Source organism: Vigna umbellata, chromosome 5 (genome assembly GCF_029865625.1).
Source record: "Vigna umbellata cultivar VRB3 chromosome 5, Vumbellata_1.0, whole genome shotgun sequence".
In the NCBI taxonomy this organism is placed as follows: Eukaryota; Viridiplantae; Streptophyta; class Magnoliopsida; order Fabales; family Fabaceae; genus Vigna; species Vigna umbellata.
In genome coordinates this window covers 66,075,518-66,217,011 of record NC_142169.1, presented here as the reverse complement: position 1 = coordinate 66,217,011, position 141,494 = coordinate 66,075,518, and the positions used below count along the sequence as shown (strand labels likewise).

The following is a 141,494-nucleotide window of genomic DNA, read 5'->3' as shown; positions in this document are numbered from 1 at the left end:
AAGTATATAAATTGATATAATCTTATTTTACAGACTAATTTTGTGAAAATTGAATTAAGTTTAAAATCTATTTATTTTATTTTTAAATTTATGAAAGTTACTGTAACAAACAAATGACATGCGAAAGATTCCCAAATAAAAAAGATTTCAACTGTGTATTATAATATAAGTTTCACATGTTATTTGTATAAGAATAACTTTCATATTTATTGGAATAACATTCATAAAGTATAAGGATATAATATTTTATCATTTAATTTAACAACTAACCACAGTTTTTTTATAATAGTTTAAAGATATTGTTAATTCAATTTTATTAAGAAAATCAAAATTTGGTGGGATTGGATTTGTGTTTATTGCTTCATACCTGGCATAACCATACGTAGCTGCTGATGGGTGATAGATATTAAAATAAAATTCTATGCAGTATGGTATAGGTCAAATAAAACTGCTAAGATTATTTATGGGCACAACAGCTTTGGCACAAACATTTTAGATATTATTTTTATAACAATCTCTTCAACATTATTCACTTTCAGTATGGGCGTTTTTAACGTATCAAACACCTAACTAATCAACTTCAATGTCAATTTTCTTCCATCTGTTTTTATTTCCATTTTAGTGTTTCTGTCTTTTCTGTAATTCATAGAGAGAACACGTTTTTAGTTTTAGAATTTTAAAAAATCACAATATTTTCTTAAATTCTTCGTAATATTTTAAAAATAAGAATTTTGTTGACCGAATATATAACTTACAGAAATTCATTCTTTTTATGTTTCCTTCAATGAATTTGATTCACTGCTAATTTATCTACATAACTTTGATCTATCTATTAATTTGACAGACAAGCTTCAACAAAAATAACAGTATTATCCTCTTCAATCAACATGTAAGAACATTCATGCTAACAATACAGTGTTACATTAAGAAATCAACAAATTCAAATTTCAACAGCAATAATATTCAATTAATAACATTTTCTAATCCACCAACTGCAGTGTAAATGGCGTTGTTGGAATGAAGATTAAGAAAGGAAAACACGAGACAAAAAAAGTGAGAAATGAGAGAACTTACACAAATGCAGACAAGTAATGCCACTTAGCAGCAACAGGAACATACAAAGGTGGCATAGATTCCTCAAGTTTGATTGGCACAGTAGCTGTTTGTTTATCTGCCCCAATGACAACAGCAGCCACAAGAGTGAGCAGAAAGGCCAAAAGTCTCAAAACCAAATCACAAGTTCTCACTACTGATCCACGCCATCCTTTGCCATTGCCGTCACTCTCTTCCATTACATTGAAACTACCCTTTCTCTGACCCTCCATTCTAGTAACAAAAATTAAGCCTTGTGGTGAAGTGTTGGCAAAAGGGAAATGTGTGACTTTAAATAGTGTGGGAAAAAGGAAGTTGGTTATGTTACTGATAAAAGGGGTATGAGGGTTTCATTCATTTATCCCATACAGTTTGTGTGGAATGGCAATTAAGGCGTGGAAAAGTATGCACATTTGTGACAGCATGGAGAGTCACCATGCATAGCAAGAATTGAATTGATGCATTTATTACATATATACTTGTATAACTCTATACTCTGCAAAATTTGATTTGTTTAATGTCAAATGGACAATCAACAAGATTTCTATATCCATTTTGCAGCACTGTAGTTTGGTCAAGGGGATAAACTTTATGTACAACTCTTCTCAACCATATAATTGGAATTTGGAGCTCATTCTCACATTATACTTTTACGAAAAATATGTTTGGATGAGTGTTTTTTAAGTGTTTCAAAAAGTGAGCTTTAAGATTGGTAGAGTTATCTTTCATTTGTTTAAGCAAAGTTTAGATTGTGTTCAACATTTTAACAGTATGCATTAGGTTGAAGTGGTTCTAAAATTTTGTAAGAATCATATTTCAACACTGAGAAATAGTTATTTTCATACATGACAGAACTCATGTGTAGTAGTAACCTTGCTAAATCATGACTAACTTGTATCATATTGCTACAAAAACGTAGAGCAAAAGATGCACACGCAACACTCCAAATCAGAAAAGCTTTGTCGAATGGTGACTATGTTCATCCGTCACCATGCATCATCTTGATGCTAAAGTGTAAGACAACAGTTCCACACACCATGTGTGCCACTCTGATTATTTCAAACAACAATGCCATATATTAATAGCACTACCTTTAAATATGGCCATAATATATGTTCATATATGATATGACTTGTCAACTTAAAAAAAAAATGTTCAGTTTTTTCTATTTCATCAAACTATGTATCATAAATTTATAGATTATAACGTAAGCATGTTATTCATTTAATGGGTGTGTGAAAGATTGTGGGTTCTTGTTGCTTCTGGGGATGAGGATCTAAATTCCTAACGCCTCTTTTGATGTCAAATGAAAAACTGAACAATGAGAAAACAACACTTTTGTACAAATTACATGCATGCTTTTGTGAAATTCGATTAGTTATTTCTCCTTCTCAACAGCATCATTTCTGAGTAAGTATTCTTATTCATTTAATTTTGTTTTCTGGCCCAAACATAGACGTCACAGATTATGATAAGAAGATGGTCTTTCAAGCAAACGATATTTCATTCGAAAGCATTGATGAGCGTGGGCAGAGGTGGATGAACACACCCATTCCTACAAATTCCACTCACTCACAACTTCCGTGTTTGCTTTTAACTATTATATAATATTACTTCTCAAATTTAATTAAATTTCACTTCCTTGTATCCCTAAAATGGTTAAATTAAAATCAACAAATCATGGGTTTTTTTTATTATCTAAATTGCTGATACACTTCAACTAAAAAAGAGGAGTATTATATTAACGTACATGTACTTCTTTTTTTTGTTAGTACACCATAATTGCAAATTACTCTAGTAAATACTTTTGTTTCTTATATTCACTTTTATTTCTAATTAAAACTCAATTATAATGAATATATGAATTTGTTATGATAAGTACATTGAAACGATCATCTATCATGTAAGAACCTTTTAATATAATGTATATATTAAAAGAGGACGGGGTGAAAACATTATTAAGAAAAAGGGGAGGGGTTTTTTATTAAAAAGAAAACAGTTTTATAGTTTCTGCTAAACTTTTAGAAAAAGAAGCTGAACTCATTTTCTTAAAAGTGTTCCTCTCTCTAGAAAGTTTCTTCTTCTTCCTCTACCTTCTCTCTAATCTCCACACTGCACCAGCCATTACATTGTAATTTAGGTGGCGTCCCCGCGTTCCGAGAGTCGGGAGCTCCGTTTTGAACCAAACGTTTTCTTCATTCCCACTGGTAAGTCGTTTTCCACCTTCTCCTCCACTGTCTTTGAATCTAGGGCATGCCACTTTATTGGTTGCATGCAGCTGGTAGCTTTTCCCTTTAGTTCCTTGTTCATTCTAGCTCTAAGAGTTGTACTCTACCCAATTTGGTGGTTTGTAGGTCCTGTTGAACTTGTTTCTGTGCGAGGGTTATTGTTTTGGGGCTTCTTCTAAAGTGTTGTGCTTATAACCACCAAGGTAAGGGGAGCTAGTTCTACTCTTGATTTTACTGTGTGGAGTGAATGCATGATAAAATTTGTAGTGGTATGTTGTGGAAGCATGAACTTGGTTCTAGTTAAACTTGAAATGCATGTATGGAAGTGTGTGTTATGTGAATTTGGTGATTGAGGGCTATCAACTGTTTGGAATGACTTAGAATGATGGAATTGTGTATGTTGAAACTGTTTTGGCATGAAAATTTTGTGGTAGTGCTGTTAGAAAGGAAATCAAGTGTCTTTAGGGTCAATTTTAGGCCATTTTGGAGGAAGTGAGGTAGTGAATTTGAGAGTTAGGAGTTCTGGGCATAATTGGGCTATTGGGGCAGTCTTAGCAAGTGGATTGTGACTTGTTTGAGTCACCAAATTGGTCAGAATAGGTACAAAGTGTTAGAATTGGGTTTGGGGTCTTCTAGTTATTGAGTTAGATGTTTTGGAGTAGAAATTGAGTTGGTTTAGTACATCTAATTCCCATCCAAATGACCAATGCAATACTTTACTTTCATCTATAAACATGTTTCATATCAATATTAGTGTTACAAATTTTAATTTGTTCATTTGGATATGTCTAAGATGCACCAAAACCAGAAAAATCACGTTGTTGTCAAAAACTGATAAGAATAATCGATTATCTCACTTGATAATCGATTATTTTAGTCAGAGAGTTGTATCCTCTTCAAAGCTCTCGCAAATAATCGATTATCACATATGATAATCGATTATTGTCGTCGGAAAATCATCCAGGATAGTTTTTGATAGTTTGTGGGGTTCTGGATGTCCGTTTTGGACGTTCTTTAGGTCGTTCTGGGGGTTTTTGACCCTTCCGGAGCCATTGGTGAGGGTCTCCAAGCTGTTTGAATTACTTAAGTATTGAAAATTAAAAGTCCTAAAGAAATTTGTGTTAATAAGTGATGGTTTTGTGAAAGTATGTAATGTATGAGTGGTTTTTATGACATGGTTGATGTTGTATGATGGTGTATGGGTTTGGTATGAGACAATATAGTAAGAATGCACTTGAATGACTATGAAAGTTTATGTTTGGTGAATCAAAGTGGTTTATGAGGTACATTATTGATCCAAGAGGAATATCATGTGATTTAAAGTGGTCGGACTGAATATGAAATTAAGATCTCTCGGTGGGATCAGTTAGTGTATTGAATGAATGTGAGAGGCTTCCATATGGGGAGTTATCCCTAACACTCCAACGGTCTTTCATTCTCACTTAGAGAGGATTGACGCGTGTGGTGGGAGTAGTGGGAGGTCCTAGGGTAGGCGCTATCACTGAAGGTCTATTCCGCGGTAACGGACTAGCCTTGTGTATGGTCGGGTGGAACCCCTCGGCAATGGCTTTGCAAAGCAGTAGGGGCCATCACAAGTGCACAACCCGCCCCAGCTCTACATTCATTCCAAGTCCGGACGTGTCTAGAGTCTTAACATGATAGGATGCTTGTCTTGATGAGTTTTATGAAATAAATGCTTGTGTTTATGATGACTAAGGTGTTTATGTGTGTATGGATATTCTGGGAAATGCTAGATTGATTGAAAATGAATTGTATGATTGTTTGAGACCTAGCTCACCCTTGCATTTGTATGTGTTGCATGTGTTTGCTTTCCCCCTTGCGATGATCATCCAATCCTTTGGATGTGAGCAGTAGGTGATGATGTACCTTTGGAGCAAGCTTTGGAAGTTGAGGAAGACCCAGCCCCTAGTGCTTAAGATTTCTACTAGCTCTTAATTTAAATAGCTCTTTATTTTGAAAGACTTCTAGCCTTCATTTTATCATTATCTGTATTTTGGAAACACTCTTTAGGTCCCATTGAATCTTTATTCAATCATGTATTTTGGAGAATTACGAACTTGTACTTAAGTTTTAAAACTTCCGAGCCAGACTTGGATAACTTTACTCCTTAATCCTATCTATTGTGTACTCTTAACTGCTTTCTATTATTATAATCGATGCATTCTACATATATACATTGCTATATATTTTGGGATGTCACATACCACATTTTCTACGTTCCATGCCCCATATTGGAGATGGACAGGAGCATTAGAAAAAATAAATAAAAATACATATTTATTAGAAATAAGACTAAGGTAACATATATATATATATATATATATATATATATATATATATTATATATATTGGTTTTAAAACTAATTTTGTGAAATTAAATTAATTCTAAAACTAAATTATAATTAGATCAAATAACAACATTTAAGAAGAAACTAAAATAAAGAATACTGGGATTTTCCACCCACACGAGAGAAATATTAATAAACTCTTGAATCAAACGAATATTCATACATGATTGATCACAAGGTGTTCAAGAATTTAACTAACTAAATTAAACACAAGAACTATGCTGCTAATTATCTATGAATTGAACCAACCATATCTCATATCACATTATAAATATAGTTAAAGTATGTTAATATGATACGAGAAGGACTTAAATAAAATTATAAATCTTAAATGAAACTTAGTCATATAAAAATTACTCATTACTTATACTAAAATGTACATAAAAAAGTATAAATATGCAGACCTATAAGGTAATTGCATTAAAACAAAGCTTGCAGGAAAATCTAAAAAAACATGACTCACAAAAGGTAAAATAAGATTGACCCTTGCATTCAATGGCCTTATTGCCGTAAACCCATTTTTAAAAAAAGAATATGATAGATAATTATTTGAATGAACTCTAAAAAATGGATTTCAGTTAAAATTGATTTGAAAATAATATATTTTAAAATCTTATTCAAATAGAATGTATAAATTTCGACCCAAAAATACAAAAATATTTTTTCCATTTCAATAAATTCTGATAAAAAAAACGCATTACTTCCAAATGTAACATTTCCAATCAACACTTTGGTACAGGGGTTACACCCTCAAATATTTCGAACACCTTATATGGGCTTGATCTTGAAGTGGAGAGAAATGAGAGAGAAGACAAAACACTTCAAATCCTGCAAACAGTAAATATAAAAAAATAAAATAAACCAAAGGCACAGGTTGACAAAAGGAAAATCTAGCATTCATGGAACTAATGAGCAGCTGCTATTATTCACCGGAGTTTCCTCCACGAAACTAAATATCACGGACTAAGAAAAATAATAACATATCATGGAGAACACGCATCACTATAAAACATTCAGAAATATAGTCCGGAAAAACCTAGAACAAAGGAATTTTCAAATATCAGCTAAATTGACTCTAGAATTATGGAATTGAAATTCTGACATTAACTACACTGGGAAATTTCAGGTCAAAGTATAGTTATTTATATAAGGTCAGTTTATTTTCAGTTTTTTTTTATTGAGTTATATACTAATAAAACTATCTTACCAATTTTCATAGACCCTCGTCATAGGCTGATATTTCTATTCGGTTTTTAAGCAGTTTTAATTTTCATTTGGGATCTTGAGCTTAATCTGATACCAATAAATGTACTTGGAAAGTATTTATGTTGTTGGGAGTCCTAATTATAACCTAAATGCCAAGAAATTCTTTCATAGACTCACTACAGAACAAATCAATGGTTGCTCATAAAACACGGGAGTAATTTGGTCTTTTATAATGATTAATCCGTGCTGGTTATGCGGTGGTTGTCTGTCTTCCAAAATGAGGTCCATGAGATGACTGTGTACCACCCAGTTTTTCCTCAAAACCAAGGTCAATATTTAATACCAAAAGAATTTTAGCATGATAACAAGACATAGTTCTTTACTTCCTTTGCAAGTTAGTGTTGACCATTTAATACTTTAAAGTACTACAAATAGCATAACCACAACACTGTTGTCTTTTGATTGAACCTAAAACCACTTTAAGTTCACAGCTGAATAGAAACGTTCTTCATTTTGACTACAATTAAACATGTAAAATTGACACAAATCAAAGTGCAAGCTATGACCCAAAACAACATTCCAGAATGATTCATGATGATAACTTTTCTCAATAAAATAACGAATAGATAAAATTTGTTACTCTAATATACTATTTTAGAATTTCAAAGGCTTTCTGGCTTAAGCAAAAACAAGTGGATCATCAAGCGTAACCTGATGCTCTGATATTTTATCATACAACTTTTAGTGGGCAGCAAGCATAGCAATAGAAGTCATAAATTTTAGTTGCTTTCACATAAAATTTCACTTCGTTTATATGTAAGTGAGAAATCAAAGAACTTAATGAGTTTGAAGCAGGGTTGCAAGATATGCACGATCTCTTTTGATATCATTGTATCCTAATGAATTGGGCATTGTACAGTACATGCTTTCATATTTTCTGTATTAAGATTGCACATATCAAATAGAGACAGTCATATTGCTTCCTTAGATTTCGTACAACAATTAGTTTTGGAAATTGAAATCCCAACAACAGTGCCTCATGCCCTAACGTGAATGTGAATGTATCTATTCAGAGAGTCTTTTCTGAAATCAAGACTTACTGCTAGCCACTAAAATGGCACAAGAGCACGCTATTAAAAAAACTTGACAGAACCTTCAAAAAAATATTTCACCTTTTGGAATAAATTATTTAGCTGGCATTTTTTTTACACATCTATAACCAAATTTCAGAAACTGAACCCAACAGCAATATAATGATATGAAAATGAGACATGCGAGTGACCTGGACAAGAAAGTAAAAGATTCGTAGGCCTTCCGGATCGGCACTTGATTGAACGTCGACGAGAGACCCAATCTTGGAAGTTGCGAAGGAAATGTGGTTGTTCCCCATGACAATCTCCAACTCCTGGCGCCCCACCCGATCGGGTTCCGGCCAGATGTTGTCGTCCTCCTTCATGATTTTGCTCTCTGCGATTATGCGGCGACACTCACGTAAAACAGCGGGAGTAAGGTACACCTCCTTGCGGATCATGATGTCGTTTTTGTAGTTGGAGTTGTTGGCGTAACGGAGCTTGCCGTCGGGTCTGAACTCGAATTCAAGAAACTCGTGGCCGAACTTACCCTTGTGCCCCACATAATATCTTAGGTAGAATTCCCCCTTCTTCCCATTTTTAAGATCACAAGCTTTCTTCTTCTTTTCTCTGCTCTGTTTTCCTTCCCTTTTCTCTTCTCTGTTCTGTTTTCCAGTAACAATTGCGAATGTGCCAAGATTTAAATTCTTTGAAAGAAAAGAAAATGTCAAGACTTTAGATAGGTTTATTTAAGAAAAATCCAACTCTCTTTTGATTATATTGAATGGAAGTAAATGCGTCATCAATTATTAAAATTTATAATTTCAAAATATTTTGTTCAAATTAAATAATTTATTAGTTGAATTAAATCATCAATTATTCTACCTAATGATATTATTCCTCTTATTCGGAAAAATTAATTTTAATTTTTTATCTTTTTTTTTCAATAGATTCGTTAGGAAGAAATTTCTTCAAATTTAATTTTAGATGATATTAACACAATTTCCAACTCAGAAATTATATAGTTTACTATAAACAAATTTGACAGAATTAAATACTTTTATTATAATAAAAATTATATTCAATATTTTGAGACGGTTAATTAAATGAAAATAGATTTATAAACCATTAACTGATGCACTATATATGTGGTAGGTAGTGTAGGTAATGAACCATGAATAGATATTTATGCAGACATCGTACTTTTACCTTATAATTTGATTATTTTCCAAAATAAAAAGAAAGAAAGGTAATTTAAAATTATTTTCTTGAAACAATTTTTTTTTTAAATATCTAAAGAGTTTTTGCATCTAGTCCATTCTTTAGCAGCCTCTCCGTATTTTCTATCCTTGACTAACTCCATACACAGAGCAGAGTGTATTTGGGCAGCCTCGGTTTATTTACAGTCTATTATTATCCATTCTGAAAATTAAAGAAAAAATATACACATGTTGAAATTTTCTGTTTTTATCTTTCAAGGAACAACTTGTCAAAACGAATTCCAATTTGAATCATTGAAGGAGATGGATTTTAGAAAGTTCCTTCTCTAAATTCATTCTTTTTTTTTTTTAACTTACGATTTTTTTCTTATTATATTAATAATAGAATATGTAAATTGAGAAAAAATTATAAGGCAGATTCCATTCAAAATATTACAAATTTTAAAGATAAAAAATTTGAATAAATAAAATTAATAATAAAAATTATAATGAAGATAAAAAAAATATGATTAATCAATAAAAAAATATTAAATATAACTTCTTTTATAAAAATAGTTTATTATGATTTTAAAAGTCTCCAAGTATCTATTTCTCAACTAAAACTCCTGAAACAAATCACATACGTTGTATTTATTTTTGTAAATAAAATTTTTAAATATATAATAATAATGGTGATGACAACTAATAATAAAAACGATATACATAAAAAACTAAAATTAATAAAAAAGAAAATTTTAAAAGAAAATTCCATCGGATGAAATCCGTTAATATATGTTTTGGAATTTGATAGCGATTAAATTTTCTTAAAACTTTTGTTTTTTATTTAAAATTTAAATTATTTTTTAATTTAATTTAAAATTCTTATATTATTTAATATATTTTCATATTTTAATAATTGTTAAAATATAATTATTATTTTAATAATTATATTAAAAAATAAAATAAAAATAATTCGAATAAAAGTAATAGAGTCTGAAACTATGGATCTCTCCTTCTCTTTCTAAAATTTAATACAAAATACATGATAAATAAAACAACCTTAAACACAGTATAATCATAATAATTCTAGACACTATATAATGATGTAAATATTTTAACACTTTTTCTATATTTTTATAATATTAACACAATTTCCAACTTACCAATTATATGTATATTTTATTATAAACAAATTTGACAAAATTAAATACTTTTATTATAATAACAATTATATTAATATTATAATAAAAATTGTTCGCTTACTTCAACTATGTGTTGAACATGGTTCTACTCTCTTACCATGCCAAAATTAGTGGTAGTAATTCCGTAATATTTTAATGAAATAAAACTATACTTCAATTTGTTATTTTCATTTAAAAATAAATTTTAATAGATTAAAATAGAGTAGTATGAAAACACGAAAAAGTTAATACGTTGAAAACAAATTTTAACAAATTAAACAATAAATTCACTGACGATAAATTCACTAAGCAATAAATTCACGAAACGATAAATTCACCCAATGGTAAATTCACCAAACGATAAATTTATCAAACAATAAATCACCAAACGATAAATTCACCTAACCATAAATTCACCAAACGATAAATTCACCAAACGATAAATTCACCAAATGATAAATTCACTAAGCGATAAATTCACTAAGCGATAAACTGACTAAACGATAAATTCACTAAGCAATAAATTCACCAAGCAATAAATTCACTAAATGATAAATTCAAGAAACAATATATTCTCCAAACGATAAATTTTAAATTCACCTCACGATAATTCACACGACGATAACTTCACGAGACAATAAATTGAACAAACAATAAATTCACCGGACAATAGATTGACCAAACGATAAATTGATCAAACAATAAATTGACCAAAGGATAAAATCACCAAACGATATATTCAATAAACGATATATTCACTAAACAACAAATTATCGAAAAGATATATTCACGAAACGATAAATTCACTAAACGATAAATTCACTAATAGATAAATTCACTAAAGGATAAATTTACTAAACGATAAATTCACTAAAAGATAAATTCACTAACTAAGCGATATATTCACTAAACGATAAACTCACTAAAGAATAAATTCACTAAACGATAAATTCACTAGACGATAAATTCATGAAACGATATATTCATGAAACGATATATTCACGAAACGATAAATTCACTTAACAATAAATTCACCAAACGATAAATTCATTAAACGATAAATTCACTAAAAGATAAATTCACTAAACGATAAAATCACTAAGCGATAAATTCACTAAGCGATATATTCACTAAACGATAAATTCACTAAAGAATAAATTCACTAAACGATAAAATCACTAAGCGATAAATTCACTAAGCGATATATTCACTAAATGATAAATTCACTAAAGAATAAATTCGCTAAACGATAAATTCACTAGACGATAAATTCACGAAATGATATATTCACGAAACGATAAATTCACTAAGCGATAAATTCGCTAAAAATTAAATTCACTAAACGATAAATTCACTAAACGATAAATTCATTAGACGATAAATTCAACAAACGATAAATCACCACACGATAAATTCACCAAACGAACCAAACTATAATTCACCAAACGATAAATTCACCAAACGATAAATTCACCAAACGATAAATTCACCAAATGGTTAATTCACCATACGATAATTCACCAAACGATAAATTCACCAAATGGTAATTCACCAAACGATAAGTTCATCAAACGATAAATTCACCAAACGATAATTCACGACACGATAAATTTATCAAACGATAAATTCACCAGACGATGATTCACTCATCGATAAATTCACCAAACGATAATTCACCAAACGATAAGTTCACCAAACGATAAATTCACCAGACGATAATTCACTAGACGATAAATTCACCACACGATAAACTTACTTAATGATAAATTCACCAAACGATAAATTGATCAAATCATAAATTTGAACGATAAACTCATAAAATAATAAATTCACCAAACGATAAATTCACTAAGCAATAAATTCACTAAGCGATAAATTCAGTAAGGGATAATTTCACCAAGGGATAAATTCACTAAGAGAAAAATTCACTAAGCGAAAAATTCACTAAGCGATATTAATTCACTAAACAATAAATTCACTAAACTATAAATTCACTAAACAATAAATTCATTAAACGATAAATTCACTAAATGATAGATTCACAAAACGATAGATTCACTAAACGATAAATTCACTAAACGATAAATTCATTAAACGATATATTAACTAAATGATAAATTCAAGTAACAATAAATTCAGTAAACGATAAATTCACTAAACAATAAATTCGATAAATGATAAATTCACGAAACTATAAATTCACCTAGCGGTCAAATTCACCAAACAATAAATTCATCAAACGATAAATTCACCAAACGATAAATTCACCATAGGATAAATTCACCAAAGGATAAATTCACCAAACGATAAATTCACCAAGCGATAATTCACGACACGATAAATTCACCAAACGATAAATTCATCAGACGATAATTCGCCAAATGATAAATTCACCAGACGATAATTCACCAGACGATAAGTTCACCACACGATAAACTTACTTGATGATAAATTCACCAAACGATAAATTGATCAAATGATAAATTCAAACGATAAACTCATAAAACGATAAATTCACCAAACGGTAAATTCACTAAGCAATAAATACACTAAGCGATAAATTCAGTAAGGGATAATTTCACTCAGGGATAAATTCACTAAGCGATAAATTCACTAAGCGATAAATTCAGTAAGCGTTAAATTCACTAAGCGATATTAATTCACTAAACGATAAATTCACTAAACTATAAATTCACTAAACAATAATTCATTAAATGTTAAATTCACTAAACGATAGATTCACAAAACGAAGATTCACTAAATGATAAATTCACTAAACGATAAATTCACTAAACGATAAATTCATTAAACGATAAATTCATTAAACTATATATTCACTAAATGATAAATTCACGTAACGATAAATTCACTAAACGATAAATTCACTAAACAATGAGTTCGATAAATGATAAATTCACGAAATGATAAATTCACCCAACGGTAAATTCACCAAACGATAAATTCACCAAACGATAAATTCACCAAACGATAAATTCGCCAAGCCACAAATTCACCAAGCGATAAATTCACCAAGCTATAAATTCACTAAGCGAGAAATTCACTAAGCGATAAATTGACTAAACGATAAATTAACTAAGCGATAAATTGACTAAGCAATAAATTTACTAGGCGATAAGTTCAGTAAGCGATAAAGGCGCTGAGCGATCAATTCACGTAATGATAAATTCACTAAACTATAAATTCACCATACGATAAATTCACAAAACGATAAATTCACTAAACGATAGATTCACTAAAGGCTTAAATGTTTACTTCGTCCTCATGTTAAGAGGTGAATTTCTGTTTAGTACCCGGTTTTAAAAATGAAGACATTGGGTCCCTATGTTATGAAAAATGTATGAATAAGGTCATGTCCGTTAAGTTGACAACAACGACGTTAAGTCCATGCTGATGTGGCCGCACTTTTTCTTTTCTCTCTTCTGCTGTCCAGCTTTTTCTATCTCTTGTTCAACTTTTTCTTTGATGATTTGTTGAACTTGTTCTTTCTTTATGGACCTTATTCATATATTTTTCTTAACATAGGGACCCAATGTCTTTATTTTTAAAACCGGGTACTAAACAAAAATTTACCTCTTAACATGGGGACGAAGTAAGCATTTAAGCATTCACTAAACGATAGATTCAATGAACGATAAATTCACGAAACGATAAATTGCCCAAATGATAAATTCACCAAACGATAAATTTATCAAACGATAAATTCACCAAACGATAAATCATCAAATGATAAATTCATCAAACGATAAATTCGCCAAATGATAAATTCACCGAAGAAAAGAAAAGAAAGATAAAAATGAACTTTATGTTTGACATAATATTTAAATATTTGTTTAAGTGAGGTTGGAATTAAGTTTGGTTTGGTTGGATTGGGTTGAGTTGAGTTGTGTTCGGTTTGGGGTTCTATCAGTAGCAGCTAGCACCATTTCCTTGTGTTTCTTGGGGAAGGTGAAGTGGAAGAACTGGTTTTGGGATCTTAATGAGATGTGGTTGTTGGTGTGGTGGTTGGGATTGTTGCTCTGGGACTCCGCACAGATGAATCTCCACTTGAAGCAGTCCACCACCTTCTCTAAGCGAATGGTTAGTTTCTTCTCCTTGGGCCGCTTCAGAGCACCATAAGCTCAACAGTGCCACCACATAACGCAGTCAAGGGAAACTTTCACTGCATTTTGTTTTTCTAAATTTAGCATTGACATTGATTATGGTACACTAAAACTTATTGAAAGGAAATTGTAAGAAATGAATCCCTTATTAGATGGTTGTTTGTTACACTCTGTTCATATACTAACAAGACCATGAAGGAGATGATGAAGTTCCCTGAACATCAAAAAGTTAAATTCTTGGATTTTGGAAAAAGAATGAGGTTGGTCAAAATTTAGAGGGATTCTCCCTGCACCTCACTTCCTTCCTCCTGCACCCCCAATTTTACCTTTTTACCCTTCATTTAATAAAAAGTCAAACTTAATTAAAGAATTAATGTCTAATCTCCTAACCGCACTTCGAAGTGCGGAAACTAGTGGCCGCACTTCGAAGTGCGTTTTCTCTGTAGCCGCACTTTGAAGTGCATTGTTTATATGGTTTTTATGTTAACCGCACTTCGAAGTGCGGAAATGCGGTTTTTATTTTTTGATTTTATTTTTGAACCGCATTTTTTTAACCGCATTTTAACTACATATATAATAATTAAATTATTATAAATAAATCCAAAATAATATTTAACTCACAGATAATAATTATTATTTAATTCAATAAACAATTTAATAATTATTTCAATTTCATAAAAAATTAAAATACTTAAATAAAATTAAATACATAATAAATAATATATTATGAAAATTAAATTTATTGAAAAATAACAAATTCAACAAAATTTAACAAAAGAAAAAAAATAATTCAAAAAAATAATTGGATTCTCCGTGCCGCATTTCGAACTGCGGTGAGTGGGTTTGTGAATCTGCGGTTTGTCTTTGCCGCAGTTCGAAATGCGGTTTCCCTGACCGCACTTCCAACTACGGTTTCCCTGACCGCACTTCCAACTGCGGTTTCCTTGTGCAACTCCAACAAACGCTCTCCGACGAACACGAACTAACCTTCGGCGCACGAACACCCAACCAAGCACATGCATAGAACAGCAAAGAAAGCAGATAAGGAAGGTACTAACCTGGACGCCAGAAAAATGGAAGGTACTGGTACATGGCAGAGAGAAGAATAGCAGAATGAGGGAGAGAAAAAGAATGAGAACTGATTTGGAAGGGAGGTGTAGGGTTTGAGTTTGAGATGTTTGAGATACGGCATATTGTCTTTGTGTGAAAGGACGAAGGGTATCCTCGGAATTAAAATATGTTTTGGAGGTGCAGGACGAAGCCGGTGAGGTGCAGGGAGAATCGCTCCAAAATTTATTATAGTAAATTAAGCGACAGTTAAAACACAGTGCATTAAAGAAAAGGCTACATATAATTAAAATTACTAGAGAAGGGTTATTGTTCATTATGAAAATGATACACAAAGATACTGAAAAGCGACGTGATGAAAACAATGATAAAGAAGTGAAATTTTATTTTTTATCCGATTAAGTGGATTTTTTTTTTCGAATTATGTATGAATTTTTTGTTTTATGGGATTTCAAAATTAATTTAAGTGTTAATTTTTTTTCATCAAATTTTAAAATTCGTTGACAATTTTTTTATCAAATTATGTATATAATTTTTTTGATTATCAAAATTTGAAATTCAATTAAATGTAAAAAAATTTAGTTTCATAATCTTCTTTTAATATTTATCGAATTTAAAAATCTTTTGCGCTTTTAGGGTTTAGATTTTGAAATTCATCAACTATACCTCTCAAAAAGATTTACTGGATTTTCGATTCTCATCACATCTCCCATCTTTCATATTATTATGTTATCTGGTTTGTTGTTATGAAGGTAAAATGGGAAAAAGAAAAAAAATGGAGGTAAAAGAAAAACGAGGGGTGCAAGAAGAAGTAGCCATGAAACTTTTGTGTGTGTTTGAAGTGAGCATGATTAAGCACTTGAATTTAGCCGACAAAAATCCACAATTAAATTAATTACTGTTTTGACTAAGAGCATCTACATACTAGAATTCCCTTAATAGCTAGGCTTCCAAATCTAATAAGCTAAATATAAAATTCTATGCACTTATTTTCACACTTTTAATTTATTTGCGCACTATTATTGCTTGCATTTGCATAATTAGCAGATGAGGTTTCTTAATTTGGCTTTGAAAGTATATAATAAAAGTAGGAATGGTATAAGATCGTTCCAGAACAATAATTTAAAATTGTTATGACTTTAACAAAATGTCTTATATGAATTGGTTGTGAGTAGTTAATATTTAATTTTGTATTTTTTAAATTAAATATTTTGATTGGAGAATTTTGAAGTGAATTTTAGTATTTTTGTTTTTATTTTAAATTATCAAAACAAAATTGATGTATTAAATAATTTAAAATAATTATTCTTATTATTTTGTTTTTTTTTCTTTGTTTATGTTTGATCTGAAGAGTCCATTTTCTTTTTGTTATTTATTTTTCTATTTCTTCTCAATTATTTTATTCATTTCACTCAAACTTTAAATATTTTTTAATCACAGTCTCAATTATAATTTATTTTGTTGAGATGATACATTACATTTAAAAAACAAAAATTACAATTTTATTGAATTAAATTATGTATGGACAATTATCATGTCATTTTGCTCTCTTATTATTTTTATTTATTATTTATATTTTATTACGTGAAAATAGTTTATTATGTGCAAAATCTTAATTTATTTTATAACTTAAGATTTTTATCTTATTTATTTATTTTTTATTTAGTTTAACTTAAATAAGTCTTCTATGCTACATAATTATTATCTTTCTCAATAATTTAATTTGTTCGGTATTCATCAATTTGTAATTATCGTAAATTTTTTATTATGCATATGCATGTTTATTTTTTTTACAATTATTTATTTTTCTATAATTATTTTATACTTATACAATTGTTACTTAATATTCTATTCCAATATTTATGTAATTATATAACTTTATAATTTTTTTTTTGAGATTTGATAAGAAAAAAAAGATATATATCTTCTGATATTTGATGATATAATTTTTCTTTAGTGTGATATATTTCTTTATCATTTTAAAATCCCATACGTAACAAAGTTAAATATATTCACTACCTTATCATCCCTACATAAACTTAATAGAAAAATGGTCAACATTAGCAAGGTGTTACATTTCCTGTTCAATCGATTTATAAAGAGAAACGAAATTTGAGATTCTTGGATTCTTGTTCAGTTGAACAGACCAAAAGGATATATCTTTAAGTTTATCGGCATAGGTTGAACTAAACATACAAGAGTTTTAAGGTTTGATTAAATTATTTTAACATACATAAAGGGGTTAGATGAAAGGACAAAACAAAGTTTTTTTTTTCTTAAAAACCTACCCTTCTTCTAAGTCTAAAACCTACTTAAAATGGGAGAAAACCATAAAACCTACTAGAATCAATAGAACGTGGACTATCCACACTCAATACATAAAAAAAAGTTTTTAATGTCTTTTTCAAATTAATTATTATAAAAAATAATAAACTTATTGAACATTATGATTCCACTATTTTAAAAAGATATATTAAAACATATTTTTACCATTTTCAAGCAGAAGTGGAATGTGAGAGAAGACCACACAATGACAGTCAAAATAATGTTCATTTTAGTGTTGAATATTTTATAAGCAAAACACTAAAGTTTGATTAAGCATTTGAAAGGAATGTTGGAAGTCTCACATCAACTAGATATAAGATTAAATTATAATATATAAGTAAGGTGCAAACTTCATCTTACAAACTAGTTTATGAGATTGAGTTAGGCTTGAAACTCACTTCTTAACATGGTATCAGAGTTAGGTTAGAGCCTATCCTATTGATATTTCTTGTTTATTGGGCATTTCTATTCCAACCGTTGTCGAACCACTATCGGACCACCCATAGTGGGCATTTTGTTCTCACCCGTTATCGGACCGCTATCTGATCACTCCATGTTTATACATCGGCGTGAAGGGGACTTTCTAATAAGGAAGTTAAAACTAACATTTAACTTTCCATCAAACATGTTAAGAGATATGTCAACAACTCATCCTAGTAATTTTCTGGTTAATTATGTTGTTTGGTAAATGTAAGCCAACATTTCTTTGTACCTCAAATTGTGTAATCTTAACAAGGTTCAGTTCCTAACATTTTACGTATAAATTTAAAATCAACTTAACACTATTTTTTACTTCAAAATTCATTCGTTTACATTCCACTCCATTTTCTTACCTTCGTATATTTCTTTACTTTTCTTCAACTTTGAGTCTAATTTATACGAGTTTGTTAATGAGTCAGATTTACAATCTTGTTTTATACTTTATTTTGCTTATAATGGTAACACTGGTTTAAGAAAATAAGTAAAAGAAATAATCAACAATCATTCCGAAAATTCAATAGTTTTATATTATTCAATATTTGAATTCAATAATAATTTAAATATATATTAATTTTCTAAGTGTAATAATAGTTTCATATGACTCAATTGAATATTTACTTTGTAAAAAAATTTAATATAACTTTTTCCATTGAATTAACTATAGTTGATTAACGTAATATCGTTTAAAAATGACATGTTAAAATTTAGGTATACCACATTTTAAAATCTGGATTATCCTCTATCTTAAAATTTCTCTTATTTTAATACGTAATACTTTCAAAATAAAAGATGATTAAACAATTTTGACACGTAACATATTTAGATCTTGACACATGAAATTTTTAAATGTGTTAATATTCCATATTGAGTTTTTTTTTTTTACATAAATAGGAATTTAATGGAATCTATTTTTATTAAAATAAGAATTGAGTACAAAAATAAATATATTGACCAAAACAAATCAAAGACCAAAATATAAAAGTTAAATTATTAATTAAGTCTTCTATTTAAAAGGTGAGACATTCAGCTTATAATTAAATTTCTTTTAACAGATGGAATTTTAAAATACAGTTACATCATGACATGTGAATAATATCATGACATGTTAATGCTATTAGGAGTAAGACTCAATGACACATGCACAACTAATAAGCAACTGGTGAAACCATATCACTTAGCCTGCAGGGAACTCCAACTCATTTGCTTTTATATCTTTTAGATTCAATTGGCTTCCCACAAAGGCCAATTCTGTATATAAGGAAATAGATAACTTCATTGCTCAACTATCTCCACCCTGCATCTTTCAAAGTTGCAATTTGCAAGTCCCACTAAGTCTACTACTAGTACCTACCACTCAAATCAACTTCATTACTCACCTTGCTCATAAGCACCACTTCATGGCTTCTACAGATATTGAGTACAAATCATCTTCAACACCACCTCCTCCGGCTGGAGTGGATTATTTCAAAGTTCATGTGATCCTCAGATTCCTGTTGTTGGCGGCATCAGTGGTGGCACTTGGAGTGATTGTCTCCAGTGATCAAACAGAGCTAGTCCTCTTCCAAGGTACGCTTGTACCTCAGCCAGCCAAGTTCCAGCACTCACCAGCTTTTGTGTAAGTTGAGAATCATTCAAAATCTTTGCAGATTTACTATTTGTGATACAGGATCAAGTATCTTGATACAAAAGAAGAATCAGTGGCAAAAAGCATACCGACCTTGAGATAAAAGTTACCCTTCACTGCTTTAAGTTGTTTTTGTTAAATTATCGAGTTCTGTGAGACAATTTTAGAGGTTTAGGAGTACCAAACTTTAAAATAAGAATGGAATATAATGGTCTTGTAGGAATTTTATTGCAAAAGTAAATGATTGATCAGATGGCTTTATTACTTGCTTTGCAAACACAAGGTAAAGTTTTCTTTTTTCCTTCCTTCATTGTGAGTATATGTTTTGTTTTTTGTTTATGTTGTATATTCCCAAGGTCATGCTCGTTTCAAGATTTTTGTTTCTGTATTTTTAATTTAAAGATCCTAAGTCACCATTCACATAAATTTATTATGAAGACTAATTCTATTTGCTTCTTTTTCTTCTCTCTTTCTTTGTCAAATACATCTTCTAAAGATCATTCAATGACAATTTTACCTCGACAAATTGATATGCATGTAGATATTTTGTGGCTGCATTCAGTGTCTCTGGCCTTTATGCCCTCGTTTCTGCTCTAGCCTCTATCGCTGTAATCCAGAAGCCAGAATTCAAACTGAAGTTCCTCCTCAACTTTATCTTCTGGGATACAGTAATTGATCTATTAACTTTTCTTTCCACATTGCTATTCATCTTGTTTTCTTAACTTTCTTGCTTTACATACAAAACCAAAATAAAGAGATTATGATAAGTCGTTCACCATGACTTGGTACAGCTAATACTGGGGATAATAGCCTCAGCAACAGGAGCAGCAGGAACTGTGGCATATATTGGTTTAAAGGGAAACAGTCATGTGGGTTGGATAAAAGTTTGCAATGTCTACGACAAGTTCTGTAGGCATCTTGCTGGATCCATAGCTGTGGCTTTGTTTGGCAGCATTATCACTGTTCTGCTCATCTGGCTTTCAGCTTTCACCATTTACAGCCGAGTCCCCAAGTAGAAGGAAGGAATACGAGCCATTCAGCATATACATATTCACTAAATCAGTGTGTCGAGTTAATATTCATAGTTTGGTGTGAATACCCTTTTGGTCTTTGTGAGTGTTTCTTCTAAGGTGGTGACCATATGTGAAAATGAATGATAGTAACACATTCTTTTCACATATTCTTTGTCATTGAATGAAATTCATGTGAGTCTTGCTATATGATGCAGGTAGACTCCATATTCACCAAGTTTCATATGAATTACATCTAGGAATAATGTACATATTGAAAAGTTGTGTCAAGTAATGCCCATCTAGCATTTCTCACGTTTGTGAAGTGTAAACGATGTCTCCATGGATCCAGTTGTATTTCCCATTCTATTTGTGCTGAAAAGAATTATCCGATTATCTTTCTCCCTCAAAAGCAAAATATGTTTATCACTAATCAATCAAGCACAAGTAATATGGTTAATGCTTTTATATTTAATTGTGCAAATCCTACTCCCCTAGCTTGCTTTAAAATAGGGTTTAGTCCATCCATTCTAAATTGGTTCACATATTGAAGACAATAACAATTAGTCATGGCAATGGCAAACTTATGTAGTAGTATATTTAAGAAAATATAACACTATATTCATATGCAAAACTAAAACGAACTTGGTTTAGTACATCAAACTCAGCTGCCAAAAGCAATAAACGATGTATAAACAGGGGAATGATAGTGCAATTCAATTTAAGAATGAATCTTCAACAATTCATTTTCAGGGACTTGAATTTCTTTCAGCAATGTCTAAGCTTGTAATATTACAATGACTCTAGCTTAATACATGCATTTACAGAAACAAAACTGGTTTCTTTAATTGCCTTATTGTGTTCATACATATCTAACCACAACCGTCTTAAAATATTGTTTGCTCACCTAGCTCTTGACCAGCCATGCCCTCCCTGAGAACCCTAGCAAAAAACTCTTCCAATGTATCATTTCCATAGCTAGGTGTCTTCTCAGCACTATACTCTCCAGTCTCAGGATCCAAAAGCAACATACTTTCTGCCGCATAGTACCTTCCAATTTTCCCAAACTCAGCAGCATCTTCCAGTGAAGGAAAGACTTTGACCAGAAAATCAAGAACCCCAATGGCAAAATCCATTATTCCTATTGGAACTTTCAAGAATTTTGGCTCCTTCCCCAAAAGCCTAAACAGCATCTCTCCTTGTTCCAGTGGTGTCAACGCCTTTCCAGGCCCTCCAATTGGCAACACCTTGTTAACTTTATCCTCACTAAGCACACAATCCACAATAAAAGAAGCCAAATCTGACTCACTCATAGGCTTACAAGCACACAGTTTCCCATCTCCAAACATGACATATGGCTTCCCATCCTTCACCAACTCAACCTGACCTCCCAAACTCTTGAAAAATGCGGTTGGCCTCACTATACTATAACTGAATCCACCATCCTCGTCAGCTAACTTCATCAACTCATCCTCAAACTTCAACTTGGCACGCTGAAACTCAAGGAGGGGCTTCTGCACACATATTGCTGAAAGCAACACAAAATGTGAAGCCCCTCGTTTTCTTCCAGCAACAAGGCTATTCCTTGTTGCCTCATAATCAATCTTCCAAGAGTCCTTCACCCCTCCATTTCTACTTGCAAGGCAAGACACCACAACATCAAAAGAATTCCCCAAGCTATTCAAAGACCCTTCAAAAGCATCCAGATTGGTCACATCCGAGAAACACACATTGGCCCCTCTTAACTGATTCAACGTCTGATCCTTGTCAACACTACCCCTAATTCCGCTCCTCTCTCTAGCAATGGCTGTGACGTTGAACCCTCTCTTCACCAACTCTCTCACCACATACTTTCCAATGTACCCAGTTGAACCCACCACCAAGACGTTAACATCTTTAGGACTCTTGCTCCTGTAACTTGATGGGGCAGTCTCAGTGGGCGGAGATGGCGTCAGAGAGGCAAAAGGTTTGAATCTTTCAGCGGTGAACTTAATGGGGTGGTGTGGTTTCCGATGCTTAACTGAAAATAGGTTGATGAAGCGAGGAGAGTCCGACGAGAAGGTTAAGGAAAGGCTTTTTTGATGGTTCAATGATATGAAATTGGAAGTGTAGCAGAGGGACATTTTGGAAGTTAAGGAGTTTACAGAGAGATTAAGGAGCAGAAAAAGAGTGCAAAATCGACCTAAGAGAATTGTGAGGTGGAAAATGAAGGAGAGAAGAAAAAGAATGATGATGGTCGTTAACTTTGATAATGAAGTGGAAAACTGGAAATGGTGAGAGAGGAAGGAGAATCCAAATGGATGGTGCCGATGAGATGACGTGGCTTTTCCAGTTGCATCCACTATCCAATAGGATACACTCTTACCATGGCAACAGAACACAAATGGTTTGATTTGACTTTAGGATAAAGATTTAACAAAAAAAATTAAAATAGAGCGGAATAAAACTATAATTTTTAAGTTTTTTTTATTATTTTGTACAATTTTTTAGAAAAATATAGGTAATTTTTTTACGTTGTTTAATTCTAATTATTATTTTGTAGTGGAGTTTCCATGTTTAATTTTTGTTATGATAATAAAAAATAAGGCCTAAATAATAATTCAGTTAATTTTTTTCAAATTCACTTTTTATTTTTTTGTTTGATTAGGTTTCATTATTTTTTTTATTTTGTTCAATTTTTTTTCGTAACGTTAAATGTATGAAAAATAATCATTTCGTCTTACATAACTTGTTTTATCTATGTGATCTTGTTTTAATTATTTATTTATTTCGTTTATTATTTTAAAATGAAGAATTGCGAAATAGATTTTGGGATTCAAAATTGGTTTTTTGATTTGGGGTTTCTTCATTTTTCAAAGGAAAATGATATTTCAACAACATGTTTTTGACAACATTTAGATATTGGACATGTGTCTAAATTTTATTGGTGCACGTGAAAAATGATTTTATAATAATAGAATAACGTGACAATAAGAGAATTGGGGCAAATTTAGAATTGAGGTTCATTTCGAAAATTTCATATTTGCAACATTTGAGAGAGAGAAGGTCGATAACATTTCAGAGAAATTCGACCTCCTTCCAACCAGCCACAACACTCCCGGAGTGCCGCCGTCCCTAGACGGTGTTGTCTTCCCTCCACCCAGTGTCGCTGCAGTGCCGCCTTAGTGTCGGTGTTCGAAGGCAAAACCTAGATGTCGTCCCAGCCAGTGTGTCGCCGCAGTGCCAGCGTTCGAAGGCAAAACGTAGACGGTGTCGTCTTCCCTCCTCCCAATCACCCAGTGCCGCCGGAGTGTCGTCGGAGTACCTTTATAAAACGTCTTTTCTTCCTTTTATTATTAGTAAGACTCATGTTGCAGGAACATAACTGGTACCATAGGTAAAATAAGTGGGTACTTGTGTTGAACTTTTTGCATAGGAAGGTCAACTATGTACACCAAACTCATTTTGGAGTGCCTGATTTTTTGTTTCATCATTTTGTCCACTTATAAGTAATTTGAGAACAATTATTAAACAATTTATTAACAAATTTGTGCCAAAAAAATCATAATTATTAAGACTCATGGTGCAGGAACAGAACTAGTGTCATAGGCAAAATAAGTGGGTACTTCATTTCAACTTTTTGCACACGAGGTCACCTACGTACACCAAACTCGTTTTGGAGTACATGATTTTTTTTTTCATCATTTTCTCCACTTATAAGTAATTTGAGAACAATTATTAAACATTTTATTAACAAATTCGTGCCAAAAAAACCATAATTAGTAAGACTCCTGGAGCAGGAACATAACTAGTATCATAGGCAAAATAAACTTCATTTGAACTTTTTACGTACACCAAACTCATTTTGGAGTGCCTGATTTTTTTTTCACCATTTTCTTCATTTATAAGAAATTTGAGAACAATTATTAAACAAATTATTAACAAAGTGGTGCCAAAAAAACATAATTAGTTAGACTCATGGTGCAGGAACAGAACTGGTACCATAGGCAAAATAAGTGGGTATTTCTGTTCAACTTTTTGCACAGGAAGGTCAACTACATACACCAAACTCTTTTTGGAGTGCCTGATTTTTTGTTTCATCATTTTGTCCACTTATAAGTTATTTGAGAACAATTATTAAACAATTTATTAACAAATTCATGCCAAAAAGGAAGAAAAGACGTTTTATAAAGGTACTCCGGCGACACTGCGACGGCACTCCGGCGGCAATGGGTGGTTGGGAAGAGGGAAGACGACACCGTCTACGTTTTGCCTTCGAAAGTCGGCACTGCGGCGACATGCTGGTTGGGGGGAGAGAACACGACAGCGTCTAGGTTTTGCCTTCAAACGCCGGCACTAAGGCAGCACTGGGTGGAGGGAAGACAATACCGTCTAGGGACAGCGACACTCCAGCGAGTGTTGTGGCTGGTTGGAAGGAGGTCGACTTTCTCTAAAATGTTCTCGACCTTCTCTCTCTCAAATGTTGCAAAACTGAAATTTTCTAAATGAACCTCAATTTTGAATTTGTCCCAATTCTCTCATTGACATGTCATTCTATTATTATAAAATTATTTTCCACTTGCACCAATGAAATTTAGACATATATCGAGTGTCTAAATGTTGTCAAAACATGTTGTTGAAATATCATTTTCCTTTTTCAAAGCACCATCAAAACACTCTCCTTTCACTCTTCATCAACTTCAATCAACTTCCATCAACTTCCATCTTCATTCCTTCAAATCCAAAACCATTTTCTTTCCATTCTTCCTCATCTTCACCCACTATTTCAAATCCAAATCTCTGCCTTATAACCACCATCGCCGTAATCCTTCAAAATATAAATCGCCAAATCCCAGATTTCTCACCTCTCACTAAATTCTCTCACCTCCTCTTTCACTCCCTCTTCTCCACCACCTACTCACATGGCAATTAAAATTGAAGAATGGGGGAAATATGAATGCATCACAACTGCAACAAAATTTAGTTCCATGGAAAAATTATTACAAAAACAGAGGTGAAATAAAAGGGATAAGATGTGGAAGGGTTGGAAAACGTGATTATTTCTGTGTGAGTGTGAATGGTTGATGAAGATGAAGATGTCTGATGGTGAAGATATATTGGATGTTGGTTGAAGGGCTAAGGAAGAAAATAATGGGTCTCTGTGTGTGGGATTTTTTATTTTTGGATTGGTGTTGGGAATGAAGAAAATGAATGAAGATGATAATGGTTACCGTGGAGGAGGAAAGAATGGAAGATAGAGAAGATGAATGTGTAAGAGAGGATGGAAATGGTGTCGTGTGAGATTAATGAATAAACGGAAGAAGAAGAAGAAAAAGGGAGAAGCTTTTGACAACATGAACACTTTGTACCGTTAATTATTTAAATGATATTATAAAAAATAATTAAATTAAATTAAATTAAAAAATTGAAATATAATTTAAAATATATATTAAAAATGAATTAAAAGAACTTAACGAAAATAAAAATTAAATTAGTATTTAAGTTAATGAATAAAAATTTATATAAAAATTTTTATTAAAAAATAATTACTAAAATATATAAAAAAAATTAAAAGTATTCTCCATCTAATAAAAGTATATTCTCCATCTTTCTTTAGGATGACTCATTATGTATTGTTTATAATAAATAATGGTTAACTTCCATATAAAAACTAAAAGTGGTACATATATATATATATATATATATATATATATATATATATATATATATATATATATATATATATATATATATATATATATATATATATATAATTAATCAATTTTTTAATTTATATACCTTTATTTAATATGTTGCTACATATTTTAACACTAAATATAAAAACATATAAAAGTCGTTTAAAATATAGTTTTCATGTAAACGAAGCCTAAATCTGGAAATGCACTCCTTGGTGTTTTTATCACCCCACAACAGGAACGCATTAAATATTCATTGTAAAGTACGAATATACAATAAAAAAATGGATAACAATCAATTTATAGTTTGTGATTTCATGTAAAAAGCGATAAACGATAAGTCATCACTGAGAAAATATTGTGTGAAGAATCAAATGGTCTCAAGGAAATGAGCAAAGCTAGAGTACTTTGGCTCCCACCTTATTTCTTGGCGTGTTTTGGAGTTGTTTAATCTCTTGCCTAGAGGATCATCAGTTCCTGCAAAGAAAATATACAAAGGCTCAACAATTCTTTGACAATGACGACTGACATAGTGATAGTATATCATCTAAAAATAGTTAGAAAAACAGATCATGATGACTACCATTTGATTATTATTATTAATGCAAGATTATGGTTCGTTAATCTACTGCTGATTTTCAATCTCAAACCAACCAATTACAAATAAAAAGAGTAGTTATTTATTTACCTGTGAATTTCTCAAACTTCTTACTAAATTTCCCACTTCTGTATACCAGATCCATCACCTCTTGCCTGATAACACAACATTTAGAAAGGGTCAGGAAGAGAAAGGAACATAAGTTGGCATCGCTACCTAACACAGGGAAATTGCAGGGGAGGGTGAGGAACAAATCTTAAGACAGGAAGAAGCAATTACTGTCTCCATGATATTAGTTGCATATTCAGGGGATAACATGTAATTTAACCTGGATAAGGGATGATTATCACAACCCAAGAAAATCCGCCCACGAAATTGTTTCTTCAAAATTGCAACTGCGAGGGAAGCTGCATCCTGGTTCGAAAAGCAGCACATTAAACAACCTATTCAACTTTCCATATTAACGAATACTGAATGACCTTCAGAAGATAAGAAAATGCAATGTTTTAGTTTGTTAAGGAACTCAAATTGGTCTCGTGGTGAAATGACAAATATGAAACAAAAGACGGGAAGTATGATGGGAAATGAGAAAGCACGTGAATGAAACATCTATTTGTTTAGATGTAACCCCATATAAGATGAACTTCAATACCTTTATGACACGATGTATGTTAAAATGAACACTACCATGTTAATTTGCAGAATAAATAAGATGTGCTGAAATTCTGACCTCATAGTGAATTAGATTCAGGATGTGATCAGGGCGAGATTCAACAATCCCTTTCTCTAACCAATAAATGTGTGGGCCTTTATCTACTTTGTTTTAAATTATGTCAAGGTTGGAAGCAGACAATAGACATAAACATAACAATAGAAATAACCAAAGGTAAATGGTTAGTTAGAATCCCGGTAAACATAATTCTAAAAAGGATATATAGAGTCCAGAGAGTCTTAAAACAGAACCACCAAACTCCAGCACTATCTTTTCAGCTTTAAGAAGGACATCAGTCCTTGGGCTTCTACCTATAGGCACCACTGGACTATCCTGCACATAAACAAATATCTATCTTTGTGAACAAGATATATTGACAGACCCATGTGGAAAAACATGGAAAACTCTAATGCACTCTTAGTGTTATAGAGTGTCTTCAAAATTACAAAAAAGACTCATCAAATAAGAAACAAAAGCTTACACAATTTTGTCATTTTTAACAAGAATAATGGTAGTTTAACAAGAATAATGGTAGTTTAACAGAGAGAATGTTTAAAAGAGTACGACGTAGATTGTTCTATCATTTCTCTTCTACAAAGTTTTGTATTCAAAGATGCCGAAAACAAGTGATGTATTGGAGAGACCCTAACAGCTTTTTTCTTCTATAATGTTATGCATCTAAAGATGAGCAGGACAAGGGACGTATATGAGTGTTTAACATTTCTCTTCTACAATGTTATACATATAAAGATGAGGGAAACAAGTGATGTGTAAGAGAGTGGGTTAGCCTTTTTCTTCCATAATGTCTTGCATTTGAAGATGGGCAAAACAAATTATTTGTGAGAGCATCTTAGAGTTTCTTTTCTACGATGTTAAGCGTCTCAAGATGATAAAAACAAGTGATGTGTTAGAGAGAGCCTCAGTTTTTCTCTTCTATAATGTTATGCTTCTAAATATGAGGATCAACGGCATAAATTAAGCTATAAAAGAGTGTTGAGACAACGACCAAACAACGTTTTAGACCAACCTCCTCACACAATCCATTATCATTACAATCATAAGGAGCAGAGCTTGATGTAAACAAGAAAGAACCTTCACCATTCCAGCTTGATGCAGCCAGCCTGATTGGTAGACAGTCCACCACATAAGTTCAGAAGAAAATAAAAACTCGTAAACATGAATAACATACCCATTTTATTTTGTTAAAGAAAAAAAAACCAGTTGAATTTAAATTTCAACTATTAAGATTGCTAACCTAAGATCACCAAGATAATCAGAGGATTGGTAAGGCGGAGCACAGAAAATGACATAGGGAAATTTGTGGGAACCTTTGGTCCATTCCAAAGACGGATTAATACCAATTTTGGCCAACTCCTCATGATGATTAGTGGTTACTGTTTGTCCATAAACTTCACAGCCTGGATATTCCTGCTTCAAAATAAACACACGTTATTGTCCATACACAGTCATGTTGCTTTCTAAACTTGAAGAAATTGTCATAATAGTCTCTGAACAGAAATAAATTAATAACAAATTGAAAATTTAATTCACAATTAGAGTACACTTAAACTCAATAAAAAAAATGTAAGTTTATTGTTAACCTGGCGCCAAATTTGGGCGACCAAACGACCAAGAATGCCGGGACCGACGATCAAGAGGTGGTGCGATGAAATTGGAAGAGAGAGAGAAGCATCGGAGAATTGGAAATTGGTGGCCATGGTGGTGGTGGTAGTGGTGGTGGTTAGGGTGACAGGCGCAGCGAAGATAGATAATGAGTGGTGGTGAAGAAGTGTCACTGTTAGCGTGTGATGCAACTGCATGGGAGTGAAAGGATTTGATAAAATCAGAGGCATTGATTGATTTGATGATATGATTTGTGAAAATTCTGATACATACGATTGAATCGGGTCATTCCTTTCGCGTGGGGGACCACCAGTTCATGATCTTTGCTTCTCTTTCACCTCAAGTTAATGCATTTCTCACTCATGCATTCAGAATGCTAAAAAAACTCAATTTATTTTATTACTTTATGGTATTTACAGTAAAATAATTAAGACTGTTTTAGTAACAAATAACTGAGACTACCATATATTATTTTTTAATTAAAAAGAAAAATATATTACTGAAAGCAATGTTAGGTGGATGTAGGAGTTTTCGTTTTCATGGTGGGTCGATTATTAAATGCACAATTAAAGAAACTACAATTACACATTCTAATTATCGTAATTTAAATTAGACTTTTTGGCAAAAAAACTTATTTTTGTATGCATCATAATTAGGAGCTGAAAATTCAGTTTTCTCATAATAAGGTGTATATGGTTAATATTAAAAACCACAAATTTAAACCCTTATAAGGTATGTATGATTGAATTCGATGTAAAAAATCGCATTAAATTTAATAATACATACCTGTTTATCTCTACTAAAACATATAATGGATGATTTGTAAAACTTAAATTGCATATAAATTGTAGATTAATGTAATATATTCATTTTTATACAAATATAATAAAGCCGTTAAAACTTACACTCCAATCTCCCAATATAATAATGATTTAAGGTTCTCCCAACTAAACCAAGTGAAAAAAAAATAGAGTTCTAATGTAATTTTAAATAAATATTTGTGTCATATTTTTCGGTTTTCTTTTTCTTAAAGTAATTTCCAGTTCATAGTAAAATTATAAATTTATAACTGAAAAAAATATTTCATCGCAATTTTTAAAATAACATATAAAATAAATAAATTGTTAAAAACAATATTTATACGACGTTGATTTTAAATAAAATTTTGAGTTACTCCTCAATATAATTTTTACTACATATTATATTATTTAATTTTTATATTAACTATTCTTTTTCATATTCAATCACTTGATTATAATTTCATTAAAATCCATCTACATAATTATATTGATAAGATATTATAATTTAAGAATTAAATTAGTAAAGTGTACTTTTTATCTACATTATTTTGAATACACATTAATATTGTTTCAGTGATTAAATAATATAATTAACCATCTAAGTTCATTTGTATAGTTGAAGCTTTAAATGATTCTCCATCTCTCAGAATTCAAGAAGCAGGGTAGCTTACATATTTTTAAAATTTAGAAATTTATTTATTATACAAAAATAAGTTAAAAACAACTTTATAAATGTTATACATACAGTAAAACTCTTAACATTACACAGTAAATTAAATGTTAATTTTTAGTATATTCTTATACACCTATAACTTTATAGATAAGATTCATTAGAAATATTTAATCACACATCCTTCATATTATAGTTTTCTTCTTCTTATTCATCTTTTCCCTGTAAAGTCAATTTTATTTAGTCTTTAATGATCTGTTTGATTCGATTTCATTGAAACAAGTAAAACCAATTCACTACGAATGTAACTTTTATTAATTTATATATTTTTAATGGTATCATAATTACGCAATACTAGTAATTTTCATAATCAAGTTAGTTTTTCTTTATATTTACAAAATGACAGTATACCATACTTAATTTTTATATATTTTCTACTAATAAAAAAAATTATAATTTAATAAAAAAATATTTATGAAATATAAAATTGTAAGATTTGTTTACTACCTATTTAAGAATTTAGAAAATATAGTATTGAAAAGATAAGTTCTTGCAAAAATATGCTTGGATTGGCAAAAAAAAGTAAATAAAATTATCTGGCATCCAAAATTAAAATTTGGTTTATAAATTATCTTATGATTCATGCAACATAAATAAATTTAAATTTAACGATGCTGTAGTTTTAATATAAAATAAATTATATTGCAGTACATAAATTTTGCATAGTAAGGTCTTTCTGATTATATTTCACAATAAATAATACTAATATCAAAATAAATAGAAAAATTGACTGGTGTTATTAGATGCCATTTCAATTATAGCTTTTACGTAATATTGATAAGAGAGAAATTACGTAATTATATTATGGCACGATCATAAATATAATAATATTTCAAAAAAGAATAACTGAGATCAAAATTAATTCATCAAAATAAGCTTTGTTTATATAAAATCTAAGAATCGATTGTTTCCTCTAAACCAATCTCACAGTTATTCTTCTATCATACCGCTAATCTTAACAAATCATTCAAGAAATATATTGATAAGATCTGAATAACCACTACTGCAGTCAAGGAAATGGAATCGGTTATTTTCGTTTATAGGCACCACTTCTGCAACCGAAGCATATACATGCGAGATAAAAATGATAAGTTTTTTGCCTCGGTTCTGAACCGAGTCAAAAAGGGGTAGATTTTCGCCTCGGTTCCTTCTAAACCAAGGCAGTATCTTAGACTCTACTGTCTCGGTTGGGACCTTAATCGAGACAGTAAAGTATTTTTTATTTTATTTTTTTAACATTCGGTTTCGCCAGCTTTTCCGCCTCTCGCGAGATCGATCGGTTGTCTGCGTCCACCTTTTCCGCCTCTTGCGAGACCGATCGGTTGTGACCTGTGTCCACCGGCTAGGTTGCTTTTTCACTTGCACTGTCGAGAAGCTTGACATCGAACCACCACCCAACAACCATGCCACCTTTACCGAACCACCACAGGCTACCACGCAAAGTCTTCTTCTCCAACTGGCACAACCATCAACAACCCTCACGAACTAGAACAACGCAAACGGATCCTGAAAAAGAAATTCCCCAAACTCAAAACCCTAAGTTTCTGAATCTGAACTTTAACCCCAATATCACAACAATATCGGGCCAACAAGAACAGCAGCACCAATGGCGAATGAAGAACGGTCCCAACCACGACAGTGGTGCACCTAGCAGTAGCGACGACGACAGTGGTGCAGCCTAGAGAGTAATGTAGGCAGCCTAAAAAGAAATGGAGGTGGATGCTTCGTTCACGAAATGCAGGCAACGAGATGGAAGCACCGACGAAGGCAGCAGCGACGACACCAATGACGCGACAACAACGGAGGTGGCAGCAATGAACGCCGATGGCGATGACCCACGACAACGGAGCGACAAAGGTACAAGGTCACAAGAACCGCGAGATATGAGCGAGTCCTCGCGAGGGAGGAGCGACGGAGGCGGTCCGACAGCAGCCACGGAGGCGGGGCGAGAACGACGAGGGAGGCGCGAGCAGTGGGAGAACAATGTTTGCTTAGAGGAAGAAGAAAGATCGCGTGAAGAAAACTGTTTGCGAAAGTGGAGGTGTAGTGCTAGAAATGCTCTACTACCTCGACTGTTCGGTCAACCGATGTGTAATAGTTTTAGTGAATGACATTTTTAAAAATAATTTAAACCTATATGCCTCGGTTAGGCGCTCAACCGAAGTCGTTCGGTCTCTTCAGTCTGTACATTACAGTGGCAGTAGAGGGATTTGCAGGGATGACAGGGCTAAATGCCTCGGTTAGGCGCTCAACCGAGGCCATTCGGTCAACTACTACCTCGGTTCTGCAAACAAGCGAGGTCGTTCGGTCTGTACAGTCTGTACAGGACTAAATGCCTCGGTTAGGCGCTCAATCGAGACCGTTCGGTCAACTACTGCCTCGGTTCTGCAAATTGGCGAGGCCATTCGGTCTGTACAGGACGAAATGCCTCGGTTAAGCGCTCAATCGAGATCGTTCGGTCAACTACTGTCTCGCTTCTTCAAATAAGCGAGGTCGTTCGGTCCACCCAAAAAGGTTTATAGGCCTCGGCCACTCAAACAATCGAGGCATTATTGTCTTTAGGCATCGATTCATTGATAACCGAGACATATAAGATGGTTAAAATTGCAATATATCCACCGCGTTTTGATACGCTTCGATTTTTTTGAAACCGAAGCGTCATGTGCGAGATAAAATACGTTTTTTTTACTAGTGAACTTATGTTTTGACCAACATTTTAAGATTTTACACTGTGAGTACTTAATTATTCTTGTTTTATAATGTGTGGTTTTTTCCATTTCATATAGTTTGACGAATGAATTTTATGTCTATCGGACCCAACTTATGTCGACACTCTATACAAGAGTCTACTTTCAATTCTCATCTATTCCTTTTCTTGTATTTGATTTCAATGATTAATACAATCATAATAATTTTATTTCAATCCTTATTATCAATACATATCAAACAAACTACAAAACATGATTATTCTCCTTGAAATAACTATCTTCATGACTTTTACATACCATCATCCCATATAAATCCATAAGTTTACTTTGTCTTAAAAGAAAAACCTAAGAATAATTTACTTTTTTGTACTCTTAAATAGTTGTGCCCATACATTACAATGATGTGTACAAAAAATTTCATAAAACATATTACCATATAAAAGTAGTGTTGAAATGCAATCGAACATATATACTTATGTTCTTATTTACAGGAACCGTTGTTAACGATGATTTAACAACAGAAGAGTTACCAGAAACTGTTGATTTATATGGAAGATCTAGTGCAAGAGTTCTTGAGGAAAATAATTGAAAGATTGACTTGCAAGTACAATAACAATTACCTAGGTTTTCAGAAAGGCCACAACAGACGTAGTTTGAGTTACCCTTTCTACTATTTTATGCTCAGTTTTCTTGTACCACTTGGTGAGTATGTCAGGAGAGAGATGAACTCGCCACCTGAAAATCATCTATCTAAACTTTTAACCATAAAAGATGCAATATCATGTTTCAAATTTTTCGTAGTTGCATGCATATTATTTACTGCTTGCTTTTAGGTCTGTAATTTCATACTTAGAATAATAACTGTTTTTCTAGCTACAACTCTTGCATTGCTGAGATTCGGAATTATAGAAGCAAGATCAAGAAACATGTCGTGCTTTAAACATTGTCTCGCAGTGTCATAGGATGTTGGATCAAAATGGTGTTAACAACCGCATTTAACCAGTTTATAATCCTGTTGAAAATAAGGAACATCTTGAGAATAAGTTGTGTTTCTACAATGTAATGAAAATGAAAACTATTGCTATTGTTGGTATGAATGACTATTTGTTTCCCTTTTGTTAAGGTTCTATTATTGGAGAAAAAAATATTTTTTGACACACCTAAATTTTTTACATTCATTTAACACTATTCTTATTTACTTTTTTCTCTCTTCTTTCTTACAAAATACAAAAATTTACATTTTTATAACCATTTTCTATGTTAAATGAATATAAAAATGTGTCATAGTACATTTAAAAGTTCATTTAAATGAATTTTACATTCATCTTGTTGTAGCCTTCATCTGTTCGTATGTCTTGTCACATACAAATATTGTTTATATTGATGAAAAATCTTTCCATTTAAAAGTGAAAAGGAAAATAAAATTAATTTTATATTTATATAAATTTTACTTGTTTCACTAGGCAATCTTAAAATGACGTTGTAATTTCAATATAAAATAAATTATCTTTTAAAAAAATACCTAAATTTTGCATAATAGGATCTTTCTGAATATATGTGTCAATACACAGTACTAATATCAAAATTAAAAAAAAAATATATATTATAGTATTTGTTGGTACTATTATTAAGCACGTGCTTTGATCTTCCTTTATTTTTATCATAAATTTTGACCAACTTCACAGTCCATTTTCTTCCTGAAAGCAATGTTCAAACCTCCAAGTTATAAACCACCAAAACAGGCACAAAAAGTAAAATAAAATGTAATCAGATAGCAACGTACCTTCCTTCCTACTACTATAAATCACCAATGTTTTCCAACTATATCAGCAATATTTTTATTTTGTATTTTACTTATGCAATAAATAAATTCGTTAATTAACCACCATCAAATGTAATTATTAATTGACACCAACATATTCGGGGTACTTGAACCTGAATTTTTGTGTCTTGGTGTGATTGGACACTATGATGGAAGCTTCTTCAACTTCATAAAACACAGTCCTGGAAGGGTTAAAAAGAAGAAAAAAAATAAAACTTGGACACAGACATTGACACACCTCAACCATAACTCGGTTATTATAGGTACAGGTCTTTGCTAACCTTTTGGTTCTTCTTTTAGTCAAAATAAATACAGAAACCATCATGGGTATGATGAGAGAGAAGTTGAAAAGGAGGGGAGATCCACGTTCACATTTTTTTTTTCTTTTTCTCTCTCTAAAACATTCCGTTCTTTTCACTGATCTTTGAATCTGGTAAGACTCAACTTCAACCGTTTCTGTTCAACTTTGATCTTCCTCCATATCACAGTGTCAAAGGGAGAAAGAAAATTTAAAAAAGACCCACCTTAAGGGGAAAAAAGGAACAGTGGTTTTGGTTTCTTTGACTGCACCACAAATTGTGGGGTGTCTCCAAATCATTGTTATCTCACTTTTGTCTGCCAAAGTTAGGGTCTTTAGAATTAGCGTTTGCTTGCACAGTCTAGCTTTTCGAGATTTATGATTAGGGTTTTGGAGGGGTGAGTGGTTGTGGGTGGTGTTGGGATGGCGAGAAAGTGAGGAAAAATGTGGCTGGTGGTAGTGGGGGGAGTAAATGAGAGATTTTGAGAGATGGGGTGTGCGTTTGGGAGAGAGTCTTCGAGGGAGGAGAGGAGAGAGGAAGTGAGAGAGGCAAAAGCTGAGGTGAGTAGAGCAGAGGTGGTTGAGAATGAGAACATTGAGAAGGAGAAGGAGAAGGAGGGTGAAAGAGAGGAGAAGAGGACAAGGGCAAGGGGAGAGAGAAGGCGATCTTCGAAGCCGAAGCCGAATCCGAGGTTGAGCAACCCACCTAACCATGTTCATGGTGAGCAGGTTGCAGCAGGGTGGCCCTCCTGGCTCTCTAAGGTTGCTGGTGAAGCCATCAACGGATTGACGCCTCGGAAAGCTGACACCTTTGAGAAGCTTGATAAGGTAAAGAACAGCTTGGATTCACTCAACAGTATTTAATTTTGTTGCCAATTATGGTTTGGTGAACGCTGATATGGTCTTGCTGTCTGGATTTGATTTTTGACAATATGTGGGTTCTTGTCATCTTCTCCATTGCACTTTTCCTTCAATGAGGTGTTGATCCTGTTGGGTTTCCGTTTTTTGTTTTAACATAGTATGAGGAATTTCCCACTTTAGAAGGGTTTTTTTGTTATCTTTATTCAAACAAGGGCCACTGGTAAAGTAGTAATTTGGAATTTAGCCTTTTTTCTGAGGTTTGGGATTTGTAAATTTAAAAACCTTCCAACAAATTGTGTAAAAGTTATTTCTTCTGGCTACTTGCCTGACAAATATTAAATCTTTTGTTGGTGACTTTGCTATCTTTGAATCAGATCGGGCAAGGTACATACAGCAATGTTTACAAAGCTAGGGATTCCTTGACGGGAAAAATTGTTGCTCTAAAGAAGGTCCGTTTTGACAATTTAGAGCCTGAAAGTGTGAAGTTCATGGCTAGAGAGATTTTGATTCTCCGTCGTCTAGATCATCCCAATGTCATCAAACTTGAAGGCTTAGTGACTTCTAGAATGTCGTGCAGTTTATATCTTGTATTTGAATACATGGTGCATGATCTGGCTGGACTTGCCACAAACCCGGCAATTAAGTTCACGGAATCTCAGGTAATTGGTGTGTTATCTTTAGTTTTAAAATATACGATTTAAAAGTCTTTTACATTTTATGGTTACTACTTGAGCTGGACCTTATTATATGTTTGTATCTGGGTATTTTAGGTAAAATGTTACATTCATCAGCTATTTTCTGGACTGGAGCACTGTCACAACCGTCATGTGCTGCATCGTGATATAAAGGGGTCAAACCTTCTTATTGATAATGATGGAAATCTTAGGATTGCTGATTTTGGATTAGCTTCCTTTTTTGATCCTCATCACAAGCACCCTATGACTAGTAGAGTGGTTACATTATGGTATCGACCTCCAGAACTTCTTCTTGGGGCTACTGAATATGGTGTCGGAGTGGACCTCTGGAGTGCTGGCTGCATTCTTGCTGAATTATTGGCTGGAAAGCCTATTATGCCTGGTCGAACGGAGGTAATCTCTATGGTGATACGTCTTATAGGGTCTGTTATTACATCTTTTTGGTGCATAATATGTATTCAGTTGACTAGACTATGAGCAAGATTTTGTTGTCAAAAAGGTTTCTCAATTTTCTTCTACTTGTTCGTGATATTTGCGCTTAGGATTTTACTAATATAGTTAGCATGCTTCATGTTTTGTAGGTGGAACAACTACACAAGATATTTAAGCTATGCGGTTCTCCTTCTGACGAATATTGGAAGAAATCGAAGTTGCCACATGCTACCATTTTTAAGCCCCAACAGTCATACAAGCGGTGTATTGCAGAGACGTTTAAAGATTTTCCTCCATCATCCCTGCCGCTTATTGACACCCTTCTCTCAATTGATCCAGATGAACGTTTGACTGCCACTGCTGCGTTGCATAGTGAAGTAAGATAATAATTTAATTGAGTAAATGTTGTAAAGTTGCCTAATTTCTTATGCTTTAATAATTTTTTCCTTCCATGGGCATGCTACAACTGCATAACAGAACACCTTTTATCATATTTATATTCCAATGCAAGAACCATGAATATATATATTCCATAATATACCAGCAGAGACCTTTGGATTGTTTTTCTTCCTTTCGCTATTGCTCATTCTTTTAGTAAACGTGTTTTTGTTGTCACTCATAGCTAGAACAAAACATACCATGGAGAAAGAAGAAATTTATCAAGACAAATGGAAAAAAGTTAACAATAGAAGGGAGATTTAGGAGCACACTTTATCACTTTCAAAAAAAGGAGTACACCTTATCAGGAGAACGAATAAGAATCAACAAAATAAAGAGAAAACCTATTCAAAGAAGCTACTCAATTGTTCAAGTCATGCCCATTAAGGCTCTGTCTTATGCTCCACCCAAATGCAGCATAGAGTGCTCTCTGCGCATCTTTCTGCTAATTATTTAATTAACATTCGTGTTATGAGTGTCATAACACTGCAAGCTCTGAAATTTGGTTCCATAATTATCTTCTTTCTCGAACATGTGTTGCATGATTTTATGAAAATGGTTGTCTTGTAAGTGCATGATTGTGGAAATTCTAGTTGCTGTCCAATTTACTTAATTAGCCATGCACTAAGGTTTATGTTCAACTTAAACTCTGAAATTCCATTCTTGATTTGTCATCCTGTCTAGTTAGAGTATAATATTGAAAAAGTATTGAAGAATGGCTTAGCGAAATTGCTTCCTTAATAACAAGCTTTGACTTCTCTCCTATCCTGGTTAATATGCTGAATTCAATTGCATGATTGGCTCTAGTTTCCTGTGTCCATCTGTTGTGCTTGTGTACGAATTTACCAAACCTGGGGTATAGAATCCTTATCTAACTCAAGCTTACTTTAGTAGCATGGATCACTTTTGCTTTGATTATACCATAAAAATAGCAACTATGAAGTTAAACAAGATTATCTGACTTTCTGAGTTGCCATTGTTTTTGGTTGTTAAACAATGATCCTTGATTACGTAAAACTTAGTTTGGAAATCATGGTAAACTAAAATTAACATTTTGATGTCTGACTGATGAACTACAGTTCAATCGATGAAGTGTTGAAAACCCCTGAACAATTGTTTTTTATTTTTTATCTTCGCTCTGCATCAGAAAGGGGGTTCCTTCCTTGTCATAGTAAATGACAGCAGTAATTAGAGTGCCATGTGCTGTCAATTCGATTGTATGAAGTTTATAATTTTAGACGAACAAATTTGTGCTAGTGATCCTTATAGTGTTTCTGAATTTGAATATAATAACCTTAATGTAATGTTCTTTGGTTCCCTTTTGCAGTTCTTTACAACAAAACCATATGCCTGTGATCCCTCTAGCCTTCCAAAATATCCTCCCAGCAAGGAGATGGATGCAAAGCTACGGGATGAAGAAGCTAGAAGGTGGCTTAAATTACTTTTGGCATCTAAATGATCATTTCATCAATAGTTGATAAAAACGCTTATTTTCATAAAAGTTACCAAAGTACATGCATGTTGGTTAGGTTTTGACCACCTCCATTTTTCTTTCTTTAATTGAGGTTGCTAGGCATCTATACAGCTTCAACGCATATTTTAATTGCACTCCATCTTTACTTTCTCTGCCTCGTGATATTTGACGGAGCAGAAGATATATGTTTTTACAAGACAATATAATGCACAAAAATTCAGTATGTAATTTCAATGTCATCTTGTAGATTGAGAGCAGCTGGTAAAGCTAATGTTGACGGTGTCAAGAAATCTCGTCCACGAGAGCGAGCTGGGCGGGGAATTCCAGTTCCAGAGGCCAATGCTGAACTGCAAGCAAATATTGATGTATGTTTGATAAGGCTCCTATTTCTCTCCAACTAGTACTTCATATTGCTTGAGTTATGATTAAGTGATGAATTAATAAATTATCAATTAGCTGCAATGGTGTAGGTTTTCACTTAAACACACATCAAGATCTATTTCTTATTTATTTTTTCAATTGGCTGCAAGCAATCTACGTGGAAGTTTGTTTCTTTATCCTCCTTTTTTCACAAGTTATTAATTTATTCAGTTGATATTGTTTCCATATATAGAAGAACTTGCACACGGTTAATTGATATTGTTCTATAAAGACATTTGCCAGCAGCCATAACTGCTATTGATCAAGTGCAGGCAGATTGAACTGTTCTGACACCATCTTTTTGAATGCTTTAGATTTGGGGCATTTGGTTGCCTTGGTTGTATAAGTATATGCACCCCTCCTGGAAATTTTGGGGCTATTCAAGATAATTGTGTTATATCACACATTTCCTTTTATATAAAAGTGTGTTAACCTTTAATTCTTACTGTAGAGACGGCGGCTGATCACACATGCAAATGCTAAGAGCAAGAGTGAAAAGTTTCCTCCTCCTCACCAAGATGGAGCTCTAGGCTATCCACTGGGTTCTTCACATCACATGGATCCAGTTTTTGATCCTCCTGATGTTCCATTTAGTTCCACAAACTTCTCACAACCTAAAGCAAACATCCAAACCTGGTCAGGCCCATTGGTAGATCCTGCTAATGGGGGCGCACCAAGGAGAAAGAAGAAACATGGGAAATGATGCCCATCAAATCATCAAAGGAAGACTTAAAAAAACAAGAATGCTTTAAGAGTCAAAGAATATTCTTGTTGTATAACACCAATCATTTTTTAGAAGTATTCATGATGAAGCTGCAAATCTTGCTGACATGATGTCTGCCCTCCAGTTGCTAAAGCCAATGACATTGGAGGTAAACCAAATTGTATTTTCCTGCTCCCATTTCTCTCTCAAATGATCAGAGGTTTATTCCCTTTCTTGTATATCGTTTTTTTTTCTTATCAAAGTTCAATTAGGTTAGATGAACACCTAATAAGTAGGTTTTGGAACAGTGTTGGCGGTTTATATTTCTCCCTAATTTTTTTTTCATTATTTTCTACTTTCCAGAAGCCTGTGAACTGTGCAGTACTTATACACAACGTTCTTTATGATTTTTGGTTTCTTTATACAATTCCCAATTACAAATTTTGTTGATTACCTTAAAAGAAACATGGTGATTCTGTCATTTTACAACGAATACTGATGTGGTATCTGGTTGTATCAGTGAAATTATTTCTATTTGGTTGGTGGTGCTTTGGAAGAAACATCAGAAATTCAATCATAACTATTACTTTTGCATTTAGATCACTGGATGGACGTGGCAATCGTGTATAATCGAAAAGTAAAATTGGATTAAAATGGTTTGTTTAAGTGAGAAGAAAACCCAATAATTGTTTGGGTTCTAGTTGGAGGAATTGCAAAGTTTGTGTTTTTTCAGAGAAATTTATGGACTATTTTTTTCAGAGAAATTTTCTCTACCTTTTTGAAGACTCATCGTCTGCTAAAGTTTATGCTTTTTCATTAGATCAAACTTCCTGTAAGATGGAGTTGACCTTTAAATATAGAATGTTTAAAAATTTGAAGGAAAGTCTCTGAACTCGACAAAATCTATGTTGGACTGGACCAATATACCATGAAAAATGCAATACCAATGGTTTGTTGGATTGAGTTACGCAATACTAAATAAAAGGTAATGATTATCCAGAATCTATTGACTATTGTCCGCAGCATTGAGTAGAAAGAAATCAAGATTGTCAATTAGAGTTAGAACCGACACCATATTACTTTCTTTTCCTCATTTGAATTGCTTTATTTTCCTTTTCCCAACTCATAATCCTACCTCCTTCCCTTTATGTGGGGTTCCTTGGGTCAAATCGTTGCACACTGTTTGAGTTTGGTGTGGGATGAGACACAGCAACGTGCCTAGGCGAGTTCAGCTACCCTTCCACGTCAAGTTTGATGAATGATCATGCTCAACTTTTGTACACCAAAAAATGTTTTTCATTCATTGCCAAAACCTGTTGCCATTTATAATTCATGTCTCCCCCCACGACAGAAAAGGGTAGGTTGAATAACCGTTGTGTCTGAGTGACAGTTAGACTCCACTTTTCCTCTAAGGTGTTTTAAGAACACTGTGGCAACCTCCAATCAAATATTTTGGTTGTCTATATATAAATTGCCAAATGTCTATAAGATTCAACCCTGTCTTTTCCTTTAAGAGAATTTAAGTGCGCGACATCCTCAACAATAGTAAATAGGTGTGTGTTTGGTTCATCTTCAGCAAGCAAGGTAAGAATGAGACTACCAGAGGAACCTGGGCCTCCAGAATATCCAGGTTCATGTCCCAGACCACCTTCGGTTCTTGGCAACTTCTTCAATGGACTCTGTAGTTCCATATACTCTTGGTTGGTAACATGTTTCTCTTCATTAAGACCTACACTACATCAATAACAACTAACCTTAAATAATACTAAATGATGCAACCCTTTGTTTTTCTTTTCTTCCTAATTACGATTTTAAGAGAAACAATGCTGACTTACTTGAGTATGCATGCTTTAATAATCCAGTGCTGCATTCACAGTTTCTATGTAGTATGCTGTTGCTGGTTGCTGCAAGACTGTTTTGGCGCACCACCTGAACCACCATCAATTGGAGTGGCTCCGCCACAAGCTTCGCCTATTCCTCCACCACCAGCCCCTGAGCCTTTTCGGCCTCCTCCTTGCCCTCTAGTTGTTTCAATTGGACCTCCTGATTGGCCCACCAGTGGCCCACCGGGCTCTCCTCGGGGTAGTCCACCAGGACTTCCACGAGAGTTGCTCCCTCCACCACCACCAACCGCTCCCTGCACCTCCCCATACCTTATTTGCCCCTCTATAAAACGGATGTCAACATCCGTTTCACCTTCAACGGATGTTGACATCCGTAACATCCATTTACATATTTCATATTTTAGTTTATTATTCTTATTTAAAAGAAAAAAACTTCAACGGATGTACCACATCCGTTTAATAGATTTTTAAAAAGTTTTTAATTTATTATTTAAATAATAATATATAAATTAAAATAATTATTATTATTTTATTAAATAAAATAAAATTAATTTATAAATAATTAAATAATAATTTTTAAAAAATTAAATAATATTTATATATTAATTTAAAATATAAAAAATTAAAAAACTAAAAATTAAAAAACAAAAAAAGGAAACGGATGTCGCCACATCCGTTAACGGATGTGGCGACGTCCGTTTTAATATATTTATAACAAATTTTTTAATTATTATTTAAATAATAATACATAAATTAAAAGTAATAATAATTATTTTATTAAATAAAATAAAATTAATTTATAAATAATTAAGTAATAATTTTAAAATAATTAAATTATATTTATATATTAATTTAAAACAAAAAAAATAAAAAAACTAAACTAGAAAACAAAAAAGTAACGGATGTCGTCACATCCGTTAACGGATGTGGCACATCCATTTTAATATATTTATAATAAAATTTTTAATTATTATTTAAATAATAATACATAAATTAAAATTAATAATAATTATTTTATTAAATAAAATAAAATTAATTTATAAATAATTAAGTAATAATCTTAAAATAATTAAATAATATTTATATATTAATTTAAAACAAAAAAAATAAAAAAACTAAAAAACAAAAAAAGGCAACGGATGTCGCCACATCCGTTAACGGATGTAGCATGTCCGTGGAAGAATTTTTTCTTCAACGGATGTTGACATCCGTTGAAGAAAAGGGGTGGGGTGTGGGATATTTTAAAATATAAATGATAGTTTTGGCATTTTAAAAAAATGTGGTGGTGCAGGAAGTAAAGTGGGGTGGTGTAGGGAGTAAAACCCGACTTCCACACCCTTATTGAGAATAAAAACTTGTTGGGTGTTGCTCCCTCCACCACCTCAAGTGCTTATGCACCTCATTATTTTCTTTTATTCCAAAAATACTCTACACCTTCTCACTATTTTCTTTTATTTCAAAAATATCCTACATCTCCCCACTATTCTCAACAATCTTTCTCTCTTTGCATTAATGGAGCATTTATATGGCTTAGATTTAAACTTGTGATATATTGCAAAATATAAAATTCAGAGGAAACTTCAATATTAGTGTTTCTACCACTTTCATTTTATAAACTTAAAAGTTAGATGCAAATACAAAATAATAAACATAATAATATTAATAGTAAATAATATATTATTATTACTATTATTATTATTATTATATACTAACTTTATAATGACGAAAGAACTAAATAAATTCCAAATCTTTAACAAATAACTTTTCTTTTATATTTTAAGTATTTAATAATATTTTTATATTATTTATCTAATAAATTAAATACTTTATTCAAGTTATTTGAGTCAAACATGTCGGTAAGTTAAAACATAATATAATGTTAAAAATTATAAATATTAAATGTAAAAAAACACATATATATAAACATTTTTCTAGAAATTTAGAACAAAATTTTACCATTTATTAAGTAATTTGAAGAAAAAAATATATATTGAACAATGAAAATAAGATTGAATCAAAATTATTTAAGGGTAAGTGTAAATAAAATTTTGCAATATATCACAAGTTTAAATCTGAGCCATGTAAATGCTCCATTAATGTAGAGAGAGAAAGAGAAAGATTCTTGAATATAGTGGGGAGGTGTAAGGTATTTTTGAAATAAAAGAAAATAATGTGAAGATGTAGAGTATTTTTGAAATAAAAAAAAATAGTGAGAAGATGCAGGAGCACTTGGGGTGGTGGAGGAGTAACATCCAAACTTGTTTTTTTATCTGTTTTAACCAACTTCTTCCTAAATATTTTACTGTTACAGAAAATCACAAAAAGAAATCAAATGAATTACTTGTTAACTCCATTCAAATATCTATTTTTCTATTATAGTGTTGTCAAGAATGCAACCATTAAATCATGAAATCTTGAAATCATCTTTGAATGTCAAACTTGAGATAAACTAAACACTTTGAAACATACAATCCATAACAATAATAAACAATAAAATAATTTAAAATATATCACATGTTCAATTAAAATTGATTTAAAAGAATTTTATTTATAAATTATATGACCTTTTATTAACATAATATTTATAATATAATTTGTTCACCTTGAAAAGGTTAAGGCTAAAAAAAGAAACGTGCAATTTTAAAGTATTCATAATTTCTTTTAATAGTTTAAAATATTTCAGATAAAATAAGAAAAATAAAATGTGTGGGAGGTAGAAGCCATATTCATATTCTAGTGACGTTTAGATGAAGGGAAAGTGAAGGACTTCCCATTAATGATTAAATATTTGAATTTTATCAAATTGTCATTTCCTCGATATCTATATGTCCTACACGTCACGGACACTTGTCTAGTGTTACTGTCCTTAAACGATAAGAAGCAAAAACAATAATACTTATTATTTAATTAATATTTTTAATGTAAAACATGTAATGGTTTTATCCTATTTCTGATAAGTATTTTTTTGGTAGAGTATAGACAGAATAACTGGTTGTGTACTTTTCCACTTAACTGAAAAGATATGTTTCCTTGTTAATCATATCGTATGCAATTATTTGAAAGTGTTATGTGATAATTTAATGATGGATTCAACCTCGCTTATTTTGGAAGCATAAAGTGTTTTCAAGCTGTTGTGTATGGCAAAACTTTTATTATAGACGTTTATCTATAATAAGTATTGGTGACAATTAGAATATCATTTCTAATCTTGAAATCTTGAAATAGTTATCATTTGAATTTACATTTTATAATTATATTTAATTTGGTTTAACTTCATGTTAAACATGTATTTTGTATGTTTTTATATCATTCATATTTTTATCATCTATAACATATTGTCCATATTTTGTACCATCCACGTTTATAGTTTGTACTCTCAGTTTCACAACTTATGTATATAGTCTATTTTTCTTTATAGAAACAACAATATGTCTCACTTGACTTTGAATTAAATTCTTAAAATATAATAAAAAATAGAAACAATTTACAAATCTTTTCAATCTAATATTTAGAAAGCCTAAGTGCTTTGTTTTGTATGATTAATCTACAAATTAAATCCATATGAGAAAAATTTAAGATAAATAATTAGTTTAATATAATAAATATTGAAAAATTTTATTTTTAGTATAATAAAAAATTATTATCTTAAAGACTTTAATTTTATTTAAACTTATTAGTGTTTAAAATAATTAAATACTTTTAACTTTTAGTGATTGTCACTTAAAAAAATAGCATTTTTAATTAATGTTCAATAAACTGCAAACATATTTTATATTTTACAAAATAAAAAGTGCAGATGTTCTTTTAAAATTAATTACTATTCAAACTAATTTTATTTTAATGAAATATGCATAACAATAACAATTAATAAAAACAAAACACATATTTCATTATTTTAATTATTAATAAAATTCAAACAAAATTAATAAAGTTTAAATTTTATACTAAAATTATAATTTTTTTATATAATATATTAATATTTAGTGTAACCTCCAATTTTTTCAAAATACTATATATTCTCACTTTAATCACTTCATCAAATTTTATGTATCAATAATTTATTTCTGTTCTTAAATCGTTACTATTCAACCTATAAATGACTATTCTTGTTATTACAACTTTTTCTATTCACCAGACTTCAATGAGTATTAATAGCATTATTTCTTGGCAACATCAATATCACTCTCTTTACATTTTTTTTAAACATCTCTCTCTTTCTTCTTTATTTATTTAATTAAAAATTTATTATTACTTTTCACACTAGACTAATTTCATATTTAATATGAAATTCTCCAATCAATCATATGTAATATATATATATATATATATATATATATATATATATATATATATATAGAGTAAACAACTCTGTTTAAAAAGGTATTTTTATAGTTATTATTTAAACTACAATATATTATTATTTTCTTTATTAACTTTTACAGTTTACTTATATATGAAAAAAAAAGGATGTGTGTTTAGACATATGTACTTTCTAGTAGTATAGTTAAAATAATGCATTCAATAATAGTAATTTTTAAACCCAATCTAAAATATAAGAAAAATGGTGAAAGGAAGAAAAGAATATGTAAGAAATTTAAAATATGAAAATATGAAAATATGAATTAGATAGAATAAATCTACCCTTTTTCTTTTATTTTTTCCTTGTACAAGATGAACCGATTGAAAACAAGAAAAAGAAAACACATGTTTATCATTTTGATTCAATCAATTTAGCAGTCACAAAATTACAAGATGCTCTTCAATTTTTTCGGCTCAAAATAATTCTTAAGTCATAAATTTTGAAATAAAATAAAAAGAAGACGACAAAATAAACCTCATCAATATTTTGTTGGCAAACACCAGAAGAGAAGTAACTTAGCTTTTTTTTCTCATTAACTATCACCGATTAATATTGATATACATGAAGCGTGTACGTTTGTAAGGAACTGTGGTGACTAATGCATGAATATTTTTAGTTTTATTAAACTTATTTCACAAAGACAAATTATTTTTATTTTTATTAAACTTATTTCACAAAAGACAAATTATGTTTGGAAAAATAAAAACATTTTGTAATAGAATCAAAATTATATTTGTTAACAGATTAAAATAAAGATTTATTTTCAAGATTTTAGAATAGTTTGACAAATTAATACAAATACCTTTGAAGTATTCAAATCATATACAGCTTTTTTCCTTGTTTTTTTTTTATTAAAAAGATGTTTTTAATTACAAATTGACATCTTAAATTAAAATAAATAAATAACAAAACAATGCAAAAGAAAAAGAAATTTAACAAAATCATTTATTTGTAAAGCATTATTTTTAAGCCGAATAATGAAAAAAAATTCAAAGATGAAGATAAATTGGTTTAATTTAAATTTTAATTAAGAATAAAATCCTGATAAACAAAAATCTAAATTCGTTTTGTTACTGTTATGTATTATTGTTTTACTGAAATGCTCATTAGTTTTTCAAAGGTGAGGGGTGTATTGTTTCGATGAAAGGTGAGACTGTAAATGTATAATGTAAAATAGTAATATAATAATAATAATAATAATTATAACAAATAATAATTTTAATTATAAGGGTAAAATAATAATTTTACATATTTAATTTATTAAAAAAAATGATATATTTTATTTTAACTAAACCACTCACAAATTCCATTCTTAAATTTATTTATTTTACCTTCAAATTTCTTAAAAAAAACAATTAATTTTTTTTACTCAAATTCATCCACATATTCTTTCTTAAATTCCTCTTAAAAAAACAGATCCTAAGTACTTCATCTTTAAATCATTTTATAAAAAATGACATCTGAATGATTTAATAGGTCAATTAATTTTTTAATACATGTAATGTAAAATTTAGTTTTGTTTAAAGAAATTATAACAACATAATAAATAACAATTTGATTCCTATTCTACTCATATTAGATATTACTTTAAAGTATTACAATATATTGATTACATTAATATACTTGTTGAATAATTCCATGTCGTAACTAATACACACATGGTAATAAATCTAAACCTCTATATAACTATTAAAAGACCATATGAAATTTTGATAATCATTATCAACCTTGTCATAATAATGAAAAATTAATTCTCACTTCGTTATGATGTAAACCTACAACATCTTAATACTTTTTTTAAAATAAATAAATATAACATTTTAATTAAATTAATAGGATTTTAGATTAAAGTGTAAGTAAATAATATTGTTGATGTATAGAATTATAGTAATCTACATCTAGAAAACCTTAGACTGATATAATATGATAACAACTTCATCAGAAATCATCACCACTATACTAACCCAATCTGAGAAACGATAGTGTTACAATCATACATGTCTATGATCACCATTATCCTCAGTAGTTTCTAGTACCACTTTCCATCATCCCTTGTGTAAATCTTTCATCACCTTCACCTTATCCACAATTCAAAATCAAGAGGGGCATGCAAAGCTACAATGGCCACGTAAAAGATTTTCGTTCAACTTGTGTCACAATATATATAAATATACGCAAATAAACAGACACAACAACATATACAATGTTAAGGTGCATGTTTATTTAACCAATAAAATGATGTTGTGTTGTGTCTACTTGCAAGATTTGTTTGTAACCAAAGCAATTTATCTCTTATCCATTCTGATCCGAGTCAGAGGAAGAGAGATCCAAAACCAGAACTGCAGAAGCAGAAGCAGATCCTGAAACATGGACCAATGAACTGAATCTGATTCTGAAAGTTAAAGGCCCCACACGACATGTTCCAAACCTCACCACATAGAACATAATACATTATAGGATATGAGTCAGCACACACGCAGCATCGCCCTATGTTTCATGCCAATCCACAACCTATCATTCATTCTGTGACTCTCCATTCTGTGTTACCACCAACTTTTCAACCAACCAATTCCCTCTCGCCATTTTTTCTTGCAAACACATAAATTAATTAACACAGTAATATTCAATCAACAGTTAAAAGTTCGTGCATGATTAATTCGTTCTGGATAACTGATGTAACATCTTATGTCCCTCTGTCGGTCCCAAACATCATCTTGTTTTTTTATTTTAAACATATTACCGTTCCAAGCACTCAACTAAGGACCACAAATTAATAATTAAGCTTCCTAATTATATATTAATCAGCGTGTGTTAGCCTTGCATCTAATATTATCCGACTAATCTCCCACACAAACTACAATCTTTTATAAATACTATTATGTTTCTTTACTATTTTAGAAATTTAGAAATTCTATTTAAATATTTTTCATACTCGTAAACTAACATTGGTTTGTATAAAATTAAAACTAACTTTTTATAAATTAACTCGTATGTAAGCTATTTTATGCTTATGAAATTGATTTATGCTGTTTTAAAATGATGATGATGATGATTATTATTTGGGGTCCTTAATATTTTGTTATTTTTTATTTCTATTTTATATATAAAAATCAACAATAGTATTATGCGGCTCTACTTTGGTCTCCTATCACGTGGACACGTGGCAGCTGTTTTGCAAGTTTTGTTTTTCTTTAGTTTAATAATGGTTGCAAAAGAAAAAGGAAAAAGAAAAAGCGCGTTTTAGCTTCCACATCCTTATATATGCATCTTGTCCTCAGCTACTTTTGCAATATTCATTATCTCTTCTTTCCTTGAATCCCATTTTTTTCTCCGCGATTTCTGTTGGAAACATTAAGCGGATATCCTGAAAAGACTAGATTTTCGATTGTTTGTTGAGCGAGTATTTTGGTGTGATTATTGCGTTTTCCTTTCTTGTTGTTGTTGGCTATGGAGGTTTCGGTGATTGGAAGCTCTCAAGCGAAGCTGGGAGCCTCCGATTTGGCATCTAGGGAAGTGGGCCTTTGTAATTTGAAGAATTTCAGGGTCGTGAACGATAGAGTTAGTTTTGGTCAGAATAATCGGTGGAAGAAGGCTGGGATAAGCTTCACTTTGAGGGCTCATCGAACTGAACCCGTTAGAGAGGAGAATAAGCGTTCTGGGCCTGGAACAAGTTCCAAAACGGTGAGTTTTTGTGTTTTGTTTTTCACGTTGTGTATGGTTGAAGAGAGACTGGGGAAATTGGGAATTTTATTGTGTTTGGTTCTGAAGAAACGGTTTATTATTTAATTAATTAATTAATTAATAATTTAGTTTGACTTCAACTTTTCGTTTGGTAATTTGAAATTACATGAAATATCAAGGATTTCTGAATTATTTTTGATCAGTTGCATAGTTGGAGTAAATAATGAAGTCAATCATTGAATTTGTCATCTGGTGAATTTGTGCGGTTTTCCCTTTTTGTCGTGGATGTGGTATTTTTGAAAAAATAAATCTTGATTCTTGACATTCTCCTGGGAAATTTCCTTGATAATGCATAACCTAATCATCACTGTTAAAGGAGCTATGGTTTTTTTTTTTTCCTTTGGTTAGTATCTGAAGGGGATTTACATGCTAGAGATTTACTAATTTCTAGATGTCAGTGCTAGGTACTGCATCTGTCTTGGTAACAATTTATTCTTCTACTTTCATACGATTCTTCTGCAGTAATAACACATGTTAGGTAGAAAAGTACACTTAGGTTTGTTATATAATGTCAACCTGGAGGCATTAGAAAGTAACTGACATGCTTAAAATAATATGTTGCAGGTGGATGGTGTTAGATTATTTGTGGGGCTGCCCCTAGATGCAGTTTCTTATGATTGCAATTCAATAAACCATGCGAGAGCCATTGCAGCTGGCCTAAAAGCTTTGAAGCTATTAGGAGTTGAAGGTGTTGAGCTCCCTATATGGTGGGGAATTGTGGAGAAAGAAACCATGGGAGAATATGACTGGTCAGGCTATCTTGCTATTGCTGAGATGGTCCAGAAAGTGGGTCTCAATCTCCATGTGTCTCTTTGCTTTCATGGGTCTAAGAAGCCAAATATCCCCCTACCTAAATGGGTATCCCAGATTGGTGAATCTGAACCCAATATTTTCTTCACAGACAAGTCAGGACAGCATTATAAAGAATGCCTGTCCTTGGCAGTTGATGATCTTCCTGTTCTTGATGGAAAGACACCAGTCCAAGTGTACCAGGCTTTCTGTGAGAGCTTCAAGTCTTCATTCTCTCCCTTCATGGGCTCTACGATTACGGTAAATATTTTGCATTCCAGTACCAGATGTATTCCAATTGTAATATGCTCTTTCAGATTATACATGACTGACAATTTCCTCATCTGTTGCCATATTGCAGAGCATTTCCATGGGTTTAGGACCAGATGGTGAGTTACGTTACCCCTCTCATCATCAGCTACCTAGTAAAACTCAAGGAGCTGGGGAATTCCAGTGTTATGACCAAAACATGCTTAGCTTTCTCAAGCAACATGCTGAAGCATCTGGAAATCCTTTGTGGGGGCTTGGTGGTCCACATGATGCACCTACCTATGATCAGTCACCATACTCGACTGGCTTCTTTAATGATGGGGCTTCTTGGGAGTCCTCATATGGGGTCTTTTTCCTCTCATGGTATTCCAATCAGCTCATAGCTCATGGAGACTGCCTCCTATCAATGGCATCTTCTACTTTTGGTGACTCTGGAGTGACAATATATGGAAAAATCCCACTTATGCACTCTTGGTACGGAACTCGATCTCATCCTTCAGAGCTAACCGCAGGGTTCTACAACACAGCTAACAATGATGGCTATGAAACAGTTGCACAGATGTTTGCTAAGAACTCATGCAAAATGATATTACCCGGCATGGACCTTTCTGATGCAAAACAACCTAAGGAAAACCACTCTAGCCCTGAATTGCTACTTTCTCAAATTATGACAGCTTGCAGAAAGCATGAGGTGAAGGTTTCGGGTCAAAATTCTTCCGAGTCTGGTGTCCCGGGGGGGTTTGAACAAATTAAGAAGAATCTATCTGGAGATGAAGTATTGGACTTGTTCACATATCAGCGAATGGGAGCATCTTTCTTTTCTCCAGAACACTTTCCTTTGTTCACCGAGTTTGTCCGGAGCCTTAAGCAACCGGAATTGCACTCCGATGATCTTCCTACCGAGGAGGAGGAAGGTGCCGAATCCACGGTTTTGAGCCATGAATCAAGTGTGAGCATGCAAACAGCCTAAGGGTTGTAAATTTGTAATGTATGATAATGATGTATATAACAATCAGTTATGCCCTTGCATCACAGTGCATGGGATGAGATTGAGGAATGTTTATTTTGTAAGCACAATTATGAGGATCCCTTTTCCTGGTTTATCCTCAAACACAGACCTTATATGGTTATTCCTTATAATTTAGCTAAGGTGGGTGGCAGCTACCCTTCTCTCATTTGTGCTCTTGGGCACATTTATGGTCAATGTTACATAGCTCCATAAGCTTTTGTTCTAAACATCTCCTTTCAAGATATCACTTTATTATAATTGTACATAATATTGTACATAATTGTGAAAGATATCAAATATCTTCAGTTATTAATAAAGTTGCTTAGTGTGTTTTCTCAAAGCTAAACAAATTTTAATTGGAGCGCCTCTTAAGTAATGTTGTTTAAGATCAAAAGAAAAATAACGTTTTAAACGTGGAAAATTAATGGAAGATATATTTTAAGCATTAATACGAATGAATTATAAAACCTCCACTTTAACACCTTTCACCCCTTTATTAATCATTATAAAAAAAATATTCTGTAGATTCATCAAATGATAAATATAAATCTCTAACAGAAATTTTTTTAATGCAAAAATGGAAAACCAAATATAAATATGAAATAGGCTATTTTTTATTTGAAATAAAAATATAACTTACATGATAAATTTCTTACTTTCTAACTTCTTCAAAAAGTCATTTTGTGTCAAAGATGTAAAACTTTATTCAACACTTAAAGCAAAACATTTTAAACATGTCATATGAGCACGAAGATACAATATTAAAATTTCATTTAAAATACATTTTCTCATAATCCGCGACTTTGACACAAAGGTCCTATTTTTTCAACAGTTTATCAGCAAATATAACTCACAAATCATTTACATCTATCCCATTTTATGAAAATAAATTATTTATGTTAGATGTAAGAAATAATCTTGTCTCCCTTAATAAATCTTTTAGAGTATACTTTCTGCAGCCATTAATATTTTGTCTAATATGATATATATATATATATATATATATATATATATCTTTTTAAAATTATATATATTATAGAGTATAGTGTGATTATAGCTGTATACTTTCGATTCTGTCATTTAGTTATAGTCTAATGTTAATATTAATATATTGTATAAATAAGTGAGGATGAAATTTCTTTCCAAATGTTGTTGGACTAGGTTTTCTGAAAGATCATACATTAATATACTTCAAAAAATTGACAGAGAAGAGTCAGCTTTTATAATTGTGGACACGTGTCACATGATGATAGGTTCCTTGTGAACTTCGTGCAACTTTAACAAAACTTATAAGAATTTTTTTTTTTCCGTAAACTAAAATTATTTTATGTTTTAAAATTAAAAATTTTGAAAATGTGATTTTTTTACAGATCAGTTCATAGAAAAAAATGTGCTCATAGATTCTTATTCCAATACCATTCATAAGAATACTTTCCCTGGTACAGAGAAACTTATATTTAAGATTTTATCTGCTCAATCATATTACAGTACAACGAATCAAACTAGTTTACCTCAATATGCTAAAATTGACTCACGCACATCGTTTGAAGATAACTTTTGTTTCACGTTTAGAAATAGTAATGCACTTATCTTCAATCCAAAACACTAACACTCTTCTATACTTTTTTTATGACAACTTTGTACTTATGTTTCCCAATACTACTTTTCCTTTCAAGGTGTTCTGTTCGATAACATTGAACAACACCAATTCAAAGTATCAAGTACCATTCATCGCAACAAAAGTTATCAGAGAATAAATTACTAGTCTGAAATTCAATTAATTTCACTGCATGTGGACTATGCCTTTTCTTGGAAAAAGGTTTACAGTGTAATAATATACAGAAACCTATATCAAAAGAAAAATATAAGTACATATCACAACACAACTTTTACTTATAGTAATTATTTGGCTCAAATATTTCCAAAAGTAAGTTCTCTACCAATCCGTGTATGTAAAATACTATAGCTTTTAAGCAAGACTTCCACAAAGAGTATGTAAAATTTGTATTTAGCATATGGCGGTTTTAATTTGTAAATACTATTACAACATTGCATTACTACTGTTTTGGAAAGAACACGTTCAGAGTGGATTACGGAAGGAAAGGAGTTGCACGTACCAAGTTGCTGGCACTTGTTTTCATGCAAGTAGTCTAACTAACACAACATGTTCTCATGAAAGGATAAGTTGAAAGCTAGATAGTAGTCCCATAAACAAAAACATGTCTTGTGGGGGACATGTTTTAAAAACCACAGCTATATTACCACAAACAACCAGAAAGTTGTTGAAAAAGAAAAATAAATGAAAAATATCATTTATGTACACGGAGGCAGAAGAAAAGCATTTTTTTTTTCCTTTTTCTCTTTTTGTGTTGTCTTGTGGGGGTGAGGATGGAGGATTTTCAAATAATATTCCAAGTTCATGGTATCTTCCCAAGAGCTGGTGAATTGTGATCCCAGAAACTGAATGGACCTTTAAAATTCAGTTCGACACCCTTCCAACCCCAAACATTTTTCATCTTTCTGCTTCCCAACAAGTGCTTTCAAACCATCCGTCTCCCAGAAGTAAGAGAGATAGCTATATAATCTGGATTGAAGCTGGCATAAACAAAAATCAAGCATGGTCAATAGGCAAACTGAAGATGCAAAAAAATGGAAAAATGGAGTTGATATAACTGTCAATATGCTAGATAGAGAGAATAGCTAGTAAGGTTTTCACGTAGTTATCCTCTCATCCTTTAATAGAGGCATACACAATGAGGGTAACCAATTTTAGAAGGATGGTCATATGAATGTGGTAATCATTATCAGATGATAGGAACATTGTATACACTATATCCAGAAAACTTACAGGCAAAACGTGCCAAGGATTAAAATATAGTATTGAATGAAATGCAAGTTTTTAAGTTCCTAATGTGATGCCAGTATTGTATTTTTCGTTGAACATTTACAATTACCTGATTTCTTATCATGGGATTTTGGCAACTCATTTTACTTGGACCAAAATTAAATAATAGGGTATCAAAGTAAACCAAAATGTCATTCCAGTGATCTACCAATGGAACTACCGTAAACATCTACTGGATTCTATTATGAGCTTTTTATTGATCAATGCTTTTTCCCCGACTAGAGTCAAATTTTAGAATATTGAACTTTGAAATGAATATACCTGTTTAAACATGTCATTCACAAGCAATCTTGGTATCAAAGCTGCTGAGGCACATCGCAAAGGCCTGAAAGGCCGAAATAGGGTATCGGTAATCCATTGTAAACAAATCCTTCCCAACTTTTCCAAATTGGAGGATAATCTTATCATGCTCTGGTCCAGCAGGTCCATTTTCTGCAGAAGCTACTAGCTGAAAGTTTTTAACCGAGGCAATTGTCACCCGGCCATGAAAGTTTAAGCACCAACACTGGAGCTGCTCATGCCACCTAGGAGACTTGTTTTTTAACACGAGCATCCCATCCTTCTGATCAACCAGGGGTCCAGACATGGTGTTTTCTACACGATTTGATTTTGATCGGAAAAAAGGGAATGAAGGAAACATATCTATGTTGTTAAGAGAAAACTCGGTCTGTGTAGGAGCTACTCCTCCAGCTTCAATTGCAGTGGCAGGAATGGAATCCATAACACAATGCATTCTCCTAGGCCCCCTGCTTAGGGTATACACATTGTAAGTATCACATGGTCAGAATATAAAGAGGGTGAAAAGTTATCTAACATATTTTCAGCAAACATTTTGCCTACTCAGTCAAAGCATCAATGTCCACCAAAGTATGAACAATAGTTAATTTCATGCATGAAGATCTACTTACAATTCAAAAATGTAAAGCTTACCGGGAGCCTAGCACATTCAATTCATATGAGATGTGAGCCACTGGATAATTGCCTGTAGGGACCTTCGGCGAAACTTGTTTTAGATTCACCAGCCTAGTGGAGCGACTTTTCATAATCCTTGCCCCTGAGTGAGGTGGCTGGCTGTCATAGATTGTGAACTTTGTTCCAAGAAAATTTGATCTGGTTAAAAAGGGAAAGAAAAAGGTGAGTCAATGCACTAATAAACAAAACAACAAACAATGGCCACAGTACCCAATTACATCACACCTTAGTTTCCCAACATAGGAGTTGCTTCCCTTTGACATATCATCTGCATCAAGAGAGATGATATAGTCTGTGCATGTCGGACGTCTGCACTTGCGTGCAGCCAGAAGGAACTTCCCATCTTCGGCTAGTGCTGAGTTGAAGAACACACTCTCTTAGGATTAGAAGCTAAAGAATGGTGGATAAACAAAGAAACTAAAGCGTTTACAAGAAGATTCAACCACAAGTTTTATTATATACTCACTATTGGTTAAACTGAGAAACAAATAGTATGTTTGGGTTGACCGGTTGCGCTTTATAAAGCACCGGAGGAGATTCTCCCTTGGGCCAGGCTGCCAATATTACTCATAGATGAAAACATGTCAAAGACAAGAGAAGGAAAACAGTACAATGAAGTACTCTAAGTAATAAAAGACAAGCACAATAGTCACATTCAAGCATCATGCTTTTGCAGTGTACAAGGGAATCTTTAGTGCGATACCATAGTGAGCAGGGAAATATAAAAGAAAAAAAAAATCAGAGCATTCCACAGCAAAGGGCACCTTGGTACCCACTGAACCCAAAAGCTTGACCTCTACTTTAACCTTTTTGGCCAGCATATTGTATAACAAGGACCACAACCCAATCAAAACATAATAAATACCAGATAAATTGGAACAACTGGGCAGCACAACAAAAACGATGAAGATGCACTAAGGATGCCATGCCAATAGTAACAGTGACAATACCCAGATGCCACTTAAAGTGGTCCTCCAAAATGTTGTGGAAGGTATTAGTGAGTAAACGCCCATGTAAACTTCATAATAATTAAAATAGTGACATCACTATATAGTGGTCCCAGCCTTCTAAGTAGTGATATTGAACATTCAATCCTAGTGATGGAGGCGCAAAAAGAGAATATAGTGTTATGCAAAAAATATCCACAAATATAATGGTCCAACCAAAATCACCAATTTCCACAAGGATAAAAAGAACATTAAAAGGATTTATACAGAATAAGCAGGAATTTAGCCGTTTCCTTTTCCCAGTAGATACTGTTAGAAATCACACAATAAAACACAATCTGTCCAAAATCAATTCACCATTGCTATAGTTGGATATAGAACCACTATGAAGAACAAAATTCTCCCTCGAAATATTTAACGGGATTGCATACTTAGAACTCAAACTTAAGATACTAATTACGTTGAAACAACACACGTCAGATTATCCATACATTCAGAGGTAAATTACAGTTCTACTTTAAATTTTAAAAAATGGCATTAATTACTTTATGAAAAAGAACAGAAAAGCAGTAGAATATGAAATGTCATGATAATTAAAAGGACAGATAAAAGACATTAAAAAATTACAGTGATTTTAATACAAACAAGGAGGTTCATTATATTTTAATCCATGCATTATATTCGTATACGTCATACAAAAAGATGAGAAAGAAGAAATGCACAACCATCTTATTAATATTCCAAACAAACGAAGTTAATAATATTCAATAGAGTCACACAATGAAAGTGAAAGACCCCAAAAATGAGTTCATTGGTTCAACTCTACCCATCAGCTCACAAATACTTTCGCCCTTGCCTTCACGACACAGGCGAGGTGAATCAATATTTTTATTTTATTTTTTTCAACCATAAAACAATCGAAGCACAACTCATCACAACATCGAGCCAAGAATATCGTCATAATTCTTCACAAAAACCAACGTTAGGAAGAAACAAAACAAAACAAACAATGGGTAACACAAGAAAACCTCGTTGCACTCAATCAAACAATCATGCTGATATGGAATAATACCAAACCCAATCAATAAAATAATTCCATCACCAAAAAAGTACAAAATACCCTCTCAACTCAACAAAAAATTAATAGAAAAGTAAATGAGTATACTTTTTTTGAGAGTGTATATTTAACTGAATATTAGTAAACAGTGATGCATGCACTTGTACACAAACATTTTATTGCAATGTTTTTATTAACTTTTGTAGTAATTATTCCAATCACAGACATGAAACTCATCTGATCCTTGTGACATCCAATCACATCTTAATTTTTTTTTATTCCTGCCCTCAACGGTGACCTAATTCTGTTAAGTAAAACTGTCAAAAAAATTAACAATTTGAATGCAAAAAAAACTTGTCACTAAAGAGACAATTTCTGGCAATTAAGCACCACCAGAATATTTTTGGCCATATTACACTCCAATATCCATTTATCGCTATGTTGGTTAACAGAATCAAGACACACTTGACTTCAGGAACCAAAACAAAAGTACACGTTTGAAAATTAAAATACGCTCTGGAAATAAAAACCGATATGTAAAAATGGTTAACAGTTAAAAAACCATCTTAAAAAAATTGCTATCAACGACTATGATCTCTGATTAATTAATTGTGTCAAATTCTGTGCAGTGAATGAAGTAAAAAATGAATTTTGAGGAAATCCCACAGAAAATTGAAGGCAAAGGAAAAGGGTGGTGAAGAAACCTGTTTAACAGAAATGGGGAAGGTGATTTTTGAGGAAAGCTCGGGTGTTTTGACAATGTCTTTGGTGATTTGTCTCCAGCTGCGGCAAACGCCGGCGCAGGCGACAACACTCTTCCGCGGCGGCCACGTGTCCTCGGAGGCCTCGATTCGTAGGAGAACCTCTCGGAGAAGCTCTTGGGGCATGTTGGCCCAACAACTCTGTCTCATGCTGTCACCAACACACTCTTCTTGCTCCTGCACGACGCGATGCGACCGCGATCTCATGCTTCTGATTATGCCCATCTAGATCACCGATTCCGATTCCGATTCCGCGAAAGGTAAAGCCTTTAGAAGGAGGAGTGCGCGCGTGTGAGAGAGAGAGAAAGCGAGAAGGAAGAAGGGTGGTAATTTAAGCGTGTTGCGTTGATTGAGGGGGAAAAAAGGGATTTTTTTTCCTCAGGGTGATTAAAAAATTGATTCTTTTTTGGTGGGTTTGGGAAGAAAAGAGAAAGGGTAGGAGAGATGCAGAAGAGAGAGGGATGGGATTCTGATAAGAGAGAGAGAGAAAGAAAGTGAGAGAATGGTGAGTGGCTTTGTACTTTTGTGTTGTGTGTTTGGGAGAGAGAGAAAAGAAGAGAACATAATGGGTGATGCAGTAAAGTGAAATGCAATGTGATGGTTTGATCTGATGAAAAATGAAAGAGTTGGTTGTTACTGAGGGAAGAGAGCAATGGCTAGCAATATAGAGAGAGATGTATGGTAGGTAGTAATTGTTTGGTGCTGCTGCTGGAGACTCTTTTGGGGTTTTTTTCGTAAATTTGCTTGGTTGGTCCAATGAATGATGATAATGATGATGATGATGATATGGTTCAAAGGGTAATTTTTCTTCTTTTTCTTCTTCTCGTTAATGTAGGGTTAATACAACAGTAAAACTATTCTTTTATATTGTTTTAAAATTCATCTGAAGAATATTTTGTATTAGTTGATGAAGGAAATTAACATTGTTGATGACTGAATTCTCAGTTAAAAAACATTATTCCATTTCCTCCGAAGATTAGTTTTATAATTTCTTACTTTAGATACTTCTTATCCAATTCGGATTCGGAAAAGATTAACATGTTATCCGAGAAAAAAGGTCTGTGTTCACTTAATTATTTGAATAATACAATAAACAGTTTACTATGTATCATTTAGTTATATCATTAATTGTTGTGCCATTTATTTTTGTATTTCTGAAATACTTCCTTTTGTAGTGTTTTTATATTGATTTTTGTTTCAATTTCAGTATCCGATAAAGGTTTTACATTAGTTTTTCCATAAAGAAGAAAACAGTTTAGTAAAATTTGGTTCCTAATAAATGTTATTTTTATTATTATATTAGATGTATATAGTAATTTATTAAAGTTTTAACTTATGGGTTTATACTACCTCTAATTAGTACTTTTTCCTTTCTTTCTATATAGTGAATATTTTTAAATTTTAGAATCATGAAAGTTTTCACTTTATCTGCATCTTTTATGTTTTTTTTTTCTGTTTTAAGTGCTGTGTTTTGGATATCATAAGATTGCTCTTATCCATGAATAATCCCTCTTACGATAACGCTATTTTGTCTTTATATGCAAATTAGTTTTTTTATTTTTATCACATAATAAAAGATTTAATTAATCTAATTGGTGAATGAGTAGATTGATGATGTTGATTTTATGAAAATACATGTCACTTTAGGCACGACTTGTAAAGAAAAAAATTTAATTTAAAAAACAAACGTATACCACTCCTAAAATAAATTTACAAAATAATACTTTTCTTACATCATTCTTTTAGTTTTCTATTTTATAAAAGAAAATAGACATGAGTAGATGGATGATGTTGATTTTTAGAGTATCTTCAAATCGTTGATATGAATTTTCTATACGTAGATATTGCATCATGTATGAGTAAAGGTATTTTTTAGAAGTACTAGAGTTTTTTATGATAAAATCTCACAATTAAGGCAAGGAAAGCTAATATTTTTTTAATCATGTTTAAAGCTTTTAATCATATGTGATGAAAGTATGATACATTATTGATGGAGAGTAAAGTAATCATGATGATCACAATTTTAATATATTTGAACCGTATAAATATTGAATTTCATGTGTTTTTATATGTGAATTAAATTATTCTCGAAAAACTTTTGATTTGTGAGTTGAGTTATGATGCATCAAGTTCGCCTATCGATAATATATAAGATTAAATGGATACTAAAATGAAAAAAATATGATTATATATATATATATATATATATATATATATATATATATATATATATTATTTAAAATCTAATATAACATTATCTAACCAGACTTTTGACGTTAGAAAGAAAAGAAAAATCCATAAAACATTAGATATCATCTATAATTGAAGTCTTTTACTCCTTGTATAAAAAGTTTTCTTTATAAAGAATTCAAGTAAATGAATTCATTAAGATGAATTACCATACCAAAAAGAGTATTCGTGGTTAAAAGAAAAATATAATAATATGAAAGGAACTCATTCATAAGAAAAATATTGTTGAGATTAAAAATAATATAAATATCATATTTAATAAAAATGAGAAAATACTATAAAAGGATAAAGACCCATAAAATTATAATCTTCATATTTTAAATAAAAAATAATGTTAAATTCGTATATAAATTAAAGTTAGATCTGATTGATGTTTATATTTTCTTAATGATTATTTTATTAAAGTTCCACCGGTATTGAACTTTAATAGTAAAGTAAAAGAAATTTAAACTTATAAGTATGTATAGTTATATATTTTGATGTTACCTTCCTGTTTGAAGCTTTTTATAAATATTTTTATTTATTATTTGGAAAACAATTAAGTGATATGATAAATCAGTAATCACATGTAGAAGTTGTTAGGCATATATTATTGTATATTATCGTAGCTTTGACAGTACTAAACAACACATCATCAACTATCATTCCATTTCACATCTAACACATTTTAATATCACCAAAACATTCAACATTGTTTAATTGTTCATCATCAAGGGCAACATCATTTTTCTTTAAGAAAATAGAAAAAAAAATCACTATTGTTTAGATCTTAAACTTGTAATAACTTTTATGAAAGATGGAGGGCAGAGAAGTTCAAAATTGTGTATATGTTTCCAATGAAATAAAATGTTATTGTTTATGTTACATTTCAATTTTTATTTTTGTATTCCGCCTTGTTCTTATAAAGTTAAAATAATCTTATAAAACCACTTCACTAGAAATTAGTATTCTAACATTTTGTATTTTAATTATTTTGGTGTCAATGTCGATGATATATATCAATCTCAAAATAAGGTACTTTATAGTGATATTTGGCCGATGTTCAAGTTGGTACTCAAAGAAAAACATTAATTTTATTATTATATTTTACGAAAAAGAATAATAACTTTTTACTTTAGAATGTATATCTATTTATATAATTATATCATCTTTAACAAATTTTTATTTGTACAAACTGTTAGAAAAGATTCAAGTATTTTTCAACTGCAGTTTGAACATTATTTAGGTGTAATGTTACTAGTTACATACTATTAGTTTAATTGAAAATATTTTGATTCGTTCAGTTATTTGGATAGTCCTTTTCTTATATCAAGATGACATAGATTAACAATTATGATTTCTACAACTTGTAATATAAGTATTATTTTTTTCATTTTTTATTTAATCAAATAAATAATTTCTCCTGTGATATGAAAATATTATCTCATTTTATATTGTTTTTTTTTCTTTTACTTTCACTCTTAGTTTCCTTCATGTCAAATGCACTCTTAACTTTTTTTCACCAGTACTAATTTTATTATTAACCTTACATTTACTTTTTTTTTAATTAATTTAAAGTAACTCTTCATTTTTCCTATTTTTTTCACCAGTTTTATTTTTTCCTTCCAATTTAAATGTAATTACCTGTGTTGTCCTATTTTAAAAAATAATGCCCATTCTTTAACATACAAGATGGAAGAAAAAAAAATGAAAAACTCAAGAAAAACATAAAAAAAAAAATCTTGTTACATAATTTTTTTCTCTTTATCTGATTACATAATGAAAGTTTAAAAACATGTCACATTCATGTGTTATGCTTTTCTCCCAACATGAGAGAGAGAGAGAGAGAATGCCTTCTTATGTATCAAATAACCAAAATATCTTCATTTTTGTATTTTTATTTTCAATTTTTTTAGTCCTTAAATTATTATTTTTATTTGGAAAATTTTAATCTCCTGCTAAAAACTAAGAATAAATATTTCAAAATTTGGAGTACATATATAATTTCATGAATCATGAGAAAAAAAATACAATATGTAAACCATAATAACCTATTTGGTCGTAATGCGATGAATTTTGCACCATTGAATGTTTTAGCAGATTCTTTCCCTTTTACCAAACTAATAGACATGTAAATGACGAGTAATAGTGTAATGAAGGAACCCTAAGAAACTTATTGTCCCTAATGTCATTATTAAGGAATTGATAAAATGAGTATGTCATTATCGAAACAGGGTGAATGAGTTTAGTGGCACTGTTCTTAGCATTGGTACCACAATTTAGCAGTTGGTAGAACTCATCATGCCCCACCATACTAATATCTATACGCAAAATACAATGTTTTAGGGTCCATTCTATCACCAACTTGTTTTAATTTCTAAACCAATTTTCCTTTTCACTCTATCAAATACTTATTCATGTCAAATGTCCCTTTTACTTGTACAAATTACTCTCTTGGCTAAATGTAAAAGCTTTAAGCATTGGAGAGGCATAATGATACTTTGACAACATTTTTTTATAACATTCTAACATTATTTACATGTCATTTTGTGATTGGTCTAAAATTACTTCACAATCAATAATAATAATCATAAAGATCAACATGAATCAATCATAGAATGACACGTATATATTGTTAAAATGTTATAAAAAAATGTTGTCAAAAGGATAAACTAAAACTCACACCAACAATATAAAAAGGCTTTAATTTTAGGTGCCCAAAAGCTTCGCTTAAACTGTCAATTACAACACTTCAAATTATTAAGGGCTTTGTGATTAACAGAAACTGGTGCTTTGCAAGTTTCCAACTACGGTGAAGGATCGAGAAGAGTAAAATATAATCTTTTGTACAAAAACATCAACATGGATCTTTGCTTAAAACAACATTTGAGGAAATTTAATATTTTAATAACCAACTAAAATTGGAATATGATAATGATATAATGAAAATTGAGTTTGTCAAGTTTCTATTTGACAATCTGAACTTATCGAGTTTATCTTCGATAATTCGAATTTGTCGAGCTTCTTCTGTCTGATATCTAATTTTCAAAAACAAAAATGAAATCAAAGCTATAAACTTTTAAGTTTTAATGATATATTTAATTCAATATTTTCTTTTGAAACGCTCAAAACCAGTCAGACCAATACTAACATAATTAATAATATTATTGCCAGTTAAGTATATAACTCACAATTTTTTGTAGAAAAAAAATTATAGCCAAAACAATTAAATGAGTACATTTAATAAAAAAAAAACTGAAAAGAAACATACATGGTTATAAGTTTTATTTTTCTCCCATGTTTTAAATGAAGTTACATACTAAAGTATTCCACCAAAACCAAAGTAATCATAACTTATATGACTAAATGAATGAATAGTAAAAATATCGGAGATATGATTGCTTTTATCAAAAGTTTCATATAATTGTTACATATTTTTTATATATGAATTACTGGTTTAACAGTACACCACCGGATAACTTCATTACCACTAACAAAGTTTGCACTTCAAATATTTAAATTGGCATGAAAGCAGCGTCTTACTATTTATTTCGAAGAGAGTTATGTGATATTTTTTAAGTTTTATTTTTATTTTTGTGAAAATTGACATTTTACATGTTTTATATTTTTTATAATAAAAATAAATAAAAATTGGGTTGAGAATTTTGAAAGAAGGCTAATCAAACCACAGGTCCGACTGCAACTGTTTGTCTCATAACTGGCAGTCAATTTAAAAGACAAAGACTTACAATCCTAAAAGGATTATATAGCTTTTTCATTTATATTAATTCATTCATCAATTCCTAGAGTTATTCTATGATACTTTAACAACCTATAACCTATGCTTAATTTAGCATGAGTTGACTCGTTATTCTCCTAATGGGGATAAAAACTAGAAAAAATGACCATGTAATTTGTGAAAAAGGCAAAAGAGAAAAACATTGTATTTCTATATTTGTGATGCTTACTATGAGATAACACACAAATAAACAAAGACGATTTTTTTTATATATATATATTTGAAGAAAAGACAAGTGTGAAAAGGAGGCTGTGGAATTGACAATATGGGAGAAGATATCAAAGGGCAAATTCCAATTGTGTTGTTTTAGGTTGGGTGTGCGTTAGGAAAGGATGACGTGATGTTGTGTATGTATATTCGCAGAAGCTAAATAAAGATAATAAGGGAAGTAGTGGGGTGTTTTAAGATTTATGTGATTGAGTTCTGTGCATAACATGAAAGTATGGTTTGTTGATAGAATTATAGATAAGCCAAAAGCAGGACAAATGAAAACTATGAAAATGACAAAAGAAGGAAGGAAGGAGGAGACAAAAGTTTACAACTATTTTGGCAAACAAAAAGATATTATAAGTGAGTCATTCTAGCACTACACAACATTACTCAACTCTCCCAAATCCATTGAAATGATATCAACTCAAACTTTTCACACAAAAATAATGGTGTTTGGAGAAAAAAAAAAGACCAAAGACAAGATAATGCTTTGAAGGCAGAGACTTAATTTAAATGCTTCAACAACGCATACACGTACTCATACAAAACCATTAGCTCACAAAAATAGTGAAAATATATCATTCGTAGTGTGACAAAAAATCTAGCTATTTGTTTTCCTTTAAGAAAACCATTTTATGTAAACAAAATTAACTATGTACTCAATAAAAAAATCCATTTCATAGAAAAATTGAGAAACTCAAATATATATTTCAATCTTAATCACTCATGATAAATTGAATATTGAATATTGAACATTTATTTCATCACTTCCATTATAGAATAGATTATAGGTTGTTAAGTTTCTACCTCATAAATTTTGGTATTTTAAACTAAATTTCTATTAAAAATATTAATCCATTAAATATTCTAAAGTTTTATATTATTTTTTGTTAATTAAATAACATAATTTGTATTTTACTCCTTGCCTACTTATTTTATTACTTCCTTGTCTTAAAAAAACATAAAATTTTAAAAATAATATAAAAATATATAACAATTAATATGAAATAATAAATAATTTTTATTACTTTAACAAGATCGTTAATAATTAAATATTGAATAGAAAAGTTGAATAAAAATATAATTCAAAGTATTTAAATGTATAAACCTTAAAATTTAGTTTATATAAAGAGGAAAGAGAAAATGTATTATAAACAAAATAGAGTTCGCAAAACCAGTCGGAAGAGAAGCAAGTGGCGCACCACCTCATCGTACCACACTTTATTTTAGGAATATATAAATATAACGATTTGATCTTCTTTCCCACGGTATCTTATTTGTTTTCAGCTTATCACTGTTTTACCACTTTCTCAAACAATTATTACACAGACGAAAAATAGATCAAATGAAAACAACTTAAATCAAAAGTATTTTAAAATAATAATTCTCTCTTCCCATTTTCAACTTATTTATTTCATCTACAATATTATTTATTCTTCCTTACCGTAAAAATTATCCCGTCAGTCAAAAAGCAAATTGACAAAAAAAGTTAAAAATATTAAAAAGACATGTTATCTACAAATAAAAAACATAGAAATACAGTTTTCACATCATTTCATTAATAACAAAAATATATTTCAAACAGTCGTTAAATTTTTTTGATAAATATTAAATTAAAAAACCAAAATTTATAAGGTACTTAAATTAATTATTATATCAAAGATACATTTTTAAAATAAATCTATTTAGTATAATCTGAAATAAATAATTCTTTTTCATTTCACACAAGTCAAAATAAAATCAAGTATCTTTGATTTTTGGAACAAAGCATTCACCTAGTTGCAGTCAGTCTGGACCAGCACGTTGTATGACATCATCTATTCTAATAAAATTCCATGTGGTATACCAGCTGATTTTTTTTCCAGGTGGCATAAAGGAAGAATCTGCTTCTAGATATTAGAAGACGTGAATGGGGTGTGACAATTCCTACCAAAAGTGACAGCGCGAGCAGTCAATATCTGGTGTCATTTCGCATGTACAGAACATCAACTGTTATTACATTTCCTATTTAAAATTTATCAAATTGCCTCACAAGAGGCACAACAACTAGTTTGAACGAAATACTCAATTTCATTTTAAGTTGAGCACCCGATTCTCCACTCCCACGAACCTTCCACAGGTAGGCAAAATGCGGTGAATATTCATATCAATAATGAATGTGGTTCCATGATCATTTTAAGCATGGAATTGCACAAAAGGACAACGTGCTAATAAATTTACTGTACTCACACCAAAAGAATATCTGCCCCCCATTTAAAACAAACTTTTTCCTCCAAAATTACTTCAAAATTAAAAATTCAAATATACATTATATATATATATATATATATATAAATTTCCAGATTCCTATAAGTACTAAATTGCATTGGGGGAGTTCTTTTCTGGTTCAAAATAAATCCAACAGGAAACACAATGATTTGACAGAGTTAAATTTTAGGAATAAGAATACAAAAAATGAAATAGACGCTCCAGTTCAAACAGAAATACAGAACCCTGACTGATTGTTAAAACAAAATACAACATTTGTGATAATAACAAATTTAGCAGTTCTTAAATAAATTAAAGATTTCCTACTGGAGAAACAGAAGTTTTAGTCTAATTATGATCATATTGTTAAACAGCCCAAAACTCACTTTTTCTGACAGACATGAACCTGTTTCATAGCTGATAGCATCCTAAATCTGAATATCTGTCCATAAATATATTCTTGTATTGAGAAACCTGTGTAATATCAAGAACGATGCAAGCTGCTATGCAATGACTAGCAAGCATAAATAACAGAAGACCAAGTATCGAGTTGAGAACACTGGGGATATAGAACTAATAATTTCTTCATTTCCATCCATTTATACAGAAGTTTACATGTACAAAGCAGATGACAGGATACACAATTTGAGTAATTTACTTTATCAGCTTCAAAAAAGGAGCTAAATCCTACACTCAAGTATTGGTTACCTGTACCTTTACCAACCCAAAAAAATTCCACCATGGTTTCTAAATAACAGGAACACTCCCATTTGGTTGCTGCATTGTTCCCAATGAATTTCCTACAAAAACAGAACAAAAAACACTCATTAACAACTTATACCAATCATTTTCCTTCAAGCTATACATGTTACAGCTTATTATGCAAGTATCACTCCAAAAATTGTCAACTTTGTGTCAGCTTTCACCTCAATCGGTCCTTCAGTTAGTGATAGGCTTTTGACGATTACTTAGTTTTCTAAATTTAGCTTACACTATAAAAATAAAAAGACAACTCAATAGCATAATAGATTTACCTGTGTTGCTAGAAAATGAATAGGATGTTGGAAGAAAGTTGCTTCTAGTCAAACCAACATGAGTGGCTGTAGACCTTGAAACATTATCGAGAAGAAACTGATTTGACAAACCACTGCTTGGCAGGCCTCCTGCTTTAAGTATGCAAACTTCTGAGCTTTTGGCAAGAATATGATCAGATTTTTGAGGTGATCGACCCTATTTTTCAAAAAAAAAGTTAAAGAAATACTCAAAGATGGCTTCATCAGCATGGAAATAAGCTTTTCTTGGTGGGAAGTTGGATTTGGGGGTAGTGATGGAATGTATTTCCACCTTTATCCTTCGACAGAAACTCATAGCCTGCCAGCAGATTATAAAGCCTAATTCCCCATTATTTTATGTTTGTAACAATAAAAAATAAAAAATAAAAAAATCACCTGAGTAAAGAACTTGCAACATAATAAATTGTCAGTCTGATGTGTACATCTAAAGATTGGATTTCATTCAACCTGTATAACTTTGGTCACATGATTCGACCTATAATTTTAAATGATCAGCATTAAACAAGAGTAAAGATTGTCACACCTCGTGCACATTGTCCATTTGAGAAGATGAAGGGCATCTAAGAGATGAATCTTGGAATGTGACCATCTCCGCATGTGATGTCTTTGGACACAAATCAGTACGCAATTGCTCGTTTAAGTTCTGGAAGTAAAGATGGCGAAGTCTGGCACGCAGTCGATTGGTCCTTTGTGAATAAAATATCTTCGTAGCAAGGGGCGCAGGAAATTCTAATTCAACAAAAAAACGTGTTTTACAAACACCAACTTGTATTAGAAACACTAAAATTAAAAATTAAAGGAAAAAACATTGGAGGAAAGGTCTTCCATTTTACCAGCTGCCGAAAGTTAATATCTTTCAAAACTTAAATTATATATTTTTAATACCATTCTTCGTAGTGTTTGGAGGTTGCACAAGGACCTGCCCAAGGATTTTTCGATTAGGATCTCCATGTTCTGAAGTAGTTATTTCAACCAAGTCCTTGCCTAAATGGAATCCAGAAAATTAATTAGGTGATTCATTCCATGACCAAGGTCCCCCCTATCGCCAATGAGCGAACAGCATAATACAGTAAAAGCAATAGCACAGTTGTCGTTGATGTCAGACTAAACATTACAAAAACCATGGGTTCACTGTGCATATCTACATACAAAAGTTCAAAAGGAAAAAATCACAAATAATAAAGGACAAATTCCATTAATACCTTTTTAGGTAGAAAAGGATAAAAGAAAAAAACTCTGCAAGACCAAAAGTCATTTGCTCTGGACAGACACCATAAGAGGACTTTTGGTGGCATAAGAATATTATGTGAAAATTACAAGTAGTTTCTCAAAAGTTAAACATCGTTTAGCGTCCACATAAACAGAATTTGAGAAATATGAAAATAACTACACATATTTGAGCATGCATGGACATAAGTAATAGCTTGTGCACAATTTTTAATTCATGAATGCAGAGCTAGATTTAGTTAACTCGATAATTATCTAGTTGTATAATTATGGATAATAACTCGAAAATTGCACACTTACAACTTATTCCATCAGTGAAACTCAGAGTTTTGGTCTCTACAGAATCTGTTACAGGGCTTTCTAATACAGGTAGGCTAGTGTTTGCTCGCCTGCAATAAACATAACAGATTGGAAATAAATTGAAGAGGGATGATTAAAAACTCCAATAAATGGGTAAATATTAAATTTTCTAACATTTGTTTTAAACAAATGTGATTAAACTCAAAAATTATAATTATAATTTTTATTTTTCAATACAGTGAAGGTATACTGGTTATGGCAGTCATTCCCACCGAACACCAGCCTATTTGATAATCGATTAACAACTTGTTATATCTGCAGTTTTAATCTAGTTTTCCATTTGATAGTAGCACTTTATTGGAGGAGGGGGCAATGGAGGTATACTGGTTATGGCAGTCATTCCCACCGAACACCAGCCTATTTGATAATCGATTAACAACTTGTTATATCTGCAGTTTTAATCTAGTTTTCCATTTGATAGTAGCACTTTATTGGAGGAGGGGGCAATGGAGGTATTATGCAATAAATGATGCATTCAAATTTATTCTGGTAATCATGAATTTATGATTATTTTCTGGTAGCAGAGGCACACAGAATCATAATAACACTCCAAATATCAATATCTAATCTACACCACAACGTTAACGACAATGATATCAAAATAATCATACTACAACATGTGTGCGCACATCAGATGAACAAAGAAAGCATACAATTTATGACGTTTTGTTGGAGGATGCATTATAGAAGCTGGGTGGTCCCTATTTCCAGGATTAATTCCAGTACCATCCATCATAGATGCTCCATCGACACAAGTAGAGTGTCCTAAGGAAATTGGAACTAAAATGAATCAAGTTTTCAAATTGATTAGCAAACCAGTAGCTTAGGGCATGGGAAAATAGATATCTCTATCAACAAACAATAACAGTAAAACAAGCAAAAAAGATCAAATATGTTTTAACAAAGACAAATTACAGTCCAAACTATCATTAACATTGTATAATATTTCAAATCAATCCATGTTTAGCAATATAATGAAAGGTTTTGAACTAAACCTGTACGCCAATGAAAAGCAAAGATCATATTCTCCTATGATCATGAGTAGAATAGAGGGGTGGATAAATTTTAGTTCCATAAAAATACTCGTAAAGCCACAGCCAACGATATTTAGTTGTTGAAGGTTTCAGTGAAAGTGAAAGTCAACAACACAAGTGATAGAAATAGCAAACTAATAACACCAATATGCCTTAAGTTTTGAAAAAATAATTTTAAAATAGATTAAATCTAGAAAAAAATTAAAACAAGCAGGAATCATGGTAAAATGGAATTTATAAGAAAATACATAAACTTCCGTATAAGAATTCCACTGATAATGAAGAAGAAAACTTATACAAAAAAAATCGGGCTTTCACCTTTAACCTTGTTTGAAAAGGGAATCACTCTGATTTGACTAATCCGGTGGGATTGTGACAAATCCGAGTCAATATTATCCATAGACCCAGACCTTCTCTGCTCCCCAACTGCCGAAGCTTGGTCTATGAGGGGTTATGAGGCACAAAAAGTAATGTTACAAAAGCCTAACATTAGAATGTATTAAGAAAGACTAAAAGACTCCTTTAAAAGAAGAAGTCTACTAAAGAAATCAAAGTTACTATTTTCATAAAGGCTTAAAGTATGTTTTTAGTCGACCTAAAAATTTAAAAAGTTGTTTTTTGGCCCCTGTGCAATTTTTTCTTTGTTCATGGTCCAAGGTTCCAAGAAATGCATACTATACTACTAGTGTTGTAATGTAATGTCACTATATGTCACCAAAACCAACAAACAAAAAATGGAAAAAAAAAGTACAGGAAACAAAATTTCGTTAATTTCAGAGACTACAAAATATATAAGCCTTTATGAAAACATGATTGTCATATACCTTATACAAAAAAATCAGCAGAAGATTAAACTACCGAAGACTAAACTTAAGCTATGATAGTATAGAAACTAAAAATGTATTAGCAACTTATTAATTAATTCATATTTTAAGGATACTAGCACAAGAAGCTGCTAACTTTTTCTTTTCCTTCCTAGGAGGTTTCCGACTCCCGGTGCTGCCATCAAGCTCAAACGTAGTTTGTTCTGTGAGCTTTAATGACCGACAAAGTTCTGAAAACACAGGGAGAGGGTGGCGAAGCAAGGTTCAGTATCAGTAACCTTTTAAAATATGGGGGTCAAGAAATGAAAGCTGGTAGTAAACGAGCCACACATCGACATTTGCAGTTCAATGTGTAACTGAACAATTTGAAAAGCCTCACATACAACAAAAAGACAAGAAAGTTTTAATTATAAATACTAAAAGAAGCCGAAAAAAAAACCTGTATGAGCAGCAAATTGACTGTCCTTAATTGGCTTCTTGCAATTGTTGCAGCATACCTCAAAAAGGATATCAAGCAATCAGTTAGATGAATTTCTTTACATTATACTTCCTGAAAGCTAATGTCTGCAGATGAAGATATTTACAAGTTTATAACATCTAAATCAATTATATAATCTACAAAGTTGGTATAAAATGCATAAACTGTTTCCAAACTGAGACAGATGGGCTACTCTGTGCCATCCTTGTGAATATGGCAGTAGAAAAGTAATAAAAAGAGGCAATAATTACTGAATTTAAGGTATACTAAACTATAGGAAGCAATAACAGATTATAAATATCATGCCATATAATATCCGCATGAAAACATATAAGAACAGGTTATACCAATAAAGAAACCACATAAAATCTCAGGCCAGACACTTGGGAAGAAGAACACAAATACTAGTCCACTAGCGAACAAGAAAAAGTAGAAACATGAGGCAAACCTTACCAGCTGCAAGGCATCAGTCATGGGGCTAACACCATAGACATGCATATCTGAGATATAAAACATGTGAAGAAGCATTTTAAAAATCTCCAATACGAAATGGCAATCGTACAAAGACCAAAAAACTGGAAAATAAGAACAAATTAGGAATTATACTCAAAATCGAAATAAGATGATAATCGAAAGCTAAGCCCGGAAAAAAAAATCCTCAAAACTAAACATGTTCATTTGACCATTATACGTAGTTCCACTTCGACAAAGCCCCTTGTCCCCGTTGCCCCTAAAATAAAATATTTACATTTAGACTATGGTAGGATAAGTTTCTTAAAGAAAAGTTAAAAGGAAAAAAAAAGATAATACAAAGTTATTTCGTAAGTTAAAATTACATAATCTAATTGGTCGAAGTTCTTTTATTTAGCTACTCTGAAAGCCAACTTCATAAGCATAAACTAATATATAACTCACGAGAGAGGTTAAATCCATTTACCGTCTTATTTTCTTCTTCTGTAAGTAGTTTTTTAAGAAGCTTTTTTCCAAACAGAGACCGATTGATATTCAGAATGGCAGTCATTACCATTCATTCTTCTACCAAATAAATCACATTGGACTAAATAAATAATGAAGACGATACATTACTATCTACCAAGGAATATCCACAGATTGTACTACAAAAAGGTTGATTCACAAAACAAAAAAAAAACACTTGAAACAACCTTCTTCCTGAAGCAAATTCGCTTCGTCTGCCTCACGTAGTTCTGTACAGATATACTCAGCAGCCGACTTCTGATGGGCAAAGTCATCTTCCAAACCATGCATAAACAAACGAGGTTCAATCAGACATTGAAAATGAAAGAAAAATCCATTAATTAAAGAATTTAGTAAACTACACCGTCAATCGATCAGAAGTCAAGGTAAGTACAACTTTTCAGATATTTATAATAAAAATAAAAAATGGCTCGGTGATTTGTCATCAGATATAGCAATATAAGAAATTATTTACATTGCCGATGCATATATTATCTAATCCATAATCTATAATAATTACAGGAATGCATTGTTTTAGACATTTTCACCCATAAACTCGTTTTCTTTTCCTATTTACCCATTAGCTGCATCATAACTTCCAGAAGCCACTATGACATCCCTCATCTGACTTTTCCCCCACTAATTAATCTCCTAACTATGGAACTTCTGCAAGATATTAACCATTATTTTTTTTTTTCTTCTTCTTTTGACTTCTCTATCTTTTTATTCATTCAAAAAAATAAATGCAGTCACTTCTTGTACTAGTTTATTCCAAAAATTAAAAATATTCGTTGCGCGGAATTATATTATATTATATTATTTGTATTAAATATACAATATGATGACCTGAATCCAGAAAACAGTGTCAGGCATAACATGCAGCTAATAGCCACTGAAAGGTAGGGTCTCCAAATACCTGCTACTGTCTGAGAGAAACCCCCAGAAGCAAGAAGCCTTGCCATGACTTCCATTCTCCCACCTCCCGGGGAACATACCATTGAGAGGAGAAGACAATGCACCTGCATAACCGTTGAACAATGGATCATCGTCAATCCAAGAACAACAGACAACATTGACGCGACAGAGAAAAGGAATAGCGGTTAACATCGAAGCGAATGACGGATAGGAAAAGCGAGAGAGATAGCAACGAAGAAAGAAAAGGCAGAGAAAAGAAGAAGTGGCATTGGCGAAACGTATGAATAATAGATCGCAAAAGAAGAATGGGCGTACCTGGAAGCGAAAAATGGCGGAATCGGTTAGAGAGCGATGGGAACCCTAAAAAAGAGAAGAAGAAATTAGGGAATCGTAATAGAATTGAGGAATGGAGAGGAAGAGAGAGCAATGCCTGCAGAGGAAAGAGAGTGGGAGGTGATGATGAGATTGGCAATGGCGGAAGAGAAACCCTAGAAGACGGAGAAGGAGAAGAATAGGATTTACCTTATTTATATTTGTTTTATAGTTTTGGGGATTTGGAAGGTTCTTCTCCTCTTCTCTTCTCTGCGGAGAAGGAGAAGAGGGAGAAGGCAAAAATAGGAAGAGTTTTGAAGAAGCGAGTCGAGGGTGAGTGAAAGCGTTTTGCGTAACGCTTCTTCTGCATCACACTGTAACTCCACTGTACAGTCACTTTTCTTTTTTATTAATAATAAATTATAATTAATCCTCCTACTCTCATTTCTCCTGTCTTTACCTTCCCTCCATTTAAATCAAAACAATGCTTTGCTAAACCGTTCCATAAGTATTTAATAATTTCTTTAATATCGCTTATAAAAAATTTAATACTTTCATAAAACTGTCTGTAGCATCGCTTATAAATAACATAACATTGATTATAATTGATTATGTCATCCTACAAATCACAAGTTTAACACAACGGTAATAAAAACATATATTTTATCAAAAAAATAATTGTTATCTAGGCAAAAGAGGACGTATTCATTTAACATCGAAAATCAATTTAATTAATTCAAAGGAGGATAATTCAATTTTATGGAAATTTAAAATATTTTATAACAAAAATATGTTAGTCAAGTAAAAAAAAGAATTTTGAATTTTGTAAGAATAATTTAAAGGTGGATAACTTTAAATTTAACTTGAAAAAGTAAAAATTAAAAATATTTAATATTTTGAAATCCATATTTTTTTCTACTCGACCTTAATTTGAAAGCTGTCAACGTAATTATACTATCAGAATGACTGTTTTCCGGTTTATTTGAATTAAAGATTGTTTATTTATGGTTTATATGAAGAACTGTTGTTGTTATAATAAAAATACTATTGTTTCTTTCAACTTAAATTTTGTTTACCAACGCTAAAGAAGCTATTTTAAGGATATAAACTATTTTTTATATATAGTGTTTATTATAATTTTTTTTTATCATTTTTGTCATTATGTACACCATTATTAATTTTTGTCCTTTGAATTTCGATCTAATATAATTGAGCAAATATACTTTTATTTTTCATTTCTTCGTCTATTATTATTCCTACTATTATTAAAGTGTAGTAACATATTAGAAGGTTTTTTCATCTCCTTAAAAACCAAACAACATTTTATTATCTTTCTCTCTTACCTCTGTTACTTTCGTTGATAACCAAACTGTTCAAGAACGTAACCAGAACATTATGAACAATAATATTGGGAGAATTACCTAACTCTACTCTCTGATTTTGGTTCCAAATATCAGAGTCCGTAGATAATGCTTCTCTTATGAAGTGCAGTTCATTTCACTAGCATTTCAGAAAGGTTTCCACGTATCACATATTGACATTGGTTGAGTTCAAGCATTACAATTAACAATAGTTATCTACCAAAGCATTAAGGAGTACACCATTATTTTGGAACCTCAATCATTATACACAATGTCGCTCCTTATGGATGAATATAATATCCGACTGCCATACTGACAAGCGAAACCACACAAACAAACAAAAACGGGAAGCCCTCCTGAGCTCTTTTAATTTTCATTTTCTTCTTCATCATCTCCTAACAAAAAGAGAAAATGGGGGTGTCAAATATAAAAAATGGTCATTCAGCAACTCAACATTAACAATAATTTCAAACATGGTGCACTTCTTCCAAGCAACAGAGAGGGATGAAGCATTCTAGAGAAACCATCTTAGATAACTATATATACCATAAATAAACTGTTAAAGAAGGTAAGAAAATTAAAATCTATTGTCCATTGGAAGAGAGTGATAATTGCTGGTCCCTTTAGTTATGTTGCAGTCACAGAATTTGTGTTTTAAAAAGAGTTGTAGAGATGATTCATAAGAGGTTTGGAGTTGCCGCATCTTGTGTTGATGTTGTACTTATAACAAAAGTCACTCATCTTTTACGTTTGCATCTTACATCGCAAGTATAATGGTGTGAGAAGATTGAAAAAATCTGCTAACCTATTGTGTAAACTGTGTCCATCGAACGTATAAAAGGGACTACTGAACAGGAAAAATGGAATTCACGAATTGTTTTATAGTTTATTGGAACGTAAAATAAAATAAGAAGGTACCTACCAACTCTTGCTTGAGCAAATTTTTTTCTCGGGTGTTCCTGCGCTTCTCTTCATTCAACATCGCCATGGTTCCTTCGGCCTGCAAAGATAATAACTTTTTGTTGTGTGCTTCCATGTTTAAAGGTTGAAAATTATTCAAAAGGTCAAGGAATTTGTAACCTTATGCACATCAGTGTGTAAGGCAATATGGCACAGCATAAACATTTTTCATTTTTACGAGCTCGGCAATACGCAATCATGAGTACACTAGAGGAGAAAAAGGACATTTTCAAACGTAATGATAAAACATGCTCTCTTTTTTTATAAAGAAAGAAGTTTGGATGAGTTGAAATTTGGAAACTCACCAAGCTAGAACATGTCTCGGAGTCGGTTGGTACTTTTATATTATCTCATTCTCTAGCTCTATCTTTTGTAACAATGAGTAATTACTGCAAGTTGTCAAATCCTCACCATCAATGAACAGGCGTCTAAGTTTTTGCGGTCTATCATATTTCTATCTAAAGCATGTTATTTTATCTTATGTCACTCATGTTTCTTTTAAACTAAGTAAAATCCCAAGTTATATTACATGGTGTACATAGCTTGAACATGATTCCCCCAGTCCAAATTGTCCATCAATTCCCCTTGAAGCTCGTAGCCCAATTCAAGTTCAAAAATCAAATATTTGTCACTGGCAGCGATATCGTGAGATGAAAATTCGGGTTAAACCATAACTAACCAACCAACGGAATACGAAACTTAAAATCAAAGTAACTGAGATAACTGCTGATCCAAGTCAAAAAGTACTTATGACTAACCTCTCTTAACTTTGCATCCATTATACTCAACCTTGACTCCAATTCCTTGAAATCCTTAGGAAAACTCAATTTCTCAATACCATTAACTTGTTTCGTATCCCCCTCCTTCTCAACTACTCTTGGAACAACAGTACCCCTATCCGTTCCATCCTCCTTCAAACCCTGGGCGACTTCCAAACTTTTTTCAATCTGACAAAAGAAGAAACAATTTTAGAGCAATGTTCTTTTTCACGATAAATTACTACTCGCAGACAATCTCTTCTTGACATGTAATTGAATAATTAACTCCTGTAAATTAAAAAATCGAAGCACATGTCATATTAGTCAAGACTGTAGACACATGGTGGTCCAGAAACATATAATAATTTCATGTAAATTATTACACGGTTTAGAATTATCTTGGTTCAAAGCAATCTTCATCAAGCCACAAATAATCAAATTCTGTAAACTCTTTTTAAAAATTGAAAAACTCAGTCACATAATACATAAAAATAAGACTGGAATATACAACACGTAGTGATCCAAGACCCTTAGTTTTCAGGGGAGATATATAAGTGGGAGAAACTCACAGTAAGAGGAGAAGGCATTGGGATGAGTGGATCTTGGCTCAAATCTCCATTTTCAGGGGAAGAAGATGGGGTAATGAGGACAACCCTTAGTTTCTTCTCCTCAACGAGCCTTCCACTGTCTTTCACAAACTGTGAAAGCAAAGAGGGAAGAGATTAATTAATGTAACTAAACCACATGACAAACACGGTTAGCTGAATAACATAAAAGTAAAAAACATGACTGACCAGGTCAGAGGAGATGTCGTCCTCGGTTGTTCCAGCGGGGACAACCGCGCTTTGAACAAGGAACTTGTCTTTGCAGTTGAAATCCGGTGGGACTGTGCGCTGAGCCTGCATAGTAACTACCTCCAAACCAAACAAAAAAAAAAAAAGAGGAAGAGAAGAACAGCGTTAATCATTAAATGTAACAGGTTACGGGAATTGAAAAGTAAGAGAAGCGTAGTGGATACCGGTGAAATCACAAGTTCCGTGGGGTTGAACAATGCCGACGGTTGGCCTGACGCAGTATTTCTTGGGCGACGTCGTTTTGACCTGAATTGCAAATCATGATAAGCGAATCGTTGAATTGAGACGAAAAGTTGGAAGTGGATTAAGTACTGAGTAGCACCTTGAAGGCAACATAGTGGGAAGCGTGGTTGGCGAGACGAACCACGCAGGAACTCTGCTTCTTCAATTCAACTGAGAGAAAAAAGAGAGAGAGTGAGTGAAGGAGGAAGCGAAACGAGAGGAGGAGCGGCGGAGAGTGAAAAGAAAACTTACAGCGAAAAGTGATGTCAGAAGGATGGATTTGGAGAAGGTCCGTGGCCATGTGAAGGATGCAGAATGAGAATGAATGGGGATAGTGGGTGTAAAAGAGAGAAGGAGAGAATGGGAAAAAGAGAGAGAAAAGGCATAGCTTTGCATTGTTGTTGTGTTGTGTTGGTTACGTGGGGTGGGGGACGGTGTGGGACTGCGACACACTGCTTGTAACTTAATCTCTTTCCTCTCCGAACTCAGCTTCTCCTTCTTCCTTTCTTTCTTTTACTAATATCAGTTTTAAAAAAAATCTGCGTACGTACATAAGTTAATGTGATAATTCACATACGTACCTAACTGATTTTAACATTAATTATGTCGTTAAAAGTTACCTATTCAATAGTAGGTTATAAGTTAATGTTAAAATCGTTCGGTGCATAATTAATATTAAATTGTCAGAAATGTATTCAGTGTGGTATGTCTATTTTATATTAATCAGAATCATATATAATACAAGAATCAATCTAAAGCAAACAATGATATAACTTAAAGTGTAGCGCTTCTTAAATTAAAACAGAGACAATTGTCTACACTTTCAAATAAATAAAAAATTCTAGAAGTTTTATGCTTGTTTATTTCTAGTTTTTGAAAAATTTATTGTCCACCTATTTTTAATATATTCAATCGTCTTTAAAAATGATGATTTATTTTGATAAAAAAATGTTAATGAGACTTCCAATATATCACATAGTAGTCACCTTGATGACTATAAGGTTGTATGTTACACTAAAATCAAGACCATCTGTATTAGTAGTTAAAAGTGAGATTTTTAAATTCAATGTCATATGAAGAACAAGATAAAAATTACTTACATTGGTATTCCATCTTGCATTAATACTTTAAGTTATGTATTCTTGATCCAATGTAGTGTATGAGTTGAAAATACTATGATTAAAATATGATTAAATATAAGTACAATTAAATACTTTTAGAAAAGTATATATTAAGTGTAGATTAATAAATAGAGTAATCGAAATAAAAAATTATAATGTATGATTGTTTAGTCAATTTAGGATTGTACGGCTTAATCAATTAAAAATATTCAATAGACGGGTTGGTTAGACAATACGTACCAAGTGATTTGGTCGAACAACATATATTGAGTGATCAGTCTTAAACAACCATTAAAATTGACGATGATTAACTTAAATCAAAGTAAGTTGGGTCGTAATTAAGTTAGACGTTGATCCAAAGTTCATTCCGAAATCTATAAATACAAAGTACTAAGTTAGTTTTGCTATATTTAATAGGATAATGATACTTGACAACATTTTAACATCATCTACGTGTGATTATATGATTAGTCCAAAATTACTCCACAATCAATAATAATAATCATAAACATCAACATGAATCAATCATAGAATGACACGTAGATGGTGTTAAAATGGTGTAAACAAAATGTTGTCAAAATATTATTATCCTATTTAATACGCATCTATTGTTGAACTTGTCAAATCTTTACTCACTTAATTGGATCCCAGTATGATTAAATAGCGATGACCAAGACAACTTGTTAAACATACTAAATTCAAAAGATTTTAACACTAACCAAAGAAACAAACAATTAAAATATATTTTACTTAGGAGCTCAAGAAAATCACCTTTTTTTTTTGTGTGAACAATAAAGACAAATACATTCATATTATACAATTAAACTACACTAATTAATTTAAGTGAAACCCACCGAAAGGTAAAAGATAACACTCAAAAAATGAAGGATAGGATTTGGTCATCCCACCAAATATAAGTATAAAGTTACTCCAAGAAAAGTGAAGAACATTTTACTCTCTTACTTTCACTTTTGAAAAAATTATAACAACTATAAGTTAAAAAGAAAAAAAAAACTAAGGATAATGTAGGGTATTCACAATATTTTTTTATAAGCAGTTTTACATTATTCTTTTTAGGAGTTTTGTTTTTTAAACGTTTTGAAGTAGGCGTTTATTTTGTATTGGAGAAGTGACAAAATAAACAAAAAAATAGACTTGGAAGAAGAAGTGACAAATCTGACGTTTAAAAGTATTAACTTTTTCATCTATCTTTATCTTTTTCTTGTCATCACTTTTCTTTTCGTGATTGGAAAATGGTAGGGTCGAAACCATTAATAAAAAAAGAAGAAAAGAAAAAACAGGGAAGAAAGATGCAAAATCACCCAATGAACGGCTACCTTTGATTTAAATTTTTCTAATGTACTTTTTATATGGGCAACTTTTTCAAGGATACTTCCTAGTGTATAAGGATAATCATAGATAATAATTGTTTACCGTCATTGACATATGAGTGGAAATAGAGTTAAATATACTTTTTAATTTTTAAATTTTGATATAAAATTAAAATGTTATTTTATAAATTTTGATATAGTTTGAATCCAAATTATTGTGTTTTTTTTTATTAAATGATGTTTTAAATTTTTATTTAAGCAATTTAAAATATTATAGTTTAAATGTCAATTTAAAATGTTTAATAATTTTTAGAAAAAAATTGTTAGGTTAAAACAATTATATATCGTGTTTTAAATTTGAAATTAAAATATATTAAAAATTGAAGAGTTTTTTCATCTAACCATGTTTAAATATAAAAATGAGTAAACTTATTGTGACGTCTCAAAATATATAGAAAGGCATACATATAATAAAGACGTCATCATGCATGATATAGGAACGCAGTTAAGAGTAAGGGAAACAATATTCCAAATTACAGAAATAACTAATAACACCATAGAAGACTAGGCTGCAGCATTGTCCTCAACTTCCAAAGCCGTCTCTAATGGAACCTTCTCGTCATCTACTCTCATCCAAGTGGATGATCATCGCAAGAAGAAACATACACAAGCAATACAAACAAGCAAGGGTGAGCTAGATATAAAAATTATGTTATCCATTCACATATGGCATGCAAAAGTCACTCAAACATGGTAAAATGACATCACAAGACTCGTTGCTTTAAAGACCGACTCATCCGGACTAGAATGATTACCGAGCTATGACGGGTTATGCACTCGTGGTGGCCTCTATTGCTTTGCAAAGCCGTTGCCAATGGGTTCCACCCTACCACACTCACGAGGTTAGTCCGTTCCGCGCCCTGGAGCATACTGCTACTCCTCACCACATGGATCAATCCTCTCTACTTGAGAATGAAAGACCATTGGAGCGTTAAGAAAACCCCCAAGACTGAGCTACCATGCAATCATTCTACACACCACCAGGGCACCACCATGAATCCTCTCCTTGAGGATCATGGAATTACGTTCATGAACCGTACTGTTACTTTGAAACTTAACCCATACATGAATATCCAGATACCATCATATTATCACAGCGAATCCATACACATCCCATACTTTCACACACTTCCCACATAAATCACATGATCACATCACTTTATGCATCCCAAACACTTCACACACTAGAATCAATCAAGAGAGAGAGCAAAAGAAAAGGTTTGACCCAAAAGAATTCGCACAACGCATCCTTCTCGCAAGGCAAGACAGGAGGATCTCGCACAACGCACACTTTAGTTCGCATAGCGAATTAAGTCGCAGCACACATCAAAATTCAAACCTCTCGCATAGCGCACCCAGGTCGCTATGCGAGAACCTAGACAGAGATCAACCTCCCCAAAGTTCTCGTTATGCGCCTCACTCGCCCTTCGAATTAAATGGGCAGTGATCCCAGACCACTACCAGTCGCATAGCGACAGGATTCGCCATGGCGAGTCCGTAAATAGTGAGCGTCACCCTCTGGTAATTCGAACAGCGCACCGGCTCGCACAACGAATTACCAAGACAGTGAGCACCCTCTACAGGGTCTCGATATGCGAGACAACTCGCATAGCGACACTGTATAATCTGCAGAATGCGAATTCTACAGAATCACACACTCACACTAATCCTTACCATTTCTAGGACTCTTGGCTAACTTCTTAGGCTTGTAATTCAAGTTGTGTACCTAATTGAACTTGTCTAGCTGATTACAATATTGTATTAACATGGTTCTAAGGTGAACAATACTCAGATTTAACTTAAAACTCCACTTTCATTAACCCGAGAACCCAATTTCAATTCTACCACATTCAACATGATTTTACTCAGTTTTAGGCTCCTAACCAGTTCCATTAACTCATCTAAACTAACCCAACTGCCCAATTGGTCACCAGAGAAGAACCCAATGTCTGAACGCATCAAACTCACCTTCGACGCCAGCACATATGACTAGTCACAACTGACTGGACCAGGCCAGGACTGCTCTATGATCAGGGATGTGCCAACTCAGGTTTTTAAGGTTCCTCTATCCTACCAACAAAGTGCTCTCAATAAGTCACAAATGATCCCTCTAAATTGTTTCAACACTGTAAACTCATCCTAGACCTTTGTTACTCAGAATCACTATGTCACTTCCCCTAAATTGACCTGGACTACTACCAATTTACTCAAAACAGTGCATACTTACCTTACCTTCCATCTAACCCTCCTTTGACAGAACCCAAACCTTAAACATATCAAATTTGAAATATTACTCAGTCCAACCAAAACCACAGTCACCAATTTTCATCATACAGTTCATACATAAAATCTCAAAAACACAGTTCCAACTCAAACAGCATGGTCACACAAGGTTCAACACATTTACACATTTCATACAAATAAACTTTAAGAAAAACCTAACTCCCCTTACCTTGAAGTTGAGCAGTATAGCCAACTAGAGTGTCCTAACCGTGCCTTCACAGAGAGAACCCAAACGGTGTCCTAAACCACCTAAATGGTGATGAAAACAACTCTTAGAGCTATAATAGGCAGAGAATAAAAAAGGAGCACCACTAGTTTCATGCAACCAGTAAAGTTGCATGCCCTAGGTTCAAGAAGAGTGGAGAAACTGACTTACCCGTCCAAATCGAAAACTAATCGGATGGATAGGAATCCCTCAACTCCGTGAGCGAAAGAACACCACCTAATTGAAAATGCGACGGTTCAAATGAGTGTAAGGGTAGAGAGAATGCAGAGCAAGAAGGAGAAAACTGAGTTTAGAGAGAGAAAGAGAAACTGAATGATGAGATCGGAGTTGAAAAAGATTAGACTCTCTCTAAGGTCATGGTGCCCTTGACCCTTTGGGCCTGGCTACCTCAGAAAATAGGACCCAATAGCCCTTATAATTTCGAGGAACTTACACTTATTGTTATCATATGAATAATTATAAGTAAGAAAAATTATATTTAGTTCATAATTAAACTTTGTTAAAATTTTAAGAGAATGCTATAATTATAATTATGGAAGAAAAAAAATGTTCTGTGAGCATTAGCTTATTACGATTAAATCGTTTGATGAAATTTCTCAATTCCGGTATAATCGTGTGAATGTTGTACCGTTTATTTTAATGTAACTAGTTGATAAATGATTGGTCCTAATTAAAGTAAAAAAAATTAGGCATCACTTTCCCTTCAATATTTAGAATGACGTGGTAAATAATTCAATAGTGAATGTGACATTTAAACTATTTACTAATCATATTATTTGATAATATATTTTATTAAAACATTTATTAATATTAGAAATTTTACATAAATTATAAATAAGTTTAATTTACACAAGTGAAAATAATATTTATCTTGTAAGTCACTTAAATTTATATTAGCATCTAATTTAGTAAATTTGTTAGGAATATTATATTATATACTATTTAATTATCCATAAACTTGTGAAAAAATATATTAAACATCTCATATTAACTAAAAATAAAAATAATTTATTTTATAAATATGTTTTATAAAATGGGTTAAACTTAAATTGTGGTCCTAATAACATATAAAAATATAAAAAATATATTAAAATATTGTTCAGATATAAAGAAATTGAGTGGACGAAAATATATTAAACTCTTTACCCTTTAATCAAGATATTGTAAGCTTCAAAATTGCCTTCATTACTTTTCTTTATTTATCTATTATTTTCACAAACTAGTCAATAGAAATGAAACTGAACATCAATATTTAAAAAAATGTTTTATAACTAAGTATTTTAAATGAAAAAAAAAGAAAACAATGAATAAGAAAATATGAGGAAAAAAATAAACATCACTAGGGAACTAAACACAGTGACAATAAAGATATAGCTGAAGGAAGTGTTAGATGTCCAAATCCTGATATCTCTATGAAACCTCAACCGTCCATTCATTTTAATTTTTTAAAAAGAAAATTGATATACACAATTTTTTTTATATTTGTTTTTTATTTTTTCTTAAAAATATAAAAAAGAATTGTTTTTTATAATTATTTTACCTCTTATAACATATATAAAATGAATATAAATTTGTAAATAAATATAAATTTGTGTCATTTTATTTTTTTCAAATTTGACAACAAAGGTTGTCCATAGCTTAGAAAGAGGTTGTTCTTGATGAAGCAGGAAATGGGCCATGGATGCTGTGGACTGACAACAGTTGTGGACGGTGCATACAAAGTGTTATGCATATACTAATGGATGTTCTGGATTTAGGAAAAAACCATGTTCACTTGGTCGGAATTTTTTTTTTTATTAGCAACCAAATATTTAATGAAGAGTCTATCACAATTAGTTAAAAATTAACAAAGGTTTCTTCCACAATTAAGAATATTATTGGATGAATAATTTAAAATGAAGCTGTTATCAAATAGAAAAAGACGTGTTTGGCCTCCAGCATAAACCAAGTCATGCGATTTGGAAAATACGAAAAATAGTTAAGAAGGTTGAAATATAAAATTCCACAAAGTCTCAATTGTTACAAAAACGATCACCAGACGTTTTAAAAGAGAGCAATGAAGAAAGAACTAACCCTAAGGATTGCGGAAATCACGAGAGAAACTAGCTATGCTTGTCACGTCAATTTTTACTAATTACACCATCTAACTTAAATCAAATTATTCAAGATGAATAATGTCTCACATGAATTTCGCATTTAACTGTATTTTCACATGTTCACGCCTGAATCAACAATCGTCATAATTTAAAATAATTATTTATTTCAATAATTCATATCTGTTAAATAAATGTTCAATTATTCATGAGTTTGCATGTGTAGTAATCCCTATATTTATGTGATTTTTTTAATTATAATTATTTTTAAAGAGACAAATATATATTAGCACTATAAATTTAGTAAATAAAATGATAAATATATATCTAACATTTAAACTTGTGAAATATAAAATGGTAAAACCGTATGTACTCTTACTATATATACTAACTTAAGATTTAAAAAAAAATCCCTGAAAATTAAAATGTGAAAGAGAATGAAAATAAAAACACACATCAGGTCTGTCTCTTTTTTAGTAATAACATCTGCATTGATATCTAAACCGACACAGTTAGCTCGAGACGATTAACATTAGTAGTAATTAAGAATATATTAAGTGATTGATATTTTTTAATAAGTAAAACATATTTTGTTCAATCTCAAAGCATAATATTCTTTCAATGCTGGTTATAGTTAACATAAGTACTTACATACATTTAAGTTTAGTAAATAAACTCAAATGGAAAAGTGTAAAGAATACACATTCTTAAAATGTACAAAATTAAAACTATTATTTTATTAAATATGGCGTAAAACTAATAATAGTTTAATAATTTTCCATAAATTTTAACTATGTATTAAAAAGGAACCTGTTTTCTAAATCAATTTCTAATACTTTCCAATTAATACACACTTAGCAGGAGAATGAATGTTAGCTTGGTGAACCAAACGAAGAAAAAGAAACCCAGATGGGTTGGAACAAACAAGGAAACAGCTTCTTTCGTCCAACTCCCACGTGCCTTTCCTCGTGAATAACGAAGTCAGGTTTAAAGCGAACACAGTTAACACTGTTTCACATGCTTTTCCTATAAATACACCCATCAACTTGTCCATTTCTTCCATCCTTTCGCCAACAAGAAACGCTCAGCACTTAGTAATCTACGTCCTTCGATCCAGATCTCTCTCAGTGTCTCTAATGGCTTCCATCATGCGATCTTCCATGTCTCTCGCTGCTCTTTCCAATCAAACTCTGGTATATATATATATATATATATATATGTCTAGCAATATTCAAATTTCTTCTCTTCCTCTTTTTATTTCATCTGTATTCAATCTGTTTGATCAATTGATTAATGTTCGAAGCTATCTGTTTCTTTCATTTGATATCGTTTGCTTTTGCATGCCTTTATTTTTATGGTGATATATAAGTTTACTAAATATTCTTTCATCACCTTCACAATTCATAGACGATTTTACGTGTCGATCGAACTTGGTCCAAGACTTATTTTCCTTGAACACACTAACTTTTTTTCATCTATTTGGTATGCAAGTATGCTATACTTTATTTCAACAGAAGATTTGTTTTTGTATGCATGTTTTTTGGTATAAAATCACGTTGAAATATCATATAAAGTGATCTCAGGTAAATGTTTGTGTTGGATAAAAAAAATTATGATAAGTTTTACTGCTGAAGTTGTACTTACAATAAAAACATATACAGGGATCATTTGACTTCAAAACTAATTTCAACCAAAATCATTTTTTTTTTCAGAGTTTCACTTTGGCGAAAAGCATCATAAGATCATTTCACTTCAAAACCAATTTCAACAACCATGTTACTCATATTCTAAAATGGGCATTTTTTTTTTCACCATGTTGCTAGAACAAATTATTACTACATTTGTTCGGGTTTCTTTTCTCAATCATATATTTTCGATTCACTAGATTCAAATACCAGATCCTGATTAAGAGAGCCAAATTTATATATTTTATAGCAATGCTATGTTAGCTTCCTGGTTCTTTTATGTTATTTTAATTTGTTTAGTTGTCTTAGAACTTCTTTTTAACATTATTCCTATGTTCTAGTCAAAATCTCCCTCAACAACCCAATCTGCCTTTGCAAATAAAATATTTCATTGTTTATGAGTTTCAGTTATACATGGTAGAAACATACTGAATGTTAAAAACTAAACTGCTCTTGTGTAGTATTTTACGGTTTCTTCTAATTATATTATATTGCCTGGACTCAGTTCTTGTTGGATTAAACAGGTCTCTGGCACCAGGACCTCCAACCCAAGTTCAGTTTCCCTTTCAATTAACGGGAGAAATTTCCCATCCATTACATTGCAGCCCAGAGGACGTCGGTTTCAATTTAGATGCGCGGTAAGATTTGCAGCAAAAAACCCATATTTTACCATTGTCCCAGAAATGGAATCCTCTGACTTGATTTACTCTGGCTTTTTCAATCTTTTTGTTTAATACTCTAAATGCTTAAACAATTTTTGGATTGTGGAGAATACAGACTTCATTCTTAGCTTGTTTTGCTGTTGAAATTTGATTGATCTTGTAGTAAACTATTCATTGGGGGCAGATGCGCTTGTTAAGTAGTTAAAATTCACAGTATTTTCAATATTGAATTATCTATGTTGCCTTATGCTCGCAATTTCTAATTATGTGCTTAAAACTACATATATCCATAAAAAGGTTTTGGCTTATGTCGCACGAACTTTTGTATTATGGAAGATTACTTAACCATCGAAGTTTTTTATCATGCAGGCAAAACCAGAGACAGTGCAGAAGGTGTGTGACATAGTCAAGAAGCAATTAGCGCTGTCAGAGGATTCAACTGTTACAGGAGAGTCTAAATTTGCTGCACTTGGAGCTGATTCTCTTGACACGGTACTTTAATATCAATCTATGAATCTATGCATTGCTTTCGTGGTATAAATCACACTCTGAAATAAAATTGTTATATTAATAAATATATAAAATTTGTTAGTTTTCTCTACAACAATTGACTGTATCTACCACCTGTTTGTTATTTGAACTATATACTCACCTTTCTCTGTAAAGACATATGAGCCTACATATTTTATCACTGCACTATTTTACATACGACGATGTGTATGAATATCATTCTCTTTTAGAAGGTGGCTAGTGATTACTCATTTTCCTTAAGTACTTGCTGATCTAAAAGGAAAAGTAGTTAGGTACCGTGGGTACTGGAAATGTGCAGAGCACTCTGTTCAATGTTAATGATAAAATGCCTGAAGTTGTCTATGTAGTTCTTACCAAACTATTGTTGTGTGCTTCTTTGAATTTGAAGGCCCGAGTTTGTTTAAGCAATTCAGTTTTGTTTATCCTTGGTAGCCTTACGCCTTTATTCTATAATCTATATCATGTTTGACAATTCCATTTTCTTCTTAAATTTATTTGTTTATCTTTTTTTTAAGATGAGAATCAAATCTCTGACCTCTATTCCTTTATCCCAGCCGAACCCACCGAATGAGGCTAAACTATGTACTTGTGTGACACGTCAAAACACAAATATCCGCGGCTTAACTTTGCTGATCTTGTACTTGCTCTTCGATCTGTGCAGGTTGAGATTGTGATGGGACTCGAGGAGGAATTTGGTATCACTGTGGAAGAAGACAGTGCCCAGAGCATCACCACCGTTCAAGATGCTGCTGAAATGATTGATAAGCTTCTTGAAAAGCAAGCTTAAACTAGAAAAGAAGACATGAGTATCCTATTGGAATTTTTGCTATTTTGATTGAAGGGGTTTATATGTTTTGGTTTATATCGACTGCATTAGAATTTGATTGTTCTTCAAGTAACTGCAACTTCTTTTCTGGACTGCATAGAAACTTCTCTAATAATAGTCTCAGTTTTATACGGTCGTTGAATGAAATTGTTCCTCAAAATCTAGTTATGCCAATTACTGAGATTTTCAATTTCAATTTGTTACAATTTAAATTGAATTACATTTTCAGTTAAGGATCAAAATAAATAATAAAATTAATAAGTGCACTAGTTTATTTTCAGTTTCTTTTCGTTCACTTATGTTTGTCCCTTAGTAAAAGGAAGAGTAAGTTAATAAAAAAAAATGGATGATAATGTCTCTTCCTTAAAAGTTTTGGAAACAGTCGGTTTCACTGAAAGCGAAAAGAATATTTTACAGATTGACCTTTCTTTTTAAAAAAAATTTACTTCCTTTATTATTTATAATCGATCCATTAATGATGAGATTCATCTTATACGATTTCTTTTTTCTAATTTTACCTTTTTAATAATATTATAACTAATATATATTGTTAATATCGAGAAATTATTATTATCAAAACAAAGCAAAAACATGTTGATAGAATTTTAGTTTTGTTGTTAAGGTGGGTTACAAAATTGAATTATGTTAAACCACAAATTTAATCGAACTCTATCAACATAATAATTAAAATACTTTTATTGAAGTCAAATTTAAAAATATTTCCAACTTATAATGTCAATAAAATAAAAAAATAAAAAGCTAACAATATTCTAAATAATAAAAAAAAACTAACAATAATATTAAAAAAAATTCCTAGCACTCTTCACGATTAGGACCCGCATCAATTGGTTTGACGAACTTCTTCCAAAAAGGATGACTCTGCCACACAACGTGCATTTCTTCTATGGGAACTCCTTTAGTCTCAGGCAAAAGACAGAAAATGAAGATGCTCATTACCACAACAAAAAATGCAAAGAAAAGGAACAATCCAAATTTCATGTGACAAAGCATTGTGGTGAAAATTTGGGCAATGATAAAGGTAAAGATCATGTTCACTGAGACATTGATACTTTGTGCAGCCGAACGCACTTCAAGAGGGAAAATCTCACTTGGAACCAACCATCCTAGAGGACCCCAAGACCATGCAAATCCTGCCACATACACACATATGCCACATACAACCATGATAGCGTACCACTCTGGCAAAATTCCTGGGTTTCCTTTAACTCCAAATTTCCACAAAATTGCGAACATTATCATAACCTGTTTCAAACCAAATTAAAACAACAAATTAATCACATTATACTAGTAAAATAATCTTAAAAGAGTGTTATAAAAAGATATTACCTGACAAAAACACATTTGTATCCCTCCTTCCAAGAAAAGAGTTCGTCTTCCAAACTTATCAACGGTGAATATGGAGACAAGAGTGGCAATTGCATTGCAGCCTCCCGTGATCATGGCAGACATAAGTGAAGCATTGGCTCCAAAACCGATGGTTTTAAACAAAACAGGAGCATAAAACACTATCACATTCATGCCAGTAAGTTGCTGGAAGAACGGAATGGCAATAGCAAATGTGAGTTGAGGCCTATATTGTCTCTTTAATAAAGAAAGCCAAGGATGTTTCACTTTCTTAGAGGATTCGCTTGCTGTCACAAGATCCTTAAATTCCTCATCCACATCTGTAGTTCCACGAATCTTGATAAGTTCAATTTTGGCCTTTTCATCAAGACCACGCTCAATCAAAGAATTTGGTGAATCTGGAAGAAAACATGCACCAAAGATAATCATGATAGCAGGGACAGCTGCAAAGCCTAAGCTATAACGCCACCCTTCTCCATTCTCCATCTTAGCAAAAATGTAGTTGAGAACATTGGCTACAAAGATTCCAATAGTAATTGCCAATTGAAACATCATGTTAAGTGCTCCTCTATATTTGCAAGGAGCAACCTCAGACACATATATTGGAACCGACTGCAAAAAAAAAGTAAACAAAAAAAATTAAATAAATAACATATAAAGTAATAATTCACAACACCTTACTTTATCTAAATCATTAATTTTATTAATTTTAAAATTACGTATGATTTTAAATCTAATAATTGATTAATATAATTAAAACAAATAATTTATAAAAAAGAAAACGCCTCACAAAATCGTCATGTATAATCATAAGCGTATGTTTAGTGTTATTATTCACACGGGCTACGTAACATAAATAAATCTATTAATTTTAAAAATATAAGAAAAGAATTTAACCTAATTTTTAATACTCATTGTATTGTTAATTATAATTTATCAAAAATTGAATAAAAGTAAATATAGAAATACATAGATATATTACCTGATTGGCACATCCAATTCCGAAACCAAGTAACATGCGACCAACGATGAGCATCCAAACATGTTGTGCAAAAGCATTGAATCCAGCACCTATAAGAAACAGCACACCTCCAATAATCATGGTAGGGCGTCTCCCAAAAAGTCGAGTGATGGAAGATGCAAACCATGACGCAACCAAGGCGGCCAAGTATAAAGACGATGTAAACAACGTCAATGTTTGATTGTTGAATGTACAGTATTGATTGTCGGAGGGTTTTATGTTATTCTCCTTTTCATACACTTTTGGAAAAAACTTCTCCAGAAAAGAATCCATAGAAGTCACGCCACCTATAAATATTGGTGTAAGTAATGAACAAAACAACCATAAATTATGTGTCAAATGAACGTAAAAGTGTATCATAATACTATTATTCTAAATAGATACATATGTTAAACATACCTGAGATACCAAGATCATAGCCAAATATCAACCCACCAAATGCAGCTACAAAACAGGTCATAAAAGCTCTCCAAGTTAACTTTCCTGGATAGTTCTTTTCCACAGAACCACCTTGAATGAAACCGCCGGCCATTTTGAAAAGCTTCTACGGAAGTAAGAATGAATGAGAGAAGTAATTCGTGTAAAACTGTAGAACTGAATGAATGAGAGAAGTAATTCGTGTAAAAATGTCGAACAGGTGAACTTAATTTATAAGGTAAACTAGGGTTTAAATTTGTACCGGTATATCTATATCTGTTATCTCTTTTAAGAGATATCTTTCTCAAATAATATAGTAACGACTTACTATGATAACGGATTACGATTACAATCATTAGATCATGCAGGTTGGTTTGTTTTTAATTTATTATAATAAATTCGAAGATAATTTTGATAATCGTAAAAAATTATAAGTTATAATATTATAAAAAGTAATCTAATATTAACAGAAGTACTGTTTATCTATACTGTTTATATTGTTATATAAATATTATTCAATTTTTTATTGTTACGTAACTTTTTCTTTTTTATTTAAATTATTTATTTTAAAGATTCAGAAAATGAAATTAGGTCAATTTAAATTAATCAACTAATTTATTTGAGTGTATTCGTAATTGTTTTTTTAGTAATTTAATCATGAAAATGAAGAACAATAGTTAAGAAATATAGAAAAATTAAAACAAAAATTATTTTAAACATATTTATTATTATTTTTTCATTATTCGTTTGAGTTAAAAGCTTTATTCTTTTCCTTTAAAACTAGTGAAAACATAAGTGTTCCACTTTTCAATAATAATAGAAAATAATAAAATTATTATTATTATTGTTATGGCTATAGTTATGAAATTAAATATAAATTATTTTTATAAGTTTATTGTAAATAGTTTTGTATTCCTTTTATAGATAGTTTTATAATTAAAAACGGTCAAATTTTAAAAACAGTTAAATTTTAAAAAACGATAAAATTTTAAAATAATTATTTTAATTTATAATTTTTTATTTAAAGTATAAATTTAGAAAACGAAAAAAATATAAAGGAATCTTTTATAAATAGACACATGGGTCTTATATAAATTATTTATTCTTATTGATTGATCCTTAATTAAAAAATTTAGATTGATAGATTTAATTTATTCAATAATAGCCACTCAATCTGATAAAAGAAACATCTTTTTTTTTTAATTTTTTGTTTCAAATTACTAATATTTGTCATCTTCATAATATCATTTATGGTTAACTAGTTTATCATTATTGTCCTCTCATCGTATTGCACTTTATATGTTAATGTGAGTGTTTCAAATATATACTACACATTAATAATGTACATTTTACAATACTTTGATGTAAATATGTTTTTTCTTATCTGTTTAATGTAAAAAAAAAAGTTGGTTAGAATTTTTTTTTAATATTATATTAGAAGACCACTAATAAAAGAATAATTCAATTATATATTTGTTACTAAGCTCTCTGTTTTCTCATAATAAGTTCTCAATTTCTTTAATTGAGTGCTATGAGATGAATTTATATAATGTAGGTTAATTTTTTATATGTATGAATTTATGCTTTTATTTATATGATTAAAGGAAAGGATAAAGAAATATTATGTATGGGATTAATTGTATTGTTATGAGAATTAACATGTTGAACGGTTGACATGGATTAAATTGATAAAATCTTTGGAATAGAAACTTCTCGATTAAATTTCAAACTACTTCAAAGTCTAAAATGAATAGAAATATAAAGGTGCGGTTTTGGAATTGTTTAATTTTAACTTGAACTGTACAATGTATATAAAATTTGTTAGTTATTATCTTACACGTAAATAGCAAATTATCGGAAAATGCAATTTAACACATTTTGCAATTTGTATTCAAGGGAGAAAGCAACTTATAGTTAAATTATATTATTTTTATAAATAAAGGAAGGGTAGAAAATAAATATGAACATTAAAGATAGGATTAAAAAGATTCTAGTTAGATAAGGATAAAGATAGAGTAATGAGTGTGATTTTAAAGATTATGAAAATGTTGGAGTTTGTTATTAAGAGGAAAAACAGTAATCAGTTATATATAGAAAACATAATAATTATTTATATATAACATCTATTATATATATATATATATATATATATATATATATATATATATATATATATATATGTATGTATGTATGTATGTATGTATAATATGTATAATATATATTAATAATTTTGAAGTTGGCGAATGAACGATGATTTTTAATTTGTTAATAAAAAGATTAAAGAACATGATAAAAAAGATATTTGTGAATGTATAAAAAATTTATTGATAAATTCTACTATTAATAAGAATTAAGAGTTGTTGTTGAAATTTATAAATGAATTAGTTAATATTTATATATTTGGATATATCCTACTAAGAAAGATTAAAAACAATCAACATAATAAATCTGTTATAGTAAAAAAATATATATAATTGTGTTAATTGAAATTTCAAAATGGGAGTAATTTTACTAATTCAATCTCAATTTTTTTTAACTTTGTTTAATTTAGTCCTAATTTTTATTAATTTTATTTAATTCATTTTTAATTTTGTTTTTTTCTAAATTAAAATTAAATTATATTTTTATTAAAATTCACATTTTTATTAAATATTTCTTTCATTATTCATAAATTAAGCCTAACAATATTATTGGAATATAATTATTACATTTTTTATTTTTTTACATGTAAAAACTAGGGATAGAGTTAGGTTTAAAAACAATGAAGAATTTTTCTAATTTCAAAAATAATAAAGAATTTTTCTAATTTTAAAAATAATAAAGAATTTTTCTTCTAACTTTAAAAACAATGAAGAATTATCCTTCTAATTTTAAAAATAATTAAAAAAAATTCTTTTACTTTTAAAAATAATGAAGAATTTTTCATCTAATTTTAGAAATAATGAAGAATTTTTCATCTAATTTTAAAAATAATAAAGATTTTTCCTTCTAAAATTTAAAATTAAGAATGAATTAAACAAAATTAACAAAATTTGGGACTAAATTGAAAAAAAACAATAAAAATTGGGATCAAATTGAATACAAGACATCATGTGACATTGACACTTACACATGACACTGATACTAACTTGACATGTGGTACTGAAATTGACTTAACACGTGACATAAACATTATTACACGATACAATATTGACTTGACACATATACAAAATTTTTAAAATAAGAAAAAATATAAAAGGAATTAATAAAAATAATTAAAAATTATGAATTGACACGTGACACACAATGTTCATCTACCATTAGTGGTTTAGACACCGTAATGAAAAATGATCAAGTTGAACATAAAATACGAAAATTGGGATCACATTGAACACTCGAAAAAATTTAGTCTCACATTGAACAAAATTGACAAAAATAGGAATCAAAATAATATTTAAGCCTTACAATTATATATTTTTCACACCTACATAAAACATCATTAATTATAATTATATGCTCTCTTTCAAATCAAATTTAATCATTCATTTTTAATTATTTTTTACTGTTGAGACTCTTGTGAATATATGTCACATACGACAACTGTAACATCCCAAAATATAGCATAAAACTATATACAGGTGTCATCATTTAATAATATGATAAAACAGTTACTGGAAATAAAGTTAACCTTACAGTTATTACAAAATAACCATAAATTTAAAACTTTACAAAAAGTACTACACTATTCCAAAACTATGTGCATAATTACCAAATTAGGATTATAACCGAACGGTTCATACAAAACTATTCACAAGACCGAGCGATCTTGTATTAAGCCGAGGGGTCCTCTCCTTCCAAGGACTGCTCCACCGAGAACTCCTCTCCAACTGCTCACACCCATAGGGTGATCATTGCAAAAGAATAACCGAACGGGAAACATGGACAAAAATAGGAAAAAAGGTAAGCTAATGTAATTTAATTGTATACACATACATACATTTCAAACAAGTCCAAACAATGCAAGGGTCGAACACTAAAACATACCAAAACCGAATACAAGCAAACATATGCAAATCAAATACTCAAGTAGTTATGACCGAACACCAAAATTCATGCATAAACCGAACACCTGACTTGACCATTCGAATTGTATGAATGTGTAGCTACATGCATTCCTGCACTTGTGGTGGTGAAACAACAAGACCCCATCAAGCTACCCCACAAGGTTAGTCCAGTGAAGATTACCCTGATACCTTGAGGTTAAAGGACCTCCTGTCATTCTCACACATGAGTTACTCCTCTCTACTTGAGAATGAGTAATCATAGAATATCAGGAAAACACCAGCTTAGCACGATATCCATATTCATACTTTACAATTCAATAATCATCCACGAGACATTTCGCCTTGGAATTCTCTTCCACAGTACTTAAAACATAATTCTCATCATTTAACATATAATTTCATCCAAAAATCATATCCTCACTCATAAGACCGAGAACCTTGTGAACGTTGGACACCGAATGGTTTCTCACTACCCAAGAATATGACCGAATGATCCACAATAGATAGAACAGAAGAAGTATCCGAACACTATTAAAGACCGACCACTATAAGAGACCAAAAGTTAATACTAGTATAATATTGAGCGCTAACACTAGCATAACTGCTAGTATAAGACCGAGCGCTAACACTAGCATAACTGCTAGTATAAGACCGAGCACTAACATTAGCATAACTGCCAGTATAAGACCGAATGTTAACACTAGCATAGCTGCTAGTATAAGACCGAGCGTTAACACTAGCATAACTGCTAGTATAAGACCGAGCCCTAACACTAGCATAGTTGCTAGTATAAGACCGAGCGCTAAAACACTATCATAACTGCTAGTGTAAGACTGAGCGTTAACACTAGCATAGCTGCTACTATAAAAGCGAGCGCTAACACCAGCATAACTGCTAGTATAAGACCGAATGCTAACACTAACATAGCTGCTAGTATAAGACCGAGCGCTAAAACTAGCATAACTGCTAGCATAAGATCGAGCGCTAACACTAGCATAGCTGTTAGTATAAGACCGAGCGCTAACACTAGCATAACTGCTAGTATAAAACCGAGCGCTAACACTAGCATGGCTGCTAGTATAAGACTGAGCGCTAACACTAAGAAACCCACCCTTCTAAGACAAAAGGGTCATGAATTGATAGGACTCCAAAGAGACCGAACCCAGTTAATGACCAAGCACAGAACAAGGTCGAACAGTCAACAGTAACCGCTCGGCGTTCTGCATATTTCTGCAAAACTTCTGTAGAATTATGAGTAACTCCCAATTTTGACCAAAAATCCATTTTCTTACTTTTTACACATTTTTAAAACATCTTAAAGATTCTAACAAGTCTAAATAAACTTGCCTAGACGTACCTTACCACCCAATTTCACTCTTAACCTCAAACTCTCATTTTCTCTATTCACTTCTTCTAAAACAAAAAATAGAACAGACCGAACATTTTTCTGCAAAAAACCCAACCAGTTCACAGGTTTCAATCATACACAGAATTTCAAACACAATTCAATCAAACATCCACTTATTTATACATGCAAACGTCCACACAGAACTTCCAAACAGAGAAAAACATAATTAAATTACTAGCTTCCCTTACCTCGAATAAATTAGACAATTCTACACTTCCACAGCCTTGTCTAACGTACACGTAACTTCTAAAGCAGCCTACATATTCAGAGGAGTAGTTGATGAACACATACAAGTTTTTTTTAGTTTTTTTTATATAATAATAATAACATTACAAAATAAAAATTAATATTTTAAATTAAAAAAAATAAATTAAAAAATTTATTTGTTTTAATGCAATAATTAATAAATATTTTTTATTTAATAAATGTTTAATTAAATTAATATTTTTCATATAATGAAATATATTAATATTTTAATTTATAAAATATTATTTATTAAACAAAAATAAATAAAACATATTAAAATATTAAAAACAAAAAAAAAACTTAAAACAGGATGTTAATCGTATTTGGAAATACGGATTTGAATTATTTATATCTTAATTAACCGTATTTTCAATTACGTTTAACAATATTTTTGTTTTTCTTTTAATTTTATAATATATTTTATTTATTTTTGTTTAATAAATAATATTTTATAAATTAAAATATTAATATTTATTTTATTATATTAAAAAAATTGATTATTAAATTTAAATAACATTAATAATAATAATAAAATATATTAAAAAATTGATTATTAATTGAAATTACAGAATAGGAATTTTTGGAGGTGCAGAGTATTAAAAAGAAATACCTATCCCTTCTTCCCATAAAATAGTTCATCTACCAAACTTGTTAGTCATAATTATGGAAACAAGAGTAACAATTGCGTTGAACATACATGAGATAAGCACTCACTCTGAGGCCGTTGATTTTGAACCAAACAGAGCATAAAACACAATCATATTCATATCAGTAGTTGTTGGAAGAAGAGAATGACTATGACAAAATTGAGGCTTGTAACTCTTCAATAAAGAAACCCAAGAATGCTTCACTACTTTGGAATATTTACTTGTCACAAGATTTTATTAGTTTCGTCAGAACCTTCTCATTAAGACTTTCATTCGATAAAAAAATCTAATAAATTTTACTGGTAAAAGTTACTGCAAAGCCTAAACTACAATGTCACCCTTCTCAATTGTCTATCTTGACAAAAATATAATTAAAGACATTGGTTACAAAGATGCTACTTACTATATGAAAGATCATGTTAAAAGCTCATATATAATATAATATATTTTATAGGAGCAACCCACTTGTATAAACGAAAAGAAAAACACATTTTAAATCATGATAAATAATGTAAGTAATAATTTTTAAGAAAACAAAACAAAAGCTTGAAGGATGCACTATTATTATTTATATAATAATATTTACACTGTTGTTCACCTGAATGGATTTGAGAAAGAGTGATTGAATGGATTTGAGAGAATTTAAAGGTAAATCTTTTGTTGTTTATTTGAGTGGGTTGGGAGGTAAGTGAGAGTGGATTTGGAAATATTTTTTTTTTAATCTGTCAGTTCAATAAAATCTTACATTGATTCTTACAAATTTTACTTCCAAATCCACTCAAATAAACAATAAAAAATTTACCTTCAAATCCTCTTAAATTCATTGAATCACTTTCCTTAAAATTCATTCAAGTGAACAAAGCCTTAATATAGTGACAGCTAAAACATAGTTTTTCATATACGTGACCTAATTGTATTGAAAAATCACTTTAACACGTAATTTATCTTGTAAGTTTATTAATTTTAAAAATAAGTCATTTCTCTATTCATTTTAAATTTAAAATTACATCTATTAAATTAAAAAATATTAATTTTTTTAAGAAAATAATACATAAAAAATAAAGTAATAACTTGATATAAAATATGTTTTTATTGTTATTATTAGTTATACAATAATATATAATATAGTTACAATTAAAATGTTTTTTTATGGAACGTAAGTTATAAAACAATCACTTCAACACTAAATCTATCAATTAAGTTTATTAATTTTGAAAATATTTTGTTTCAATATTTATTTTAATTCTAAAACTACAACGACTAAGGGACTATGATAAAAAAATATTCATAAACAAGTTTTTAAACTAGTTTTTCATACTCATCATGTCATTAATTATAATTTATCAAAAACTAAATAAAAGTTGACGTAAAAACATATAAGTATATTATCTAATTGTTAACGCAATCAATTATAAAACCAAGTAACATATAATCAACGATAAACATTCCGAACATGTTCAGCAAAAACATTCGATTCAGGACTTACAGAAAGAGCGCTCTTTCACAAACATGGACACAATTAGAATAGCTAAATGTAGAGATAATGTGAATAATATCAATATGTGTCTGTAAAATTTGCAGTATTGGTTGTTTAAGAACCTTTTATATTGTTTTCCTTTTAATACATTTTTGGAAAGAATTTCTTCAAAAAAAAATCTATGGAAGTTATGCCACCTCCTTATGTTGATGCGAGTAAAGATCTACTTTTTATTTGTTAATCAAAATCATAATTTTTAATACATCGTTGCAAAAAAATTTAGTCGATAAGGTGGGAATTTAGACTTATTTGTAAAAAGAATTTCAAGTGTAAAAGATGGATTTCAGAATGAGATATCGGATGTGTCGATTATGTTATTAAGGTTAGGTCCAAATAGTATATGGGCTGTTCTTTCATTTTATTATATTTGTTTTTTTTTTCAAAAAAAGAAAAAAACATAAGCATCTTTGCATGGAGTAGAAACAGAAAGTTAGGCACATAAATATACGTTATTATGATATCCAAGGAATAAGACTGCAAAAACAGACCAAACAGTATTACCTAAACACTGTACAGTGACTTTACTATTGAAATTTGTCACTTAATTTGGCAGCATGCAACCCATAATTGCAGGAAAAACAATAATAGAACGCTGGATTCCTTCTGATTAGGTGTTTGTCACGTGCACTTCAGTTGCAACTTGGAAAATACTGGCACTTGCCCAAACCATGTGCCGCCATATATTTATTACATGCAAACATAACTAAGCTGGAAGTATATCAATATTACATCTTCCATCTAAACGAGAATTCCAGTTATTTAGTGAAGCCAGAAATGCAAAAAAGGCTCTTAAAAAGTTCAATCATGGACCTCTGATTGGAAAGGTAAAGGATCATTTAACATAATGGAAAAACAAACAAATGAAACAAAAACTAAGGTAACCTCAATAATTACACCAAATCAACAGTAGAATCAAGAAATAGAAAATTGATACTATTGGGGAAACTACACTCAAGCCAATCAAGAAGAACCAGGGTTTATTACACTTTCATATACTACAAGGTAAGAATGATTGGAACCTATAATAATTGGAACCTGCCACTTCCCAAGTCAAAATCACCCATACTATCACACAGTGAAAGACCAATATACTGCGAAACCTGCAAAAATAGTTGTGGCTAGGCTACTAACTAGGATTCTTCTAGGGGCATTGGAGGAAGCATGCATTGATCCAAATGGTGAAAAAGCAGAAAGAGGTCCAGGAGCTATTAAGTCGTCTGGGTTTGGAGGGCTTGGATTGGAAGGAATAGTGGGAATGTCAGAGCCAGTTGGAGTCGGCAACACACCACCAGGAGAAGGAAACAGCGGAGCAATGTCTGGGGACAATTCTTTGAAAGGGGACAGTGAAGATGGAGGAGGATCTGATAGTGCTGCTGGTGAAGATGAGAGTGTGGGAAGTTTTGGAATAGGCTGTGAATATGATGAATGCAGAGGTGAAGGCATGAAAGTTAAGATGGTCATGAGTGTTATATAAACGTTGTGTAATGCCATTCTGAAGGTGAAGAAAAGCTAACTTACACTACCTGCAAATGGATATAATTGTGTAAGGATATTTGAGGGAGAGGGAGATATGTGGGCAGTTAGTGGGTATAATTATGGCAAGGCTTTTAAATCGTCAGTCTCCTAAGTCTGCAGGTTCAGATCTCTCACTCACCTCCTACCTAAGACTAGGTGGGACAAATGGGGTACCATGTGTAAAGATTCTATTGGATGATGATAAGGGATATGGTTTTTTACCTCGAGGAAGAGACAAAGATTGAGAAAGGATTCCATGTGCTGCGTTTGGTGAGAGAGAATCCTTTTAAGCCCGTGATCTTTGGTGCACTACAGCTCTTGATTTCCTGTTGATCCTTAAAGCCAATTTGTTAATTATAGCAAACAGGAAAACGGCTGTAGTCTTGCTTTACAAAATTCACAATCATAGTGCTTCATCTTTCAAAGGTGATTTAAAAATAATCGGCAAACAAAAGAAAGAACCATAATGATTCCAAATCTGTTGCTTGCGGTATGATCATCTGTCTTCATGAGACTGTTTCAGGGTAGAGGTGAATTTTATAACTTGAGGTTGTCTCGTGACGAACATTCCTATAAGCATAAAGGGGGCTAGGCTGGACCTTTTTGTTGCTTGAGCATTATTTAAATAAGCCTTTTAACACATCTGACAGTTTTTCTGTGTTCGGAAGTATGTGCCATGGTACCTATCAAATAAGAATCTCAATATATTCATGCAGTTTTTTATTCTTGTTTTTTTGGTCATTTCATGTGTCCAATACCTTGTTTCTGTTAGTGTTTGGCCTTAATGAAATCAATTTATAGAAAAAAGAAATACAACGAAAATTTTCGTTGACATTTTAATGATCAGGAGATACAGAGTACACATACTTTACATCGAAATACAGTGGAGCTGTAGAATTCACCCAATTGCTCAACCTTTATCTAGAATTTAGCAAGGCCCGCCTGAAATATAAAGGATAAACGATGGACTAGAAAAGTTACTGGTTCTAATGAGAACAGAGCATAACATGACACCTACAAATCATTCAAATGCAGCGAGGCAACCGCTGCAACTCCAAGGCTGCTAGCCCAGCAGTTTTGGCTAAGAGTGGTACACCTGAACTTTTGATTTCAGAAACTACAACTTCAATTCTTGAAATCTCTGATTTAGAAATCGACAATATCATTGCATGCAGTAAGTATTGCTTGCAAGCATAACCTAAAGAATGAAGCATTCGCTGCACCATCAAGTGAGGAATGCCTCTATTCCAGCTCTCTAGGATCACAGTGACCTTGGGAAGATTGGTTAGTATACCAGTGGTGGCTTCTCTAGGAGCTGCCTTGAACAGTAAAACAACACATTCAGAAGCTATATCGGCAATACTGGTTTCTGCAGAGGCACTCAACTCTAGCAAGACACCAAAATTGCTTCCAAAGTCTGCGATATCTTTTATGCATTGCTGGGGATCAACAGCACCACCACTCAACTCGGGAGGATAGTCACCTAAGAGATTTGGTTCTCTTGAGCTGCTCAAGCCTTTTGCACAGCCGACTGAACGTGCTATAAAAGCTCTACACAGCCCAAGAGTGGGTTCCAGCAAATCTTCCATGCCCTTTGCATGTACAAACTCAAGAAAGTTGCCAATCCTCCTAACCACCTTTAAATGAGAGAGTAATTTCGACTCCATCTCGGGAGCAGAAGCTAGAGCAAGACACAGTTTAACATTATTCACATTTGCATTTGAGAGATCACCGAGCAAGAACTCGAAGCATTGTGAAATTGCCTTCATATGTAGAATGTCTGGAATTGTAATAAAACTGAACTCCAGTAGCATAACAAGAAGTTTCTGGGCATAAATAGGAATAGGGTCTTCATCTTCAATCAAGGTTGGATAGAGCGGAAGAAAACGGGTATTTGATATGAATTTAAGATCCTTTAATCGTTGCTCTTCTTCAATTGGTTCACTCAAAAGAATGATCATCACATCAAAAAGAATTTTAAGGCACAAAAACCTGGCATCACCATCCTTGTTACCCTTGTAGAGAACAGTCAAACTAGGGAGGATTTCACGTATGAAAATGTCAGCATTGACAAGAATCATAGGAGATTCCTCTGTGAGAGACTCGAAAATTCGAAGAAGGGTTATTTGGAAGTCATCTCTTCCCTGAAAGACAGTAAAATCGAATATCAATTATTACCCTGTTCTACTGAAATGCAACATAACATCCAACTAATAAAATCATGACTCAATTGTGCAATCAGTGAAATAATGATCATCTATTTAAGTGAGATTAAGTAGCCAGACAGTGTGAAAAATTACGTAGTCAATGAATCAAACACTGCCGTTCATTTCAATTAAGTTAAAACTTAGTGGAAAAAATATTAAAAAGTAAAATATCTTAAAATTTATACCCAAATTTATACACGTTACATCAAGGGAAAACTTAATGTCAAGACTAGACCGTTATGACGAAATATGTAATCTTTAAGGAATGAAAAAGAGATATATAATTGATAATAATAAGAGCCATACGGTTTTTCTAAAGATAAATTCCGGAGTAAACTAACTTTGGTGGAAACAATATCCACTAATGAGAATAAATATTCATTGGCATCTTTCATCCTAACTTCATGTAAAAAAGAAACACGTTTTTGTTAATTACCCAGTGCGAATGCTTAAGATTTAATAATACGTAATTATTCGCAAATTTCTTCTTTAACTTAATAAATCTGATATGAAACATCTTTAACTAACGATTACCCCTCTCAGTGAAAACAAATAATCGTTCAACTAAGAAAATACGATTATTCGCAATGTTCTCACATTCATGTATCAAATATAGTATGCGTCTGTTAATTATTCAATGAAACACGTGATTGCTTTTAAGACTTATTATGAAATATCGTTTCTAACTATTAACATGCTAAAATAATTTCTATGGAATTTTGAGAACAATTTTAATTAAAAAAAATACTCTATATAAAAATAGAACAATTGGCCTTAAACTTTTTTATATTCTTAGCCATCATCCTCACAACCCTTATGATCAAAATCTTAATCAAAAAGCAAACTCGAGTTCTTAAAAATTTAAGTATCTAACGGCTATATCTCAGAACAACATATTTAAACCACACAACTTTTATATTTAAAGAAATATAGCAGCTCCACTATTTCAAAATCCATGAAAGCATACAGTCCAATGCAGAATGCTACATTAACACCTTTTAAATTATTGTCTGAAACTTGGGTGTAATTTACTAAAAAAGATAAGACACGATAAATAGGGCGTAAGACTCATTTAATTAAGTAAAACCCGTTCATTTAATTAAGTAAAACCCATTCATTTAATTAAGAAAGAGATGGTTTTACCATTTCTCTGAAAAGGACGGTACAACGGCGGAGTCACGTACCTGAAATGGTGTCTCTACAAGTTTAATTAGATTCGCCAACTGAAGTACGACTTGTGGTGTCACGACTTTGTGCTTAAAAGTTGAAGTTCCAAGAAGATGAAGGACAACAGGAAACAAATGAATGTTGGCTTTTGGAGATCTGCTGGTAAGGGCAGAGATGTGTCCATGGCGCCTTCCTCCCATCATTTGCTGGACATCCCCTGTTATTATATCCAATAAACCAGGAATACTAGATGCCACAATATGCACAAATGCATCCAAACACTGTCTCACATAGGCATCTTTCTCTTTTCCCAGCCTGTCCACAACAGAAAGCAACTTTTGACTACAGAAGAAGTGTGGAAGCCACCTCCTGCCATGCTTACAGAGGAGAGCCACAAGTACTAATGCCTTTCCTCTTAAAACTTCACTACCTTGCTCAACAAGAGCCAAAAGACTTGGGATCAGATTTTTATCCTCAGCAAGTTGTACAAGGTATCTTCCAATATTTGTGAACAAGTGACTCCCAAGCATTGCTATGTTAAGAAGATTTAAGCTGATTTGCTGCTCTCGTGGACTTCCCTTTACAAGAGTAGAAGCTAGGTCCTTGAATGAGAGTTTCTCAATAACAGACTGAATGCTAGGTGGATTAAAACGAACAAGGCGCACCAAGCATGATCCTGCAGTGAGCCTCATACTCTCTTGTTTCCCTGCCGCCCTATAGATATAACAGAGATTACTAAAAACATCTTGACTGGCCAATCGCCCCACCCAGAACCCTCCTTGACTGCAAATATTCTCAATTGTTCTCAATGCATACAATTGAGTTATATCATCCTCGCCCTTCCTCAACATTGATGACACAAGCGAAATTAACGAATTTGGAACCTGCAGCAAGGTGGAAATTATTTAAGCATGAAAAATGTGAACTTAGAAACCAGGCTAACAAACTTAAAACAGCTGACAGGAGGACACGAAATTGATGAAAAATGTATTTTTACCATACCATGTTGCAAGCAAACTTTATTAGGAAATTGTAAGACTTTGTATACCAGTAATAGATAAGCCAAGCTTTAAATGGCCTACACAGATGAACAACAAACATAGTAAGCAACAAGCTTGGAAGCTAACCTGCCAGCCATATGTTGTTGTCCTATTGTCCTTTGATGGAGATTCAAGTTGATTGTTATCCTTGCAGTCTGCATTTTGAGTGGATATATAAAATAGCAACTCACCCAAAGCAGCCATTGAAAACCTCCTTACTTTTTCCTGCCTGTCTCTAAGGCCATCAGTCAGTGCACCTAAAATTCCAGAATTAGACAAACTGTCATCAACAAAAGTGGAGTGCCTAATCAACAGACCAATCAATGAAGCAAGTTGAACACGCAAAGCTGATGCCTTGGATTGACGAAGCAATTTTACAAGCGTAAGCATAATTGGCCCATTGGTCAAGACATTAGCTGCATCAGCGTTAATGCTCAACATCTCGAGGTACCTAATCACATTTTGTTTCTCTCCAATGCTGGTATTTCCGTTCAAAATGGCTAATATCCGGTTGTGGACTGCCTCCAATTTCTCTTTAGGCATCTTAACAAAATCAGACGCTTGCAATGCCTCAAAAGGGAGTGAAGGAATGACTTCTAAGACTTTATCAACTTTTCTGCTAGGCATTACAGGTCTGACTGAGAGATCAGATGGATGCCAAAGAACCTGGGAAAGGTTGCTAGACAACCTTGAAGAATCAGAGTCAAGGCCAGATCCTGAGTCTTCTTTAGCTCTATGCTTCTTCACCTGAGGGCTCACACTGGGAGAAATACCAGACATGTCAGGAGTTAATTCATGAAGATCATCTGAGACGGCAGGGTTAACAGCAGATGGGGTATCGAACTGGTGTGCACTATTTTCAATCTCCTCTGTTTTTCCCTGATTCAGAAAATGATGGTCTATTTTTTCACCAGGTTCGTTGCCATCAGCTTCTTCATGTGTATCATCTTCGGTATTCTCATTAAAATCAAGTTCCATGTCAGTGTTCTCAATTTTAACTTCAGAATCATTCTCAGAGTTATTAGGCAAGGGGCGTCGATAGTTTTCTTTCTCATTTTCCCTCTGTAAATTTGTTTTTGCTATTCTTGACAATCTTAATAGATTCACACCCTTGCTAATATTAGAATGATCTTTCTGCTTTACGTCATTTGTTCTACCAGACCCTTTTATCTGAGTTCTGGGGCCATTTGGTGTTGCCCTTGTTGGTGTCTCAAGGCCTCTAGATCCTAAAATAGAGTTTTCATCTTTCTTCAAGACCCCTTTGACATCCTTTTCACGATATTTGGGAGGTGTCCTGTTATGCGAAGATTTATTTTCTGATAAGACAGATCTAGTGTGTAGCTCTACCATATCATCAAATGCAGGTTGAGCAGGAAGAGGCACCGGAGGAACTTTTGTTCTCCAAACGGCATGTCCACAAAGCTCAGACCATTGTATTCTTTCAGCTGGATCCTTTACCAAAAGGGAATTAATTAAATTAACAAAAGGTCTGCTGGGATTACCCGGAAGTGGTGGAGTAGGATCTGAAATGATAGATTTTACAAGCTGAGTAAATTCCCTTCCTACAAAGGGTGGTCTCCCAGCATAACATTCATATAAGACACATCCTAATGCCCAGAGGTCAGAAGCGTAAGAATGCACTCCACCATCTTCAAAAAGCTCCGGAGCCATGTAGGAAGGTGTTCCGCGTTTTGCTCGTGGTAACTAAAAAGGTATACCAACGACAAATATATTTTTATTATTTATTCCTATTTATGCATAAAAATGCCAAATTATCATACTTAAGCAACCTACCGAAGAAGAAAAACCTTTTGTTATATCTCTCAATTTCTTCGCTAATCCAAAATCACATAGCTGCAAGACAAAAGTACACATTTCATTTCAAATTTTCAAATTAGATCAAAGTGAATTAAACCAACTACATACCTTTGCGCATCCATTTTCATCCAGTAGAATATTGGATGGTTTCAAGTCGGAATAAATTATTCCATTTGAGTGTAAAAACCTATATAGATCATGTCATAAGTGCACAAGATAAGAATAAAAATAAATCTTAAAAATAGAAAAACAAAACTAAGACAGTTTAACTTACTGTAAAGCTTTCAGTAAATCAAGAGCAAGATCGTGAACAGACTCTTCTGGAAATTTACTATCCTGCAATTCATATAGTCAATACTAATTTAGTATTGCAAACAACGAATATGATGAATGTACTACAGACTCAAAAACACACTGTGTACCTGTCGCAATATGGAGAGCAAATCCCCTCCTACGCAATACTCTAAAACCAACCATAAATGAGCAGAAGTTTCATACCTAAAAAGAAAGAAAGAATAAATGATTGAAACTCTCAAGAGAGTCCCTCCTAATAATTATATATGTTTTACATATTAATAATCACTTCAGTATTCAAAATTCATACCACAAGATTTCTAAAATTTCAAGGGAAACTTTTTTTTTAGAGCGAAGTTTCTTAATAGGATTTCCTAATTCTTGAATTCTTCTATGAAACAATAGCATTACCAATCATAAAACTTCAGCACATTTATATGATCCAACGTGTGAAGAATCCTGACCTGCAAAAGGAGAAAGTGGTTAATTCAACAAACACGATACAGCTCAGGATCTGCTAGAAAAAGTGCGAGAAAACACATCACAGATGCAACTAACAATAATTAACAATTGATTAAAGAGAAAACAAAATGAAATCATATTAAATGAACTACAGCACCAGAAGCCTGGATAAGTTTTAAGTTTTTCAAAATCGAATGACTTACCTCTTCAAGAACCTTAGTTTTTTGCGATTTATCAACACTCTTGATGGCGAAATATTCGATAGTCTTCTTCTTCCTGCCTTTGTAAACGGTCTACGAGTATTAAAAAAAAGAGAAAGAGTGATCGTGAGTTACAATACCGAACAGAGCTTTAGAAAGAAAGCGGGAAATGGAATAAAGAAGAAAGAGGTTGCGTTACGGAGTATCTGCCGCGACCGATGGCTTCGTAAATGTGGTACTGGTTCATCTTTCTAGGGTTTTTCGTCGCAGATTTCAGTCGTTGCGGAGGAGGAACATGAAAGAGAAACAGAAAAAGAGAGAGAAAGAAACGTTGTGCCAACGGGCGGGGTATTTCAAAAATCAAAATTAGGAGATTATGCTATCAAAGGGACTATGCCTAAGGATACAACTAGCGCATTTTTTAAAATGCAAATTTGATGGAATATACTTTTCACATACTCGCCAACAGAGTAAAATTAATTTTAGTTTCATATTCGATTAAAATTTATATATTTTGTATAATAATATTATAATATATTAGATATTATAAAATAAATTAGTTGATCCAAATTTTTACTCCTAGTTTACTGGGAATAGAAAGAAAATAAATATATTGGAGCTTTCCTATTTGTTAATGAGAGGAATATTAGAAAAATACACACTTTTATTTATTACAATATATTTTCTCCTCATAATGGCATGACGAAGGAGAAATAATGACACTGGAAATTTGTTTTATTTCGATACCTTATAAATTTAGTATTCAAAGGATAAAAAATTATGTAACCAAAAAATATGAGAATAAAAAATAACGTATGATTAATATAAAAATATTGTATTATATGTTTTTATTTGTGCTTTTCTTAATGAAATACAGCTTTAAAAAAATACAAAATATGTATGCAAATGATGCGATGAAAAATCTTTCCTTCTAAAAGTGAAAAAAGAAAATAAAATAAAAAATATATTTATATAAATTTTACTGGTCTCCCAAAAATATTTGTACTATTGCGATGTTGACCGAATTAGTTGACATAAATAATAGTGACTTTTGTGTGTTAATTAAGGGCCCACAATTTTAAATATGTGTTGTTATTTTATGGGAAAAAAACAATGTTATATAAATACATAAGCACTTCAATAAAAAAAAATATATAAAAAGAATTATTCCAATATCAAAATTATTACATTAGAAATAAAAATAAACTATAACTTTAAAATAGTTGTAATTCTAAAAGCGTGTATTTTTTCACAAAAGATTTGCAACTATTAATGTTTTTTATTCAATAATATTGAAATGGTTTATTATCACACCTCATGCATTATCGCGTGTGCTCACACATATCTGTTTAAAAAGAGAGGATGTGTAAAGTCAGGAAATGTTTGAGTTTAATAAAAATTATGAACTTTAATGACACAATTTAAATATTCACTTAAATTTCATAATGGTAAAAACAAAAAAATATACAGTTATTCTTTTTTGCACGAGTTTGTGTTGAACAATCTACCTTCCATTTTTTATCATCAAAAGTGGAATGATATTGAAGTTCTCAATTCGGTGTTATTATATTTCTCTTTCTCATATTTATTTCTTTTGTCGTTGCCTACTACTTTTTTATTTTAGTAGCATTAAAAGGTTTTTAGTTGAAAGGATGAAAATGTTATAATGTTGCCATTTTTTGTTTTACATACTGTGTTTGTTACTATTTTTGTCTGCATTTTTTTTTCTTTTATTTAGATCTATTTTTATTGTTTCTTGTTTTGTGGAAAATATTTGATATTTTTTGAACTTGTGACTAATCATTATAACATCTATTTTGTTATCGTGATATATTTGTGTCCGTCTAGTTGTTAATGCTACCAAATGTTTCTTTTGCCAACATTCATTTTTCTTCTTCTTGCATTTTGTTGTTATGACCATGATTGTGGAAACACTTTACATTATCACATTCATATGTTCTTATATATTAAAATGCACACTAATAACTAAGATCAATGCGAGAATCATACATATTTCATCAAAGTTTTTAAAATAATCATCTATCTCTTGCATAAGTTAAAGATTTTATATGGAGTAAAAATAAGAAAATGAAATCATATATAAGAAAAAAAATTATAACTATAAACTTATTACTTTAAGGTTTTCAATTTAAATAATGTTAATTCTTTATATAAATTTGACATGTGTCTCATTAGTGTTATATCTTCATAATAAAATAGTCTCTTAATAGATTTATGAATAATATCATAATTGATAATTAGTTTTGGTAATCAACTAATACAATTACAAAATGATTATTGTATTGAAAGTTTGTTTGATAAAAAACTTAAGTAAGCATATCTCATTAAGATGTACGAGAGTATTCATATTTAGCAATACTTTCACAAGGGAGAAAGTATATCAATATGAAAAAAACCATGTGTCCAAAAGTCAAGAGTATAAGAAAAAACTTCAACATCCTCGAAAAGATAGAAAGTCATGTAAGAGGTTTTAGCGTTTAAAAGTATACAAACTTAGAATATATTAACAAAAATAATTAAATTCGTGAAGAAAATTGTCAAATATATTTACATATTTATTGAACTATTTAGAGTAAAGACGATGCAAAACTAAAGAGTTAGGCAAACACACCGAGAAAGAATGAACTTTTGATATATGCATAATTCATTTAAAATTATATCATATTAATTTAAAAAAAGTAACAAAATTAATCAAGTACATTTGCGCATCTATTTTCATCCCCTATAATACTTAATGGTTTCAGGTCACACTAAATTATTTCATTTGAATGTAAAAGCTTATATATCATATCGTGCATATGATAAGAAATAAGAACAATACATCCTAAAAATAGAAAAACAGATTAAACAATTGTTGAACTTATTGTAAAACTTTCACTAGATCATATGCAAGGTCATGAACAAAGTCTTTATAGAAGTTTACCATCCTTTAATTCATCCACATCACCAATACAAAATTAGCAATGCAGAACATATCCCAAAAATTCCTAGGATCTACATATTAAAATTCATAAAGGTATATTTGGATCAAATATGAATATTTAAGAGTGTAATGGAGGTGGAGAGGGAATCAAAAGCAAGCAAACAACAAAGAGTTAATGACTATTTTATTAAAGTTATGCATAAAATATATATGATTTTTAGCTTCAAACGAATGAATGAAAATACACTACATAGGCTCTAAAACAACACACAACAAAACACAATGTAGCTATAACAATATGGAGAGTGTAACACTCTCTTCGTGATGTCACGTTTAATTTATAAATCTTTCATTATTTACCAAAATTTTAACTGTAAAACCATTGCAGAAAAATAAATGGATAAAAACTTTAATTAATGATTACAAAAGTACGTAGACCAAACATAAAACTTTATTATCCAAAGTTCAAACTAAGAAAAATGTTTATCCAAATTCATTACATTAAAATAATATTTGTTTAAACGAGTCTAAAAGAGTCAATCAAACATATTGAAAAGGAAAAAACTTAAGAAGGTCGATCTAGAGGAAGTTGGACCGGAAGAACTCTATATGTAAAAGTTCGACTTAAAAGAACTCACCTTGGATAAACTCGTCCTGAATGAATTCAGCTTGGCTTGGAAAAGCTCAACCTAAATAAGCTCAATTAAGATAACTCAATCGAAACAACATAGGTATAATTAACAATTACAACTATACAACTAGGGATGACAACGGGTTGGGTCGGGCACGAATAGTGCCTACCCGCAACTCGACCCGACAAAAAAAAAATTCACCCGCTACCTGACCCGCTACCTGCACTGATACCCGCTTAAAAAATATCCGCAGTTATTTTAAAATCCACGGATACCCGTGGATATCCGCGGATACCCGCAAATATTTAAAAAAAATCTATTTTAAAAAATTATTAAAATAAAATTTAAATAGAATTACAAAAAATATATAAAATATAATATAAATTTAATTAAATTTAATCTTGTAAAATATAAATTAATTTAATTTTAATTAAATTTAACTTAATAAAATATAAATTAAATTTTTATTTTTATTTTTTGCGGGTAGCGGGTATCAGCGGGTACGAATAGTATAATACCCGCACCCGACCCGTTTATAAGCGGGTATTAAAATATCCGCTACCCAAGGGTTGCGGGTAGTAAATATTCGCGAGTATCAACTATCCGTCGCGAATTTTATCCGCGGATATCCGCGGACACAGATTTTTTGTCATCCCTACATACAACCTAGTTTTTATCATATCTCATTACATAATAATTTCACTACTTTATTATTTTTATATATAAAATTAAAAAATATTAAAGAAAAAAAACAATCCCAAATCATTAGACTACTTTTAATTACAAAAAAACAAACTAAAAAAGTTAATTTTAAAATACATCACTGGTAATTATTATATAAAAGAGATATATATTTTTTATAATAACTTTTAATCTTATATTTTATTAAATAATATGATTTAATATTTTTTTATAATCAATTTCTTTGACAAAAAATAATGAGTATCATTACTATAATTATAAAAGTAACTGTAAATGAATTTCACAAATTTATTTTATAAAGTTTTATTTATTTTTCATATAATTTTTTTATTATAAATAGTTATTTTAGTTAAAAAAACAATACAATTTTTTTAAATGTTAAACTTAAAAAAAATATCACTTTAAAAGTAAAATTAGCAAAATAATTATTTTAATTTAAAATTATTATTTAAAAGATAAAAGTGATAGAAAAAATGTGTACCTAAAATGAAAACAAATCCTTTTATATAATGCTATATATTTTTAATTGAACAAATTTATCTTTAAATATAATTATATAACTTTTATTTTCATTTAAATATATTGAAAACCAAGTACAAATGAGTGTCAATAAACATATTATTATTATAATTATAAAAATAAAAATAAAATAATTTCATTATTTTATTTTAAATAATTTTTTAATTTAAAAATATTCAAATAAAAAATAAATAAAAATTTAAAAACAGTCATTTGATAAAATAGTTGTTTTATTTTTAAAAAACAGTTATTAAAAGGTAAAAGTAAAAACAATGTGTACACAATAAAAATAGAATATCCTTAAACAGTAAGTATAGATGATAAATTTATATATTTATAATTTTTAAAATTATGTTATTTAAATACTTGCATTTATTTTTTATAGTAATTTTCAACCACGGTAATTCATTCAAAATTTGTGAAGTGAAAAAATCTATCAATATGAATGTACCAAATTGTCCCTAAGCAAAAAGACGTGGTCCGTTGGATCAACAATCTCCAGGGTCAAAGAACAAAGGAGAGAACCCTTGCACATTAAGTAAATTACAGAGGAAACAACACTGGAAACTAACAATTGAAGGGACAGTAGGAGAACAATGCAATCCTAACAATAAACAATAATACTATTAGTAGTCTGGGGTTCCACTAAGAGCAGGTTCGAAGTTTGCTTCTTTATTTTGGTGTGGCATCTATGCTCTCTTCTCTCAACTCTCAATTACATTACCAGGTCTGTGCACGGCTTCATCTCTAAAACCATTGTTTTTTTTTTTTTTTTAATTTCATGTTTTTTTAAATATAGGGTTTTAAGAATTTTTTCCCCATATGCATATTCAAATTCGTTGAGTGCATTAACTTATTCCCTTTGACTTAAAAAACAACGAGTGCCCTACTGTAAAGGTTTTTTGTTTTTTGTTTTCTGGGGAAGGGTTTGTTCAAGCTTCCCTGATGTTTTGTTTGATAAGGATTGTTCCTTAATTCCGTGTTTTTGGTTAACTTTGGAATAAATTAGGGTTTTTGCTGTTACTCTCCTTTGTTGTTTGAATGTTGCTTCTGTTTGGTGCCGTGACAGGTTTGCAAAATAAAGAAGTGCCTATGGCACAGTAATCTTGTTCTAAGATCAGGGTTTTAATTATGTTCTGATTTTTTTATGGTGCAGGTGTACAGATGATTAGCTTTTGTAGGGTTTTTTATGTTGTATTTGAATTTTGGTTCCTTCGTGGAAGTTTAACGCGGCGGAGTGCTACACCAAACTCATTTGGAGCAGGTATGCTTCAACCATACGCAACAAAGTACAGTTATTTCAAGCTTGTAGTGTGATGCATATTTGTTGCCTGGTGCTTCAAATACTCCTAATTGCATTTTACATTAAAAAAAATATCTGGTCAAAATAAATGCAAATATCACAATAATTTACAAAATGAGAACATTTATATATATATATATATATATATATATATATTATGTATAATATAAGATAACTTTTAAAATATTTATTCTCTCTTTAGATTTATATTGTTTTAAAGTTAATTTTATAGTGCATGCTAATTTTATTGTTTATATTCCGTATTTATTAAAATTTGTCATTTCTTCAAAATGTTTTCAGATCATGGTACATTTGTCTACTCTTTGTAAACTTGTTGTATCTTCATGCCTGTATCTGACATATCAGTTCCTATGCTGATTTTGTGTTTTCTAGAACCTTAGTGAAGGTTTGGGTGTTGTTTACTTACTGTTTTCTTAAATTTATTTTACCCTTGAATGCATTTCTATTTGCCAAAAGTTTGTCCCTTGAATAGAAACTGAAAATAATGGTTGTTTCTGTTGTATGGTTTCTAAACCACTTGTATTGGAAAGAATTTTCAAAAGTAGATTTTAGATGATAAATTGATTGTTGATTGGTGGGAATTTTCAGAACTAGTGTTGATTAGTGTGAATTGTTTTAAAAAACTATATTTGTTGGCTGTGAAGAATTGAAAATCAGACTTCAAGCTAAGTATTTTGATTAGCAGAACCTGCCCTGGGTGCATGGAAGCATTTTTACATCTGTCTTTACATTTCATTTGGTTCTCTGTTATTTATGCCTATGCTGACGTCTCTAAAAATAATGAAAAGGAAAGCTGTGGTGATTCTTTTTTCCTTACTTATTCTGTTTGTTTTGTGTGACAAGTTCACACAAGTTAAACTATGGTGATCTGAAAACTGTGTTTTGGATGCCTATAGTGTTTCCGCTACTATTTTCCTAGCAAATTGAAAGATCTGGATGTCCATCTACTGATGCATTAATTTTATGTTTAGAAAGTTGTTTGTGATATCATCAACTTCATTTTAAGATTTTTTACATGGGATCTTATAATTGCATGTTATACAATATTTGCAGAGTCCATTTGAATGTGTAGACTGCAAATTTTTTTTGGCTGGTGGGGTCTTGGAGGATTTGTTCACAATTTACACTTGCATTCTGCTAGCCTGTTCTCGTAAGAGTTACAAATTAAATGTAGCTTGGTTGTCAGTGTGCTTGGTCATAGCACTCACTTTCAGGTTTTGAAATCTGAATTTTTGATGGAGTGCAATAAAGAAGAGGCCGTGAGGGCCAAGGAAATTGCTGAAAAGAAAATGCAAAACAAAGATTTCAGTGGGGCTCAAAAATTTGCTCTTAAGGCTCAGCAGCTTTATCCTGATTTGGAGAATATTAATCAAATGCTTATTGTTTGTGATGTGCATTGCTTTGCTGATCAGAAATTGTTTGGCAATGAGACGAACTGGTATAAAATTCTTCAAATTGAGCTGACGGCTGATGATGCAACAATTAAGAAGCAATACAGGAAGTTTGCTCTCCAACTTCATCCTGACAAAAACAAGTTTTCTGGTGCAGAAGCGGCATTTAAGCTGATTGGGGAAGCTCAAAGAGTTCTTTTAGATAGAGAAAAACGAACTAGGCTTGATATGAATCTGGGCAGGGCTCCAATGAACAGAGCTACCATGCCATCTCATCATCATCAGAATGTTCAGATGAATTTTAATCATGTGATGCAAAACACTGTCAGACCCAGTTTTACAAACTTAAATCCTCATCAGCAACGACAGTCTGGACAGACATCTCATCAGGGGCCTAATCGTGGCCGCCCTACTTTTTGGACCATGTGCTCACATTGTTCTGTTAGATATGAGTATTTTCTGGAAGTTTTACACAGATCTCTTCGCTGTCAACATTGCAATAGGCCCTTCGTTGCATTGGATATACAAAGTACAGCACCATCAACTAATTCAACTCAGCAAGCTTTTGGTGCACAGAACCATAGCCAGAATCATAGCGCTTTCAATGTTGGTGTTGGATCTCAAGGTAATGTGCATACTCACAGATCACACACTGAATCACACAAAAAAAAACGCCATCCTGTGGATGACCCTGTAAAGCCAAATGGAAAGAGAAGGAGAAAGCGGGCAGCTGAATTCAGTGAAAGTTCTGAATCTGTGGGCAGTACTGATTCGGAATCTGAAGAGGAGATTCGTTTTGACAATGATGCTGTTCCTGGTTTTTCTACCCACATAGAAGAGAATCCACGGAGATCTACGCGACAAAAGCATCAGGTTTCCTACAAGGAAAATGTGAGTGATGATGAAGGGAGTGGATCTCCATCTGGTGCTGGAGAAGAGGAGCATGAGGAGGCAGCTAAAATTAATGAACAAAATGGTTTGGCTGCTGATAAGAAAGATCAGGGACAGGAAAAGGGGAAGCAGAACTTTTATTCTGAAGAGAGCGTTCAAAATATAAAAGAGGAGCTTAAGGAGGTGAGGGAAAAAGAGGCAGTGGGTAGCTCAAACACAGACAAAACTTCAGAGCATTCACCCTTGAAATCAGCAGATCAACCAGCTCAGTTTATTTATCCAGATGCAGAATTCAGTGACTTTGACAAAGACAAGAAAGAGGGGTCTTTTTCTGCTGGGCAGATTTGGGCTATTTATGATACTGTTGATGGTATGCCTCGATTCTATGCTTTAATCAGAAAAGTTCTCTCTCCTGGATTCAAGTTGCGAATAACATGGTTTGAACCAGATGCAGAAGAGAAAGATGAAATCCACTGGATAAATGAGCAATTGCCAGTTGCTTGTGGGAAACATAGACTTGGTAATACAGAAAGTACTGAAGATCCACTGATGTTCTCCCATCTTATTGTTTGTGAAAAGATTGGCCGCAGTAGGTATGAAGTATATCCTAGAAAGGGAGAAACTTGGGCTCTTTTTAAAAATTGGAATATCAAATGGCATATGGATGCGGAGTCTCATAGGCAGTATGATTTTGAATTTGTCGAAATCTTATCAGATTACATTGAAGGTATGGGAGTAGTTGTTGCATACCTGGGTAAATTGAAAGGTTTTACATCTCTCTTCTCTCAATTGGATGGAGGCAAGCGTACCATTCAAATTCCATCGGCCGAGTTATTCAGATTTTCTCACAGGGTTCCATCTTTTAAAATGACTGGTCGGGAAAAAGTTGGTGTTCCTGTAGGGTCTTGGGAACTTGATCCTGTATCCCTGCCAAGGAATATTGAGGAAATTGATGTTCCTGGAGATTTGAATTTAAATGTCGGACATTGTCCATCTAGTGGGAATGGCTCAAGGTCTTCAGATATGTCGAAATTTGCCAGGGAGGTAGATGCATCTACTGCAAAGCTTAATTTGGAAAGAAACAATTCTTCAAAGGAGAACAAGGATCCCGTTGAACATACTGGTAGTGATCTTTCATCCTCAGCCGCAGAAGCTTTTGAAATTCCAGATCCCGAGTTCTATAATTTTGACGGTGGGAGGTCCATAGAAAAGTTTCAGGTTGGTCAGATTTGGGCATTTTACGGGGATGAGGATGGACTACCAAAATACTATGGTCAGATTAAGAAGATTAGGATCAGACCAGAACCTGAGTTGCAAGTTACTTATCTTACTAACTGTTGGATACCAGAGAACTGTGTCAGATGGGAAGATAAAGACATGCTTATTTCCATTGGCAGATTTAAAATCAAAACGAGCGCCAGTCCCTACACTTATACTGACACCCGTTCTATTTCACATCAGGTGCAGACTATTACTGACGGTAAGAAGGAATATGAAATTTTTCCAAGGAAAGGCGAAATTTGGGCATTGTACAAGAATTGGACGACTAAAATAAAACGTTCTGATCTGGCAAATTTGAAGTATGACATAGTGGAAGTTGTTGGAGAAAATGATTTGTGGATGGATGTTGTACCTTTGGAGTTGGTAAGTGGTTATAAGTCAGTTTTTAAGTGCAACTTAAATGCACGATCAGCTAGGACCATGAAAATACTTTGGAAAGAGTTGCTCAGGTTCTCCCACCAAATCCCTGCCTTTAAATTAACTGAAGAACGTGGGGGCAATCTGAGAGGCTTCTGGGAGCTTGATCCTGGAGCATTACCCCCTTATTATTTTAGCAGCGAATAATACAAACCTAGGGCTCCTGAACTGAAAATGAATGGGCTTAATGTGTTTACTTATAACCCTATTGCCTTTTGCCGGGAAGCAAAGTTTGATGTCCTAATGACAATTTTGGACTCGGTTCTTTTAATAGTTCTTCAAATTTAAATTAGATAAGAACAATATACCTTTTTGTGTATATGCAGCAGTAGCTGCTGCATGATCACACTTGATATGACAAGTCCTTAGATATCGTTCCAGCTGTCTAGAGGTAAGGAGGTATTACTGGTTTTTCATTTGCATTCTTTGCTTTGTTTATCATCAGTTGGAATTTGAGTTGTAATTGGCATTGTTGTGCTTTGAAATCAGTATTTACTAAAGAAACTGAACATAACATTGTTGTGCTTTGAAATTAGTATTTATTAAAGGAACTGAACATAAGTTGTGCTTTGAAATTAGTATTTACTAAAGAAACTGAACATAACACAATCCCATGTGAGTGCATTGGCTTTAACATGCAATGACTTCAGAAGTATGTAATATATTTTGCGGTAATGGGTTTTGTTATAAAAGTAATAAAGTGCAATAGATTATTCTGGCTTTCCAAGCCCATAGGAGGAATAAAACTACTGGTTATCTGTCTCGCACATATGTATTGTGGGCACAGTAGTATATTTCTAACTATAACATGAGGGTTTAAGTAGAGATCAAGTTTGATTACGATCCTTTATATTAAAAATTATCAATTTTTGTAATAATTTCAAGTTTGTTTTTTTCATGTTCATAAGGGTTAAATGTAATATCAAATTTGATTTTGATTCCAAATAATGAATATTTATAATAGCATAATAACGATGACAATTATAATCCAATATTATCATTTCTTTTACGCAATTTCTCCCACTACACTTTTACATAAAAACTATATATCTTCGATATAATTTAGTTTATCAAAATTATTAACATATAAATTATATTTTTGACATTGTTCCTAACTCTATGACGTCTTAAAATTCAGACTTCTTACCCTTGCAAAGATACAAGCTACGATTTTCAAATCCAAAAAATTATATGGATATAAGCAATTATATATATATATATATATATATATATATATATATATATATATATATATATTTATATTTTGATGGATTTAATATAATAAAAAAGTTAGAAAGTAATAAATTTTAAAAATATTATTACATAAAACATAAAATTTTATATTTGAATTATAAAAAAGTTTAAATATATTTCAATTGTTCGTTTATCTGTTTAGAAAATAATAATAGATTTTATGATAATAGTAATTTAAATGATTTGATATAGACTTTCTTCACTTGAATGAATTTGGGGCAGAGTGATTGACGAGATTTGAGAGGATTTGAAGGTAAATTTTTTTGTTATTTATTTAAGTGAATTTGAAGATGAGAGTGGATTTGGAGGTAATTTTTTTAATCTATCACGTCAATCAAATCCTACACTAATTCTCACAAATTTTACTTCTAAATTTACTCTGACTAAATTTACTCTCACTTATCTCCAAATCTACTCAAATAAACAATAAAAAAATTTACTTCCAAATTCTCTCAAATCTCCTCCATCACTCTCCCCAAATCCATTTAAGTGTTTATAACTTTATAAAATAAATTGATCTAAAAAGTAATTTTAAAATATAAATTAAAGTTAGAAGATAAGTTTTGAATTAAAATAAAAAGTCATAATAGAATTTTATAAAATATTATATGATGTTTTCAAACTATAAATTAAAACAGGTTATTCCATGAAATAAAATTTTTAAAATAAAATATTATTTGTATTAAAATGTTGCATAAATAGTTTTGAAACTTTCGGTATTTTTGTTTTGTCAAATCACTGGAAACAAAACACCTGTAATGATATTATGTTAAATGAGATCAATAGTATATAATTATATTAACTTAAAAATCTAAAAATTTAAGTTAGATATATATAAAATTAAGAAATTATGATGTAGGACAAAATTAAAAATCATAAATAGAATTAGATATGTTTAGTTCGGAATCTTTTCATTTTAAACTAATTTTAAAAATAAATAAATATAAATTTTTTAACTTTCTTAAAGTATGAAGTTAAAAATATGAATTAAAGTTTGAAAGGAAAACAGTTAAAAACTTAAAATATATTTAATCCTAAATAAGTAATCAAAATTCGTTTATTTTTATTTGAAATGGGAGTGAAAAATGACGATTAGTCACTAAACTTGTTACTTCACCATAACGAATAACCGACACATAGTAGTGAAGAACTGCAAAAATTTCACAAACCCTAAAATGTGAAAAAGTTACAGATTACTATTGTTTTTACACTGTTCTTTGATGCCGCCACTATCCAAGAAAACCCGCGACATTTTCCCTCCAAAAAAATTCTGACTCTTTAATCTTTTTTTTTTCTCTTTCTGTGCCCTAATTTCGAGAGAGGTTTTCAGCGATGAGTCCGAACCATTCTACCGGCAAGGATGATCATGGAATCCACGCAGATTTTGATTACTTAGACACTCAACCATTCGACGCCGATGGTCGCTATCTCTTTTATTCAATTCAATTTCTTTTATATCTATCATGTGACTGAAACCCCTAATTTTGTATCAAATATAACATTTTTGTTTGTTTGGCGAAATCTCAGGCGTGGAGGACGATGAGTGCGATGACAAGGAATGGCGGTACTTCGAAGATACTGTGCCTTTCGACGATGACGGCGTTTTGGATACCGAGGCGGTGGTACTTGCCGGGGAAACTCAGGTATTTGATGGCGATGACGACATTTTGGAAAACGAAGCTATGAACCTCGCTAGTGAAACTCAGGCGTTGGGTGATGGTGAGACGCAGTTGCTGGACGAAGTGTGCGAATCTGATAGAACGCAAGTTTTGGAGAATGTCGATGATGATGAGCTTTCTGTTGACAGTGACAATGGTGAAGTGGATAGCGGAAAGGGTAAATCGTGGCAGCGAAACTGTTCTGGTGAGTGAGTGAGTCAATTCCGATTTTCCTTCTATTTTTTTCCTCGGGTGCGTTGGTTGGGAGCTGCTGGTAATTTGGTAGGTACCTGACACTGTTTCAGCTGTTATGGCTTTTGTTTGTGTGTCTGTGAATTTAGAGACTTCATCAGTGGATTGATGGAAAGAAATGGAAACAGCGTTCTAAAAAGTGGCGATTTTGAAGTGGTGATTTTTAACATTGTCGATTTTGTTAGTGGCTTATTCATTCTTAGGTTTTTAATAACATATCTTAGCAATTTTAGTGGTAATAGAAAATTATAAAAATTTTGTGGAAACTTTATCTGTCTATACCCATTTCTTGCACTAGTAGGCATGCATATTGAAGAAGAGAAAAATTGGCTTACACATCAGGACTTTGCATTATCTACGACTTTCATCCCAATATTATGTTTTAATTAGCTCACCTTTGGGGTGAAATACGTACTAGTTTGGTTGGGTGTGGTGACGTGTTTTCCATATTTTTTTTTTATCCTTTTCATTTATTTTTAAGTGAAGTAGTTTCCCTGCTTCTTTGTTTTTCCACGTATTTTGTATCCGATTGACTATCTTAGCTTTCTGTGTAGGACTAAATACATTGCTAGGTTGATTATTTTGTAATTTGTTTTTTCTGAAATGTAACATATGTGATTGTGTTTCGTTTCATTTTAATTCTCGTAATAAATTTTATATATTTCTCAGGTTCAATGCCACCTCGGTTTACTTTTCTTCGTGCAGAATCTTTGCGGCAAGCTGCTCTTGCCATTCACAAGGTAGATTCGAAAGAAAATAAGGATGTGGTCAAGGGTAATTCAGGATGTGAACAATATCAGGAATCACTGGTTGCAAAGGATAAAGGGGAGTCCTTTCTTAGTTTTTCAAAGAAAGTTGAGGGAATTGTTCAGGAAAATGATAGTGGGAAATATAGTGTGGAAGTTGGGGGATTTAAGAGTCAGGTTGCTAAGTCGACAGTGAGAAAACTTTTCAATGATGATGTACCTATTGAAACAAATGGAACTTCTCTTAATGAAGGAAACGACTTAGACAACCTGCCTATTTGCCATGGTGATTTGGAAGGGTTAAGCTACGTTAACTCTCAAGAACCTGGAGTATTGTCACAGGTCAATGCTCTTGACTTTGTAGATAGGTTTCTCAAAGAGAATATCACAGAGTTTGATCAAGAAACTAACTGTGTTAATAATATGGAGCAAAAGTCAAAATCCATTCCCAGTACAAAAAGGCAACATAGTTTGGCCAGGACTGTAAATGATAGAGGCAAAGCTGCAAGAACTGGGATTTATGAATGGGATGATAGCCGTGAGGATGAGGGTGGGGGAGATATATATCTAAGGAGAAAGAACGATTTTTTTAAGGGCGAAACACGTAGGCCAAGGTCGTTGCTGGGATTCCAGAAGAGGAGAGTATGCAGACTAAATCTAAATGATGATAAGAAAAACGAGAGTATTCCTAATAATAGAAAGACTGCAGTTCATTCTGATTCAAAACTTGGGATGAATATTCTGAAAGCAAGGGACAATGTTATACCAGAAGCAACAATAAAGTTAAAACGGAATCTAGCTAATGAATTGGATAAACAATTTAACGCTGATTGCTCTAGAGGAGATATGGAGCCTGATGCTAATGCAGGAGAACAGGAGATGTTGGATGTAGGACCAGATACTCAAATGGCTGCTGAGGCTATGGAAACATTGTGCAATGCCAAGGATGTTGTTGATAATGATACTGTTCATGTTACTCGTAGTGGTTTAACTTATAAACTCAATAACTCTTCTACTGGAAAAGTGGGGCTGGTTTCGTCAAAGGAACATTTGGGACAATATGACAGGAAAAGGAAAGTTGATGTTAAATCAATGTTGCAAACTTCAGGTATATCAAAGAGAAACACTAAAGAAGTCAGGCAACACACAAAGGATAGTGTGATGACTAGATCAAAGAGGAGTAAGTTAAATGCACAAGGCAACCAAACCTCCACTGATAGTGAAAATGGTAGAATATCCTTGTCTCCAAAAAATGTACAAAGAAAGTCAGCTCGAGCTTTGAAAAGAGTAGAACTTCATGAGTTGAATAATTCTGACGGCAAAGAAAGAAAAGGTAGTTCAGTCAATAAAAGGCAATTGCAGGATGGTGTTTGGCATATTTCACCAATTGCCTACAGAACTAGACGACGGTTATCACTAAATGTATCAATAAACCTTGATATATCATCCAAGAGTTTGAGAGATGGGAATATAGGTATTGATTCCCCTGAGAAAAGTGGAATTGGCCTACAGGCATCCAGAGCATTGGATTCTAAATCTACTGGTCACTGTGAAGTAGGTCATAATTCCAAATTGAGTCAATTTGGGAATTCGGCTCTGAAGGTAAGTGTTGTTAGTTTGAGTGATGGTGTTGAATTGGATATTGTAGATTGTCCTAAAAGAAGGAGATCTCTCAGAATTAGGAAGTTGTCTAATCATGATAAAGGATCCGATACATTAGATTGTTCTTCCAAACCATCTGCAAAACCTATAGATACTGGGAAATCTACTGCTGGTAAGAGAAAAACGAGAACAGATTCTGATGTCAAATCACATGTAAATAGCAAAGATCAATCTTCTTCGAAGGATGGTTCAGTAATATCTTCTGTTGATCGAAAACAAGGGAAAATACCAGAGGTAAATTTAGATAAAACAAACCCAGGGGATAATGTTAGTAATTCTGAAGCCACCAGTTCAGATGAATCTCCAAGAGAGAGGAGCAGGTTATCTGACTTGGCATCTTCAACTCCATCAAAGTATAAGAGGCCTGTGAACGGTGCATCGCCACTTAGCAAGGAACTTCAGAGCTTGAGAACCATTAGACCTGAATTACTTACTCCATCTAAAGATTCAAGGAAGAGGAGGGACATGATCGATGTTCGAGTTCTTTACAGCCGCCACATGGACAAAGATATTATTAAGCATCAGAAGAAGGTATCATTTGATTTTTTTTTTAAACTTCTATTAGTAAGCGCAAAGGTGTGGTTTTCAGACGTATTCTGGTGCTCATTGCAGATTTTAGCACGGCTTGGAGTTTCTGTGGTGTCTTCCATTGCAGATGCTACCCACTTCATAGCTGATGAATTTGTGCGAACTAGAAATATGTTGGAAGCTATTGCTTTTGGTAAACTGGTGGTCACACACTTGTGGATCGAGAGCTGCGGACAAGCTAACTGTTTTATTGATGAGAGAAATCACATATTGAGGGATGCAAAAAAGGAAAAGGAGTTAGGTTTCAGCTTGCCAGTTTCACTAGCACGAGCAGTTCAGCATCCTCTTTTAAAGGTAATATATGGCATGCATGGTGAAAAGAGTTTGTAGTATTTTTTTAAAATTCTTGGATTATGGATTTGTTGTCACCAACAGTAATTTTTACCGAAGTCATTTGTTTTTAGAAGAGATCATGCAAATTTTTAGCGATTTCTAATTCTGATTTTTATCAAAGATTCACTGGATTATTGAACCCATCTCTTGGTCTCACTTATAAATTGTTTTAATTTATTATATCCAAACGTATTTGTGTGTATGGATAGCCTACCCAGTGCGATAAGGCTCACTTACCATTGTTGTTTATAAACAAGTCTTGGATTTATAATCCTCTTATCTACCACTTTTATCTTGAGTCCTCTGATTTTAATTGTAACAGCTGTTCCCATAGTTTTCAACTTGATGCTATGAAGTCCCCATTAGTTTACGGTTAGTTTTCAACTTCGATCATGTCATAAAATTCAGTGCTATAACTTAGTTCCTCATTATGAAACCACATCAGCAAAACATGGCTTACGGGGATAAAATCCTAACCGAAACTAAGTGAACCAGATTTTAACTTTTAGGAGGTATAGAAGTTTAATTAAACCTCTTTTATATACAAACATGCATTGCCGTCATGTTGCCCTGATAAAATGATCATAATTTTCTGTAGGGTCGAAGAGTATTGATCACCCCAAATACTAAACCTAGTAAAGAGATGATTTCAAATTTAGCAAGAGCAGTTCATGGACAGGTATACATCTTTCTCCATGTATATTCGTTACTTGCACTCATAAATGGTTGAGGAAAATTATATCTTTAAAATTGTGATAGTTCCTTCTTTTCATGATTTTTTGTGAACCAATCATAGAATAATAATCAAAGTTTATAATTGTTCTATATTATTATTTGTATAATCAAAGTAATTGTTTTCCTCCTTTTCTCAGAAAGCATAGACACTTGTGTAACATAGAACAAATCTTTCTTTTGGCTCAAGCTTTTGACATTACACTTGATCTATCTCAATTATTATTTATTCTTGTAACGATTTTCCAAGGTTGTGGAGAAAGTAATGTCGGTTTTGAAGGGCCACACAGTTCCAGATGATTTGCTGATCTTATCCTGTGAAGAAGATTATGCCTTTTCGGTGCCTTTTCTTGAGAAGGGTTAGAAACTGTTTCATATGGCTTTGGGAAATTTTCTCCATATTGAAAATTTAGAATACCATGTTTTTCACCTGCAGGGGCAATGGTGTACAGTTCAGAACTGTTGCTGAATGGCATAGTTACACAGAAGCTAGAGTATCAAAGGTCTGATTTTTTGTTCTTTTGCTCGTATTACCAATGAATTTGAATCTATAACGTTAACTTTATTTCCTTATGTAAGTCTGCTGTCCAGACTTTGAGAAATCTTGTGTTACGGCCCGTTTTCACCTTATTATAAACTTTCTTTTTTCTCTTTTAATAAGGAATTGTATCTCTCTTTTGGGAAGAAAACTTTCATTAGATACATGTTGTTCCCTCAGGTAGTGGGTTGGCGGGTTTGCCATTATCATGCTAGTCAATTTCTTTGCAAAATTTTCTGCTCTCAATTTTTTGATATCTAATTTAATGCCTACAAAATTGCATCTTTTCAATGATGGGTTTCTTGATTTTGGGTGCCAGTATCTATGGTAGTTGGGTCCTGATGTGCACATGTTGGTTGCAGGCATCGACTTTTTGCAGACAATGTGAAGAAAACTCGTTCCACCGTATGGTTAAAAAGAGACAACGGAACATTTACACCTGTGACTAAATGTGATTAGAGTGGTTCCACTTCTACTTTTCCTCTTTATAATTTGTAGTTTAGGCCATATGTAGATATTTTCCAACACATGTCCCACCCCCTCTCCGGTTAATATATTTATTGTGTAAAAATCATAGAAAGGTGTTTTTCCTCGTCTTTTAGTTGACCATTCCTTTTGGGACAATTGAGTGATGCAGATCGAGGCTGTAAATCTTAGTGTTAGTGTTTGAGATGAACCAACGTAGCATGTTGCTCTCGTGGTATCTCATGTACTTTCACGCTTTCGGGTGCTACAAACGGAATAGAAATGTGATGAAATAATAGTATTTGATTGAAAAATATAAGTGTTGTAAAAAAGATTATAAATAATATATAACCCAATGATGCGGAAATGGTAAAAACAAAAGCACTCCATTTACTTACAACTGAAGCCCACAGCAGTTGAACCATAACCATTACACCGAGCATAAGTTTATTGTACGAAAAAAGCTTAGACTTCCTATTAAGAGTTTGACAAGTCATGTAAAAGTTAATAAATATGTAAATAATAAATAGACTAATTAGTGTGAAATGTTTATTTTTTCAAAATTAACACTTCACAACAAAAGTGCTTGTGATAATTGCCTAGAAACAACCAATTAAAAGAAAGATTATTTGAACAAAGAAATGAATGTGTCGAAAAGTGGTAGTTTAACAGACAACAATGTTGCACATGAAATTGTAAAAAGTAACTCGGGCTAATAATGATGATGCATTCCGTGCGAGTGCACTTTATAGCTGCGCTGGGGAACTTTCCTTATCATAGCCAAGGAGAGATCAAGGTAAAGAGGGAGTTGCACAAGTGCAAAAAACGACACAGGTAAACACGTAGCAGCATATATGGGATAAACTGCAAATTTCAGCTCATTCTCAACTATAAAGAAATGCCCTGCACAGAATGAGACCAAGACAGATGCTATAGATGTGAAGAGTGTGGTCAATCCCAGAAGAAGCTTTCTGGGTAAGTCCAAAGCAAAATCCTTTTCTTGGAACCGAGACGTGAGTATTGAAAGAAATAAAACAAGGGCTGTGACAGAGGAACATAGTGCAACTAGTGATGTTACGGCGAAGATGTTGAAAGCAGGTCTTCCTCCAAGTAATGGATAACCCGTGCGTTGATCAGGACCGCCTGGTATAGCCGTCGAGGTAGCGAATGCAACTGTTGCAACCAGCGCGGCTACCAGTGTGCATGATTCTGATGTTTTGGCCAGCCATTTCCCACCTTCTTTCGCAAGTCCTTGGTGTGTTTTAATGAAGAGCTGCTTTGCTGTTTCTCCGTTCTCATTGTAACGTTCAAAGAAATTTGGTGGCATGGAGTCCTTAACAAGCTGAAAACCACAATCATTATGATCCATGCCAAAATATACTTGTCATAAAACATTACCCTAAATTAGATATTTACCTCCAAACACATCATGCATCTGGGTGATCTCTTTTTACACAAGAGTAAGAAAAACATAATATTTACTAAATTTTATTTCAGATGAATAGATTAAAGCAGATAATTATACGATTTTATTTCTACAAAAAGTCATGATATGTCATTGGATATTCGTTATACAGTTACGCGTATATAATATATGATAAAATGCGTTTTATTCCTCGAATTTTGAAAAGCATAGTTTTTATCTTGGTATACTAGAACTGTTACAAGATTTCATCTTCAATCTTATATCGCATTTTGATGAAATCAGAAACGAAATTTCCAGCTTATGAAAAACACAGCAACTAAAACCATCATATTAAAACTGTAGGACTATACAACAAATATTTTGAAGTTAAAACAAGTAGATTTTCCTTAAAGTTAAGACCACTCTTAATTTGTGAAAATCTTTTGAAATTCTTATGAGATAGGAAGAATATTGACCTTGTACCACTTGTATTCCCACTGCATCTGCATAGCAGCACCAGGGACACGCCAAGGCCTATGACTCCCATAGGTGGCAGCAAGATGCAATGCACTGTTACCATTCTTGTCTACTTGACGAAATGCAGTTTCCCTAATCAAACTTCTCTTATTCAACAGGCTGTACACATGAGGTTGTCTGTTCTCTATGGCCAAAAGAACAACATTCTTGTTCTCAGAATCCACCTCATGGATAGCCATTGGTTCTGTGTCAAGGATCTTTTCAACCATTTCCCTCACTCCCATCTTTGCTGCAATTAGAATAGGTGCCGCCTTTCTTCTACTTTTCACGCTCCCATGAACACTCATACTTGTATAATCATGCTTGAACAAAGAAGAAGAACCACACTCGATTAGTTCATTCATCAATTGCATAGCCTGAATGTGTTTCACCTTCTTTCGTTGGATTTTACCAATCCAATTTGCTCCTGCATGCGTTATCAAAGTCATTCTGTGCAAAGAAAAAGTGAAAATGCGTTCACCTTTCTCTACTTCAATTTGTCCACTGCTTCTTTTATGTCAAGTAGTTTTACTTTTAACAAGTATATGTTGTCGTATGCAAATACTCTCCATTTTAAGAAAGTGTAAAAACATGAAAGAAAGTGATGCAACACATCTGACACTTTCTCGATGATTTTGACTAACAATGGGTAGAGAAATAGATTTACCAACACCGCAAATGATTAGCAAGAGCTTCATCATATGAGTTAGGAATCGGATCGCTGCTGCCCAATTGGGTGGGAACCCGTAACGTTTTTTTTCTGATTTCTTTGCTTGCTCTTCCTCTGCTTCAGTAAATATTGTAGACATTAGTACTTTCAAAAGCCCTTAGCATTTAAATAACATGCTTGGCAAAAAACATGTTTGCATAGATGGATCGAGACAAAATAAATTAAGGACAGAAGAAGATTTGAAATATAAATTGAAGAAAAAGAGAAAGTGTAGAAATTTTATTGCTTGAAAGATAATTTTTCTTTCAACCAAATGAACATGTCTGGTTGTTCTTTATTCTTTCTGTTTCCTTACTCAAACCATGGTAAATGGATTGGTATTTGCACTCTTTGATTGGTTTTGGAGGGTAGGAGGAGCATCACGAAATACTCACAACAGGGGAAATTACCAGATTTTTGCGAGACATTACTCTCTTCGTCATTGCTTGCAGCTTTGTCATCTTTTCCTATTGCTGTAACAGTGTAAAAGATATAATAAGTGATATGATATAATAACAGTTAAAAAAAAGGTGTTCATAGAGTCTATGATATATAAAGTATCCACACATCATCACTCTGACACGATAATACTAAGTACAAGGACGCACCAGTACTCTTCAACAATGAAAAGAAGGTGGCGCATGTTTCGTAGTTCGTTGGGTAGTGGTGAGTTTTGTGTTCTCTATTGTAACATACATCATCTGTTTCCTCAATCTCATCAACAATCGAACCTGACCAACACAAATCACCCGTTATCAGTAGTGACAGCACTTTAGTTAGTGTGAAAAATTTAGACATTTTGATTATATAATTGTAGAAAAGTTAGAAATAGTTGGTGCATGAAAGTTATATTCTTACAATTGTAAATAATACTCTGAAGTAACTCCATCCGCGTGCTACTTTTGAAACAATTAGGCTTCCCAGCCAGAACCTGCAGAGGTGATAACCCGTGCTGGTTTACAGAATTCACAAGCTTTGGATACAACTTAATTATTTGAAGCGCCAAACCTATCAAATTCAATTTTTTCATAGAAACAATTGAACTCGAGTAAGATATTTACAGCAAAATGAGCTATCCCTATTAACACTATCAAATTTTCAATTGAGGGTAACCTTTTTTTATGCCTCATCATATATGTTTTGTATCAGTTTATTCTTTTCTAAAGCGTGTATGAAAGAAACTTCTAGACTCAAGGAATCAAACTAAAAGTTAAGACGAACTAACCAAAGTGTTCACTGGAGATGGTACAATGAAGAATGGTGTTGCCATTGCTTTTCTTAACCAAGGAATAATCTTCATCGTCATCGTCATCGTCATGGTTTTGTTTTAGGTCATGCAGACATAAGAAAGCCTCTCTTTTGCCATGAACAGCAGCCAAGAAGAGAGGGGTTTCACCTTCCAAGTTACGAGCACAAATGAGTTTGGAATCCCTCTTAGCCATTTTGTGACACATGTCCACGTTCCCAACCTCTGCTGCCAGGTGCAAAGTGGTGTTTCCCTTCAAATTTTGCATGTGCAATACGTTGAGACACACCTCTTCGTTGATGCCATCCAACACCTCCCTCACAAAATTCGTTTGGCCTAAATACACTGCAAGATGCAACACTGTGTCTTCTGCTTTTGTGATCTTAGCCTCTAATGCACCAGGGTTTTTGTTGTAAGCCTCTAAAGTTTCCCTCCATTGCCCCTTCATGGCATAGTTAAACAAACTTTCAACGTCAATCTCAGCCATGTCAATGACAACTTCAAAACTCCCTATGTTTCCTTCAATATGTCTGTGACAACAAATTATGTATATTGCAAGTAAGCTCTGCAAGAATGACGAAGCACGTATATGGTTAAAGTGAAAATATATAGTTCGTCCAAATCAAATGCATAATATTTTCGTACGGTATCCAAAACTATTCGAAGTAACAATTCTTGCCAAAAATGGTTTTTTCTTTCAATGTACGATAAGCATTTTCTTGTCGACGGAGGAAACCTGATTCCAATTTATATATATTTGTAAATTTGGTTTTTGCCATTTTTAACGAGTATATTTATCAAGATACATTCCTATACTTTTTCTATCATTGAAAAAAGTAGATGAAGGTAATACATAAAAGATCTACTAGCATGTATTCTTTGCTCTCATGTAAATTGATGTCTTGCGGCTTTCACTGTTTTACTTTTACTAAACGAGTTCATACAGAAATGACCATTTATGTGCCAACCGCAGAAAAAAACCACAGAAGAAAAGTTATATATTTACTGTGAGAAAACAAGTATTTATTCGCTCTCATTCAGCATTGGTAACTTCAACGGACGAAAAATGTAGCCAGGCGAGATGCTTGTTATCAGTTCTTTAAATAAACAGAAAGCTTCCCTGCCACAGCAAGGAGAATCTTTTGTTGCTTCTTAACTTTGTTACAGAAAAGTATTCGGTGAAATAAATTTATAATTTCATAGATACATGTAAGAGATTCTGTTTCTCTTGATTATACATTTTCATGATATTATTTGGAAAAAAAATATACTACATGGTCGTGGTATTGATTGATAAACAAAAGATTCATAATAAACATTGTGACAGATCATCTTGTCAGTAAATACAGAGAAAAAAAAAATCCACGAAGCTGTTTCTCTCGTGATGAGATTCATACAGGATTATCATCATAAGAGACTTGAAGCCTCCAGGTGACAAATTGGATATATGCGTAGTTGATGGCCATAGCAATTCCAAAACCCAAAACTGATGAAAGTAGTATGGCATATATGGCCATCAAATGCAACTGCAACAGAGTCAAAATGCTTTAGCATATCAAAGTAATCAGCTAAGGATCTGGAATGTATAGTTTTTCAATTACAAGGAATCATCACTGTAACTTTTGTTTTTTCTTTATTTGCAATACTGTAAATTGTTGATGCAAGAAGAAAGAGGAAGACCACATGAAATAAATAAGAAATAATACGAACCCTTTTGATTGAATTTCTCCATAACTCCTGATAAAATAATAACATGAATATAATATGTTTTCTTCATAAGCTAAAATTAGCTTACACACAAATTTGTAAAAAGTTGTCTCATTTAACATATCTAAATGTTGATTTTATCTTTCCCGTGAGTCAATTTTACCATGGAGAAGAAGTTTATTTCATTTTCTTTTTCCTGCAATTACTAACAGATAGATTTTGTCCAAATAGAACCTGAAATGTTTTGACGGACTGCTATATCTACTACTAGCCACATAACTGATATTTTCTTCCACAAATTGTTTTTCCATTTTAGTAGCAAATTGTAAAGTTTTTTCTTCCCTAGTATTTTTCATAAGTTTCTAGTGCTCCCCCTTCACGCAATAGCCCCTTGGGATTGTCCGAAATTCAATTCTTTTAGAAGAATGGAGGGTAGCTAATCGAGACAACTTGGTTGTGACTTGTGAAGGCTTTGCTTTGATATTGTATAATCAATCATGGGAAGTGAACAAGAAATTTCTACATTCGTACTCACCATTGTATAAAATAGATGCACAGTTAAAGCTACAAGGGCAAACTCGAGAGCAGCATATGTCCATATATACTCCTTAATTGCTGCACACAATACAAGTACATACACAATTAAAATTCAAACAAAATATCATATCGTCACAAAAAACAAAAAGAAAGGTCGTTACCCAGAATGACTGCAAAAATAGAAGCTAGGAGGCCCAAGGTAAAGGCAAATGGTGCTGCAATAATAATAGCTTGAGTCTTCAATTCAGGAAGCTACAACATAGAGAAAGAAAAAGCAAACAAATTATTCTTGAACACCGAATTGTCAGAAAAAGAAAGAAAAATTATAAACACCTCCAAACTATAAACATTTTTACACTAAATCCTCAGTTAGCCTACTTTTACTGGGGAAAGGGTATAATTATACAACTGTAATTATGCATGAGTAGCTACTGCTCATTTTTCTGTTACACCAAAAGTAAGAGTTCTTCAATGATGGATGTTAGAAGTCATTTGTCAAAGGAAATAATAGGCATACCAGTAGCTGTTCAAGGAAGAAAAAGTAGCATATTGTGCTGATCAGGACAAGCACCACAAAGTCTTGCCATGCGCTGCAAATAAGTTTAAGAAATTTAGTCGAAAAGGAATGCCATGGTTACCCAAAACTAAAGTGTATGGTAAATAATAGAAAATAATGGATTGCTTGATTTGAGACAGAGGTTTTCAAATCACCTTATTGACTCTGGATGTAGGTTCTGCCCTTGCATCTGTCTGTTTTGTCGTTGAACAGAGCTTGTCACACGAAGCAAAGTTACAGGTAAATTCTGAACCTCTTGCCTACATACATCACATTTCTTGTCGCTTTTGTTGCTAAACCATTTAATTAAACATTCTTCATGCACCAATCTCAGGTCACCTTTGCAACTGCATTCCATTTTAAAGGTATTCCTTTCATCACACACATCGAAACATATCCTGCACACAGCTTCCTCTTCAGGAATTTCTTCATCGGCAGTAACTTCTACTGGCACAGGAGTTATTTGATCTGATTGGCCAGGTATAGAGAGTTCCCATAAGTTTCAAATGTAATATATGCTAGAAAACATGTAAAGTAATTCCAGTGTTCATTAGACTTCCATGGTTCAGAAATAACAGAAATATTCCCGCATTCTGTCTGTGGTCAACAAACAATATTTTAAAACTATGCCCACGGATCAAGAAAATTTCTACCTAAGGTGTTAAACCCTTGACTTGAATTATTTGTTTATGATAAAAGTCAATTAACTGAAACCTTAACATCAAAGAATCCACTTAAGATACTTTTAGACTCAAATCCATCAAGCAAATGAACATGGGATTATAACAAATTTCAACCTTCGGAAAAGGTTAGATATCTTCAAGCTTAAGAATTGAAAAACAGAAGAAAGCAAGACAATGGAACTGTAATAATAGAGTTCGTGGCATAACATACCTTCATTTTGATCTTGTTGCTCCTGTTCATTACGGGTAGAAAAAGAGACAGATCTTACAATAACAACATTTCGTCCAGGTACAGAAAGGGACCTTGAAACCTTGGAACGATCAACGTCTTTCTGCATACCAAATTACAAAAAAGGCATTTTCTTCATTTTAGTTTTTTTTACACAAAAGGAAACCCTAAATTTTATGCAATCATGCATCTAAAATATGCTATAGAAGGCACTAAACATGAGTTTGAATTTCATGCTTTCTAAAATACATCATTGAAAATCTCACATCTGATCAGTTTCATCTTTCCCTTTTTGGTGGAGGCAAATGTTCAGTTTCTTTGATAGCATGTTCGAAACAAAATCCTGATTCCTGAGGGTAATATGACCTTTAAATGTGATTCTCTTTTTCTATGGCCAGAGGTGCAGTTAGCATAAAACTTCATCTTGAAAATCCATAAATAAAGCAAAGTAGAAGATAACTTACATGTGGCTTAGTTTGTTCATTATATGTCCTTGCAGAAATGGGTGTAGCAACTGAAGGAGACAGATTTGATGCTGGTGTAACAGGAAGTGAAGTGCATCTTTTCCATGCAATTTCAGATATGGAGGCCATATTAGAACTGTCTGCAGCTGTCTTGGGGTCTGAACTAAGTAGGCTGCTTCTTTCCCCATCTCCTACATTTCCTTTTCTTTTGAAGCTCAAGGCCCGCAAGAAGCCTCTTGATGATGATATCCCTTTGCTGAAACTTTGAGAATGGTCCAGAACCCTCCCACCACTAGTGCTCCCAAACCCTATAGGTCTAGGAGGAACTTGAAGTGAAATATCAGGGCGCCTACCATTGGGTCCACTATCTGAAACTTCTTTGTTTCCCAGTGGGACACCCTGCATGTAACAAGGACACTTTAACAAAAGCTTGTGCCAGGCTCCCAGCAGTTTAGTTTGGCATAATTTGACAAAGAACAGCAGATAATATAGCAAAAATAATTTCAAAAAGCATCATGAATGCAATAATTAAAATGCAAGCATGTAAAAGATTGAATATGCCAAACAAGACAATTACAATGCAAGCACATCAAAAGGTTGCACATAAATCTAGCTCCATGATGAATCACTAATTATCCTTAACAAGTTGATCATTATTAGATATCCTCTTTCAACACGGAGATTCAAGAACTGAATCAAGTTCTTCAATCAACGCAACTGGCAAAAAGTCTATACATTTCTCTACAGAAACTGGTAAATCAAAACATAGCAAGATGTCAAACAAGTTAAGAAGAAAAAGGTCATATCCAGAACCCCTTTTGCAAACGACATTATCCGTCAGAGCACACAACTGATGCATCAACTTCAAGGACCTACCAAAAAACTCTGCAAACTCAAAATCAAAATTTTCTCACCACCGATAGAGCACATGCATGTTCTCTCTCATCTTCTCCTATACCCTCTTATAATTGAAACAACAAAACAAACAAGTACAGCACACACAAACACATGTTGACATGCTCTCATCAGATAAGGTAGGCACTTAAAGATATATTCATGTCCAATTCAACCTCAGCCCACAATAAGGAGGAAAGAACGAAGATTCACATCCTGACCAACAGCATTCTAAATATTGAAACTCAAACAAGACTAAGGAAATCAATTAAAAACGTGGGCTTTTCAGAAACAGTCCACCTGAGTAGACACGGCAGAATAAGCTAAAATTAGAAACCCCAAAATTGAATAAAAAAAAAAATCAAACACTGCCTGACATACCCATAAAAAAAGTCATAACTCGGAAAATACAAGAGAGAAAATCCAGTGGCCATATGAAGCATCCAAATAAAAAAGGGTTACAAAGAAGAGTTGTAAAATCAAATGGAAAAGGCGGAGAAAAAATAAAGTGAAAAGAAAAGAACTTGGCTTGTTAAAGATGCAAAAAATAGTTAGAGAACCTGATGGGAAATCTCGGGAGCTTCATCAGTGAGTGATGGTTGAGCAGCTTGCATTATGGCTAGTCACAAAGATCAAAAAAGCCCAAAATGAGGGAGAAAAACCAAAGAGAAAAGCATAGGAAGAAAAAAATAAAAAGGAAAGAGAAAGAGATAAGTGAAGGGAATAGAATCCAACAAAGATTGTCGTACAGAAGAATCAAGCAACTATTGAAGACCCCCGTTCCTCCTCTGGAAATTATTTTACATTATTTGTTGAATATTGGTGTTATCGGAATCTTTTTCATCCTTGAACTTCTGCGTCACTTTTTCTCCTAAATTCTTAATATTAATAACACATTAGAATCTACTGAATATTTTTACTGCCTATTTCAACAAATTAAAAATGTCTGGTGTCTTTTTCTTATCTAGTAACTTTGTTAATAACTATTATTTATAGGAGGAAATAACTTATTACTTCTCATAGGATTTTCATTTTTTCCCAATAGTGTTGTTGATGCTTGATATAATTATTTTAAAAATTATATTAAATATGAAAATATTTGCAAAAATGAAATACGTTTTTTAATAAAGATTAGTTAGAAACTCAATTTGTAAATTTAAAGTTATTAATTAAGCTGTAAGAAAAATGAAGCTTCAATGGGAGAGAGTAGAAAACACTCAATTAACAAAACAGAGTAGTTTCGTGAGTCCGGTTCGTTGTCCGGTCTGATAAATCCGATCCAATGTCCGGTTCTGGAAGGAAGATGATAAGCAAAAGCCATTGAAGTGATGTTGACTAAAATGGACTTATATGTTCATTATAAGTTGAAATTAAATTATACAATAAACAGTAGTTAATTATATATCTGCCACTTTGGTGACAATATAGACAACTAAATCACAATATAAAAATGTTCTTACATATTAACCCAAAACAGATTAACAATGGTTGTGACATTGATAGATGTTTCTCGTACGCAATTCTATGTTGTTTCTAAGTTTCTTCCAATTTATTATCTGTGTTCCCCAAAGTCTCCTAAGTCGCAAGATTTCATTCTCTTAGTTAAAAAAAGTCAGTTTAGAGAGAAGAAAACTAAATTCGTTGACCATGACCGAATACAAAAGGGTCTGATTAACGTGCTTGAGGTATTTATTCGCTGGTTTAATTATCAATAATTTAAAAAATAATATGACCATCATGAATAATTTATATTTTAAATTAAACAATTTGATTACTTAATGAATAAAAACATTCTTCTACATGAAAAACAATTGAAGAAAATGTTAATTACTAATGGACACCGCATTCACGACAAGAAACTGTTAATAGAAGTGTATAAGAAGAAGAAAACACACATGCAAAAGATTACCATGTATATTTATTCATTTCTATTCCAACAGACTTTATTATATTTAAATACGCGTACATTTTTCGTTCTAAATTTTAGGCTTCCAAAGTTAATTTCTTAAAAGTCACTGTAATTTTATAAAAGGGTTAAATATGTTTTTAGTCCCTAAACTATTGGTCGTTTCTGGTTTTCGTTCCTCTTTCAGAGTAAGGTATAATTTGGTCCTTATTCTTTTCGAAAACGTTCGTTTTAGTCCTCGAAAACTAACACCGTTTAAAAATTTGGTCCTCATTTAGCAATAAAATGAGAACTAAAACTAAAGTTTCGAGAACTAAAGCGAACGTTTCGAAAATAATAAGGACCAAATTGTCCCTTACTTTGAAAGAGGGACGAAAACCAGAAACGACCAATAGTTTAGGGATTAAAAACATATTTAACCCTTTATAAAATTCTGACTTTAGTCTTTGATAAAAAGTATTTATTTATAACAAAAATCAAACAGATACATGATTCATTGAAAGTATAAATTTGGAGATTTGATGCTTTTGCTTTGAGGAGAAATTAAAAGGTGTTTGTTGTGCATGTTGAAATCGGTTAATGTTGAATGTAGATGTAATATGTTGCATTCACAACTTAAGTGAATTGGTAGTAAAAATATGTAAAAGCTGAGAAGTGTGATGCACATTTAATAGGTGTTGCGATAGATTAATAACAGTCAATATGACATACAATAATAGTTTAGATATCTTTTTTTCCAAATGTATTATGACAATTTTGAATGGGTTAAATTTGACATTCTATAAAAGAAATTGTAGAGTATTAGTGAGCATGAAATGTTTGAATTAGTTAGAAGAAAGAATGAGAAAGACCTGTTGCGAAAGAGAGTGATTTCAATGACACCTTCATTGTTAGAGTTTTATTTTGTTTCAAAGTTTACTTTCACTTTCATGAACCAGTAAAATTGTTGGTCTTTATAAGAAAAATATACTTGGACACACATAAATATTTTATATTCATTTTACATTATGTTTTCTTATTTTTTACGAAAAAATATAAAAATTCACTTTTTTTATAATTATTTTACCAATATGTATATCAAATGAATAAAAAAGTTTATGACTATATCATTACTCTTTCATAAACTACATCATCCTTGCCTAAACTTTTATGTGTCTTATGCATATATAATGTCCTATGCCTAGCTCTTTCACATAACAAGATAAAAGATAAATGGAGTAAGTTACTTGTACTGATTAATTTTTTAAAACAATTAGAATAAAAAATTAATTTAGAAATAATTGTGTTCATTTTTTTTGTGAATTGATTGTTATGTTGATATTTTTTATTTTATTTTAAACATGATTAATGGAAAAGAGAGAAACAAAAAGAATGATGTAGAAAAATTGCTCTTATGTTTCATGTTTTCCTTCTGAACTTTTTTGCAGGTTCCAAATTTTTGTATGAGTAGAAAAAACCAAGTACGGCTTCATTTTGCAGATTTGCAGAGTTTTTGGAAACAGAGAGAGCATGAACCATCAGAGGGTATATATTTTTATGCAATAATTTCTTAAATAATAATGTTTTTATATTCTTTACTTATGACAATAAATTTGCAAAAGTATTCGTTATTCTTTCTTATTCGCGTCGTTACAGTGTGTATTTGAGAATTTACAATCAATACATGATTTAGACAAAGAAAATTATTAATTTTAACTATATTAATTTTAACTATATTAATTTTAACTATCATAAATATTTAGAGAATATATTATGAGTGACAATGTAGGTTAATCTGCCTGTAAGTGAAGTCTACCAACGTGGTTAACCTGCGTAAGTCGAAGTCTACTGTGTGATTCATTCTTTCTTTTTTTCTTTTGTAAATGATAAAGCTTTTATTGTCTTGCAAATATCAAAACTCTAACGTGTTCACATATTCATGTATGTTTTTCCATATTCTTTTTCATCATGAATTATTACGAGTTTATTAAAAATAAATAATATGGTAATTTTGTACTATACACATAAAAAAAAATACATCTGTGTATGCTTGTTGTTTTCCTTTTGAACTTCTACATGAATGTTCTAAATAGATTCCTGTATGAATAGAAAAAACCAATTGTGTATCTTTGAATGTGCAAAAATCTAAAAAAATCATCATCCATGTCAAATTTTAAATTAATTAACGGTGAAGAAGAATCACTAATTTTCTTACGAGTCATGATCTAAATGAAGTATAATCATTTTTTCACAGCGACAGAAAAGAAAATAAAATTAAAGTACTACATTTTGTCTAAGGATTACAAAATACAGTCAACACAAGAAAATACCTGTGTAATATTCTATCTTCAAATAAACTCTAACCCCCAAAAAAAGTTATAATAATTTATACCAGATATAATATCTTTAATAAACTTTATATTTTGCTAATCAAATATAATTATCATCCTTTAAAATAAAAATTGAAACAACCAATCTAATATAAATTAGAAAAACTTGAATCAAATTCGATACTATTCTGAAACTAATTGAAACCGAATATCAATTTGTTTCGTGATCGAATCAAATAAGTTTTATCAACAAAATTAATCCATCCAAAACAAACCAACACCCATTGAATCACTGTGCAATATTGTCAATTGGAACACTGAAACAATCCTTAAAAAGATTCAGT

At 31.9% G+C, this 141,494-nt stretch overlaps 18 protein-coding genes and 1 pseudogene across 32 annotated transcripts in view; 7 read left to right on the top strand and 12 right to left on the bottom strand.

Moving 5' to 3' along the window:
• Window positions 1-1,396, bottom strand: part of LOC124828525 (CASP-like protein 1E1) — a 2,154-nt gene extending 758 nt beyond the window's left edge. The window contains exon 1 of the mRNA XM_047301845.2: window positions 1,075-1,396. Coding sequence (XP_047157801.1) covers window positions 1,075-1,325 — 251 coding nt within the window. The 5' untranslated portion in view covers window positions 1,326-1,396. The remainder of the gene's footprint in view (window positions 1-1,074) is intronic.
• A 4,896-nt stretch (window positions 1,397-6,292) lies between these two features.
• Window positions 6,293-15,658, bottom strand: LOC124828500 (protein mago nashi homolog pseudogene; annotated as a pseudogene). Its single transcript, XR_015786782.1, has 3 exons — window positions 15,454-15,658; window positions 8,178-8,698; window positions 6,293-6,517 (listed from the first exon to the last, which is right to left on the bottom strand). The product of XR_015786782.1 is annotated as a protein mago nashi homolog pseudogene (transcript).
• Window positions 15,659-19,386: 3,728 nt separating this feature from the next.
• On the top strand, window positions 19,387-21,342 carry LOC124828632 (CASP-like protein 1D1). The gene is made up of 3 exons (XM_047301990.2): window positions 19,387-19,954; window positions 20,505-20,631; window positions 20,755-21,342. Exons 1-3 carry the CDS (start codon window positions 19,737-19,739, stop codon window positions 20,977-20,979), a joined length of 570 nt encoding a protein of 189 aa, XP_047157946.1. The 5' UTR covers window positions 19,387-19,736; the 3' UTR covers window positions 20,980-21,342.
• Window positions 21,343-21,665: 323 nt separating this feature from the next.
• PCB2 (NAD(P)-binding Rossmann-fold superfamily protein) lies at window positions 21,666-23,221 on the bottom strand. Its single transcript, XM_047301980.2, has one exon. It carries the CDS (start codon window positions 23,094-23,096, stop codon window positions 21,861-21,863), a length of 1,236 nt encoding a protein of 411 aa, XP_047157936.2. The 5' UTR covers window positions 23,097-23,221; the 3' UTR covers window positions 21,666-21,860.
• Window positions 23,222-26,806: 3,585 nt separating this feature from the next.
• LOC124828642 (uncharacterized) lies at window positions 26,807-29,826 on the bottom strand. The gene is made up of 8 exons (XM_047301999.2): window positions 29,560-29,826; window positions 29,214-29,386; window positions 28,986-29,079; window positions 28,181-28,291; window positions 27,977-28,066; window positions 27,575-27,660; window positions 27,337-27,401; window positions 26,807-27,125 (listed from the first exon to the last, which is right to left on the bottom strand). The coding sequence occupies exons 1-8, from the start codon at window positions 29,809-29,811 to the stop codon at window positions 27,019-27,021; spliced, it is 978 nt and encodes a 325-aa protein (XP_047157955.1). The 5' UTR covers window positions 29,812-29,826; the 3' UTR covers window positions 26,807-27,018.
• Window positions 29,827-35,865: 6,039 nt separating this feature from the next.
• LOC124828651 (putative serine/threonine-protein kinase At1g54610) lies at window positions 35,866-41,415 on the top strand. The gene is made up of 7 exons (XM_047302007.2): window positions 35,866-36,767; window positions 37,175-37,459; window positions 37,571-37,888; window positions 38,077-38,304; window positions 39,693-39,793; window positions 40,087-40,204; window positions 40,711-41,415. Exons 1-7 carry the CDS (start codon window positions 36,429-36,431, stop codon window positions 40,960-40,962), a joined length of 1,641 nt encoding a protein of 546 aa, XP_047157963.1. The 5' UTR covers window positions 35,866-36,428; the 3' UTR covers window positions 40,963-41,415.
• Window positions 41,416-42,493: 1,078 nt separating this feature from the next.
• On the top strand, window positions 42,494-49,606 carry LOC148198829 (uncharacterized). Its single transcript, XM_088115926.1, has 3 exons — window positions 42,494-42,662; window positions 42,839-43,179; window positions 49,482-49,606. The coding sequence occupies exons 1-3, from the start codon at window positions 42,553-42,555 to the stop codon at window positions 49,604-49,606; spliced, it is 576 nt and encodes a 191-aa protein (XP_087972052.1). The 5' UTR covers window positions 42,494-42,552.
• Window positions 49,607-50,433: 827 nt separating this feature from the next.
• BMY3 (beta-amylase 3) lies at window positions 50,434-53,202 on the top strand. Its single transcript, XM_047302020.2, has 3 exons — window positions 50,434-50,847; window positions 51,472-51,957; window positions 52,058-53,202. The coding sequence occupies exons 1-3, from the start codon at window positions 50,614-50,616 to the stop codon at window positions 52,934-52,936; spliced, it is 1,599 nt and encodes a 532-aa protein (XP_047157976.1). The 5' UTR covers window positions 50,434-50,613; the 3' UTR covers window positions 52,937-53,202.
• A 1,940-nt stretch (window positions 53,203-55,142) lies between these two features.
• LOC124828673 (tubby-like F-box protein 3) lies at window positions 55,143-60,210 on the bottom strand. Its single transcript, XM_047302035.2, has 6 exons — window positions 59,561-60,210; window positions 57,319-57,406; window positions 57,078-57,207; window positions 56,811-56,990; window positions 56,142-56,626; window positions 55,143-55,570 (listed from the first exon to the last, which is right to left on the bottom strand). Exons 1-5 carry the CDS (start codon window positions 59,840-59,842, stop codon window positions 56,155-56,157), a joined length of 1,152 nt encoding a protein of 383 aa, XP_047157991.1. The 5' UTR covers window positions 59,843-60,210; the 3' UTR covers window positions 55,143-55,570; window positions 56,142-56,154.
• An 8,458-nt stretch (window positions 60,211-68,668) lies between these two features.
• LOC124828688 (uncharacterized) lies at window positions 68,669-75,701 on the bottom strand. Of its 9 annotated transcripts, none has more exons than XM_088091391.1 (14): window positions 75,419-75,696; window positions 75,304-75,348; window positions 74,990-75,092; window positions 74,262-74,348; window positions 73,552-73,673; window positions 73,060-73,117; window positions 72,737-72,850; window positions 72,115-72,237; window positions 71,416-71,542; window positions 70,703-70,791; window positions 70,061-70,159; window positions 69,699-69,904; window positions 69,137-69,332; window positions 68,669-68,902 (listed from the first exon to the last, which is right to left on the bottom strand). In XM_088091391.1, the coding sequence occupies exons 3-14, from the start codon at window positions 75,069-75,071 to the stop codon at window positions 68,850-68,852; spliced, it is 1,356 nt and encodes a 451-aa protein (XP_087947517.1). In that variant the 5' UTR covers window positions 75,072-75,092; window positions 75,304-75,348; window positions 75,419-75,696; the 3' UTR covers window positions 68,669-68,849. The 9 variants fall into 9 exon arrangements, 8 of the variants coding, with proteins under 8 accessions (XP_087947517.1, XP_087947518.1, XP_087947516.1 ...); XM_088091392.1 differs by having other exon boundaries at window positions 75,304-75,418; window positions 75,511-75,696; XM_088091390.1 differs by having other exon boundaries at window positions 75,511-75,696.
• Window positions 75,702-76,763: 1,062 nt separating this feature from the next.
• Window positions 76,764-79,904, bottom strand: LOC124828751 (vesicle-associated protein 1-2-like). 2 transcript variants are annotated; one of them, XM_088115094.1, is made up of 8 exons: window positions 79,708-79,904; window positions 79,556-79,626; window positions 79,398-79,479; window positions 79,174-79,289; window positions 78,949-79,077; window positions 78,380-78,568; window positions 77,584-77,661; window positions 76,764-77,053 (listed from the first exon to the last, which is right to left on the bottom strand). In XM_088115094.1, the coding sequence occupies exons 1-8, from the start codon at window positions 79,754-79,756 to the stop codon at window positions 76,943-76,945; spliced, it is 825 nt and encodes a 274-aa protein (XP_087971220.1). In that variant the 5' UTR covers window positions 79,757-79,904; the 3' UTR covers window positions 76,764-76,942. The 2 variants fall into 2 exon arrangements, with proteins under 2 accessions (XP_087971220.1, XP_047158083.1); XM_047302127.2 differs by having other exon boundaries at window positions 76,764-77,056; window positions 79,708-79,899.
• Window positions 79,905-87,606: 7,702 nt separating this feature from the next.
• LOC124828763 (acyl carrier protein 1, chloroplastic-like) lies at window positions 87,607-90,420 on the top strand. Its single transcript, XM_047302140.2, has 4 exons — window positions 87,607-87,762; window positions 88,779-88,892; window positions 89,286-89,408; window positions 90,109-90,420. Exons 1-4 carry the CDS (start codon window positions 87,706-87,708, stop codon window positions 90,232-90,234), a joined length of 420 nt encoding a protein of 139 aa, XP_047158096.1. The 5' UTR covers window positions 87,607-87,705; the 3' UTR covers window positions 90,235-90,420.
• Window positions 90,421-90,852: 432 nt separating this feature from the next.
• On the bottom strand, window positions 90,853-93,229 carry LOC124828534 (sugar transport protein 1-like). The gene is given in 3 exon segments (XM_088091441.1): window positions 90,853-92,250; window positions 92,621-92,946; window positions 93,059-93,229. Coding segments are annotated over 3 exon segments (1,623 nt in total). The 5' UTR covers window positions 93,192-93,229; the 3' UTR covers window positions 90,853-91,086.
• An 8,591-nt stretch (window positions 93,230-101,820) lies between these two features.
• Window positions 101,821-102,566, bottom strand: AGP25 (arabinogalactan protein 25). Its single transcript, XM_088091907.1, has one exon. It carries the CDS (start codon window positions 102,446-102,448, stop codon window positions 102,026-102,028), a length of 423 nt encoding a protein of 140 aa, XP_087948033.1. The 5' UTR covers window positions 102,449-102,566; the 3' UTR covers window positions 101,821-102,025.
• A 717-nt stretch (window positions 102,567-103,283) lies between these two features.
• LOC124828778 (kinase family with ARM repeat domain-containing protein) lies at window positions 103,284-110,034 on the bottom strand. Its single transcript, XM_047302158.2, has 10 exons — window positions 109,860-110,034; window positions 109,664-109,753; window positions 109,410-109,462; window positions 109,127-109,202; window positions 108,979-109,040; window positions 108,813-108,891; window positions 108,681-108,740; window positions 106,974-108,590; window positions 105,864-106,730; window positions 103,284-104,616 (listed from the first exon to the last, which is right to left on the bottom strand). Exons 1-10 carry the CDS (start codon window positions 109,905-109,907, stop codon window positions 103,498-103,500), a joined length of 4,071 nt encoding a protein of 1,356 aa, XP_047158114.1. The 5' UTR covers window positions 109,908-110,034; the 3' UTR covers window positions 103,284-103,497.
• A 5,009-nt stretch (window positions 110,035-115,043) lies between these two features.
• Window positions 115,044-120,293, top strand: LOC124828804 (uncharacterized). Of its 2 annotated transcripts, none has more exons than XM_088116660.1 (3): window positions 115,044-115,184; window positions 115,614-115,721; window positions 116,968-120,293. In XM_088116660.1, exon 3 carries the CDS (start codon window positions 117,017-117,019, stop codon window positions 119,906-119,908), a length of 2,892 nt encoding a protein of 963 aa, XP_087972786.1. In that variant the 5' UTR covers window positions 115,044-115,184; window positions 115,614-115,721; window positions 116,968-117,016; the 3' UTR covers window positions 119,909-120,293. The 2 variants fall into 2 exon arrangements, with proteins under 2 accessions (XP_087972786.1, XP_047158141.1); XM_047302185.2 differs by having other exon boundaries at window positions 116,835-120,293.
• Window positions 120,294-122,157: 1,864 nt separating this feature from the next.
• On the top strand, window positions 122,158-128,308 carry LOC124828787 (uncharacterized). 2 transcript variants are annotated; one of them, XM_047302168.2, is made up of 8 exons: window positions 122,171-122,435; window positions 122,543-122,878; window positions 123,595-125,864; window positions 125,946-126,215; window positions 126,853-126,933; window positions 127,237-127,345; window positions 127,423-127,489; window positions 127,887-128,308. In XM_047302168.2, exons 1-8 carry the CDS (start codon window positions 122,348-122,350, stop codon window positions 127,981-127,983), a joined length of 3,318 nt encoding a protein of 1,105 aa, XP_047158124.1. In that variant the 5' UTR covers window positions 122,171-122,347; the 3' UTR covers window positions 127,984-128,308. The 2 variants fall into 2 exon arrangements, with proteins under 2 accessions (XP_087947939.1, XP_047158124.1); XM_088091813.1 differs by lacking the exons at window positions 126,853-126,933; window positions 127,237-127,345; window positions 127,423-127,489; window positions 127,887-128,308 and adding an exon at window positions 126,577-126,822 and having other exon boundaries at window positions 122,158-122,435.
• Window positions 128,309-128,487: 179 nt separating this feature from the next.
• Window positions 128,488-132,425, bottom strand: LOC124828814 (uncharacterized). Its single transcript, XM_047302203.2, has 7 exons — window positions 131,845-132,425; window positions 131,478-131,627; window positions 131,228-131,350; window positions 131,030-131,092; window positions 130,578-130,694; window positions 129,871-130,337; window positions 128,488-129,331 (listed from the first exon to the last, which is right to left on the bottom strand). Exons 1-7 carry the CDS (start codon window positions 132,350-132,352, stop codon window positions 128,702-128,704), a joined length of 2,058 nt encoding a protein of 685 aa, XP_047158159.1. The 5' UTR covers window positions 132,353-132,425; the 3' UTR covers window positions 128,488-128,701.
• A 619-nt stretch (window positions 132,426-133,044) lies between these two features.
• LOC124828831 (uncharacterized) lies at window positions 133,045-137,821 on the bottom strand. Of its 3 annotated transcripts, none has more exons than XM_047302215.2 (9): window positions 137,685-137,821; window positions 137,496-137,554; window positions 136,042-136,440; window positions 135,560-135,680; window positions 134,821-135,133; window positions 134,627-134,699; window positions 134,271-134,361; window positions 134,108-134,187; window positions 133,045-133,391 (listed from the first exon to the last, which is right to left on the bottom strand). In XM_047302215.2, exons 2-9 carry the CDS (start codon window positions 137,547-137,549, stop codon window positions 133,257-133,259), a joined length of 1,266 nt encoding a protein of 421 aa, XP_047158171.1. In that variant the 5' UTR covers window positions 137,550-137,554; window positions 137,685-137,821; the 3' UTR covers window positions 133,045-133,256. The 3 variants fall into 3 exon arrangements, with proteins under 3 accessions (XP_047158171.1, XP_047158186.1, XP_047158180.1); XM_047302230.2 differs by having other exon boundaries at window positions 137,671-137,795; XM_047302224.2 differs by lacking the exon at window positions 137,685-137,821 and having other exon boundaries at window positions 137,496-137,664.
• Between the last annotated feature and the right edge of the window lie 3,673 nt (window positions 137,822-141,494).

Coding starts and splice junctions, on each gene's coding strand:
- LOC124828632 (XM_047301990.2), top strand. CDS start 19,737: ATGGCTTCTACAGATATTGAGTACAAATCATCTTCAACACCACCTCCT. Junction 19,955..20,504: donor CAGCACTCACCAGCTTTTGT/GTAAGTTGAGAA, acceptor ATATGCATGTAG/ATATTTTGTGGCTGCATTCA. Junction 20,632..20,754: donor ACTTTATCTTCTGGGATACA/GTAATTGATCTA, acceptor GACTTGGTACAG/CTAATACTGGGGATAATAGC.
- PCB2 (XM_047301980.2), bottom strand. CDS start 23,096: ATGTCCCTCTGCTACACTTCCAATTTCATATCATTGAACCATCAAAAA.
- LOC124828642 (XM_047301999.2), bottom strand. CDS start 29,811: ATGCCTCTGATTTTATCAAATCCTTTCACTCCCATGCAGTTGCATCAC. Junction 29,387..29,559: donor TCGCCCAAATTTGGCGCCAG/GTTAACAATAAA, acceptor ATTTTGAAGCAG/GAATATCCAGGCTGTGAAGT. Junction 28,292..28,985: donor ATAATGGATTGTGTGAGGAG/GTTGGTCTAAAA, acceptor GTTTATGTGCAG/GATAGTCCAGTGGTGCCTAT.
- LOC124828651 (XM_047302007.2), top strand. CDS start 36,429: ATGGGGTGTGCGTTTGGGAGAGAGTCTTCGAGGGAGGAGAGGAGAGAG. Junction 36,768..37,174: donor CCTTTGAGAAGCTTGATAAG/GTAAAGAACAGC, acceptor TCTTTGAATCAG/ATCGGGCAAGGTACATACAG. Junction 37,889..38,076: donor TTATGCCTGGTCGAACGGAG/GTAATCTCTATG, acceptor CATGTTTTGTAG/GTGGAACAACTACACAAGAT.
- LOC148198829 (XM_088115926.1), top strand. CDS start 42,553: ATGAGACTACCAGAGGAACCTGGGCCTCCAGAATATCCAGGTTCATGT. Junction 42,663..42,838: donor TGTAGTTCCATATACTCTTG/GTTGGTAACATG, acceptor CTGCATTCACAG/TTTCTATGTAGTATGCTGTT. Junction 43,180..49,481: donor TTCAACGGATGTTGACATCC/GTAACATCCATT, acceptor GATCCGAGTCAG/AGGAAGAGAGATCCAAAACC.
- BMY3 (XM_047302020.2), top strand. CDS start 50,614: ATGGAGGTTTCGGTGATTGGAAGCTCTCAAGCGAAGCTGGGAGCCTCC. Junction 50,848..51,471: donor CTGGAACAAGTTCCAAAACG/GTGAGTTTTTGT, acceptor AATATGTTGCAG/GTGGATGGTGTTAGATTATT. Junction 51,958..52,057: donor TCATGGGCTCTACGATTACG/GTAAATATTTTG, acceptor GCCATATTGCAG/AGCATTTCCATGGGTTTAGG.
- LOC124828673 (XM_047302035.2), bottom strand. CDS start 59,842: ATGGGCATAATCAGAAGCATGAGATCGCGGTCGCATCGCGTCGTGCAG. Junction 57,407..59,560: donor TCCCCATTTCTGTTAAACAG/GTTTCTTCACCA, acceptor TAATATTGGCAG/CCTGGCCCAAGGGAGAATCT. Junction 57,208..57,318: donor GTTTCTCAGTTTAACCAATA/GTGAGTATATAA, acceptor TCTTCAACTCAG/CACTAGCCGAAGATGGGAAG.
- LOC124828688 (XM_088091391.1), bottom strand. CDS start 75,071: ATGGTATGTTCCCCGGGAGGTGGGAGAATGGAAGTCATGGCAAGGCTT. Junction 73,118..73,551: donor TGACTGATGCCTTGCAGCTG/GTAAGGTTTGCC, acceptor ATCCTTTTTGAG/GTATGCTGCAACAATTGCAA. Junction 68,903..69,136: donor TTCATTTTCTAGCAACACAG/GTAAATCTATTA, acceptor CTGTTTTTGTAG/GAAATTCATTGGGAACAATG.
- LOC124828751 (XM_047302127.2), bottom strand. CDS start 79,756: ATGGCCACGGACCTTCTCCAAATCCATCCTTCTGACATCACTTTTCGC. Junction 79,627..79,707: donor TTCTGACATCACTTTTCGCT/GTAAGTTTTCTT, acceptor TTTTTCTCTCAG/TTGAATTGAAGAAGCAGAGT. Junction 79,290..79,397: donor CGGAACTTGTGATTTCACCG/GTATCCACTACG, acceptor GTTTGGAGGTAG/TTACTATGCAGGCTCAGCGC.
- LOC124828763 (XM_047302140.2), top strand. CDS start 87,706: ATGGCTTCCATCATGCGATCTTCCATGTCTCTCGCTGCTCTTTCCAAT. Junction 88,893..89,285: donor GGTTTCAATTTAGATGCGCG/GTAAGATTTGCA, acceptor TTTATCATGCAG/GCAAAACCAGAGACAGTGCA. Junction 89,409..90,108: donor GAGCTGATTCTCTTGACACG/GTACTTTAATAT, acceptor CGATCTGTGCAG/GTTGAGATTGTGATGGGACT.
- AGP25 (XM_088091907.1), bottom strand. CDS start 102,448: ATGGCATTACACAACGTTTATATAACACTCATGACCATCTTAACTTTC.
- LOC124828778 (XM_047302158.2), bottom strand. CDS start 109,907: ATGAACCAGTACCACATTTACGAAGCCATCGGTCGCGGCAGATACTCC. Junction 109,041..109,126: donor TGCTCTCCATATTGCGACAG/GTACACAGTGTG, acceptor TATGAATTGCAG/GATAGTAAATTTCCAGAAGA. Junction 108,741..108,812: donor ATGAAAATGGATGCGCAAAG/GTATGTAGTTGG, acceptor TTTGTCTTGCAG/CTATGTGATTTTGGATTAGC.
- LOC124828804 (XM_088116660.1), top strand. CDS start 117,017: ATGGAGTGCAATAAAGAAGAGGCCGTGAGGGCCAAGGAAATTGCTGAA.
- LOC124828787 (XM_047302168.2), top strand. CDS start 122,348: ATGAGTCCGAACCATTCTACCGGCAAGGATGATCATGGAATCCACGCA. Junction 126,216..126,852: donor TTCAGCATCCTCTTTTAAAG/GTAATATATGGC, acceptor AATTTTCTGTAG/GGTCGAAGAGTATTGATCAC. Junction 127,346..127,422: donor GGTGCCTTTTCTTGAGAAGG/GTTAGAAACTGT, acceptor TTTCACCTGCAG/GGGCAATGGTGTACAGTTCA.
- LOC124828814 (XM_047302203.2), bottom strand. CDS start 132,352: ATGGCTGAGATTGACGTTGAAAGTTTGTTTAACTATGCCATGAAGGGG. Junction 131,093..131,227: donor TTCATTGTTGAAGAGTACTG/GTGCGTCCTTGT, acceptor ACACTGTTACAG/CAATAGGAAAAGATGACAAA. Junction 129,332..129,870: donor GGGAATACAAGTGGTACAAG/GTCAATATTCTT, acceptor TGTGGTTTTCAG/CTTGTTAAGGACTCCATGCC.
- LOC124828831 (XM_047302215.2), bottom strand. CDS start 137,549: ATGCAAGCTGCTCAACCATCACTCACTGATGAAGCTCCCGAGATTTCC. Junction 135,681..136,041: donor ATGAACAAACTAAGCCACAT/GTAAGTTATCTT, acceptor TTTGGTATGCAG/AAAGACGTTGATCGTTCCAA. Junction 134,700..134,820: donor CTACATCCAGAGTCAATAAG/GTGATTTGAAAA, acceptor ACTTATTTGCAG/CGCATGGCAAGACTTTGTGG.